Below are 144,179 nucleotides of genomic sequence, written 5' to 3' on the forward strand. Positions count from 1 at the left end.
TGGGCCCGGCCAAGGTGTGCGGAAAGTTTTGCTTCCCCTGTTGCTGGCGGCAACCCTGGCCTGCTCTCTCAAGCTCCATTCTGCTGCCATTTGTTTGAATTTGTTTACCTTCTATAATTGAAACTTTGTAGCTTGAGTGGAGGCTTAGGCCTGGCAAGGCAGGCGGAAAGCTTGGCTTCCTCTGTTACCTAGGAAACCTTGCTCTCTGTGGCTGTAGCCATCTTGGTTGGGTTAATTTGCATACTCGCTCTGATTGGATGGTGGGCGTGGCTTGTAGATGTGTCGGAGGTATGGTCAATTTGCATATTTGTCTATTATTAGATAGGATGCTTTGATGACCTCTATTTTTAATAGTCATAAAACTTACATACCTTGGTTATATAGTAATTATAAAACTTACATACCTTGGTTATGTAGTAATTATACCTTACTTACTTGAATCATTTGGTTCTTAGCAGTCCTGCACATGGATATCATTATTCCGTTCTACCTATTGATAGTAAGCTCAGGGTCACCCGGGTAGTAACCAAGTACTGCTATAGACTCCAAAAGCCGTGGCTGATCCATTATCAAGACGTCTCTTAATTCAACTAGTAGTTTTAATGCTACGAAGGCAGAAGGTCTCTGCTTGAAGATTACACCTAATCTTGGCCTAGAAGAGGCTGTCTAACGTAGTGAAAAGTACACAGGCTTAGAATCAGAACTGTTCTGTATCTATTAGGGTGAACCATAGGAAACTGCTGTGTTTGTAAGTTTAAGAAAAATTGGTTTTCAGCAATTTAACTTGGTTCAACCTTTAATAGAGAGCAATTGGATTTGTGATTATTTAAAATTCTTTGGGCCTCCGGTTTTTCAACTATAGAATAATAAAGTTGGACTTTGAGCTCTTTCAGTTCTAAAGTTCTAAAAGAAATAAAAGTTACAATAGGCTATGGGCCTGGGTAATTCATATGAAATGTCCCAGTCTTTCCAAGGAAATAGTTTTATGTTCTTAGTACTCACTTTAATGAGAAATATACTAGCCTTTAAATAGTCAACATTCTGTGAATTTTTTTTGTGGGGGGGAAGGAGGGCAAATGTTAATTATTTTTTAAAAAAACACCTGAATTCATAAAGGCAACTTTGTTGCACTCAACACAGAATCCCAAAAGTAATCAAAGCTTCTCTGTCCTGCAGTTGAAAGAGGTCACTATACTGGTACCTTCTTGTGGTTTCTGCAAGGAAGCCAATAGCAGAGCTGCTGCCTCTGGGAGAGTTAGTAGCCGGGCATTCGGACTTCGTCTTTCTGGAGACACAAAAATGTATAAAGATCCCATTAGTATTTAACTACTCACATAGATTAACCCTACCCCATTATGCTATGACACTAGAAAAACCTCTATGAGATAGATTTGTGATCCCTCAGCAAAGGGTCCTTACCCAGAAGGCTGATTTTTATAAATTGAAACATTTCACACTTCCTGTGGATATTACTTACAATTGGTTATGCTGTATATTGCAGGGGATGGAAGAGAAGGTAAGCTACACATGACACAGAACTTCATGAAAGCAAGGAGGATTAAGAGAAGGAGCCCATGAGAAATGTCTCCCTTCAGAGCTTAATATGGCATGTCTGGGCAGAAACGTTGACATGTGACTCTGCTTGAAGCCTGGACAACCTCTTCTGTCATTCCCTCTGAAGCAACTTGAGATCATCTACATTCTAGGCCACATGTAAGGCAATTATTTGGCGAAAGGAATGCATATCTGCTAAACATTCAAAATTATGTCAAGTCCAAGTTGACAGAAGACAAAACATCCTGATTCAACACAAACCACTATTTTTAATTTGGGAGCAAATGAAGTCGGAAAACATAGCTTACCCTGGTAAAGTAAATAAGCTTAATTACACTGCAGTATTGAAAAAGGTAAATGAATACCTGTTAAGCACCTATAGGTGGTGAACACACAGTTTGTTTGTTTTTGAAAATACACTTTTTAAATTTCCTTTTTTTTTTTTTTTTTTAGAGAGAGAGAGAGAGTAGAAGGAGGGGGGAGAGAGAGAGAGGGAGAGAGAGAGAGAGAGAGAGAGAGAGAGAGAGAGAGATGAGCACACATGGATTTGAGGCCCCAGTTGGGTAGAACTGCAACCCTGGTAGGTGTCCTTGACCAGGAATGAACCCAGACCCTTCTGTGCATCGGCCGACACTCTAACCATTGAACCTACTGGCCAGGGCAAAGTAAATATAGTTTTTAATTTTAGTATTTCAGCCTTTAAATCTTACCAAACTTCGTTGTATTTTTATGATCCAGTCGCATGGAAAGGGTTATCATGAAAAGAATAACAGTCCCTAGCACCATTCTTGATAGCCTCCATTTAACTGTGTCTGGTTTGGAACATTCTGATAGCTCTTTCTAGTAACACAAGAGGCATAGATTTGAAGTTTCTAGGTAAATCACTATTTTAACAACAATAATAATACAGTGTTTAAGAGGAAACTGTGGAAAGGTGCTGTCACAGCGGGGAAGTACATTTTGGGAGAAGCTGTCTAGTTTTCCCTAGCCCTCCCAACCCTCCGGAGCTGAACCCCAGGCCTTGGGCAAGGTTTTCTGCACACCGGGGTGGCCAGAGCGACACTTCCAGCAGAGGCGACGAAGTCCAGCTTGGGAGTGGCAGCCCCGGCCCAGGGCGGGGCGTCGTGAGCCCCCAGCTCTGCGCTCTGCCCCCTTGGGCTGGGCCAGGGCAGGCTCTCCCGCGGCCCCTGCGCGCCCACTTCCCCGCCGGGAGACGCCTTCCCTCCGCGCGGGTGGAGTGCGCCGGGTCCGCTCGCTCCAGCTCCACTTCCCTCCCTCGGTCACTCACGGTCACTCACCCGGCGGCGGCCGCTCGGAGAGTCCCTTCTTCCGACTCTGGTCCGCGATGAAGCGGCGTCCCTCTGCAAAGGGGAGACGCGGCACTCAGCGCCCGTCCGGCCCGGGGCGATCGGGGTAAACCTCAGTCGCCCCGCGCCTCGCAGCCTCCGGGCCGGGAAGCGGGGACGCGGCGGCCGCCGCAGGGAAGACCCGGGTCAGGACTTGTGCTGGGCTGCGGGGTTTCGGGCGCTCGGCGGGCCACCCCGGGCTGGGCCAGAATAGAGAGACGGGGAGGAAGGCCCCGCGCGCCCCTGCCCGCCCCGCGCGCCCCTGTCCGCCCCGCGCGCCCCTGCCCGCCCCGCGCGCCCCGCCGCCGTGAGTGGGGCTTGGAGCGCCGGTCTGGTTCACCGGCCAGTGCGATGTTCCCCAGAGTCGTCCTTTGTGGCAAGAGCCAGCAATCCTTATTAGGATCAGGATTTCAGAGTCTTCCCCAGCCAACAGCAGTCTCCACCGCCACCCCCAACCCCACTGCCATCCCTTTCCCTTAACTGACACCGGGATGACCTTGAGCTCCATTCCTGAAGGTAACAAACTTGATATTATCCCCTCCCCACAGCTCTCCATCTATTCCATGGAGCCGTGCACCTCCCCCCCCTCCCCCCCCCCCCCCGCCCCCTCACTCCCCAAGGAAGAGCAAAGCGTTTGGAACGTACGTGCGCCCTTCAGGTAAAGCATAGCTTGAGGAGTCCAGTTCCTTCTCTCCAAGAGTCTCTGCAACCCCGAAAAGAGAAAAGCAGTTAATAAGACATTGCTGCGCAGCCCTCTATTAGAAAAAAAGAAGAAGAAGAAAGGAAAGGAGGGTGAAGAAACAGAAAAGAAAAATAGGAGAGGGAGGGGAAGAAAGAGAAAATAAAAAAACATTCAGGAGCTTGATTTTCTTTCTATCTTTCTGTTGCGTTTGCTTACCTGTGGTGCACTGCTGGAATTTCCCATGAGAGAAAACACCAGGAAAAGAGCCAGGGTTGTTGCCGCCAGACTTCTGAGTCCCTACAAGAAACCACAAATCAAAGGAAGTCATTTCTGTGCCTGTAGGGTCTCCTGCGTTCTTTCTTGACGCCCGGACAGTTACCACCCCCTTACTTTTTGCTGTGTTCTCTTTTAATACTCAGAATGGGGTGAGGGGTCCCCAGTTTGCCTTTTAATCCATGGGAGTTCTCTTTTTTTAAAAAAAAATATATATTTTTTCATTATTTAATCCAAATGACAAATGTGTGAATAAGTGAATTTTTTTCTTACTAATATTAAATGACTCTAATATGTTAAGGCATATTATTTAAATATCCTCTAAAATGCTTATTAAGTATACAATAATAGGTAAACTGCTCTGAAGCGTTTTACAAAACAGTTTAAAAGTTAAGTAAGTAAAACCATTACTTGCCTTCATGCTCTGCTCCTTTCCAGAACCTGCGAGAACTATAACTTTACCTGTGAGTTTTCCAATCTTGTTCTGAAGGGGAGGCTTTTAAAACCTTAGCATCAAGGACCCCTCCTTGAGGCTTCAGTAGAGTTAGGGAGTCCCCAGGGACTTCATGTCAGTCTTCAAGAGTGAGAGGATCTGATGACTCCTCCAGGAAGATTCAATTGCAGGAAGTAGAGAAATGATTGATGGGTGGACACCATGTGTTTGGGTACTGACCACATCAACTGGGAGATATTCTGAAAATATCAGCCTTATTGCCTGTTTTTCCCACTAACTTTCCAGCGTATCATCATCATCATCATGGTCATCATCATCATCTTCTTCTTCTTTATCATCATCATCAAAGAAAATGATTAATAACTCTTGGCACAAGCAAAACTAAATGAATAAAGTAAGGAAACTTGTTTGGGTAACTAGCTACAAGCTATCACTGATGACGCATGATGAATCACTTGGGCCGAAATGAAAAGGTTAGGGGATCTCAATGGAATTTGACATCAGTTATTCATTTTCTCGAATGCCTGCGATGCATTAGACATTCCTCCTTTTAGTTCAAGGGACACAGCCAGGCATTAAAGAGACACAGTCTCTGCTTTAATCAAGCTTACCTTCTAGTCGGGAGAAATACTCTAAACTAGTAAACAGGTAAACAAGGTAATTACAGGATGTTTTAAATGCATTATAAAGTAAAAGTAAGCAACATGATGAGGTAAAGTAAGTGGTAGGAAGGTAAAAATAGAGGGAGGGGTCTGGAAGGTTAAGGTAGAATCAGAGATGGGATAAGTTGGAGTGAGAATTAGTTTTGTATGCATAAGAAAGTAAAGCAAAACCTTGGGATGGCAATGAACTAGGCTTGTTTGAGGAACAGGAAGGAAACCAATGGAGTGAAAGTTGTGTGGGTAATGGCACAGCACTTTGAAATGAGGTTGGAGAGGAAGAAATGGGCCAGTTCATTTGGGAACATGGTTATAAGCAAAGGATGATGATGGTTTAGGCTTGGATGGTACTTGCAGGGAATGAAGAGCTGCACATGAATTTGGGGTGCAGGTTGGAGGTAGAAAATATAGAGCTTGGTGGGATATGTGAGTATGACAAAAATAAATCAAGGGTGATTCTTAGGTTTTTGGCTTAAACACTGGGTGAATGAAGAAACCATATATTGAAGTTGGAGAGACTTCTTAAGGAAAGCAGTTCAGAGAGGGAACTTAAGAGCTGTCTTTTGGGCATATTGAAATTAAAATGTATGTCAGACATCCAAGTACAAGTGGGAAGTAGGCAAATGGAAATGCAAAACTCTATAGAGTTCAGCAAAGAGGTCATCAGCCTATTGATATTTTTCTGAAGGCAGGAATTATCAGATTTCAGAATTTAAGAATTCTATGAATTTTAAGGCAGGAAAAAGATTGGGATTGAATGATAACACTTAGGGAGTGAATGGAGTTAAAGAAGAGAGGCAGGGATAGAGCTATGAAAATAAATATGCAGAGGATGAGCAGAGGGAGAGTCAGCAAGGAAGTTGAGGTGAAGCAATTGGAAAGAAAGGAGAAATTCCAGGAGACAATGGAATCCAGGAAACTATCCATTGTGTTAAACTAGATGAGAGCTGAGAAGTGTATACTGGGTTTGTTTTTGAGTACATAAACTAGATTGGATTGGGATGAAAGTGAATAAGGTATGAGGACATAAAGACAAGTGTGGATAACTCCTTGTAGGAATTTCACTAAAAGGGGGAAAGGAAAAGTGAATCTTTTTAAAAGATAAGATACTTGAGTGTGGTAGAAGTGTTACTTTTGTGGGACTCAGTAATATCTGAATCCTTTCACTTTTAGGGAATTCCTAAAATTTTCTAAATTATGAATTATGGAAATGGGGCTCTTGGTGGGAAGCAGAGACTTTTTTTTTCTATTGTAGAAGCTGAAAATGCCAGATCCTCACTTTCCCAGCCTCAGGTAGGATGTGGGCACATGATTCAGGCTTCACCAATCTGATATACTCACCTTGATGGGCAATCTGGAGATAGGATGAAAGCAAGGGAGGTCTTGAGAAACTGGTACAGCGGTAGTTGTAGTAAGCTTGAATTTGTGGGGGAAATACTGCCTACAACGCTAATAGCAGATTCTAAGATGGTGTTACCACCTGTAGGGTCTTTATAATGAAGTCCTCTTGCTCAAATCAGGCCAGTTTGTTGGTTTCTCTGATGACAACTAAGAGACTATTTGCAGGACATGTATGCTGATGGAGATGACCAGTGGAAAGGATAAATGGATGATGCAGAAGAGATCTGCAAAAAAGAATGCATAGAAGGCAAGAGGATAGGATCCAAAGTATGTCAATATTCAGTTGAAAGTTATATACTAGTATATAGACAGATATTGAACAAGGACCTGAGTACCCACCTTTGCTAAGATACAGTAGATAAGAGAGAGAGCCCTTTCTTCTAAAATTATACCAGTTGTCCTCAGGTATTAATAAATCACCTGGGAATTTTGCTAAAATGTAGACTCTGATTTAGTGTGGCTGGGGCGGGGCCTGAAATTCTGCTTTTCTAATAAACTTCCAGGTGATGCTGGTGTCTGCTGCTCTACTGATCGTTGGACATTTTGAGTAGTAAAGCTTTAGAGGATACGAGAAGTGGTCAAAGCTAAAGGTTAGAGTCTGTGTGGCTGGGAAAATGGCTGGCAGTAGAAATACTGGAATATGGGGAGAGAACAGATGAGTTTGGTTGGGGCTTGAAGTTTGAGGGGCTGATGCTAACCTGCAAATCTTTGTTGTTAATACAAAGATTTGTTGTTAATACTTGTTATTTAGACTTCATGGTTATGTGCAGACAAGAAAACTGGAGCTTGGTCAGTAAATGTGAATGGAATAAAGAAAGTAGAAACTTGAGGAATATTTACTTGCTTTATAGAATCAACAAGAAAGAGTCAAAGCTTTTGATGTTTTCCACTGTCTTAGGAGAGGGAAAAGATTTAAAAAAAGACTAAAAGGTTGACACTAAAACTGGATAAAATATTAATATTCCTTTAAATATTAGATATTAGGATTTAATTTCAAGGGATTGTAGCAACTTCCAAAAAAAAAAAAAAAGAACAATAAAATAAATAGAAGTATGCATGTGTTTATAGATTTAAATGAACTCTTAAATGAAACCCAATTACTAGGTTACCTAACAAACAAGTAAAATGCCCCTTTCCTCTCTCCATACCAAAGACACACAAAGGTTTTATAAAGGGGAACAGGAAAATGAATTGCCACCAAAACTGTTTTGAATTTCCAATTTTAAAGGAAAATAAATGAATGCAGTTTGTTTATAACCGTTTGGCTAATGAGTTCACAGGCAGATGTTTGACGTCAACGCTGCCATTTTCAGTATAATATGCACAAGTGAACAGAATAGCTTTGACAGATTATCAATATTGTAGTCTTATCAAAAGTAGCATGCCAGAATGTGTTTGTTGGAAAAGGGCATTGACTTCTAATAAAATGTTTTCGTTAAGTCACAAAATTTTAAGATTTTTACAAGTGTAAACCTAGAGATGGGCTAAGGAATTTGATTTAAAAAAGAAGTTGATGGATTTAACCACTGAATTTTATCCTGCTGACATTTACTCTGCTGACCAGGCAGTGGGCATTGAACAAATTGGATCCTAAGCCTTTTGAATAGGCATATTCAATGGAGACCATTTTGCCTGCACAGCTGATGTTATCTGAATTTTTCTAGTTGACTAGAGGGTGTTCAGGCCCCATGTTAACAATAACTGTTGTTGAAACCGCATTCTTACAAGGTCAGTGGTTATTGTGTTCACATAGAAACAGTCTCTATCTTGGGTTAGGTTACCTGGGCAATATGGCTATTATACTACTAAAATATCCAAATCACTTCTTTGATGAGAGGAATTTGAAATAGATGAATGAGGTCATTGGGTTTGAGCTCCTCCTTTGGCCTGACTCTGTGCCAAGGTCAGTCTGTCCCACAGGCTAGTTGTTTCACAAACAGGTGGAAGCAGTAATTTCCCCAAAGGGCTACCAGTTTTAGGAGGGGCTCTAGAGACACGGAGAAGGCCTGCTGTATAAAATAAAAATCTCCATTCATTGGCCAATGTCTTTACCACTGCCCTTTTACTTAAGACTTTGAACCTCAAGAATCTCTTTTCCATAACCAAATAAAGACAAAAACAAGCAGACAGTTCTATGAGAGGACCAGCTGTTTTGACCTAGTGGGTCAAAAAAGGTGAATAGATGTGAGCTTTTAATCATGTCTTTCGAGGCAGTAAAGGTAAGATTATGGAAAAGTGTGTCAGTGAGTCTTAAGGACTTGGGGGCATGTTATTTCTGTGTACAACCTCTACATGGATACAGGTAGCAAAAGGGCCGAGGTTGGAACCTTTCAGCCCCGAGGACAAAGCTGGAAAGATATGCTGGATATTTAAAACAGATTCAAGACTCCGAGTTCACGAGACAATAGTCAAGACTTGCAGTTTCATTGGATTCAACAAACACTTATTGGGTACCTTAAGTGGTAGACTTGGCAAGGTTTTTTTTTTAGTTTGTTTTGGCCTTATCAAAATTTGAGCAAAACACTGCAGATATTAAGTGGTTTTAAGTCACAAATACTTACATAATATAAGTATATATTACTTCTACCTTGAGGAAAAAAATATTTAAGCATTGCTCGACTAATTTCTAAATGGAAGATGTGATGACCATTTTATATAAAAAAATTACATTAAAGAAAGGGTGGGTTATTGTATAATGCTAAATTAATTTTTAGAATCTCATGATGATACATTTGACCACTGTTATGGACTTAAAGTGTACCCCTCCAAAATTCTGGTTGAAGCCCTGATACCCAATACAATAGCACTTGGAAATGGGGTCTTGGGAGATAATTAGGTTTAGTTGCAGGCACAAAGGTAGGGCCCTCCATGATGGGATTAGTGTCCTTGTAAGAAGAGGAAGAGAGACCAGAGGCTTTCTCTCCCATGTGAGGACCCAATGAGAAGGCAGCCAGTAAGAGAAAGGGTCCTCAGCAGGAATTGAATCTGCCAGCACCTTGATTTCGGTCTTCTTAGCATCCAAAACTGTAAGAAATAAATGACTGTTGTTTAAGCCATCCAGGCCATGGAATTTTGTTGTAGGAGCCCAGCTCAGTAAGACAACAAGCAATTAATAGAAAAGTATCCTTTTATTGAGAGATAAGACAAGTGTATTTACAATATTCAATGGTTAGATCAGACAGTCTGACTGTGAGACTTTTTTAAAGCAGCAGTATTCCAGAAATTACAATTTATAAGGGGAAAAGAAAAACATTCCAAATAGGTTTCTGTTACAGAAAATACATTTGAACAATGACAGATACACTTAAGGCTAAGTAGAATTACACCTTTTCCTCCATCTTTATAGCAATAATCTTTTTTTTTTTTTTTTGTCACTAAGACAGAGGCTAATTTTGGAAAGGAAAAAACAACATGGTTTAGAAAAACTGAAATAGTGGAGGACTAGTATGTTTAAAAATAAAGCCTCCTCAATGGTTCTGAATAAGAAATACACAATGCTGCCATGCAGTCCCAAACTCACATTTGAGATTAAACATGGACTCCCTAAAACTGAAAAACTGCTCCAGCCTCTCAATCTTACTAAGGACCAGTGGATTAATAAATCCTTTACACGTTTCTGTCTGATAATGCTTTCTGAAATAAGATTGTTGAAAAAGAGATCTCTGTTACTTCGCAAAGAACATTTTGGTAGAAATTCATGTCCACAAAAGAGTTAAATAATACAGATGTTCCTTACATTAACAGATACTATTTTTGCCTTAAAAAGGTAGAATGATCTAGTCTTTGTAAATAGTATGGGTCAGTCAAAAATATGTATAACAGAGTCCTACAGGGCAACTTGTGTAAGTCAATCCCCAAAATATATTTGACACTCTCCAAGTGAGGATTTTATTTTTTTGAAGAACATTAGACACAATACTAAGTCTCTTAATATTCCATGAACTATTGAGGTAGGAGTCTTATTTCATCAATATCACCTATATTTCACAGATTATATCTTAAATCATATGCCAGTACCAAAAAGACAGTAATCCACAAGACTGAACCATCAGGTTATACACCAAGTCTGTCCTTTTTTAAACGAGCTAGGTTGGGAGTTCCCTGTGCATCAAAAGATTTAACTAACAGTAAAATAAGCTGTAATACATTTTGTAGACAGGTTTGCAAATAAAACCCACAAATTTCAATTATGATTTCATGTATTAAAAAGCTTTAACGTTAAAAAAAAAAGTAAATACTAGTAGTGCACTCATTAGTGGTAAAACAGATAGTACTATGGCTGCTGAAATGTGTTCCTACATCCACCACAAAAGTTGCCACTGTGGAAAACTACTAATGAAGAAACAACCAGTTTCTTTCTGCCTGTCAAGCAGCAACGGTAGAAAAGAACAACACATCATTTCTTTAGTGTCATATTTTTTAAGAAATAATAACCAGTTTAATTATAGTAAAACAGCCTCAGCATGTGAACTCAGATATTTTCTCTATGACTTAAGATGAAGAGTGTTCATATGAAGCATACCTATTGATTTTTGTTATGAAAAAGCTGAAAATAAGGGGATACTCAGCTTACATGGATAGCCCTTAAAAAAATAGCCGTAAGTTGAACCTTTTAACATGTTATGTTTTAAAGTAAACATTACCAAGTAAGTTATTTTAGTTTGTAAAAAACATAATAAACCACTGCTAATTTTTTTTTTTAAATAGAAGAAAAAAAATCTACATCATGACAGGAAAATTCTTTTGGTTTGCAATTAATGTTTTAAATAACACCCTATTCAATGAAACAAACTACGTAACAGACTACTTCATGGTCAAGAATGCTTTTTGTTAAATGCCTATATGTAACAAATGATACAAATACAGTCTTAAGACTCCCAAGAAATAAGAGTATTTCCAGAGTGTGTTGCTGACCAAAGAAGTGCTTAGTCAGCTATAATTTAGAAACTAAAAGCTAGTAAAGAATGACCTTTGCATATTCCAACAGAGAATATCTAGTTCATATTTTCATCTGGCTTTAAAATACTAAGACTCAGAAGAATGGCAAAAGTTTTATCTTCACCATGTTTACCAAAAAAAGTGATCCATACATCAAAACTGGGTTTTCCTAGGTTTTAGTACATTAAAATGACATGACATAATCCAATCTAACTCATGCATCACTTTTGGAGACACGGTGCAAGTGGAAATATTTTTCCAGTTGCAGTGGACATTTCTAAAAAGCAAATGCCTATGGGTGCCCCTGAATCTTCAAAATAATAAAAAAAAGGAATCAGGCACCATAGATCTCCGAGGATGGTTGTTTCGCACATTGTGGAAAAACAATAAAAATCGCCTTCACGAGTTTCAATATGCAATGTAACAGATTTCATCTCCTTCAGTTTGCTTGCTGACTTCTTACATCACCTGATTAGAAGCCTGTTGTCACTGCTTCTTTGTTAACTGTTGTTGGTACTTTGTAGGTATATATTTTAAATGTCTGTAAAGAACATTACAAGCTATTTCATGTAATTTAATCTGTCCTGGATATTCTTCAAAAGATTTTATAAATAATACAATATTTTAAATGAGTCTTCAATGTACCGCTGTTATACCATATTGTTGCTTTCTCCAACTTTATCTACAAACTGTAAGAAGAAAAACAGACAAAGGAAAGCCTTCAGCATTATTAAATATTACATCAATATTTTAAATGTTAATTTAAAAACTCAGCTTTACAAGATTTGTGGAAATTTAAGGTATGACTGACAATGATTAATCCAGTACTACTCACCACCATCTTCTGACACGTAAATGTGTATAAAAATTTTTTTTCTAAGAGTTATTTTTGCATGACATGCTATACATATGACTTTAAGGGTGCAACATGAGAAATACAACACAATGAATAAAAACACAGGATAAAATGACGTTAACACTGATAGCTTAACAAAAAAATAAAAAATTAAAAAGCTGAAATGTCACAGCCATTCATTCATTAATGAACCCAATAAGATATTTCAACTGACCATGACTGTGGATCTCTTCTGGGCCTATGTAGTCTTTGAACAAACAGATTTAAGTCCATTAAGTACAATAATTAACAGCAGCTATTGACTAAAAATACTTTAAATGTGTAACTGGACTATGGACTGAAAGTGGCAATGACATTAAAAATAGATGTAAGGATGCAAGCATAAATTTATAATTTTAATACATATACATGTAAGTGGTTATTTACTTTGGTTACTTCACCCCAAATATTAAGCATTCCAGATGGTGATGCAAACAAATATTGAAGCAAAGTAATAGTGGAGATATTAAAAGTCATGCAACCATCAAATCTATAATACCATCAAATCTAACAATCATCTAACTCTTTCATTTCACTAATCATGTTTTTACTTAAGCATCTATACTAATAAAAGTGTAATATGCTAATTAGACTGGGTCAACCAGACATCTTTTGGTTGTCCTGCCTTCCTTCTGGACAAAGCCACATTGGCACGGGCCGAGGCAGAGGCGGTTAGGGGCAATCAGGCCAGCAGGGGAGAACAGTTATGGGTGATAAGGCCGGCAGGGGAGGACAGTTAGGGGTGATCAGGCCGGCAGGGGGGAGCAATTAGGAATGATCATTCTGGCAGGGGGAGCAGTTGGGGCAATCAGGCTGGCAAGGGAGGGCAGTTAGGGGTGATCATGTCGGCAGGGGGGAGCAGTTGGGGCAATCAGGTCGGCAGGGGAGGGCAGTTAGGGGCGATAAGGCAGGAAGGCAGAGGGGTTAGGGGCAATCAGGCAGGTGAGTGGTTAGGAGCCATCCCAGATTGCGAGAGGGATGTGTGACGGCGGGATCGGGCCTAAACCAGCAGTCAGACATCCCCTGAGGGGTCCCAGATTGGAGAGGGTGCAGATCAGGCTGAGGGACACCCCCCCACACACACACACAATGCATGGATTTCGTGCACTGGGCCTCTAGTTTTATTATAATGAAGTAATACTGATAGGAAACATAACATAGTATTGGGTGTCCATCTATGCAAATATTGAAGAATCCTTAAATTAAGGACCTGAATAATTACAATTCTATAACTAGAAGTTTTAGTAATTCCAAAAGCCATGCTAAGTATAACCAGCATTGACTACTGTATGAGTTTAGAGATCAATGCCAATAAAATCAGGATATATCCCTGCAAGCCTAGGTTCCAACATCTTTTTTTATGTTATTTTATATCATGCTAAATAAGTGACTGGTACCCTGAAACTAAAAGTTGCTCTGAAAGTACTCATAGATTCATTAGAATTTTAAGGTAAATTTAGTTGTTGAGAAAGCACAACATTCCCTCTTCAAAGGTAACTTCTAATATGTAGGTTGTATGGACTGCAAGTTTGACTCTACAATTGACTTGAGGATTAAAAAAAAATTTTTGGCTTATAGTGGTACCTTTTAGTTCTTTGAGAATTCAGTAAATGTTATGGCCTGTCTCTCTAGAAACATCTACAAAAGTCTATAAACAACTTTACGCTCACACTGGAGAAACAGATTTGATAAGAGTGTTCAAATCATAGAGAGCTGGGAACAGAATTTTATCATCTGACTGTCAGTATAACAGTGCTCCATTTAGTTGTCTTAATACACCTCATTTGGTGAGATGGTCTAAGAAAGAAAATATTCATAAGAAATAATGATATCATTTTCATGTTATTGCTTCTAAAATTAGAGAGGACATAAAAGTTACCTGAAAAGTACCTTGAACTCTCAAAGTGAAAGGTAGCATAGCATATCAATCCAAGTTGTATTAAAAAATAGAGAACAGTATTAAAAAGTAATACAGTGAAACAAAATTTCAGGCTTTATAGATTTACCAATGACTATTTTCTCTGGTATTCATGGTTACCGTGATCTATGTGATGCAACCATTTATATTGTAATAAGAACATCAACTAATCATGTATCAGTTACTCTAATCTCTGGAAGTAAAGAGCACTGAAGAGTATTTTGATGGTTGAAAGACTATATTTTTAAATACAGATTACTTACGGATCTGATGCCGGGTAAGTTCAAGATGGATCCAAGAACTGGCACTCTTCTGATGAAGCCAACGACCACAGGAAAGAAGCCCCTGGGAGAAGAACAAACAGTTCTCTGTACTTGTACATTCTTCATTACCAAAATCAATTGCTAATTAAGTAAAAGAACCTGTCAAAATTTGAATATTTTAGAGACTTTAAACTTCAGACTTTTCTCCCAGGATTTGATTCCTTCTTTCCTTATGTTCTTATAAAATTTTACATATATACCTATATATAGCATTACTACTATGTCCTACTAGTTTCTTTATATATTTTCTATATTAAAAATGAGATTCTCTAAAGCAGACTTGGCACTTAATTCATATTTCAGTCTCCTGTGGGTAATATGGTGCCTGATGGATAGAAGACAATATACATTCCCTGAACAAATTTTTAAACCAATCTTACTTAAAGGTATTTTCTTACATTACATTCTTTTGTTTATTCACTTGGAACTGGCATTTGTAAAATATTAACTGACCAAAACCACCCATAGTATATATAGTACAAAATTTTCTAATATGTATAAGCACTTAAGAAATTGCCATCAAGTGGCAGTAACTATGCAGTATCAGGTGCTACATATTAAAATGTTGGGTATATTTATATATCTATTTGTCACTTTTAGTTGATTCAAATAGCAAACATAAAAACAGTGCCTTAAAAGGCCAATAAAATTAATTTTATTAAATTGAAAATACTTTACAAGATAATTCATAGCCCTAAACAGGCAATTATTCACACCTGATAAAACATTTTATAGTTGATTAAATTACCTAAAACTATAATAATAAAAGATTCAGTGTAAACAAAAATCCATTTAAGAAAATCACAGTCTTCTTACTCATATGGATATAACTATCTGGGTTTTGTAATTATTTGCCATACTGTTTTATTGAAAGGAAACAAATAAAATGACTGCCTTACCTGAACAAAAGAAAGAATCCATAAATTTCGAAGATCATACCTATCAAAGGCCAACCAACAAGGACTACAAATACACCACCCAGGAAAAATCCTGTGGCTTTCATTTTATGTTTTTGAAAGAAGAATCTGAATGTCCTTTCTAAACCAATTACAAAAGCCAAGCCAGCCACAAATAAAACCTAAAGAAGAAAGAAAATGCAACACAGAAAAAAGTAAGCATACTATATAAATTTGAAGGTCAAAGTTAAATATTTTAAAAAAAGGAGCACATCTAGTTTTCACTGTGGACAACTGGGCAGAGAAAACTACAATGCACACCAAGAAGCAGAACCAAGGAGTGGGCTAAGAAACAAGGAAAGATTCGAGGTTACCAACCAGCATCAGCAGTGGTTTTCCCAGGGTTAAGCTAGATGGACATGGCTTAGTCAAATAGATGAATGGCAAGACAAAAGAGGGAAGCTGCCCATAAATATGTCACCTAAAGGTGCTCCTAGTTCTGCAAACTTCACCCGGGGCTATAGGAACTCCTGTGGATGGGAGAAATACTGACATGGCCAAGGTGATAGAAGAAGAAACCATGCAAAGAATATCTGGTAGCAGCAGGAATAAAAATACAAGTATGTATTCTCAAATATACATATATTTTGCATGTTTTCAGACAGTGGACAAGAAATAGTGACCTATTAGAAACCTTGTTTTTCCCCAAGTTTTATTCCCAAATCCTTGTTTTTCTTCATTAACTTTCTTTAGTGAAAAATACTTCATATATTGATTAATAAGTCAATGGTTAAGCTTCATATTCTGAGATACCAATGCTGTTTACATTATTTATTGTAACATCAATTTTGAATAATTTTGCTCTCCTTTATATTTACCAATTTGCAATTAAAAGCCCAATGGTAATATACACTTGTCAAAGATATTCAATGGGGGCTATCAAGTCATCTATTTTTTTTAAAATCTTTATTGTTGAAAGGACTACAGATGTCCCCAAGTCATCTATTTTTAACTTCTATTTAGAGGCTGCCTTGACTTATTCTATTGTAAATCACATATCAAACACTTAACATAGTCATGGAATTAGAAAACCTCATTAAGTGTTTACGTTTTGTTTAAACAGAAAGCTAACGGGTTTCATTCCTGATGGAAACAGAGAATGTAATAGAAATGTTTACATGAGTAGTAGTGAATTATTTCACCTAAATTCAATAGCAGGCAAGAATTCAGTTATAGCTAACTTTTTCTTAGGAAGTTAGTTAAAACATATATTGAAAAACTCACATTTCCAATAGCCAGTAGTGCTTTGTCAAAAAAGAGAATCATTCCAAAGAACAGGAAAAACACTCCAAATCCTGTTAATCCCATTCCAATTTCTGCAATATAAGTTATATGGTTAAAGGTAGAGAAACATTATAGTTCCATTAAAATCTTTGTAAACTAAGATAATTCTTTAGTTTTTCTTTTGGCTGATATAAGAAAAAAAGGTCCCCAACACTGCAGATTAACTTTATAATGACATTCACTAAGATCTACAACAAATTAACACCAACAATTTCCTTGAAATTTAAAGTATAAATGGAAATTTCTAATCTATATATATAAAAGTCTAAGCGACAGTTCAACCATTTGACCGGTGGCCATGATGTGCACTGACCACCAGGGGGCAGACACTCAACACACAGGCATGGAAACATGGGACAGACTGATGAATCTCAGAGGGAAGAGATTAACCAAAGATCTTATATGCATATTAGAGGCCTGGTGGGGTCCCTCAGCCTGGCCTGTGGGGATCGGGCCAAAACCAGCAGTCCGACATCCCCTGAGGGGTTCCGGATTGCGAGAGGGCGCAGGCCAGGCCAAGGGACCCCACTGGTGCACGAATTCATGCACCGGGCCTTTAGTTCTTATATAAGAGAACATTTCTTAAAAGCACCATAATAAAGATAAATCAGAATTCTAAAACTTTGGTTATATATTTTTTTTCCCTTCTAAGAATCCCTATTTATTTCTTATCATATTCTATAACTATTATTTATATAGACGTTATCTGCAGTTCCTTCTTTCCCCTCTAAAATTAATTCCTTCTATAACCCATTAGAAATTGCTATAGTAGGTCAGTACAATAATATACCGTACTTTCTGCCGTATAAGACGACTTTTTAACCCAGGAAAATCTTCTCAAAAGTCGGGGGTTTTATTTGCCGGAAAATACGGTAGGTTAGAAAAATCTCTGACAATGTATATCAGATTGCTTAAAACCCAAATACCATATTTTCTGGCGTATAAGACCCCCGACTTTTGAGATTTTCCTGGGTTAAAAAGTCATCTTATATGCCGGAAAATACAGTAGTGGAAATAGGAAATATTTTGAGAATCAGGTAATGGTCTCCTCAAAAGTTAAGTTTCAAAAGGTTAGACATCACTTTTAACATTTTGGTGGCTTATTATGGACTTATCTTCTACAAACTTATCTAAACTATGAATCCATTCCCATATTTAGTCTGAGTCCTTAAATCACCTCTCCAACGTTTAAAAGAACACTGTTTCATCTAATATTAATGTTCTGGGTTTTTGTTCTTTCATTCAGAAACAAAGAATTGTTGATCAACTTCTAGATGCAGGCAACTGTTCTAAGTACTGAGTATCAGACCCAGCAAAATAAATTTATCTTCCTCTTATGCACTATCAAATCTTCATTCCTCTTGCCCATGTATGTGTTTAAACAAAGTGTAAGCATTGAAGTCTGTGTATAAAGCTAATAATTTTATTGCCTTTACATTCTCTAGGACTTATCTTTTATAGTTTGAAGAATAGATTTTCTAAGGTTACAGTTGTACTTTTCTATTAATACTACCAAGCACAATCAATCCACTAAGTCACCTCCTTGATTATTTTAGTTTTGTTTTCAGGAAACAGTTACCAATCCTCATTTTACCTAGAAGCCCTACCTGCATAACATAATGAATTATGGCAGAAATATTTTTGGAAACACAATTTTAAATACACTATTAATGATTTCTGATCTTAACCACTTTGCCTCAGCTCCAGAAAGGTAAAATTCAGGTCATAGCTACTTAAAAAAATTGTAAGACCTGTAAAATGTTTTGATGAGTTTAAAATTTATATCAATACCTTTTTCTACATTTTCTACTTCCTCAATTTACAGTTAACTACTGCCTTCCATTAAGCCATCTTTTTCTCCCATAGTCTAAAAGGATTCAGAAGTATTCCACAGATACTGATATTTTATGAAAATTTGAGGCCGATACTTTCATGCTTAAATGCTTTAAAATAATTTACCAAGCCCCAGCTGGTTTGGCTCAGTGGATAGAGCATTGGTCTGCGGACCGAAGAGTCCCGAGTTCAATTCCAGTCAAGGGCACGTACCTAGGTTGCAGGCTACTCCTGGGGCCCTGGTCTGGGTGCATTCACCTCCTCCCCAGGCCGTGGTCTGGGCACATTCAGGAGGCAACCAATCGATGTGTTTCTCTCACATTGCTATTTCTCTCTGTTTTTCCCTCTCCCATTCTCTCTAAAAATCAATGGAAAAATATCCTCAGATGAGGATTAAAAACAAACAAACAAACAAAAAAACAAATAAGAAATATTAAAAATATGATCTTAAAAAATTTACCAAAATAACTTTATATGGCAGACATAATTTTTCAGAGAAAAATATGGACATAAGAGCAAGTAAAATATCATTAAATAACTACTGACTAGTTAGGATTTAATCACTGGCAGCTGAGTTAAATGAAAATGACTAATTCCTATCTTTTCACAAATTATACTAATTACATCAAAATTGTGAGATGTTTGTTCAGAAAGGAAATTATATGGAAATATATCTATTATGTATTGAGAATTTTATAGAAGTAGCCATTAAATGGTGCTTTACATACCTTACATAAATTAATCCTTTCAATACGATTGCAAGGTAGGTGTCATTAAATTCTATTAGACAGGCAAGAAATTGAGATTTAGAGAACTGACTTAATTTGCCTAAAGTCACACTTCTCCTTAAGCATTTGAACTCAGGTATATTTGAATCTAAAGTCTATGTGCTTAACCGTTATACCATCCTGCTTCCCACAGTATTTTCAGGTTAAATATGTCTGGTTAGATGAAACTCAAGGTCATTAGAGTACACTGAACTTCTGGGGGAATCGTCTTAAGTTGATTCAAGTTTAATATAATTAGCTTACCTAATATAACTAAGTAGGTGTTAGGAAAACTATTAAAAATTGACTGCATTTCTTGCCAGTGTGGCTCAATTGGTTGAGCATATTCCTGCGCACCAAGAGGTCACCAGTTTGATTCCTTGTCAAGGTATATACCAAGGTTGTGGGCTCAATCCATGTGCAGAAGGAGGCAGCCGATTGATGTTTCTCTCTCTCTCTAAAAACCAATAAAATCATATTTAAAAAAATTGACTTCAGTGAAAAAGGACAATGTCTAAATATGTTTTTACGTTTAATGAAATGTCTGTACAATTATGTTGTAATTTCTTTAACAAATTGTGAGACAAAAAGTAGCACCAGCCCCAAGTTTCATATGGGCACCCAGAGACTCACAGAGATTTGTAACTTACCCTTGACCACAGAATCAGCAAGTGTGTATGTGGGGGAAGGTGCAGGGAATGGCAGTTGGTGGTGGTGTGCCATCAGGCTGGGAATTCAAATCCAGTCTATAATACTCCACAGTTTGAACAACTATAACATGGAAATCAAAACATTCCTACCACTTCAGCCAATGGAGTCAAGCAGATCTTTGTAATCTTTTCCAAAACTGGCACTCGCGTGGTGTTGCCAAGTATTCCCTGATCTAAAGGGGTCAAAAGCCTCTAACTGGCCTCACTGTGCCTGTTTCTCATCTTCCCTGTGCCTGTGCATTCATACGCCCACTGTTTATTAAACCCCTACACAGAGCTGCCCTCTCACCACCAGAATCAGACCCAGTAAAATAAGCTTATCTTCCTCCTAGCCCAGTGATGGGCAACCTTTTGAGCTTGGTGTGTCAAACTTTGCCAAAAAACTGAGCATAACTCGGGTAGTGTGTCACTTTGAGGAAAAAACATTATTTCGCAAATGTTTCATCCTCAGGAGCAGCAAATGTTTCATCCTCGGCATGCGGCCGCCTCAGTGGCCACGTGTCATCAGAAATGGCTACGCGTGTCAGTGCCGACACGCGTGTCATAGGTTCGCCATCACTGTCCTAGGCCCTATCAAATCTTCATTCCTCTTGCCCGTGTATGTGTTTAATGAACAATCTGATAAAAGCAATCTAATAAAATGAGTTTGTCTAAAATAAAAAGCTTATTGTAGAAATTTTCTAGGAAAAGATATGCTTAATTCAATGGCAATTACTGTTAGCATTTTGGTATCTGATTTAAGTATTTTAAAGCAGCACTTTCTTTCTATGCCTTTTTAAAAATAGAAAATGTCAGAATAAAAAACTCAAGTGAATATCAACTGAATTTAACTCAGATGAATATCATGGTGGAATTTCAGGCTATCCTATATAACAAAAGGCTAATATGCAAATAGACCAAACAGCAGAACAACTGAACAACTGGTCGCTATGACATGCGCTGACCACCAGGGGGTGCGCGCGTGGAACATGGCTGGTGTCTGCAGCAGAACGCGGCACATGGCAGGCATCTGCCGCGGTGGGATGGTGGAGCAGGTGAGTGGGGGTGCCAGACCAAGGCGGGGTGCTGGTCACTGTCATTTGGGCGAGCCTCTGGTGGTTACTGAAAATTCTTTGCTCCCACGCACCGTGATCCCGCCCGGAACTTGCACCTGCTGTCGGCACTGGCCCTGCTCCCGCCTGCTGCCGGCACCTGGCACCAGCCCTGATCACTTCTCCACCTCTCCCTGCTCCTGAGGGGTGATAGGGGCCAGCAGCCGCCTCTCACACCCGCTGCTGGCGACAGCCCTGCTTGCACCTGCTGTCGGTGCCGGAGCTGCCGATCGCACCTACAGCCGGCATCCGGTGCCGGTTCCGATCGCTCAGCTCCGTCAGTGGGTGCGAGTGGTGGCTGCCAGCCCCGATCGCCCCTGAGGGCTTCTCCACCTCCCGCTGCTCCTGAGGGGCGATTGGGGCAGCAGCCGCTGCTTGTACCCACTGCTGGTGCCAGCCCCAATCGCTCTGCGCTGTCAGTGGGTGCAAGTGGGGCCAGTGTCATCAGCGCATTGGAGCCGCGGATGGGCCGAGTTGTGCCCCTGTGCCCACGGCAGGCGGCCTACAGTTCCATGAATTCATGCTCTGGGTCCCTAGTGTGACATAATAAAGATTTAGTGTCAGCAAGGGAACTGCTCCACTCTGTCCCATTTGATAAATATTTTTTTGGGAAAAAGGAGGATGCTATTATAGGATCCCTTAAAACAGTCCTGAATTGTTTTTTGCCTTTTTAAAAAGTTTTTATTGATTTTTTAAGAGATCAGTAGTTGGTCACCCTCTCTCAGAATCAGAATCACGAAATATTCTTGGCAAATCACTTGAATGATGGCCAATTCCTGCAGTTAAACACATATACAAGCACCATTTGAAGTCCAAAGAGCTTTTGGTTCATTAATCATTTTGTGTTCCAATCCACTGATCTATCCAAAACATTTGGCAGAAAAGCAGCAAAGAGCATAATATCATCTTCCTCATCAATTTAATGAAGTGAGGAGAATGTACCATCCTGCCCATATTCCAACCCAACTCTCTTTGGAAGGATGTAAATCAGGCACTTGTCATTATAATAAGTCTTCATCATAAGAGAATGCCTATATATAGGATAAATAATTCACATTTTTATCTAGGTAATAATCATGGACTCAGATAGGAGGAATAATAATCCTATAATATAATAAAGAGGTAATATGCAAGTTGACCATCACTCCAACACACAAGATGGCCACCCCCATGTGGACACAAGATGGCCACCACAAGATGGCCTGCAGGGAGGACAGTTGGGAGGGACCAGGCCTGCAAGGGAAGGCAGTTGGGGGCAATCAGGCTTGCAAGGGAGGGCAGTTAGGGGTGACCGGGCCTGCAGGCGAGGGCAGTTGGGGGGGGACCAGGCTGGTAGGGAGGGCAGTTGGAGGCAATCAGGCCAGCAGAGGAGGGCAGTTGGGGGCGATCAGGCTGGCAGAGGAGGGCATTTGGGGGCTATCAGGCCGGCAGAGGAGAGCAGTTGGGGGCGATCAGGCCGGCAGAGGAGGGCATTTGGGGGCTATCAGGCCGGCAGAGGAGGGCAGTTGGGGGCAAACAGGCCGGCAGAGGAGGGCAGTTGGGGGCGAACAGGCCTGCAGGGGAGGCAGTTGGGGGAGACCCAGGACTGCAGGGGAGGGGAACTGTGGGGGGACCAGGCCGGCAGGGGAGGGCAGTTGGGTGCGATTAAGCCTGCAGAAGAGGGCAGTTGGGGGCAATCAGGCTGGCAGAGGAGGGCAGTTGGGGGGGACCAGGTGGCAGAGGAGGGCAGTTAGGGGTGACCGGGCCAGCAGGGGAGGGCAGTTGGAGGGTGACCCAGGCCTGCAGGGGAGGGCAGTTGGGGGGAGGGACCAGGCCTGAAAGGGAGGGCAGTTAGGGGTGACTGGGCCTGCAGGGGAGGGCAGTTGGGGGGGGACCAGGCTGGTAGGGAGGGCAGTTGGAGGCAATCAGGCCAGCAGAGGAGGGCATTTGGGGGCGATCAGGCTGGCAGAGGAGGGCATTTGGGGGCTATCAGGCCGGCAGAGGAGGGCAGTTGGGGGCGAACAGGCCGGCAGAGGAGGGCAGTTGGGGGCGAACAGGCCTGCAGGGGAGGCAGTTGGGGGAGACCCAGGACTGCAGGGGAGGGGAACTGGGGGGGGGGGGGGGGACCAGGCCGGCAGGGGAGGGCAGTTGGGTGCGATTAAGCCTGCAGAAGAGGGCAGTTGAGGGCAATCAGGCTGGCAGAGGAGGGCAGTTAGGGGGGACCGGGCCAGCAGGGGAGGGCAGTTGGGTGTGATTAGGCCTGCAGAGGAGGGCAGTTGGGGGGGACCAGGTGGCAGAGGAGGGTAGTTAGGGGTGACCGGGCCTGCAGGGGAGGGCAGTTGGGGGGGACCAGGCCAGCAGGAGAGGGCAGTTGGGGGGAGGGACCAGGCCAGCAGGGGAGGGCAGTTGGGGGGGACCAGGCCGGCAGGAGAGGGCAGTTAGGGGTGAGCAGGTGGGAGACAGCAGTCCTGGATTGTGAGAGGTCCAACTGTCTGTTTAGGACTGATCCACTGGGATCGGGCCTAAATGGGCAGTTGGACATCCCTCAAGGGGTCCCAGATTGGACAGGGTGCAGGCTGGGCTGAGGGACCCCCCCCCCCCCCGCACAAATTTCGTGCACTGGGTCTCTAGTACTTTATAATTAGATAGGAAAGCTATGCAGAATTTAAGTACTTCTTCCAAGTAATCAGAATTAGAAATAAATTCTAGCAATTAATGTACATAATTCTGCTAATTTCCTTGGGCAACCTAATTTTAATTTTGGGTTTTAATCAATAGGAATGGGGCACTGTGTTTCATAAAGAAAATAGGCCTTGAATATCCTACAAAATTTCTCCAAAAAACGAATGATTCTGTAAGGTAAGTATCTATATTACTGTTGAAACTACTTTTGCTATGGAAGAATTTCATCATTCTAAGATCTCAAAGTTTATATCGTCTTTTATATGCTAGTAGGGTACAGTAAAAAGAACAAAGGTTTTTAAGCCAGCAGAGCTGGGATCAAGTCTTGTTTCTGTAACTTTACTTATGACCATATAATGAATTTCTTTTGTCTCCTTTATTTATAAAAAAGATAGACTCCTCTCTACCTTATAAGGCTCTTATAAGAATTACCTGTAATGATTTAAATAAAATCACATATTGCTAATTTTTAAGTTTTTTTTTTTTTTTTTTTTTTAAGAACTATACTTAGGTTTCCTCTGATCAGAACACATGAGGCCAAATGACTAAAATGAGCACTCTTCCTGGGCCAGGGCAGGTGGCCCTAAGGTGCAGACTGGTCCCATCTCAGGAAGGAAGAGAGCCTGACTGGGGAGCAGTGTGTGTGTAGGACCTTATGAGCTCTGTAAAGTTCAAGTCAGCTGTGGCGTGAATCCAAACCTTAACACTCCACTTTAAAATAGGGCACTTAAGGTGAAGTATTATTTTCAATTCAACAGGCTGTTTAGTTCTTAAAACCTTGAAAATCCAAGTTAAGTTAACCAGAATAAGAAATAAAAGGCGTGGCTGATAAAGCAAAATGAGACAAAAAGACAATCTCAACCATCCAAAAAAAGGATAGCATAGGGTTGGGCAGATAATGTAAATAAAAAAATGATTAAGGTTGGTAAAAAGTAGAAAAGTGGAGATGTTATATTGAAAGAAAAAGGCACACACAGCAATGCCAACCTTAGAGATAAGACAGACCTGAAGAACTCCGAGGCAGGCAGAAAGATATGCTAAAAATAATAAAACAAGCCACGAAGCACAATACACAATATTAACAAAAGAAATCCTTTAATGAACGCAAAGTGACATCTGACTATTGTGGAAGCATTAGCTGGGAGAAAAGTGCAGTCATTTCAAGGGGTTTTTGGAAGGTTGTTTCCATTGCTGGCAAAGGCACAGATTCAATCTATTTAAGTGTGGGCATATTTTCACAAAGAGCCTACAATGGGTGACGTTTAAAATTCCGCCTCCCAGACAACCGGCCAGTCACTTGCAGAGGACCCCACGACAGTCAAGTCCAGAAACGTCCTCAAGAGCGGGCCGCGGACGCCACAGCAAACTTTCTCCAGTGGCGGACGGTCCGCAGGAACAAAGCGCCCATCTCCCTGGGGGCGAGAGAGCCGCGCGAGCCAGACCCTCCGCGAGGGCCCCCCCCCCCCCTCCCCAGGCTCGGGCGCCTCCCCAGCCCCCGCTGCCTTTCCTCCCAGGCCAGGTCCGCCCCCGAAAGTCCAGCCCTCGCCCCTTCACGGCCGCCCGCAGGTTCCCACAGCCCCTAGCTCCGTTTCGCTGGCCGCCGCTCCCAATGCGGAGCTTCATTCATTGACCCGCACCGAGGGCGTGGGGGGGGGGGGGGGGGTTGGGGGAAACCGGCGGGAGATCCCCCGCCCCAGCCAAGGGTAGGTGGGGCTCAAGGCAGGGACCCCGGGGCAGGCGCTTACTCTGGGTGTCCGTTAAGGAGATCATGGCTGCTGGGGTCCTTGCTGGGGTGAGGACAGCTCCTCGAGAAGCCCAAGGCGTGAAGCAAAGACGCAAGTCTGAAGCCGGGAAACAGCCCAAGAGACAGCCGCCACGTCTTCCGGAAACACGCAGCCATCCCCATCCCAGCTTGGAGGCGGCTTTCGATTGGCTCCCTCCGCTCCCAATATCAACCAATGATGTGGAGTCTTGTTCGGTGACGCGTTGGCGGCCACACCCCTTGACCAATTAGAGACGGGTCTTACTTGCCATTGGCGGAACGGACCGACCCGGAAGGGTGGATGTTCCCGGCTGGAGGGCAAAGCAAGCCGGGTGGCGGGAACCTTTCGCCGGTGAGGAGTGGTTCTGAGTTCGGGGCGCTTTGGGGTCGGAGACTGGGGGGGGGCCTGGAAGGCCCGGGTGCGGGGTTCCTGCACGGTTTCTCCGGTTACGTTTTGAAAGGGCGAATTTTTCCTTTTCCTGCCTGAAGGCGAGGCCAGTCTTATTAGGGATCACTTCCTTCCACACCGGCAGGGGAGAAACCAGGGGAGTTCAGGCCTTGGGGACGCGATCATGCGATCCCCAGCCTTTTCCATGCAGGAAGCTTGGTCACCAGCGCCTGTTGATTGGAAGCCACCGTTTATTGGGAACACCGTTCGGGGCGCGTTAAGGGAGGGTGTTGTTCTATTGCTGCTGTCTGTAAACGCAGGTGGTGGCGGGGAAAGGGGGATGGATGTGTGTCTGATTTAACCGGTGGTATACCTCGGTGGCATTTCCTCCAGCATCGATGACTGGGTGTGACACGGTGAAAGATTTCCTGTGGGTGCTGTCAAAAATTCAGAAACCTCAGAAGTGAAACCGATGAGTCGTGGAAGTAGTGAAAGCTTACTGTTGACTAACAAACAGGTCGCTAACAGGGAGCACTCCAACCAAAACATGTAACGAGGCTCAGGGGTGTGTTGTTAAAACAGCTTATATAGTGAGAAGGTAGTGGCTGCTTATCTTCACAGTGATTGGTTATAATATTAACGTTTTCTTAAATTGATAGGGAATTTGGTTAGTGGTTACCCCATATCAGCCTTGGGAAACTGTTTAAGGTGCACTTACATTTCCGGAGGCTAAATGAGAAATGACCCAGGTTAAGTTAGTTATACCAAGTAAGCCAAATTAAGCTTTGCTTGTGTGAGTAAACTGGTTGTTTTGTGTGTTTTTTGTTTTTTTTTTTATGCTCAGGTAGTTTTCAAGGCTAGACTGCGTTTGTTTGTGGTTTTAACATTGCCTAGCTATACTTCTGACTGACAGACCTGCTGTAGCTCATTAATTTCTGAACATATTGAGGCATCTTTTAATACTAAATCACATCACTTGGGAAAGGAATTTATGAGGGTTTTTTTGACAGTATAATCAAAGAAGTAATTTAAAACAGTGTGTGTGTGTGGGGGGGGGGGGGGGAGGGAGGAGAGGGTGTTATAGAATATATTCTTCCCTAAGAGTAGAGAGATAGTTTCTGCTTTCAAGCTCAGCAAACTTGAGCCTGAACTATATGCAAGGCACTTTGCTAGGCTATGTGAATACAAAGGGAAGAGACTCACCCCCTGCCCTGCGGGAAAATCTTGCACTCTAGGGAAGGAGAGTTATGTTTCCACAAGAGATGTTTATATAGATAAATAATTAAAAGTCTTTGGTGTACCCTCCTACTTCAACAGGTTATATTCCAATCTCAGCAAGGCAAAGACGGTCCTGCCTATCTTTCCAGCCTAGTGGTGGTTTCAGAATTCTGTGTTAGGAAGGGCATAAGGTCAGCATTCTGGCTAAGGTAGAGTCATGCTGAAGTAACCTTTGGGGAACGTTCTAAGTTACTTTTAGAAAATGTTGATTGTCCATATTAGAGTTAGGGGAGGTGTTCGTGGGGATTATGGGCAACGTAAAGTTCCTACTCTCAAGCCGCATCTCCTTCCACTTGCTCGTATGTACTCTTTCTTATGTTTTAGTCATTCGTAGGTATTTAGAGGTCTTTAATAAAAACCATGTTTTGTTTTGTTTTCCTACTTCTGAGCTTTTCAGGTTCTTTTCTGAAATTTATAAACTCCCCACCCCCACCATAGAAGGCCAAATCCTTGAGCCTAAATTGTAAGTCTTTAAAGCAAGTATTCAGGAAAACTTTAAACGATTAATTTGGGTGTTTATGTTGATAGATTTTGCTTAACCTGGGACATTTGAATCTGTCCAACTTGTTATTTATAAGATAGGTTCTATCCCAACTTTACAAAGTAGGGAAAGAAGCTGAGAGGAAGAGGGTGTGTAATTTTGCTAAAATCACACAGTGGTTTAGTACTATAACTATTAAATCTCAAATATTTGCTCTTTTTTGTTACATCACTTTGTATCTGGTGATTCTTGATGTTTTAACTTGTACTTATTATACTAGAGGCCCGGTGCATGAAGTTTGTGCAGGGAGTGGGCCTAAGCCATGAGTCGGACATCCTTAGCACTGCAGCGGAGGCAGGAGAGGCTCCCGCCACCACCACTGCGCTCGCCAGCCATGAGCCTGGCTTCTGGCTGAGCAGCGCTCCCCCAGAGGGAGCACACTGACCACCAGGGGGCAACTCCTGCGTTGAGCGTCTGCCCCCTGGTGGTCAGTGCACGTCATAGTGACCAGTCATTCCACTGATGGGTTGATTTGCATATTAGCCTTTTATTATAAAGGATGTTTATGTGACTTTGGATATTTCTCCAAAAAATAGAGAATTTTCCATAAAAATTAGTGTGTAAGAACCATGTAGTTCTTATTTAAAGGGTCCTTATGTGTTACTTTCTAACATTTTTTTGTGCTTAGTCGTGTCAGAATATCATTGAGCATAATCAATAGTACTGTTTTAAAAAATGTTGCTGTTATTTTTCTTTCACTTTTAGAAAGAAATTTGGATCTCTAATTCAGTGTTGGAATGGCATCTGTTTCAGGTTAGTGGAAATAATTACATTTTGTTTTTCATTCTGTTCTGTTTCTACTTGTATGTTCTTTGAAGAAAATACTTTTCTCTGTACCTTCACTTCAACTTTGCTGTGAACCTTAAACTGCTCTAACTAAAAGTCTTAAAAAAATAAATAAATATAATAAATTTAAAATATATTTGTTTTAAAAATTCTGATTATAGCCCAGGCCGGTTAGAGCATTGTCCCGATATGCCAAGGTTGTGGGTTCATCCCTGGTCAGGGCACATACAAGAATCAACCAATGAATTCATAAATAAGTGGAACAACAAATCTGTTTCTCTCTCTCTCTCTCTCTCTCTCACTCTCTCTCCCTCCCCCCATCTCTCCCCTCCCCCCTCTTTCTAAAGTCAATCAATAAATAAAAAATTTAAGAAATTTCTGATTCTAGAAATGCTGTTTTTTTAGATTAAAAAAAAGTGTGTTTTTTTTAAATATTGATTTCAGAGAGAGGAAGGGAAAAGGAGAGAGATAAACATCAATGATGGGAGAGAACATTAATTGACTGCCTCTGCACACCCCCCACTGGGGATTGAGCCTGTAACCTGAATGGGAATCGAACAGTGATCTCCTGGTTCATGGGTTGATGCTTAACCGCTGAGCCACACCTGCTGGGCTGTTTTTTTGTTTGTTTTTTTTTCAGATTTTTAAAAATTATGGTAAATATACATTACAAAATTTACCATTTTAACTACGTATTTTTTTGAATTCTCACCTACAGATAGGATTTTCATTGAGTCTAGAGACATAGGAAGGGAAAGGGAGAGAGAGAAACATCGATTGTCTCATGTACGCCCTGACTTGGGATCCAGCCCACAACCTGTGTATGTGTCCTGACCTAGAATGGAACCCATCACCTTTTGGTATATGGGATGACGCTCCAACCAACTGAGCCATGCCAGCCAGGGCATCATTTTAACTTTTTTTGTTTTTTTTTAATCCTCACCTGAGGATATTTTTCCAATTGATTTTTCAGAGAGAGAGAGAGTGGAAGGAAAGGAGGAGGCAGAAAGAGAGAGAGAAACATCAGTATGAGAGAGACACATCAATTGGTTGCCTCCTACATGCGACCCGACAAGGGTTTGGTCTGAGGGCTGACACTCTAACCACTGAGCCAGGGTGCCTTTTAACTTTTTTAAATGTATAAGTCAGTGGCATTAAGTGCCTTCACATTGTTGTGCACCCATCACCAATATCCATCTCCCGAACTTTTTCATCTTCCCAAACTGAAACTCTGTATCCAATTAAACAATAACTCCTGATTTCCCCTTCTTGCAAACCCTGGTAACACTATCCCACTTTTTGTCTAGGAATTTGATTATTCTAGGCACTTCATTTAAGTGGAATCATAAAATACTTGTCCTTTTGTGTCTAGATTATTTCACTTAGCATAATGTCTTTGAGGTTCATCCATTTTGTAGCATGTATTTTTTAAGGCTGAAAAATATTCCATTGTATGTATATAACATCTTTACCCATTTGTCTGTCCCTGGACATTTGGGTTGTTGCACCTTTTGGCTAATAGTGAATATGCTGCTATGAACATTGGTGTATAAATATCTGAGTCCCTGCTTTCAGCTCTTTGGTGTATACCCAGAAATGGAATTGCTAGATGACAAGTTGAATTTTTTGAGTAACTTGCCATACCGTTTTCCATAGTGGCTGCACCATTTTATATTCCCACCAGCAATACATAAGGGTTGCAAGGAAAATATATGTTTTTTGATAGAATTCTAGGAACCTAAAAATTGTAAAGTGGGAAATACCAATCACTTCTAATCTTACGTTGAGATTAATACTATAACATTTAATTTATTATTAAAAATTTTAAACATTTTGTACATATTGTTTTGTAATGTGATTAAGAAAAACATAATGCAAATACAGAATATAGACATATTATTAAATAAATTCTATGTTGTAAATATTCTAATACCTGCACTGTATTTTGTTGTTTTGAAGTGACATTAAATGAATAATATTAATTTTATTGTTGAACTTTTATATTGTTTTTATTTTTAAAATAAAAAAAATGCTGCCTTGAACATCTATGAATTGAAAGCTTTGTGCGCTCCTCTGATTATTTCTTTAAGATACATTCCTATAAGTGGAGTTATTTCAAATGTCTTTAAAATGTAAAAGAAAAACATCCGTTTTACCTTTTCCAGGCAGATACGTATTTTGATATATGTCTATTCATTATTTGTTCCTATAAACTTGACCAGATTCTACTGTGCTTTGTAGTGATACTTTGCTATTTATTCGGTTAAGAGGTGGTGGCAGGGGTGTTGTGTATATAAACTAGTTCTAACAGTAGGGTGACAAGATTAGTTTTTTCAAACTTTAAAGAAGTGGCTTTCTTAAATATGAGACATGTCCCTCCCCCTCCAACCTCCCCCACCACACATACACACACACACACACACACACACACACACACACACACACAACTTTATAATTTATTTAAATACTAGAGGCCCGGTGCATGAAAATTCATGCACTGGAGGGGGGGTTCCCTCAGCCCGGCCTGCCCCCTCTCAGTCCGGGAGCCTTCAGGGGTAGGAGGTGACCCGGCAATCAGGGGAAGGTGATGCCCCATCACACTTCTGCTGCTGCCACTGCTGGCAGCACAAGCCTCAGCTGGCCCTGGTTACCTAAGCCTCGGGCGGCCCTGGGTGGCTGGGCAGCTGCCATCTGAGGTTTGCCTGCGCCTTGGGCCAGCCCTGAGCAGCTGGAAGGCTGAGGGAACTGGGTGCCGCCATCTTTGAGGGCGGGGCAGTCAGTTAGCATATTCCCTCCTTATTGGCTGTGGGCGCCGCCATCTTTGCAATGGCGTGAGGGTCAATTAGCATATTCCCTCTTTATTAGATAGGATAAACATGAAAAAATAATGACATAGGTTTTGGCTTTGACTCATGCCTCCTTCTCATACTATAAGGGTTAATAATAAATGGTCAAAATTTAAGTTATGTTAAATGCTAACCCAAGCAGTCTTTACTTAGAGATTAAAATGAGGGTTTAAGAGATGTCACTGAACCTCAGCTCAGTTCAGCATGATCATTTTTGGATTGCATATGTTATTTTACTTCAGACTTCAGCTTTATCAGTGGAGTATGACTTTAAAATAACTGAACAATGAAATAGATAAATTTTATTTAAGTAGAGATGCTTATTTCAAATAACTGCTTTCATAATGTTGTACCCCTTTCAAAGAAATCCAACTCTTCTATTGTTCTATCCATTTGTTGAACTATATTTGAACTGGCTCTTTGAGATTGCCTTCAGGTAGTTTGTTACTTTGGATCTGATGGCTTCTGTGGTGGTAAGTCACTTTCCTTTCAGTGTTAACTTTAGTTTGCGATATTGTTAGAAAATGAGCTGTTTCTGAGGAATGGCACCTCCTATGCATTAGCTGTGAGCCTAGAAACACTACAGTGCGATCCCCACTCAGTTCAGTGAGCTCTTGAGATACAGTTGCCGTAATAAGCCCTGTGTACTTGTAATCCCTCTTCATTATTGATTAAAATCATACACTTGACTTTTCAACCACATTTCATATAGTAAAGTCTTGTATATGCCAGCATTGGAGATGATATAATTTCGGACAAAAAAATTAAAATACCCTGACTTACTACAACTAGCTGTACCTTTTAATATTTTTAGGCAATCATGATTTTGTCAGAGATACGATATGACTTTGTACCATGGATTGACATTAACATCTCTGTCAGGTAGGGTTTGATCAGAGAAGCAGAGCTACTCTGAGTGAGTGATAAAAGGATTATAGGAATTATAGTGATATATGTGATTATAGGAAGTGTTAGGTTCTTGCTTTATATATGTTTTCTGTGTGTCTGGCACTGGGCCTGAAGTTGGCAGAATCAGCAGTCAGGAAAAGAAGATGTGATGGGGAATGCAAAAATAAACTGTTACCTATGAAGATGATCTTCTGTTTCTTACTAGAATCTGTATTAGTGTCTCATTGCTTCCAATCTTCCAATTTGGATGATGCAGAAGGCATGTCAGAGAGCTGGTGTACTTCACATGAAGTTGCATGCAACTGGCTGAGGCTTCAGAGAAGCTGAAGAAGATGAACCAATAGGACCTGGAGGAGCTGCAAGCCCTGCTGTTTTCCCAAGGATATCTATCAGCAGCTGGAGTTGTGGGCACAGATGCTGTCCCATGCCAATGAGGCCACCAGCCCTGATCTTGCAGTGACCTTCTTAAATATGGCGAAAATGGCCACTGCGTCACTTCCACCTTCCAAAGCTTTGGCAGAGTTCTCTGTGCCCTAACCTAGAACTATGCAGGGAAAGAATTTTGGGAAATGTAGTCCTAGCTTAGCTAAGTTATCACAGTACAAAGCCACCAGACTTCACCTATTGCCTACCGGGTATCCATAGACTTCTCTTTTAATTTAATTATATTTAATATTCTAATAAAGGAAGTAGCAGAATGATGCTTCTGCTTAATGTGTCACCAACTATCCTGTACACAACCAGATACAAACTGATCTCTACAGAAGAGGGCACAAATTCTACTTACCTTTTGATGATGCTTATTCCTCTTTTTGATGAATCACATCCTCCTTGATAATTTTCTAACCTAAATCCTGAGATATGAAGGTAGCTACTATTGACACTTTTTTTCTTTTTGATGTTAGAGGAATAGGAGAAGGGACAAAAAAAAAACAAAACCCACAAACAAGAACAAAAAACCCAAACTTGGTTTATATACAAATACTAGGGGCCCAGTGCATGAATTCGTGCACCTTGAAAGGAACTGTGGACTGTGAGGCTGCATTGGGCAAAGGGGCAGGTCTTGGCCCATCCTCTGTGCCCCCGCCTGCCATGGCCCCCAGTCCCCTCTCTGCCAGCAATCCCCCACGCCTGCCGCTGCTCCCACGTGCTGATGGCGCTGACCCTGCTTACACCTGCTGAAGGCGCGGAGTGATTGGGGCCAGTGCCAGCAGCGGGTGCGAGTGGCGGCTGCTGCCACTATCACCCCTCTGGAGCAGGTGGAGGTGAAGCCTTCAGGTGCAATTGGGGCTGGTAGCCACCACTTGCACCTGCTGATGGCGCCAACCGATTGGGACCGGGTATGAGCAGCGGCTCTGGCGCTGGCTGCAGGTGAGAGCAGGGTGCGAGCGCCGGGCAGAACCGCAGCACGCAGGAGCAAAGAATTTTCAGTAACCACCAGAGGTTTGCCCCGATGACAGGGACTGGCACCTTGCCTTGGTCTGGCATCCCTGCTCACCTGCTCCACCATCCCACCATGGCTGACGCCTGCTATGTTCCGTGCACGCCCCCTTGTGGTCAGTGCACATCATAGCAACTGGTTGTTTGGTTGTTCCGCTGGTCTATTTGCATATTAGCCTTTTATTATATAGGATCAAAATAAGGAAGAAAGTCTTACAGGTATTACAGTTCTTATTTCTTACTGCCAATGTTCAATAATTTCTGAGAAGTTATTTCCCTTTTCCCAATACACAATTGCCCTGATAAGTTTCTCTGGAGGAGACTAGTGGGAAGATTTACTACATAAATTTTTAGCTGTGTAGTAGAGTCCTTCCTCAAAGGGCCCCAACCTCCACTTTATTCAAGGGACTCTGGGTCTATAAATTGGCTCATTTCTGGGAATTGGATGAAGGATGGCGCCTCTGTTGTGGTGATTTAAATCATAAATCAGATTTATGTTTACCAGAGTCAGGGCTTTGTATTCTCCCTATACAAATCTAATCATCTGTTTCCATCTCAGCAACATCATGATCAACGAGCCAATGCCAAAGACCCCTGAGAGTCAGATTGTTCAGATTACTGCTGCTCTGTTGCCTATTATGGCAACCGCATCTACCTTTTCTTTGGTCATGAATTGCCACCATTTAGTCCCTGTATCTTAGAATCCATCATTCTCATTGATTATGTTGTCTAGTTTAAAGGCAGTACTTCCCACTGTCATTCCTGACTTAGAGAACAGCCACTCCAGAGCTCTTCAGGGATGCTGAGGCTCCCCTCGTGACTGTATTTCTCATGATTTTGGTGAATGGAGTATCCTCTGGATCCTGTTGGGGGTACAGCAAGAGAGTGGGTGATCAATTTACCTGATAATCCACTCTAGCACTCCCATCTCCCCAAACCTCCGGATCCCCTCCTGTATAGTATACCCAGGAAGTTCTGGCCCTTCAACTTCATTGGAGTTTACACTTGTGTTGTTCCATCCAACTTTCTTACATTCATCTCTGGGGCCCAGTTTCTGGCTACCAACTAAGTAAATTATTAGAGCTACTCCTGGGCACTATTTTAGCACACTAAATCCAGAATTCCTTACTGAGTCCATACTAATAAGTTAACCTTTATTTAATACTAGAGGTCCGGTGCACAAATTCGTGCACCAGTGGGGTCCCTTGGCCTGGCCTGCGGGATGGGGCTGAAACTGGCTCTATGACATCCCCCAAGGGGTCCCAGATTGCGAGAGGGTGCAGGCCAGGCCGAGGGACCCCACCAGTGCACGATTGGGGCCAAGGAGAGATGCAGGAGGTTGGCCAGCCAGGAAGGGAACGGGGAAGGGCTCCAGGGTGTGTCTGGCCCTCCTCGCTCAGTCCTGATCAGGCAGACCCCAGCAGCAAGCTAACCTGCCGGTCGGAGTGTCTGCCCCCTGGTGGTCAGCGCATGTCTTAGCGAGCGGTTGAGCAGCCTTAGCATATCATTAGCATATTACACTTTGATTGGTTGAATGGCCAACCGGTTGACCGGACACTTAGCATATTAGGCTTTTATTATATAGGATTATTTCCCATCCACCCTGATTTAATACCCTTAGAATCTCTTCCTATATTTATTCCCTAGGTTTCTGTTGATATATATTGGCAAATGCAACTCTGGTGTGTTTTGTGTCTTCTCATGGGTTGCACTTTTATACCTTATCCTCTAGGGCTTCCTGGGTCTGGAAACACTAAGATGTGGTGGGGGGAGATCCTGAGGAGATGAGCAATCCTTTGCAAAACAACCACCTCAGGAAAGATCATTATGGGCATTTCAGGCAGGAGAAAGCTGCTTCAGAAAGGGAAGGGCAAAGAAGACTTGGCAGATTTAGTGCTCAAGGTCCCCTGTTTCATTGGAATCTGCCCAGATGTTCCCATCCCAGTTGCAGAATGACACTTTTTCCTTAACTTTAATACAAGTCCCTGCAAAGTTGGGAATTCAATTTACACTATATTGCAGCTATCTGCAGGATTTAGACTTAGGGTTAGTATTCAGTAATTTTGACCTGGTAGCAACTTTGAGGCCCTGCATTCTTCTATCCAAGTTCTCCAGCATACTTCAAAGCAACCAGTCATTCCCATTATTTTCACCAAAATGTTCTGTGTCAGGAAACACTTGGCCAGCTAAGTCTTAAGTAAGACACCAGTATAAGTGTGATACTTAATTATACTGGTGTCTATCGATTAGAATTTAAATAACTTTGTCTACTGCATGCCATGGAATACCATTGCCCCTTTTATCACTGCAAACAAAGGACATCAATATCTTTAAATCTAATCAGATTTAATGGTGGCCCAGAAGCAATTCAGAGAACCCACCCTTAAGTTTCTGTTCATCTGGAATAGCACTGGGTGTTGGCTAGGTTTCAATCAGATATAAGGGATTTGTTATAGGGACTAGTTCCTGCATCATCATTGGAGCTGGTTAAGCAGTCCACTGCTGGACCTGAAGTCAGTAGTGCCAGCATTAGGGATGGGAAGATGATGTGAAGTGTGGGTGGGTGAGGATCAGCTGAAACCCACAAGGACTATGTGGAACCCTCCTGTTTCTCACTGGGAATCATGTTGGTGTGTCACTGCCGACAAGGATCTGACTTCATGGATGCTGGTGCCTTGCCAAAGATCCGGTGTACTTGCTACGGGAAGTTGCACATGAAGTTGGTCAAGGACTCAGAGAAGCTGTGGGCCAAGCTACTGCCCCGGGGAGATTCATCAGGGGCTGGAGGAACTGGCTTCTGCCCCATGCCAACAAGGTGAGGCAGAAGATCCATGACGACATGAGTGAGCTGCAACAGCATTTGACCTTATGCCAACCACCTGAATGTGAATCTGCCTGCTCTTTTTTCCACCCTCCAAATTTCATGCAGAGTTCACTTGTGGCCAATCCTAACCCAGAATCCTACAGGGAAGGGAATTCTGGCAGTTGGGACAATACAAAGTCACAATAACATCCTATTTTAAATCATAACCATAAGACTTTATCTCATGAAAAGGCATTAAAAATGAACACTGAATAATGCAGGCAGATGTTTTGGACACACCAACATCTTTAAATTTTTTACAGTTTCCATTGATAGGGTATCAAAAGAAATCTCACTTTGACTTTGTCTGATTAGAATCATACATTAAGGCTTCTTTATAAATTAATTAATGATGGAGTTGTAATGCTATAGTACATGATTTCTTTTTTTACTTGTTACATCATCTTGTTTATAATTATTGATTCCTTATCATGCCACTATATGAGCCTTAATGTGAATGTTTTTTTGTGAAATAATAGCTAAGAAGTAAGGGGACTACTTTTCAATAGCTTGCGTTTGCTTCATAGTTGGATCACTTGATTTAGGAGATTGTTGGGCCACTGCCCTACAACATAATTAAAATAGATATCATTTGTAAATGCTTAACTTGTACCAGGTACTGTGTCGAACCTTCAATATGTTATCTCACTTAATTCTGTACAGTAGTGCTATGAAACCTAGGTATTATCACCATTTTACAGATGGGGAAATTGAGGCTCAGTTAAGTACCTTGCCCGAGGTCACTCAGCAGGTAAGAGGAGGACCTGAGATTTACTAGTAAGTCGGGTCTGTGTGACTCCAAAACAATGTTCTTAACCACACTGCAGAATTTATAAGCTTGTCTCTGATTTCGATGGTGAGGAATATTAAAAAATTATTAGGGAAACTTAAAATTGTAATTGACTGTCTTGTCATCGTATCTTTTTTCCTCCCTCATAGCTCTCACTGAGGAATTGGATTCGGTAAACAACGAGCTACATGCAGTAGACATTCAAATTCAGGAACTTCTGGAGAGGCAACAAGAGCTTACTCAGAAAAAAACCATCCTAACAAACAGAATAAAGCAGTGTTTGGAGGATTCTGATGCTGGGGGAAGCAATGAATGTGATTCTTCACCTGCCTCTTGGAATAAAGAAGGTTTATTCTCTTTTTATTTGCTAGTTTTTTTCTTCTTTCTTTAAACTGGAGTCAAATCATTGTACCAGGGTCAGTACTTTCCAGTAAGTGTAGAGGTGAAACTGGCCATTCCTTACGTGGCAAAGGAAGCTTAGAGGCAGACCATTCTCTACCCATGTTCTGTACTCTTTTAAAATTAAGCTTTTATTATTCAGACTATTACTTTTTTCCAAATATGGTTAACAACATTAATGTTAACAACATGAATCAATGCTTGGAAAAGTGAGATATTTATTTTAACTGAATTTTCTAAATTTTCACTAGACAAAATTAAACAGTTAAGAAAAAAGTTCCAACTTTCTGCCGAATCTAGTTCATTTCCCTGCTCTGCTGAACAAACCTTTTTTGATTTAAGTTCCTTCAAAGCATCATGTGTATCACTAATTACAGTGAGAGACAGAGAAAGTCAAATACTACATGATTTCACTTATATGTGGAATCTAAAAATTAAAATAAGACAGAAATAAGACTTATAAATGCAGAGAACAGAGGGTTGCCAGATAGGACAGGGGTTGGGAGAATGGGTGAAAAAGGTGAAGAAATTAAGTAGTACAAATTGGCAGTTACAAAATAGTCATGTGAGTATAAAACACAGCATAGAGAATATAATCAATGATATTGTAATAACTGTATGGTGCCAAGTGGTTACAAGACTTTTGGGGGATAATTCTGTAAGTAATATAAATGTCTCACCCTGTACCGTACACCTGAAACTAATAATATTGAATGTCAACTGTAATTGAAAAGTAAATAAACATTGATGAACAACCAAAAAAAATAATAAAAAGAATACTATAACTTGGGAAGGAATTGCAGTGCTTTTGTGGGCCTTGTTTTTTAGTGATTCACTTGTAAACAAGATATTTACACCAAAAATTCCAGATAATTGTTAACTTTGTTCATGATATTTGAGTTTTTTATGATACTTTGAATTCCTTGGTTGACTTTCAGATGGTTTTTCAAGTATCTTCTTTTGTGTTAATTCTCAACTGGCATATGCTTTAATTTTATCCTGATACACTAGCTTTTTTTCTGAGGTACTATTTCTTACAATATATCACTAAATTTGCTTTTGCTTTAGTTTTGTGACTTACACTAATCTCAAAATTGTTCTTATGAAAGTTAAATTGTCCATAGTATTAAAAATCTTATATATATTTATCTGATCCTGTTCTTATAAAAGCAGCCATGCACATGTGTCTCATTATAGTCCTAAACAATCTAATATATTTAGCTTATTTTTCTCTTTCTAGATTTTCCATGGTCTGATAAAGTTAAAGATGTTCTGCAAAATGTCTTTAAACTGGAGAAGTTCAGAATGCTTCAGCTTGAAACTATTAATGTAACAATGTCTGGAAAGGATATATTTCTTGTTATGCCTACAGGAGGTGGAAAGAGCTTATGCTACCAGTTACCAGCATTATGTTCAGATGGTATGTATTAATAAAGAGTGATTTTAAATTGAAGAAATGTTATTTCTCTTTATATATACACACACACACACACACACACACATATATATATATATATATATATATATATACACACACACACACACACACACACACATGAGTGGCCAGATTATTATGATCTCTGAATGCTTAATAATCTGGCCACTCAGTGTGTGTGTGTGTGTGTATGTGTGTGTGTGTGTATATATATATATATATAGGCCCGGTGCATGAATTCGTGCATGGGTGGGGTCTGGCCAGCCTGGCCAGGGGGAGGGGACATGGGTGGTTGGCTGGCCTGCCTGCTGGTCAAACTCCTGGTCAAGGGGACAATTTGCATATTAGCCTTTTATTATATAGGATATACATTGAGTGGCCAGATTATTATGCATTCAGAGATCATAATAATCTGGCCACTCAGTGTGTATATGTGTGTGTGTGTGTGTGTGTGTGTGTGTGTGTGTGTGTGTGTGTATACACAGTATATACTTTAAAATGTATTTTTATTGATTTTAGAGAAAGGAAGAGAGGAGAGAGAAACATTGATTGATTGCCTCCCCTGCGCACCCTGACCAGGACCAAACCCACAACTTGGGCATTTGCCCTGATGGAGAATCGAACCAGGGACCTTTTGGTGCTGTGCATGATGCTCAACAAACTGAGCCACACTGGCCAGGGCTCTCTTAATATATTTTTAAGTATTCAAAAAAATAGTTACATGGGACTACCCTCTTTCTGCGGTTATTTTAAGGAACAAACTATAGGAACATGAGGTCATATGTTTTTAACAATGTAGGATAGCTCTTATAGCTGTCAACACTTTCAGTTATAAGAGAAACGATGTATTGCCAGAACTTCATTTAGTCAATACACTGTTCATTGATTTCTATTCAGAATAAATTAATCTGGTGCAGTAAGTGGATGAATACCCATGAAACATTTTCAATTCTATAGATTGCTATAGTTTTTATGGAGAGGTAGGCAGCTTTGGAATAACTTTTCCCTGATGTAACTGGATAGTATTTGACTTGATTTGTATCATTTTATTGTGGTTTCCAATACTGATTGTTAAAAATGATAGTGAATTAAAAATTCAAAATGATAATAACTATCCTTATGTTTGTAGGACTGAATAAGGGAAGAGATTTCTGCTTAATCTTAAATTTGCTTATTTGGCTTAGGATCATTTATTCGTATCTTTCTCCTATATTAATGAGGGTAAGAAATAGATAGTATACTGCTAAAGTTGCATTGAAAATTAGTCTGAATTAATGGGTAGTGCCCACAAGTTATGGTAAAGAAGGTGACTCGTTGAAACTTGTTCTGGTGGTGGTATAAAACTGAAAGTAGATTTTTCTTTTTCAGGTTTTACACTTGTGATTTGCCCATTGATTTCTCTTATGGAAGACCAATTAATGGTTTTAAAACAATTAGAAATTTCAGCTACCATGTTAAATGCTTCTAGTTCTAAGGTATGGTCTGTATTATTTGTTTATTGTGTTTTAACTCTTCACTGAAGTAGGGGCCTTAACTACAATTGAGTTGCTTATAAAATTAAAACTGATTACTATTCATATCAGGAGTTGCAAACTACTGCGAATGGGCCATTTCTAGCCCATTGCCTATTTTGTATGGTTTATGAGTTAAGATAGATTTTTATATTTTTAAATGGTTAAGAGAAAAATAATACATTTTGTGAAGTGTGAAAATTATATGAAATTTAGTTTTTAGTGTCCATAAGTAGAGTTTTATTGGAACATAATCATGCTCACTCATTTACACTTATTCTGCCAAAAGTTCTAGTATTTTATTTTTGCATCGGCCCATTTCTGAGGAGATAGCCTTATGTTTGCTCCCCTAAGATTTCTGGGACTTTTAGGACCAGTTGAAATGTTTAATACACTTTGTCTATTTCTTAACAAAATTAGGACTCTCTCAAGGAGTTAACACACTGCTTTCTGGGATGATGAAAGCAGTTTTGACTTTCTCTGTCTATCACATTAAGCATTGTTTCTTTACACTTCTTTGAGTCCTAATCAAATGAGAAGGAAAATTATGACATCTACTGGGCAAAATATTATATAAAATAGTAACAAAGCACTAAGAACCTAATAACTTACCTCTTAAGATTTATTATTGTTATATATAGCATATAAATATATATTTCACATTATAAAATTTTAATTCAATGAATAAGATACTTTATAAAACCTAAATAGATTATGAGTAGATTTGACAGCATCATTAAAGTAGGTAATCAAGAATAAATTATGTTCACAGAGATATGCAGTGTTACACATGTCTGTTAAGATTAATAAAAAACACACCTTTGTAATCATAGTTATTACAAACAAATTAGAATTATGCTATCATAGAACAAATGCTTATTTGAGTATCTTGACATTCATTTCTTATTCTTTTTTTGTCAAATGAGATTATGCTTTTATCAACAGTTTGGGTGTAAGTAAATAGCTAAAATTCTATTTACACAGCTGCCATGAAGTTTAGTACTGGGACATGGTTTCCATTTTAATGAACTAAATATCTGCTGTTAAACAGCCCCAGGCTATTGCTTTTGAGTAATGAACATCTTTTACCACTTAGTATTGCAGTCTGCTAGCTTAGTTCTACTATCGTGTCTGTTTTCCCTTTCAATAGGAGCATGTGAAATGGGTTCATGCTGAAATGGTAAATAAAAACTCCAAGCTAAAGCTAATTTATGTGACTCCAGAGAAAATTGCAAAAAGCAAAATGTTTATGTCAAGACTAGAGAAAGCCTATGAAGCAAGGAGATTTACCCGAATAGCTGTGGATGAAGTTCACTGCTGTAGTCACTGGGGTCATGATTTCAGACCCGGTATGTATGTGGTAGCTGGAAAACTTGATACTGGGGACTATTTTCTTACTCAGGTTTACATGATGGAAAATTTCTGCTTCCATTAAAATTATCCTCTTGGGTAGTTATTACTCCTTTTCTTTTGCCTTAATATAAGGAGAGTTAAGAGGCAAAATCTTTCTCTTTACTCCCTCTAAGGTAGCGTTTAGCTTAATTATCTTTGTCCTTTACAACATATGTCTGTTAGCAAAAATACTGTTCTACCTTTAGCCATAAAGATTTACTGACCTCTAGGTTCTTCTTCACATCTATTGAGGAATTTGCATCTGCTTCAAAGTTGTCTTTAGTTGTCATTCTGAGTCGTAAGCATCCACTTCAGGACCTATATTCAACTGACTCCTCAGTGGTAAAGTTCCATGGGATATTTTAATAACACTTTTCTTTACTCCTGCAACCTAATCCTACAGTCATAGCCTGAAGCAGATTATTCAGACTTGTTCTATGTAAAAAAAATCTTAAATTAAAAAATCCTGCTTTGTGATTTCAACCTCTTTTCCCTTTGAACCTACTTTCACACTCACATGGACCCCTGGGTTCCTGAGTTTATTGAATCACACTTCCTTCTTCTCCACCCTACTCAGAGGTCACCAGTGACCCTACTTCCCACTGGCTAAATCCAGTGGTCTCATCTTTATTCCTCTTCCCATTTAACTGCAATAGCATTTTATACTGTTCACCTCTCACCTTGCCACTTTGTTTTCTTTTGGTTAATATGTAACTTTTTTTATTTTGTTCTTTTCCATTCTTACCTCCTTCATTCTTCTTCCTTTGCCACCTCCTTAAATATTAGTGTTCCCTTTGGTTTTTATCTGTCTTCACCTTTTCTTCTACTTCCCTAAGGATAGTAGACTCATAGCCTGAAGATAATTCTCTACCTTCAGAAATATTGGAAGCACAGGTATTTTTTAAAAATTTGATTTAAATGCTTCAGGCAGTATATATACTGTCCTTTCTACTAAGAGCCCTGCTATCTTAACCAGACTACTCCACTGAGTAAATTGTAAAATACTGTTTTATTATAGCTTGGTAGTGTAGTTTGAAATTCAGAAGTGTGATACTTCCAACTTCGTTCTTCTTTTTCAAGATTGCTTTCGCTACTGAGGTTCTTTTGTTGTTCCAAATAAATTTTAGGATTATTTGTTCTAAGTGTTGTGGAAAATGCCCTTGGTATTTTGATAAGGGATTGAATTGACTCTGTAGCTCTCTTACGGTACTATTGACATTTTGACAATATTAGTTATCTGATCCATGAGTATAATATATATTTCTATTTGTGTTCTAATTTGGATGCCTTTTATTTCTTTTTCTTGCCTAATTGCTCTGGCTAGGACTTCCAGTACTATCTACAATAATAAAGGCATAATATGCTAATTAGACTGGACGTCCTTCTGAACGAAGCCGGGGCTGCGAGGGAAGCCTGGGTCCCAGGTGCCAGAGAGAAGCCGGTGCCCGCAGCCGGGGGAAGGAAGGCCTACTCTTGCATGAATTTCATGCATTGGGCTTCTAGTGTTGAATAAAAGTGGAGGAAGTGGGCATCCTTGCCTTGTTCATGGTTTTAGAGGGAAAGCTTTCAGTTCTAACACAACCATAGAGGAATCTAGTTCCCTACTTACTGGCCTTGGCAATAGATCCAAGCATCACATCACCCTGTGATTAGCCCCACTGAACTGCTTGCTGTTACCGCAACTTCTCGAGTAATTTCATGCCAGTGTGTCTGCAGTGTGTGTGTGTTCCCTCTGCCTGGTGTCTTCCCCCTTCCTTCCTAGGAACTCGGCTCATTCTTCAAGACCCAGTTCAATGTTAGCTCCTGGAATGTTAGCTTCACTACTTCTCAAATGGTTACTTCCTCCTCTGTAGTTTCATAGTCCTCTACCTTAGCATTTAGCAATTTCTTTTTCACTTCTTTCCAAATAATGTACGTATTTAAGGACAACGTACCTAGCGATGTAGATGTGTATGACAAGTATGAGCCCAGAATGGTTCCCCTGAAATAAGTTATATAAAAAGCAGCGCCCTCACCAAGCTTTTTCTGGTCTCAACTTGCCACTCGTGGATGCTTCTGGTGATAGAAGGCTTTAGGCTGATGGCCTCTTTTATCTCTTGTCAGTTGTAATAGACTCAAATACTGTGGCTACTCCCACTGCCTCTTAAATCCCCTGTTCACCAGGTGTGGACCAGTGCATAGCTTACTAGAAATGTTAGGTATTTCCTCTCTTCAACAGAGAGTTCCACCCGTGGCCAAGAACCGTGTTTTCAAAGAATCAACTAAAAGTATAAGAAAGCCCGCCTATTCAAAGAGACTAGGCTGCAACTGCAGATTTACTGAGATAGCTAGCTATGGAAATCAAATTACAGCAATCCTTGATTATCTCCATCATGTTAAGAGGCTTAATTTACTCTATTCCTTAAAGGACAGAAAGAGGGCCTCTTTGTATTTTCTTTTTTCCAGATTATAAGGCTCTTGGTATCTTAAAGCGCCAGTTCCCGAACATAGCACTGATTGGGCTGACTGCGACTGCAACCAGTCATGTTTTGAAGGACGCTCAAAAAATACTGTGTGTTGAGAAGTGTTTTACTTTTACAGCTTCTTTTAATCGGCCAAATCTTTATTATGAGGTACGTAACTTCTGTGAAGGGTTGTGGCAGAGAGGGTACCTTTTCATTATGCTTACCACTATTTACCTGAGTAACTGTTTAAAAAGCTTTTAAAATCAGGGGGTAATTATAAGATTCATTAATTAATGCCTTCTTCTGATATCTCTTGTGCTGCATATTCTTTGTTAGTTTAAGTAGAAGATGCTGCCTTGTTAAATTTATGTACATTTTTTTCTTGTGCAAGGGTGGAAAAAGAGCATAGATTAACACCAAGGATCCTAATGACATCCTATTAAAATTAATTATGAAATAATACAAAGTTAGTATGCCATTCAAGATTTGCTAATCCCCCTATTTAGATTATATTTGATATGTAACTTTGAAAGTTAAATAACCTAACAATTGTTTTTTCTTTCTTTTTTAATTCTTTTAAGAATAGACAATATTTTTCTGAGTTTTCATTGAATAGTTATTCCATGGTGTTTTTATAAAAGTAGCACCAGAAAATAAAGTCTCCATCTTTATAAGTTATTCACTGCTTCTGTGCCTCCTCATCTCTGGGAAATTAAAAAATAAGGATGAAGAAGAGGTTAGGAGGAGGTGGTGGGGTGAGGTTGATGGGGTGAGTGAAAGAATAATAGGAAAAAACACAGTGTTCATGAAAGAATCACACCTTGAAAGATGTCAGTAAGTGACTACTTGGATGGTACTCATTAAGTTACTTTTTAATAAGTTAGCTTTTTTTAGGTTCGTCAAAAGCCTTCAAACACTGAAGATTTTATTGAGGATATTGTAAAGGTCATTAATGGGAGATACAAAGGGCAATCAGGTAATAAAATAACAAATCAACTTTGTAGACAGAGAGAATGTTCAAAAAGTAATTAATATTACACTGATATAGTGATAAATGATTAGCACCAAAAAATATTATGGTAATGCATGGCAGAAGATGCTTGAACATGTTATGGTAAAATTAATTTGCTTGGCCATCTTAGAAACTGTATGTGTCATTTGCTAACTGTCTGATTTATTTTTGCTTATTTACACTTAATTGTTTTAAGGAATGGACCTAATGTCATAATGTTAATTTTCAATAGCACGTATTCAGTAAGTATCCACTGTGTATAAGATAGAAGTAACCACTGATGATCTAAAGGGATGTAAAATGTAGTCCCTTATAGTAAAGGACATATTAAAGAAATAAAAAGAACATATTGAATGAGTTAAGTATAGATGGAGTTCAGAATATGTATAACTGTGTTTCAGGATTAATGAACAGGCAAGTATTACTGAAGCAAAGAGTTTGTATAAAAGCGGCATTTCAAAATTGCTCTATAGATTTTCAGGAGATAGGAATGGGTACTCCAGGTAAAGGGAGTCCCAGGGTCAAATAAGTTTGAAAAAGGCTGCAACTAGCTATTTATCTCTCCTGACAGTCACGGGGTCTATCTGCTTTGACCAGCCCTAGAAACAAAGAGAGATACTTAACTTTGTTCAATGCATTGCTCCCCAAACTCATTTGCACCTGGAACTTTTTTCACAGAACACTTGCTAACCTCTTATGGAGCTGTGAGGCATCAGTTTGTGAAACACTCTGTAGTGGGAAATAAAGTTGGAGAGAGGAAAAGGGCAATGAGATCCAACACCTGTGGCTCAGGGCTCATGTCTGCTCGTGATCAAATTGTGAATTATACCAAAATATCAACACGTGTCGGGGCCTTGACATTTTTCATAAATTATTGTCCCCTGTATTAATCACTATCTTGAGTGTTAAAAATTCTCTTCCAGGAATATGCTATATTTATAAATCTAACAACTGGACATATTTTACTACAGGAATCATTTATTGCTTTTCTCAGAAGGACTCTGAGCAAGTTACAGCTAGTTTACAGAAATTGGGAATTCGTGCAGGTGCATACCATGCCAATATGGAACCAGAAGATAAGACCACGGTTCACAGAAGATGGTCAGCCAATGAAATTCAGGTTAGGTATATATCTTCAATAGAAACCTAATTCACCTTTAAGAGTATTTTTACTTTACTTAATTAACATATGAAATGTTAAAACATTTTAGGTGGTAGTGGCAACGGTTGCATTTGGTATGGGAATTGATAAGCCAGATGTGAGATTTGTTATTCATCATTCAATGAGTAAATCTATGGAAAATTATTACCAAGAGAGTGGACGTGCAGGTATGTATAACTCAAATCCAGAAGTCATATTTAAAAAAGCTTTTTCAGAAAACACACTATAAGTGATGTTTAATAATTCTGTATTTTTAATCTTTATTGGTTACTGTTTTTAGAATAACAGGTCTTTTTCACAGTTTTATACTTATTTGCCTATGGAGAAATTTTACTTATGTATGTTCTATTAGAGTGTTATGAATTGTTTCTTCTATTTGCTAAGATAATTTGATATCCATCTTTGCCTCCTGAGTTTTTAATTAGTGGTTTCAACTCTGTAACTTAAGTATCTGGATTACTTATGGACACACTATTTTTTAATTCTCACCCGAGGATACATTTTCATTGATTTTAGAGAGAGAGAAGAAGGGGGAGAGAAACATCGATGTGAGAAACATAGATGGGTTGCCTCTTGTATGCACTAGGCCAGGGATTGAACCCACAACCTTTTGGTGTACAGGGCGATGTTCCAGCCTACTGAGCCACCCAGCCAGAGCTGGACACATTTTTAAATTAATAAAGCTGAATGTTAATAAGTCTTCTAGTCATTTAAAAAAAATTTGAGGGCAGTTGTTACAAATTAACTTTCACTTTTTTGTCTGAAATTTATAGATGTTTTATATTTAAGACAGTGAAGCATAGCCTGCTGATTTTGCATGTATTATTTTTGCTTGCTTTGAATTTTTAAAGTAATTATGCAATCCCAAGATCTTTCCTACTACAGGTAGAGATGACACGAAAGCAGACTGCATTTTGTATTATGGCTTTGGTGACATATTCAGAATCAGTTCAATGGTGGTGATGGAAAATGTGGGGCAACAAAAGCTTTATGAGATGGTGTCATACTGTCAAAACATAAGCAAGTAAGCCACATGTCTTTTCATAACTTTTGTCAGTTAAAGACAAACACAACGTGAAAGTATATGATGTTCCTTTGAGTACTTAGGAAAGTCAGTAAATACATTGGTAAAACATCAAGTGCAAACATGTAAAAGCAGGTGTATGAAGTGTAAGAACAAGTACATGAACCTTCAAGATCTGCCTTAATCCAAGAAAAGATATTCTCTCTCTCTCTCTCTCTCTCTCTCTCTCTCTCTCTTTCTCTGCGATAATTCTCCAAAACTCTGTTTTACTGAAGAGTCTGATTGAGATAGTGAGTTCAAGCCTTTCCCCCAGCCCCTCCCCGCTGCACTGGTGTATAGCTGTACGCTTCAATAATTATGTACAGGTGTAAAAGAGGAGTTTTGAGAGTTGAGCACCAACCATCCTACCAGCTGATGGATTGATGAAATAATTGAGAGCAGGGTCCAGTTTCTCCTTAAGAAATAAGTTTAAATCTATTTAGGGTAGATTTAATAAGACCATATAGCTCTCTGATGGCTTTTCTGTCTTAGTCATCTTTGTACTCCTATTACCCATCATATAAAAATGACTCAAAGTTTTTATATAAGCAGTAACCAGACAGTGACAGAAAATGGTATTTCTTTCCTATAGATGCTACAATAATCTAGTTAAAGAAATGAGAAAAAGAACATTTTTCTTAGATGTCCAGTAGATCCCCATGAAGCATATTTTGGGGTTTAGACTCAAATGGATACTATAAAGTACAAGAAACTGCTATCAGGAAGATTTTTTTACTAGTAAAATATTGAATCTCAAAATGAATCTCAGGCAACTTCTTGAAAGCTATGTTTATCAAGTATGTGTGGAAAAAATTATATGTGGTGGGCAAAGTCCCACAGATATCTACATCCAAATCCCAGCAACCTGTGAGTATATTACCTTACATGGCCAAAGGGAATTAAGGTTACAAATGGAATTAGGGTTGCTAATCAGCTGATCTTAAAATAGGGAGATTAACTTGGATTATTTGGGTGGGCCCAGTATAATCACAAAGGTCCTTAAACTTGGAAGGAGGCAGAGAGGGGAAAGGGTCAGAGTGATGTGATGTGAAGACTCAACCCAGTGTGCTTGACTTTAAGATGAAGGAAAGGGGGTCACAAGCCAAGGAATGCAGGCAGTCTTTAGAAACTGGAAAAGGCAAAAAAACAGATTCTGTCCTCTAGCACCTCCAGAAGAAACACAGCCCTGCTTACACCTTGATTTTAACCCAGCAAGACCCACGTCAGACTTCTAACCTATAGAAATGTAACATAATAAATATGTTGTCTTAAGGCACTGAGTTTGTGGTAACGATATGGCAGCAATAGGAAACTTATCCTATATAGTAAGAGAGGAATATGCTAATTATCCGTTATACTGTGAGGTGTAACAACCAACTGAGTAATGACCATATCACGGATCTGCAGGAGGGTGGGCTATCAAAACTACAAACAAGTGAGCGGCAGAGAGCTACAGGAGGTGGCAGGGCAGCAAGCTATGAGGGTTGTGGGGCGCTAAGGAGGGTGGGGCAGCGGGCAGAGCTATAGGACGGCAGCAGAGAGCTACTGGCGCATGGATTTGTGTGCAGGGCTACTAGTACAAGATTTAATCCTGTATTTTGAAATAGGGATCCTTAAAACATTATTAGATCACTTAATTTGTATCTCTAAATGTATTGGCAGATGTCGCCGTGTATTGATAGCTCAACATTTTGATGAAGTATGGAACTCAGAAGCATGCAACAAAATGTGTGATAATTGCTGTAAAGACATTTGTGAGTTCATTGTTTTTTAAACCTTTATAGGCTAATATACATATTCTAGAGGCCCAGTGCACAAAATTTGTGCAAGGGGCTTGGCCCTCACAGCCATGGTGGCTGCCTCGGCCCTGCAGCCCCAGCTTCGTCCAGAAGGTCATCTGTTCTAATTAGCATATTACACTTTTATTATTATAGATGGGTAGGACTACATGAGGGCAGTATTTGATCTAAAAATAGATTTAAAAGATTAAACAAGGTGTGAATAGAATTTGCCAGATTCAAAAGTAACAACATGGTTTTGAAACAAAGGCAAATATTGTGTGTATATATTTTATGTTGCTATTACTGAAGGCATGTGAAATTTTTAAGAAATGAAGGAAATAAGTTGTGTGAATAGAAATGCTATTTATATAAGAAAAGGCTAATCTCATGATAATCTCTAATACTTGATAGTAACTGATTAGGAAAATAGTTTTAGAATTGTATTTTAACTTTATTTCATTCTGTGTTTGGGGGTTGTATTTTAAGAGCTGCACTAACCAGTTCCTCAGAGTTCTGATGCCTTGGTGGATGAAGGTCATCACTATTTTAAGTTTACAGCTAGAGCAACTTACTTGTTTTAAGTTTATTAGAGCATGTTTTGCTGACCAAATTAATAAGTGTATGATATATAAAATAGAGTGCTAGTATCAATAATTGGGGATATCTGTTCAGGACATTCTTATCTCTGTATCAGACTAGCTGTGAAGCCATACTAGTTTTCAGGAAATTGCTTAATGAGCACACATCAGGTAAATATGCAGAATAGATGGACTCTCCTATAAACACCTCTTAGTATCTGCATCATCATGTCTGGCAAACACTCTTTGGTTCCAGAGCATACCCAAAAGCCTTCTGATACAGGTTATTTTCTTTACACCACTGTAAATGTCAGTGTTTTAAAGAACTTACAACTTAATTTAGTGCCAGACTTGGGAAATAGCCTAGTTTTAATTCAGAACACATTAATAAACCAATGTGTAGGGTGGCTCACAATAACTTGTTTTGAAACCAGTTTAACCACTTAGGATAGACTATCTTTGCCCTAATTTCTAAATCTCAATTGTCTGTAACCATGTCTCTTTCATTATAGCATTTGAAAGAAAGAATGTAACAGCCTACTGCAGAGATCTAATCAAAATCCTGCAGCAGGCAGAGGAAATGAATGAAAAGCTCACTCCACTGAAACTGATTGATTCTTGGATGGGAAAGGGAGCAGCAAAACTAAGAGTAGCAGGTGTTGTTCCTCCCACACTTCCTCGTGAAGACCTGGAGAAGATTATTGCGCACTTCCTTCTACAGCAGTATCTTAAGTATATACTAACCCACGTCTTGTCTTTTCATGTTCTCTTTTATAATTTTTTTTTAAAACAGTACACGGTTTTATTTATTCTTAAATGTTTTTATTGATTTCACAGAGGAAGAGGGAGAGATAGAAACATGAATGATGAGACAGAATAATTGATCGGCTGCCTCCTGCAGGCCCCCTACTGGGGATTGAGGCTATAACCAGGGCATGTGCCCCGAAACTTCCTGGTTCATAGGTCAGTGCTCAACTATTGAGCCATGCCAGTTGGGCTACTTTTATTTCTTTATTCATAGAATAAGTATATATTTTTCCAAAAAGATTACTTTTAAGAAAAACTAATTTGGATATATAACAATAATGATAATAATTATAGAATACATATTATAATTTTTATTACCTCATTTAATCTTAGCAACATGGTGAGATGAGACTAGACATTCTATCTTAATTTTAAAAATAAGGAAACAGACTTTATAGGTATTAGTTATATCTCAGTAGAGCCATAAATAGGAGCTATGTTAAACTTAAGAAGAAATAAAATAGTAAAATATCTAAAACCAGTACCATAAGAATGATAACTTATTCAATCACAAGAATCAAAAATGGGAAAATAAAATATTTTCTTCCACAAAACAAGATGCATCTTTATGATTATTTCTCATTTTTATAATTGCCTCAAAACAAATGGTTTTGTGGTTGTTTCATGTGAATGTTAAACACTATACAAAATGTACTTAAACTCCAACTATAATTGATTAGTGTCAAAAAAAGCACAAAATGAAAATACTTTCTATAAAGATAAATTGTATTTTATAGTGTAATTCTCATTGTTTCATATAAATATATGACTTAGAATTATTGCACGTATGGTTTTTTTTATTTGTTTCCTGTGACTTCTCAAAACCTCTCTGATTGGTGGTCTTTATCTTCTGCAGAGAAGACTACAGTTTTACAGCTTACGCTACCATTTCCTATTTGAAAACAGGACCTAAAGCTAATCTTCTGAACAACGAGGCACATGTTATTACCATGCAAGTAAAGAAGTCCACGCAGACCTATTTCAGGGTAACTGACTATTTTCAAATATTTAAAAAATACATTAAAGCCTATGGATGCTTTTCTTTAATTAGTACTCTCCTAGGTCTAGTTGAACATAAAAGGTAAGTCAGTGTTCTTAGAATCTGGGTATGGAAGACATTATTAAATAGGAGAATTTAGACTAGCTTTTTAATATAGAGGAATTTCTAACCTCTGAAATGTGAAGACTCCATTTTAATGTCTAATTTTGTGATACACCCTGCTTGCTCTCAGGTGATCAGTGTTGGTTGTGAAGTCTGTCTCTGGCAGAGGTTGAAAGGCAGTTATAAACTAAGTACTATCAAGCCTGCAAAAGCATGCCATATACAATTGTGTCTAAGGACACTTTAGGTGTTCTTTATGGTTTCTCTGATGGCATAGACCCTTCTATTCAAGATGGTACTCATATTTGAGTAGAAATTTGAAGATAAAAAATCAGACTACTGGACACTTCAAGAGCTAACTGATATAGGACTATTGAGATTATGAATCTCATGAGATAACTGAATTTTTACCAGTGTTTGTCATTGTTCTGTAGATTGAATCATCTCAAACTTGTCATTCTGAAGGATCTGATAAAAAGAAGGAAGGGAAAAATTCGGGCAACTTCCAGAAGAAATCTGCAAACATACTTCAGCAATCTGATTCTAAGAATACAGTGGCTAAGAAAAGAAAAATTGATGATGCGTGAGATGAATGTTTCTAAATTTTCCAAGAAAAGAAGTTTTATGCATGCATACACCATTATTTTTGTAGTTAAAAAGAAGCTTAAATTTTAAGACACTTTCATTAATACTTTATATACATGAAGCTATATTTTAAGAACTTCTCTCTGAAGTATTGAAAACTTGAGAATTTGAGAACTTTTGAAAATTTAAGTGCATGAACTGCATACATTTACAGTGTGAAATGAGGGGAAAATAGATTTTTAATGTAAAACCCTTTAAAAATAAAATACTTAAGAGAATAAGTTCACATACCTTACCTATCTTAAGCTCTTTATGCCTTGTAATTTTTTTTTTACATAACTATCTTTTGACAAGTGTTACTGTACGAGAATTTTACATAGGCTCATCACAAAAAGTGAATACCCTCAGGTTATAACACATGTAGAATCCACACAAAAAGAGTAATAAAGTGTCAACACTAATATTAGTAAGTAAGGTGGCTATGTCTCTATTTAAGTAAAATAAAACTAAGCTTGAAATCATGGCCCTATTTTGACATTTCATAAAGAATGGCCCTTTGTAGACCAACCTAGCTCCAAAACTAAATCACAAGTGAACGTGTCTAAGTTTAAAGCACATAAATGAGTAACTTGAAAATTCTTACATAAGTGGTCATGAGAGGCCAGTTTTGTGTTAGAAAAAAATTTATCTGTAAGTTATCCAAACTGATTTCATCTTTAGAATTTTATTTTTAAATATTTTCCCACTAAAATCATTATCACTTTTGTATTTTTAACTTCAGTGTGGTCACCATTAAATCAGTGCAGTCCTTCACATCATTGACTTGACATTTTGTCTTATTTGAAACTATGTGGTTCTTGAAATGTTCTTTTTAGTCAAAATAATCTTCTATATCAATGTTTGGATCTAGTAGATCTTCTCCATATGATGAAAGATTCATCTGGTTTAATATCAAGTTTTCAAATGTTTCTTCTAAATTGGTTTCACCAATTAAGACAGCTCCCATCATTCGTCCATTCTGCATGACGACTTTGATGTATTCTTGTCCTTTGGTACATCTCAGCATTAATTCATGATCTGAACCCAAGTTCTGTGCATTGTATTTTCCCAGCAGTACAACCTATAAATATACATGTAGGGATAAAGTTATTCTAGTGAGTGCCTAAAAGGAGACATAATAGGCACTTATTTTGTGTTATGCCAGAATGCCCAGCAGAAAAATCTGTTCACAAAAATTTTACAGCTAAAAGCGTCACTGGAGCAGGTTCCAAAAAACCCCAAACATCTGAATGGTATGCATTTATTCGATAATGCCATACAATCTACCTGAACATTAAAAATATCTAGTGAAGCTCTGGCTGGGTGGCTCAGTTGACTGGAGTGGTGTCCTGTACACCAGAATACATCAGAAGGTTGTGGATTCATTTCCCAGACAGGGCACATACCTAAGTTGTGGGTTAGATCCCCAGTTGGCATGTACTGGAGCAAGCTATCAGTGTTTTTCTCTCTTCCCCCACTTCCTCTAAAATTAACTTAAAAAACATATCCTCAGGTGAGGATTAAAATATCTATCTATCTATGGAATATACAAATATGTAGAATATGGACATTAGCCTGGAGTCATGATTTAAAGATTTAATAAGGAACTGAGTTAGATCTTGCTTGGCAAATTATTTAATCTCCCTGAACCCTGTATATGTGTTTATTTGTGTATGTTTCTCCTTATCAGTAAATTAGGAACAAAAACTAGCCTCAGACTAATGTAAAGAGGATTAAATAAGATACTATGTATGGAAAATAACCTGGTTCACTCTTGAGTATGACAGCTATTAGTTTCCTGCACAAAGAAATAATCTCAAATAAAAATTAGAAATGCACCACCAGGGAACACTCCCTATTAAGTGTAAAACAGTATAGTGGGAACGGAGGTAATGATTATCAGATAATTAGGAATTAAGATCAGCAATAATACCAAGTATTGATTTGCTTAAAATAAGAAAATATTTCATTTTTTTTGTAAAATGATTAAAACCATATGAATTTGTATTCAAGTAAGAAAATTTGATGATTATAATCAGTTACTAACAAGCAGAAAAAGACACTAATTTGCTTATCTATCTTACCTTATAGTTAAAAAACTTTGTTACATGAGCAAAAAGTTCGAAGCTGAAATCCATGTCAATGGAGTCTCCTAAACTAGCTGCAGCCATGCACTTTGCTGCATACCATCCCATCTGTCTAGCCTGGGTCCACAGCCTCATCTGAAATAAAAAATGTAATGCAGTATAATTTTTCATTATTATTACTTGAAAAATGTTATCACTTAACCTTGTAACATTCCTTAATGGAGTTCAATGTTTGACAGTCCTTGAGATTCATTAGGTCTAGATCGGTTAAATTGGTTAGATGTTTGGTTGGATCACCTGCCATAGAAGCAATCATCAATCTACACTGATTGGCATTTGATTTTGGTATCTGATAATTCTACCTAAATTACTGCTTCAAAAATTAAAGATGACACCAACTTTTACATTTCAATAAATTTTCTATTTAAAAATATATTTCAGGTTACACCATATGATAAATTTTAACCAGTTTCCATTTCAGAATAAATTTCTCATCAGCATTAATAGAGATGCCAAATTATCATTGAGAAATGTGTTCCTTCTCCTAACCCTCATCTTGGTGCCAGATCATTAAGGCCTACCCTGCAATTTAACCTCAGTGGCCAGACAGATTTATCACTTGGTGCCTAACCCCGAGACAGCATTTCGGATTTCAGCAACTGATTCTGGGAAGTCATTTAAAATTCTTCTCTACAGCAGTATTAATTTCTTCTGTATTCCGTTTTTACTGTATTTCTACAAAGCTTTGGGATTCTCTAGTATAACAGAATACTGACCTTGGAAGTCAGTAGATTTGCATATCAACTCCTCTACCTATTTAATTTTTCTGAGCCTCAGTTTCTTCACTTGAAATATTAACATATACCCCCTCCTCCTTGGCTATTGGGAAAATTAAATAGGTTAGCCTATAATAAGCAATTAGTAGTACCTTTATACCCCTATGTGTAACTAATGTTGTCTTTCTGTATGTAAAAATGATACCACAATCATGGATATAAGCTTCAAGGATTTCTAATAGAAGTGATGTAAAAAAAAAATTTTTTTTTAAAGTCAGTCTCTTCCATGTAAACAAGTTAGGCTTAATGAAGTAAGAGGCAGTCTCTGGTAAAGAAGCAGAGTAAACTGAGCACAATAAAACTAGAGGATGGCTAAAGGCAGTGACCTACAATATTACCCTGCTGGACTATTAACTAATTGATGTATTCCTGCTTCTCAGTCTCTTACGTATGTATCTCGGACTATGTAAAACAATTACTAGTGTACTTACTGCTTCTGCAAATTAAGAGATGGGATCTATTAAGATTTACTCAACACAAGAGACATTTATTTTTGGGTATTTCTTTCCTCTAATGATGCACATTAAAGATATGATTTATCCTAGAGCAGTGATGGCGAACCTATGACACGCGTGTCAGCACTGACATGCGTAGCCATTTCTGATGACACGCGGCCGCTGAGGTGGCCGCATGCCAAGGATGAAACATTTGCTGCTCCTGAGGATGAAACATTTGCAAAATAATGTTTTTTCTTCAAAGTGACACACTACCCGAGTTATGCTCAGTTTTTTGGCAAAGTTTGACACACCAAGCTCAAAAGGTTGCCCATCACTGTCCTAGAGGGTTTTAAATGTCGTTTTTTAAATCCCCGAACTCCAATTCCTACCTGAGAGTTTGTGACGGATATGCCACATAAATGACATATGATGACTAGAGAAAACTGAAAAGCTAGTTTGAAGCATTTTAGAAGCTTTCGTATCACTGATGTTATGTCTGCTGTACATAAAAAACAACACACAAATCAATGAAGTTGCCTCTTGAAAAACATCTAGCTCTCCCAATACTTCACACTCCATAGTTAATCTAAATGAATAATATCGCTACTTGTGGAGCTGGTCTTTCACCAAGACAGGCATTGACTGGTTCTTTTATCTCTAATATCTATCTGTCTCTACTGCTCCTAAGTCAACCACACCTACAGCCACTGAGTATCTTCCTCTGGTATTTTTGGAAGTAGGCAATAACACGTGAAGACAGGAAGAAGTCTAGAGCCAGCTGGAAGCAGCAGTGAGGCTAAAGGCTGAGCAAGGCCGTTCACTATAGGAACATTTTTTTTCAGTAGTAATTCCCACAGGACAGAACAGGGTCATCAGGAACAGCATGCTTAATCTATATGGCTTATAATCTCTGTAACTTCATTTTTTTAGTATAAAGCTGTACTATACAATATGGTAGCCACTAGCCATATGTAACTATTTAAATTAACTAAAAGTAAGCAAAATTAAGTTCTTCAATCACATTAGCCACACTTCAAGTGCTCAACAGACACATGTGGTTAGTGGCTACCTGACTGGACAATGCGGAAGTACAGAACATTTTTGTCATCATAGACCATTGGATAGTGCTGATAAGCATCTGAGAATGAAAAAGTAACAGCACATGACTTTTTAAATGGAAAGATATCTCAGTTTATTCTATCACTGTAATTACAACTTACCAAAAGGGAAACATTATGATTTTTTTTTTTAATGTCACAAAATACTCTACAATAGCTTCCTACTTAAAGTAGAAAATTTGGAAAACCAGAAAGTTGGATATTCTGGTAGCAACTCCTTGTTTTCAGATGGAGTATCTGAAAAAACGTGATCATGTATGCGGCTTACCTGCTGCCAGAATGGGCTGGGTGGCCAGGAAGCAGTACAGATGTCACCTGCAGCATAGATATCAGGAAGGGATGTATGCATATGATCATCCACTCTCAGGCCACCGTCTTCTCCTAGATCAAACTAAACAATGTTCCTCATAAGCATAAAAGGTAAGAAAAATGAAACATGACTTCATTCTACAGTAAAAGAACAAGTGAAATTTTTACATCATGATTTGCTGATCTTTGAAGAATGAGTGAAAAATAGCTGAAAGTTTAGGGAACTAAGCTGAGTTTCCAGGGAATCAAATTCCTCACAAGACACAAACTCATAAAATTCTGAGAATTTCAACATCAAAAATGCCCAATAACCATACAACTAACACACTCATAATTACAAGAATATTCCTAAGTTTTTCTAAGCTTCAAATGCTAAAAGGAAAAGAATTTAAGTTTTTTTTCAAAATAGCACTTTTAAGAATTCATGAGGTATCAGTCTCTTACCAATATTTATATAAATAAGTTATGCATTATGTCACATGAATAATGATACCTATGCTGGAATGTTAACTGATTAAGAACATTGTGGCTCAGTGGTTGAGCATTGATCTAAGAACCAGGAGGTCATGTTTGATTTCCAGTCAGGGCACATGCCTGGTTGCAGGCTCGATCTCCAGTAGGAGGCGTGCAGGAGGCAGACAGTCAATGATTCTCATCATTGATGTTTCTCTCTCTCCCTCTCCTTCTCTGAAATCAATAAAACTTTATTTTTAAAAAAGTATTACAAATCAATATATGAATATAAAATTCTTTTCAGTCATATTAAGTTACAGTTTTATACTCACACAGTGAATAATTATTCAGGCTTGAGAATTAGAGCTTAATAAATACTTAATACTTTAAAAATATGTGTAGAGAGGAACCAAGATGGCGGCATAGGTAAACACCTATACTGCTGCCTCGCACAACAATTTCAAAACTGCAACTGGAAGACAGAGCGGACATCGTCCAGACCACCAGAAAGCTGGCTGAGTGGAAATTCTACAACTAGAAGGAAAGATAAAAGGACACTGAGACCCAGAGGAGCTGTGGAAGACAGAGGTGCAGAGACCTGTGCGTGCGCAGCAAGGGCAGGCGGCTGAACACGTGGCTGACTTACTCGCGACACACAGAGAGGGCGGGCAGTAAGCACGCGGCTAGCTGTCTTGTTCAGGAGGGAAACAAAACCTCCCGACTACACTGAAATCCAGCTCCGGGTGAGACTTTGGGTACCCAGACTCATTCGGGGAGAAACTGGACTGTCTGGCAGCGGGCAAAACTCAGGGCAGCCTTCTCTCAGAGGTGTGTGCAGCCATTGCCGAGGGACACTGAGACACAGGGGCCTCGTAGGGTGGGGCTGATGGGAAACCAAGGCCATCTGCTCCACCCTGAGACTCCGCCCCATCCAAGCTGAGCACAGAAGCTCTTCCAGCGGAGACACACCTGATCCTCACAGCCAATCGGCCTGGAGGTCAACTCCCCTCAGTGATACTAACAACAATCTAGGCTTAACTACAACAAGACTGCACACACAGCCCACAAAGGGGCACACCAAGAGTGTCCACCTCAGGTAACTTGGGAGGCTGAGCCACTGGGCCCTGCTAGGACACCTAGCACACAAAGCCACTCCATCAACTCAGGGAAGCAGCCAAAATGCAGAGACAAAGAGGCAGGCCACAAATGAAGGAAATGGAGGAAAGCAAAAGACTGGATATAGAGTTCAAAACCACGGTTATAAGGTTTTTCAAGAATTTCCTAGAAAAGGTCGATAAATTTAACGAGACCCTCGAGGATATGAAAAAGGATCAACTAGAAATTAAGCATACACTGACGGAAATAAAAAATATTATACAGAGACCTAAAAGCAGACTAGAGAGAACCAAGTCATGGATTTGGAATACAAAGAAGCAAAAAACACTCAACCGGAAAAGCAAAAAGAAAAAAGAAACCAAAAACTTGAAGGTAGTGTAAGAAGCCTCTGGGACAACTTCAAGTGTACCAACATCAGAATTATGGGGTCCCAGAAGAAGAGAGAGAGAGCAAGATACTGAAAACCTATTTGAAGAAATAATGACAGAAAACTTCCCCCACCTGGTGAAAGAAATAGACTTACAAGTCCAGGAAGCACAGAGAACCCCAAACAAAAGGAATCCAAAGAGGACCACACCAAGACACATCATAATTAAAATGCCAAGAGCAAAAGACAAAGAGAGAATATTAAAAGCAGCAAGAGAAAAACAGTTAGTTACCTACAAGGGAGCACCCATATGATTGTCAGCTGATTTCTCAACAGAAACTATGCAGGCCAGACGGGAATGGCAAGAAATATTCAAAGTGATGAATAGCAAGAAACTACAACCAAGATTACTCTACCCAGCAAAGCTATCATTCAGAACTGAAGGCCAGATAAAGAGCTTCACAGATAAGAAAAAGCTAAAGGAGTTCATCACCACCAAATTAGAATTATATGAAATGCTGAAAGTTATTCTTTAAGAAGAGGAAGAAGAAAAAAAGATAAAGATAAAAATTATGAATAACAAATATGTATCTATCAACAAGTGAATAAAAAATCTGAAGAACAGTATTAACTGGTGAATATAATAGAATCAGGGGCATAGAAAGGGAGTGGACTGACAATTCTTGGGGGAAAAGGGGATAGGGGATGCGTGTGGCAAGAGACTGGACAAAAAGCGTACACCTATGGATGAGGACAGTGGGGAGGAGAGGTAAGGGCAGCGAGTGAGGTAGGAACTGGGTGGAGGGGAGCTATGGGGGGAAAAAAGAGGAACAATTGTAATAATCTGAACAATAAACATTTATTAACTTAAAAACAAAACAAAAAAAAAAACCCAAAAATAAAAATATGTGTAGTGGGAAAAAAATATATATGTGTAGTGGGACCAAAAATTTCACCTTACATTGTTGCCACAGAGAAAAGGTTCTATATTTGGTGTAACTCCTGTAGCACTGACAATGAAATCACAGCCATATATCTTTTCGTTGGTCAGTTCCACATACACAGGCCATATTTCTTAAAAAAAAAAGAAATTTATTCTCAAATGTAATCACCACCAACTGTTCACAACATATGTGAATATATTAGAACAAAGAAAAATAAAAAGGCAGGAGGTGACTTTAAAACAACATCCCTTAATATTTTGTATAAGGCCCATTTGTTAACACAATTTTTAATATAATTAACACCATCTTCTTGTTTTGGGTATGATTACAGAACTATGGCATTCTAAATATTTTTCCTTCAAATTTAGACACAGAAATCTAACCAAGTAAATTTAAATTGATAATCATTTTACAAATTATTTAAAAATCTTTATTAATAGAGTATACTCCTCTGAGAGTTTAGTCCAATTAGGTTATTCACTTTTCGATGTTTTCCCTAACTATTCATACTCAAACTTTCTCTTTTCCTATGGAAAAATTCAAATAACTTAGAACTAGAATATCTCATACACTAGGCTTGGCTGAGTGTTTTTCTTCAAATGGCATTCTCACAAGAGTGGAACTGTGTCTCAGTTCCAAATTTATACATTTTCAGCCTATTTGATTTTGGGGAAGTTACTTTACCTCTGAGAACATCAGGTTTTTAGTTTTTGTTTTGTTTTGATCTGCAAGATATTCTGATTGACTCACAGGGTTATGACAAAATACAGTGAGTAAAGCCCTATACAATTTATTAGAAAACTTTAAGTTAGTTGTAAAAATGAGATTACTTATTAAATTATCATTTTATTTTTACTTTTCATATTTAAATTTTATACGGAAGTCTGAAGTTGATTTTTAATCTATATATATAAAAGCCTAAGCGACCATTAGGACGGAAAGACCGGAACGCCCAGTCGCTATGATGTGCACTGACCACCAGGGGACAGACACTCAATGCAGGAGCTGCCCCCTGGTAGTCAGTGTGCTCCCACAGGGGGAGTGCTGCTCAGCTAGAAGCTGGGCTTACAACTGGCGTGCGCAGCTGCAGCAGTGGGAGCCTCTTCCAAGCTCTCAACTCTGCAGCAGCGCTACCAAGCTGCTGTGGCAGGTGCAGTGGGCCAGGGCTTTACCCTGGCCACCTGCTGCTTACCACACTGCTACATCCCCCGAGGGGGCCCGGATTGCAGAAGGGCGCAGACCAGGCTGAGCACTCCCCCCTCCCGCCCCTCGGTGCAACAGGCCTCTAGTATAATAATAAAAATTAAGCTGCCTTCTTTTTAAATAAGTTAAATATCTTTTTATTTTATCACTTACCTTTATCAGTTGTAACTAACTCATTATGATGGTCTCTTGGAAATGTCAAGGACTTTTTCTTAAAGATTCTAAATTCCTTCTGAAGATAGATATTCTTTACTTCACACATAGTTTCAATGTGAATCTTATGAGAAAACTAAAAGAGAAATATTTTATTTAGAATCCACCTATTAACCTTTAAAATATTGAAATGCATCTAAAGTAACCTTTGAGAAAACATTCATTTAAAATAGGACAGGTGTTTTCACTGTGGTCTGTGTATGGCAATCTCTACCTCTGGGGTGTTAGAAGGCAGAGAGTGAGTTTTAGATGAATTTAATATTCACCTACCTTTGGTGGGCATGTAGGCCAACTCCTTTCTTAGCACTATGGAGTTTAAGGAAAGGGACCTAGCAATTCTTTGACTACATATTTGTAACCAGTCTTCAAAAAATGGTTCAAGAATTTAAAATTGCATTTAGACATGTTTAATAAATATATGAAAACATACCTCTTTTGTTCCTTTAAGATTTAAGCCTTCATGCCAATCAGGTCCCAAGGCACTGCCTATATTACCAGCATTAATTTTGGTTCCTGCTTCCTTTTTCTTTCCTGAAGAGATAAACTCAATTCAAAATTCAAATGATATAAAAATTGCCAGGCAGATAATTATGCTTGTTCTGCAGCTGTTAGGCAATATAATGATTCTCATGCATAAGTACATACCAAATGACGAAACAAAGTCACCTGTATTAATATTTTCATTTATTTTAATATTTTGTGATGTAGAGATATAAAATGGATAATCTTTCAATCGAGTATTGAGTATAAACATAGTGTTTTTGGGATGTTATATTTACTGGTTAATATGAAGGGTAAGAATATTAGCCAACAGATTTTGAAAATTTGGTCAGTTTTTGGGATGCCTTAAACTTATAAAATTCTTGAATTTTATAAGCCATTATGTTGTTGGTTTTTTTTAAACCTCTTTAAAGTAAAAAATCATGAAGCTTGTATTTGCTTTCAAACTCATTGCATTTTTATAAAATTACCTTAGGTCTTATCTAATTGTAGCATCTTTACAAAGATGCAGATGGACTGGTTTATTTAATTCACTTTAAATTTCATTTTAATTATACATATTTTTCATAAAATATATAAATTCTAGAAAATCTAAAAAGTCATAAGGTTATATAGAAATAAATATTTATCTATATTCTTAGCACCCAAATATATTTTACTAAATTTTCTTATAGTCTTTTTCTATATGGTTAAAAAAATAGAGATTTATCTGTGAATTAATGAGTCAGATTCTATATTTACCTTCAGTTGTATATCTGGTTCTTTTATGTGCAATTTTAGCCTCTGGTTTTTCAGCAATGAGCTTTGAGGTCAAGAATTCAGCTGCTCCTGCATCGAAGAAAGTATTCCCAATAGCCTTATCTTTAATGGCCCAAATTACTTCACACCCTTCGATTTCATACCTAAAAGGAATATTAAAGTTACTTAGAACAATTTCAAAAGTATGAGTAGAAATCTTTGTACTTGCAAATAACAATTCTCTCCTACGGCACAAGTAAAGAAAGTATTTTGAGGCAAACTCAGAAAAAATGATTATAAAGAGGAATGTAACACTCTTTCAGGATAAGAGTTAAAGGAGAATAAATAATAAAAGGAATGTAACCAGTTTACCAAGAACATATAAGTGACAAATATATATACTGGACATCAGGTAAAATTTCATTACAATAAATATCATTTCAAAGTATTCAGTTTCTACAACATAGTTATTATTTAATGTCTGCAGGGTTCCCAGGAGTGAGAAATGCTTTATCTGGTTATAGTGTAATCGATGATGGATGGATGATACACAGCTACCATAATGAGAATAGTTGACTTATTTGGTAACAGACATTTTATGTATTTAAAGAATATTATAGAAGGAATAAGATCAAATGTGAGAATTTAAACATTTTTTAAGGTAAGAAAGCATTTCACTGTAAATAATAATAGTATTAAGTTATAGTTTTGGCGATAGGTGATGGAGAAAATTTGTCTCGTGTACTAAGAATTTGAAGCTCCTCTTACATCTGTGCCTCCTCCCTTAAGGCCCAGTCTGGTTTTGATGCTCTAGTTTTTCCTCTGCATTTCTATGCACGCTGCCACAAAATTCATAATTAAAATAATGACTGCCATTCCTGGTATTTAGGCAATTGAAGAACTCTTACAGGCTTTCAATGGTATTCATCATCCTCTAAAAAAGAGGGGCAAAAACCTAGTCTGAGAGTTGGAATGGATAAAATTGAGGAAAGACGGGGCTTGAGCAGATTCCTTATTTTAATATAAATTTGTCCTATCTATAATTGGACCCAATTTTCTAATCTGAAAAATGCCCATACTATTTCATGTCAGCTATCTGCTGGAAGATAAAATCACAAAGAAAGTGAATTAATGCTCTGTAAACTACAGGAGGAGTCTTCGATGATTTTTGAACTTGAAATATTATTTCAATAGTATAATAGTATTTCATAATACAAAATAGTATTTCATATTCATTAATGTGTTCACATAACATAACTGAGTGAAACAGGAAGGGTATAAGCAATAAAAAGTGGGGATTATGACTAGAATCTCTAAAGTTGTACACATTCAAATTCTTTTTTAATATAGTACATGCTTATAAAACACTAGAGGTCCGGTGCACAAAATTCATGCACGGGGGCGGGGGGGTGTCCCTCAGCCCAGCCTGCATCCTCTCCAATCTGGGATCCCTCTCACAATCCAGGACTGCTGGCTCCCAACTGCTCGCCTGCCTGCCTTCCTGATTGCCCCTAACTGCTTCTGCCTGCCAGCCTGATCACCCCCTAACCACTCTGCTGCCAGCCTGTTTTGCCCCCAACTTCCCTCCTCTGCCGGCCTGGTCACCCCTAACTGTCCTCCCCTGCAGGGTTGATCGCCTCCAACTGCCCTCCCTTGCAGGCCTGGTCCCTCTCAACTGCCCTCCCCTGCTGGCCATCTTGTGTCCACATGGGGGCAGGATCTTTGACCACATGGGGGCAGACATAATGTGTGTTGGAGTGATGGTCAATCTGCATATTACTCTTTTATTAGATAGGATAGAGGCCTGATGCATGGGTGGGGGCCAGTTGATTTGCCCTGAAGGGTGTCCCGGATCAGGGTGGGGGTTCCCTTGGGGCGTGGGGTGGCCTGAGAGAGGGGCCTGTGGTGGTTTGCAGACCAGCCACGCCCCCTGGTGACGCAAGCAGAGGCCCTGGTATCTGGAATTTATTTACCTTCTACAATTGAAACTTTGTAGCCTGGAGTGGAGCCAAGCCTCCTGCTCGCTCTGTGGCCAGCAGCCATTTCTGTTGGGGTTTGTATATATCTTCTATAATTGAAACTTTGTAGCCTTAAGCGGAGGCCTGGGCCGGCCAGGGTGTGCGGAAAGCTTTGCTTCTTCCATTGCCGGGGGCAACCCTAGCCTCCTGCTCTTTCCAGCTCTGTGGCTGCCGCCATTCTGTTTGGATTTGTTTACCTTCTATAATTGAAACTTTGTAGCCTTGAGTGGAGGCTTAGGCTGGCAAGGGCAGGCGGAAAGCTTGGCTTCCTCCATTGCCTGAGAAACCCAAGCCTCCCTCCTGTTCTCTGTGGCTGTAGCCATCTTGGTTGGGTTTATTTGCATACTCGCTCTGATTGGCTGGTGGACGTGGCTGGTGGGTATAGCGGAGTGATGGTTAATTTGCATATTACTCTTTTATTATGTAGGATTAGAGGCCCGGTGCATGGATTGTGCCCTGGTGGGGTCCCTCGGCCTGCCCTGGGGGGATCGGGCTGAAACCAGCTCTCCAACAACCCCCTGAGGGGTCCTGGATTGCAAGAGGGTACAGGCCAGACTGAGAGACCCCACCAATGCAAGACCGGGGCTGTGGTGGGGCTGCGGGAGGGCTCCAGGATGTGTCTGGCCCATCTCACTCAGTCCCAATCAGCTGGACCCCAGCAGCAAGCTCAACTACCAGTCAGAGCGTATGCCTTCTGGTGGTCAGTGCGCATCATAGCTACTGGTCAAACGAACAGTCGGACACTTAGCACATTAGGCTTTTATTATATAGGATGGGTCAAATCTAGCCAGTTACCAGTTAATGACCCTTTGACACCTAAAGCACTGCCTAAACTCATGTTTTCTAACAATATTTCTGCAACTATGTATCCCATGAAAGCTAAAATAATTAAGTGGATTTCTGTTCTTGAAAATATATAAAAAATAATGATATTATCAATGATTTTTAAGATAACAAGGTCTTTTCTAGTCTGCCAACAACCACATGAATCACAGAGCAATTTTTCAAAAAATATACTCACGCTAATTCAAGTGCGATACCACCATTCCCTATGATCATGATTCTTTTAGCATTCGTAAGATGTTTCTGAAATTCCTGTATTAAAAAGAAAATGACACAGGGTTTTATACAGGGGGCAATAGTGGAAGCAAGAGGCTTCTCTGATAATAAATCTCACTTTCCCACTCTTTCGGGATGGACCCTTCCAATTAATAATACAAATTCTCTAGTTTCACCCTACACTGCCTTTACAGCAATGCCTCTCCTGATTTTCCTTGTTTTTATGTCATTACGTTTAGAGTACTACTTCAGAATTTCAGCAGGAGGCTCTGTCTTAGTTTACTAAATTCCCAACTATTTACCAAATCAATGTATTAACATAACATTGATCTATATCCTAGAAACAGGATTCTTCCTCTTCTAGTTCCTCAGCTGATACTCTCTGCAGTCACTCAGCACTTAAAACTTGCAGGATGAGAGCCACAGCAGCATAGTGGTTAAGAGCACAAACGCTAGAGGAACTGGTTCTAGCAGTTACTAACTGGGGATGATGGACAAATTGCTTATCCTCTTGTACCTCATATTAAACTATAAATGGAATTAAGAAGTGACTAAATCTCGAGGTTTCTGTAAGCATCAAGTAAGATGATGTAGATAAGGCTGTTAGGAGTAGCAGACACATAATAATGTCTAACCTTTATTTTAAAAAATGTTATTACCATTATAAGGCAGCTAATTACTACCACCACCCTCCCTAAAAAGATCACAGTGTACTTGGAGAAAAGCCAGTGGGTCACTCTTAGGAGACGTTCAAAAGTACAGAATAGTACCATTGCTTCAGGATGACGTCTGAATAGCTCAATTCCTCTGCCTACTATGTTAAGTTACCATTTCTCTTAAATTGACCCCAAAACTTACTGTAATATTCAATAAATAATCACTGACATTTGGTTTAACTCCAGCACACAGACAGAGTTTCTTATATACGTGCTGACCTGAAATTTCTACAACAAAAAAAAACCCCACCTTAGGTTAATTTTAGTTTGTCCTTCATTGAGGGCAGTAGATAATTAAGAAAGATCCATAAAGAGTACTGGATATGGAGATGAATGGCATGAGTTTGAACTGTACTTCTGATACAATTTACTAACTACCTTAGTAATGATAAATTACTTAGTCTCTCTATTTCAATGACCTATTTGAAGAGTGGCAGTAATGACTGTCACATAGAATTATCATGAGGATTCAATGAGTTCATGTATGTAGAGGGCTTTGCTGGAATCTAGTTATGAATGCAATCTTTGGTAATATGAACCCAAAAGGTTTACCAAAAGATAACCAAGTTCTAGTTTTCTCTAAATTCCTAATTATTTAATTAAGAATAGCATGAAAGTAAACTATCAATTTTCAAGGACACAAAATATTGTTACATAAGTGTAAAATGATCACCTCATGGGACAGAACAACAAGGAACTTGAAGTAAGACAGCATATTGTGATTTGAAATCAGGAAGAACTTCTTGGCAATAAGGACAACAAACCCTGAAATAAATTATCAAAAGAAGTTGTATAAGGTTCCACAATAGAGTTTCACCTTACTGGGATAGTTATCACTTGAGCAGAACAATAAACCAAGTGACTTTTCCGGTTTTAGGGTCTGTCATGATTCTGTACCACAAAGATCTTCTGAATATTAATTTATTTGCTGAGGAGTAAGTTCAGTAAGTTTTGGATATGCTTTATTCTTTTGGGGAAGAGATCATTATATTATTTAGGTTATAAATCACATATTCCCAATCACAAGAATAAGTATGTGCACAATATAAGCTGTACCCTTCAGCAGAGTCATTAAATTTGGGACATCATATAGCAGAAAGAACACAGAACATCACCATGAATAAAAAACAAGATAAATTATCAACTGAAAACAAATTAAAATTGACAATAATAGAACCTTATAGCTACTTTCTAGTTTATGGGCCACAAAACAAAAAACCTCCCTTCTGCTCCTACAGTTTAGGAATTAGCACTGTTAGTGAAACACTTTCATTCAAATGTAGCAAAAGATGTCTAAGAAAAAAATATTCGTGTTTATTCCCCATGACCCAACTCCCAAGTATTACCTGAGCACTATCTGTATCACGAATTCCTAATACATAAGGATTTCCTTCACATATCAACTTCGGTTTACCTCCAGCACACAGACAGAGTTTCTTATATACATGCTGACTGCCATCTTCTGTTAAAATGCACTGTAAAACATAAGCAATGAAGGGGCAAGGAGAAGCATTTATACGTGGGTACAATTTCACTTTAAACATTCAAAGACACAAAAGCAAAAAGTATAATAAGCTTGCCTCTTAGTGGCACTCAATACTTTGTCCCAGTAAATACAAAGTTAAGTAAGCATAAGAATACATTCTTCAATTCAGTGGTTCTTAATCATTTTAGGGCCATGAATTATTTTGCGAGTCTGATGAAAACTAGCCTTTGTCCCAGCAAACTATACGCTCTTTGGGAATTATATTTTCACCTAAGTGACAAACATGTTAAACTTAAATTCAGCATGTACTGGTTTTAAAGATATTCATATTAATTTTTAATAACCTCAATGAGTCTAAAACACATGTTTCTGTTTCTTAATATTGAAGAAAATCTACAGATTAGCAGCGGCATTTAGAAAGTAGATATACATGAGAGATGCTGGACTTCATTATAATGGTTTAGGGGTTAACGTTTGTGCCATGTGTTTGAATCATAAAATTTGGCAAATCATAACACAGCACTTATTACCCATTGAGACATTTGCCACCCATGTTAACTCTTTAGCTGCAAAACAAATACATAAAATCAATAACCCAACAGTGTAATCCATATAGAAATTTAATGCAAGTCTTTCTTCATAAAAGGAAGACTTATTAGTTATAGGCTTTGACCAAATTTTAAAAATAAATTTTCATTTAGCTACTATGAAAACAAACACAAAAGCTCTTTATTAGCTACTGTTAAATTTTTGGAAGTAGAAATAAAGATAAAACACATTACTTCTAATTCACTAAAGAATATAAAGGATGGATAAGAGAATGCAGACATATACCTCATGTGGGACACTTTTCAAATGTTAATGGGTAGCACTCTAATTCATTCAAATGTCCTAATGTAAAATTTCCTCACAACTCATTAGTATACTTTTAAGCCTACTTCAATTTGCAAATTAATTCACGTGGATGTTACAATGAGTAAGTACTACTACTATAAGTATTAGAAACTTACTCTGGTTTTTGGATTCAGATTTTTCATTATTTTCTGATAAAACTCAGTACCTTTTCTTAATTTCTTTTTCCTGTCAAATGTGACGTGTTTTATCCCTAAGGGAGAATTCACTAATTAGAGCTGCTTTTGAGAAACAAGTACAAACTCTAGTATACATCTTGCCAAAAAGCTCATTTGAGGATATTGTTAATCACCTGATAATATCCTCTTCTGAGACTGCCTTATTCCTCACACTGCCTTGGTTTTGGCCTTATATCATTTTGGACTATTGCAAACCCCTTCTAATTTGGTTGTTGGCTACTAGCCACTTACTCATTCTTGACACTACTGTCAGATATATCTTCTTCCTTTTTTAAAATCTTCATTGAGATTATTATATATCTTCTTAAAAGAACATCTATTTCATCATCCTGCCTCCACTTAAAATCTCTTTACTAGTTTTTTTCATTGATTAGAAACTGAGCTCAATTTCTTTGCATGACATAAAAAGCTCTTCACAATCTTACTTCCTTATTTCTCAGGCCCTGTCTGCCAGTCTCCTTTACTTAGTCCCACCCAAATGCCATTGACCACCTCGCTGTTCCACATGCCCCTTTTTGCCCCTTCTCCTTTCTTTTGGTCTTTGAAGATGCAATCTCTTCCTGGAATGTCCTTTTACATCTATTATTTCACTAATTATTAATTCACTCATATTTTAAAACACAGCTCAAATATTACTCAATCTGTGAAGTCTTCCTAAATATCTACTAGCAGTACTTTGGTAATATTTCAATGATTGTGCTTTTCACATGCCCATATAATTATACGTATGCATGTCTATATTCCCTATGACACTGAGAGCTCCCAGGAATAGATTCCTTATATTATTGCTTATTCCTTACATTATGGTGCCTACCACTTAATGTAGTGCCCAGAAAACAGTGGACACTATATAAATGTTAATGCTAATTTGAAATATAAAATTTCAATAGCAACACTAAACTAATTACACAATCCCAATAAACTCACAAAAGAGTGTAAATTTTTCTAGTAATGGAAATCAATGTCACAAAACTTGCATGCTAGGGAATTTGGTGGTGGTATAGGTGGGTTAAAAGGAAGTCAGGCAAAAACCTCACCCAGATTTAACAGAGCAAAACGTCCTTAAGGAAAAACTCTCTTACATGTTCTTCACTCTTCAATTGCTTTACTCCACATTCTATAACTTTAATGTTGGGAAAGCGGCTTTCTAACATGGTACTTGGTTGTTCTTCAACATCAAACTCTTCCAATACTTTAGAAATCTGTATTAGATCAAAGAGGTAAGAATATATGTTAAAAACTTTTTCAAGAATTTTAAATAATAAAAATAGTTCCATTTTTTTTTCTATACATTACTTATTTTATGTTCATAAAACAAGAAAGTTGGTGAACTACACAAAATACAGTGAAAAGAAGATTTCGCATTTTAAGACTACCACTCTTGGGCAAGCCTTTTAGGTCACCGCCTTAGTTTCCTGGATCAAAAATGTTTGGAGACCACTCTTCTATCATACTATGACCCACGTGGAATAGAAATTCGTGGAACTATAAAGTATTCTGAGATGCTTATTACACATCTGCAACATTAATTATCTACAAGTGTAAACTTGGCTCAGAAGCACTTCTGATTTGTGAATACACATGTACACATATATTTATAATAAAAATATATATACGTATATATTTGCAATCATAGTTAGATTTCATAGCAACTTTCCCCAAAAGAACCTTATTTTAAATTTTCTGAAAAGTAATTCAGAGTGGGAGGGAAATGATAGGAGGAAAAGAAGAGAAGACTAGAAATTCAATATCATTCTGGGTGCTTTTGGTATTCAATTTGAATAATTCTAAACTTTGAACTACAATTTTAAAATGAACATCCAAAGAACATTTGTCATTTTAATAAATTAAAATAGTACAATTACACTACCTGCTATGCAAGTTACTGCAATTTTTAAAAATTAATAGTAAGGAAGTTATACAAAGATTCTTACCTGCTTGAAATTTGTAACTGCTTTAATAACAGGAGAAGCTGTTACCAGGAGAATCTCTTCTGACGGAAAGTGAATTGCCAACTTATTAAAAAAAAAAGTAGGGAAAATATATGATAAATAATTTTAGTTATTAGTATGTATGGCATGGAGTGTGAGAAAGGGATAGTGCAATTTTAATAAAGTTATTAACCTAGGAAACTAATCATTGTTCCTCATCTAAAGTTTCCATTATCATGAGCCTTGTTCGTATTTATAGAGTAGTGATGAGCAGTGTTTAATACTGTGGTATTGATTAAAATGAGTAATACATTTATACTAAATACTAACAAAGATCTGAATAAGAAAAGTGGCATAACGAGGTATTCCTTATTTACTTAACCTATTTTACATGCCAATTTAAAGTTATCGTGCAGAGGGTAAGGAGAAATTATCTTTCTAATTAACAGTTAAACCAACTTCTATTTTTTGTAAAATATTTTCATTTGCCTTCAGTAGGATGAAATTACAGCAAACCCTCAATAATAAACATTTAGAATCTTAGTCCTTTTCCCAAGCGCTTTGGCATTCCCTTCCTTTCTCTTCCAAATGCCAACCAGCAGATATCCTGGGAAGACCAAGCCATTTTAATATTAGCCTTAACCTGCCATTGTTTCATCATTTTCCTCTAGCTTCAAACCTCTCTTTCTCACTTTACACTTCTTGAAAGCATTTTCCTAACTCATGCTCTAACTCCACCAATCTCTATTTCTATCCCTTTTTTCTCCATTTTATTAAGGTATTACATGTGTACATATCTTCCCATTAACCCCCTCCCCCCGCCACTCCCATACATGCCCTCACCTCCCAGTGTCTTGCGTCCATTGGTTATGCTTATATGCATGCATACAAGTCCTTCGGTTGATCTCTTATCTCCCCCACCTCTCCCTAACCTTCCTGCTGTAATTTGACAGTCTGTTTGATGCTTTACTTTTACACTATTAAAACTGAGCATGTTCAATTCAACTATACAATCCTTAAAACCCATAGAATTTTTTTAGTATCACCTTATTTTAACTTTCTACAGTATTTATAGAGTAGTGATGAGCAGTGTTTGACAATATCACCACTCTCCCTTTCTTTCCTTTGTGTATTCTGTAATTTTTCTTCATATATATATATATATATATATATATATATAATTGATTTCAGAGAGGAAGGGAGGGAGAGATGGAAACATCAATGAGAATCATTGATTGGCTGCCTACTGCACGCCCCTCCTGGGGATGGAGCCCACAACCCAGGCATGTGCCCTTGACTGGAATCGAACCCGGGACCCTTCAGAGTGCAGGCCAATGCTCTATCCACTGAGCCAAACGAGCTAGGGCTCCCTATGCTTTGTTTCCATTGCTAGACCAGGCCCTCAAAACTTCTTTATACTACTAAAATCACCGTTCAATTGGCCTTCCAGTCTCATATTAACCAGCTACCCCTGCCCCACACATTATAACTAATCCGCTTTTAAACTTTTTCATTGGATCACATTACTCCATTGCTCAAAATCACCTATTTGTAAGTTCCTGGTAAATTTTTAGCATGACCTATAAGATCCTTTATGATCTGGTCTCTGCCAACCTTCCCTGGCCTCATCTCTGGTCACCTCCCCCAAGCACCTTGTGCTTTAAGTTTTGCTGCTCCCAGAAGATGCTATGCTTCACCTGAGGCTTGCAGTTGCTTCCCTTTGGAACATCTGTCTTTTCTTGTTTGAGTGGTGAACTTTTACTCATTGTTCTACACTGAGACAAAAGTGTATCTCCTTGGAGAAAGGATACCTCTTCCCTCATTTACTCCCTACCAACTCAACTGGCACCCCTAAGATAGCAAACACACCAATGAAATGATTTATTTACATGCCTCTTCACTAGGCTGTGAATCCCTAAAAAGGGACCATGCTGTTTATATTTGACTAATCAGCCCTTAGTACAGTGCCTGGATCACAGGTGTTAACTTGGTGAATAAATGGAAAATACACCTTATGATTAAAAGATTAAAAGTTTAGACCAGCTGTGATGGCTCAGTGGATTCAGAGTCATCCCATGGACCAAGAGGTCCGGGGTTCCATCCCCAGTAGGGGGCCTGCAGGTGGCAGCCAATCAATGATTCTCGCCCATCACTGATGTTTCTCTCCCTCTCTGAAATCAATATAAGAGTTTAAAAGTCTTGAATTTCTTGGACCATTTCTTATTCCTTCTGAGATTGACTGTTTCTATCAAGATAATTTAGTGCCTTTTAGAATATTAAAATACATATAGGTGTAGATACAAATGGTCTCATTAATCACTAGAAACAGAAACGCATTCCCTAGCTGCATTCCGCATATACCTTGCGGGCTGTTTTATAAAACATTACTAGAGATGAGATATCTTCGATCTTGGGAGTTCAAAGTACAGGGAACGTACGTAAGGGTTCCGATGCACCAAGGACCTGGCCCCTAAGAGGAAGCTGCCTTCAATCATCAGCGGACAAAGGGGGCTGAATTTTCTAAGTCCTGAACGAGTTACAAGGCCTCCGGTCTGCTCGGACAGGACTAGGCCCAGGTCCTAACAACTTGCTCTCTCCCCACTGTCCCCCGCCCCCCCAAATCGGCTAGGCGCCTCAGATGAAGCCTGCGAGGTACCGAGGGCATCAAGGGCCACGACGCAGCCCCTAATACCTGGGAGCCAGCAGGAAAGAAAGCGGGGGGTGGGGGGAAAGCGTCTAGAGAGGGACCAGGTAGGAGGACCGGACTTCCTACCTGCTGGGGGTGGGGGTGGGAGAGGAAAGGGGGGGGAGCCAGGAGCGCCGCCACCTCCGGGGTCTAGGAAGGCGCAGAGCCGCCCGACCGCCCTACCTGCTCCGCACAAGAGACGCCCGCGATGCCACCGCCCACCACTATGAACTTCCCCGCCGTCGGGGGAGGGCGCGCTGCCTCCATGTTCCCAGACTTCTGAGGGTTCGCTGACTGCCACCGGGGAGCTGCGGGAATTCGCCTTCCCAGAGCAGCCGCGGGCCGGCACCGCCACTTCCGGTGTCTGATCCCGGGAACCAGAGCTACGGGTGCCGAGCGGGTCACACTTAGTCCCTTCGCCGATCGGCCGCGAGCGGCGAGCTTCCCAGCACCGAGGCGTCCACTTGATGACGGGGCTTGAGGTGACGGCTGTTACAGCGGAATGTCGTTTTCCCACGTGCATTTGATAAAGAGGAGATAGGAAACAGAAAGTAAAGAAGATGGGTGGCCAAAAGAAGCTTAGCGAAGTGTCTGAAGACGGGCCAATGACCTCACGAGGCAGAGCGTCCTTAAAATAAATGAATTGCTCTGATAGTCTCACAGGGTCCATAGAGGGTTCTTGGGCAACTCACTCATCCTTTCCCCGCAGCAAACGCTGAAAGTGCATCCCAACCTAACATGGCATTTTCTCTGCTGTCGGACCACCTAGCTAACCACATCTCTTTGCCGTTAGCTGAATGGGGTGCCAGCTCCTGTGACCTCAGGCTCCTGGGCTACAGGTGAAGCTCTCCACATGCACTCCTGAAGTCTTCCTCCCTTCTGCTAGGACAGGGGCCAATGCCAGGACTGTGAGTGTGTTGGAGCTGGCAGGGGTGGGGGGATTGTTTCCTACAAGCATGCATACAACTTTCTCCAAAAGGATCCTTATTGCACTCTTCTGCAATTTATCAATGAATTCTTTCCTTTCCCTTGTATAGCCTCGAGGAATATGATAGGCTAACATTGGAAAAAACCAGTTTTATAATCTCTTAGCATTCCCCTATTTTCTGATCTTTCAACGTGGTCTAGTACCTTGTGTTAAAGGCATTGGTGTACTTGGTACTTACTATGTTGTTATTAGCTTTTGGAACAGAACAAACTAAAAAATCACATTTAACTCTACGGTATACCATTTTTGTTCTATAAATATCCGATTTTGCCCTTTAGAAAACTGGAGGCATTTCTTAAACTATAGCCCCACATCCCAAAATTCAATGTATCAAGTCCTGCCAACTCAGAAGTGTTCCTCAATTCCCTTATTTTAGTTTTTATTGTGACTGCCCTCCGTTAAGCCTTCTCCTCCCACTTGGACTATTAAAAGAGGCTCCTCATAGGCCTTTCTTCCTCTGTCCTCTGCTTCTAATGTATTCCTACACTACCCTAAGAATTACCTCACCAAAAGGGAAATGCAGTTACTTTTCCTCCTCACCACTTTTCCTTCTGGCATAATTCCAGTTTCCTGAATACATCCAGGCTTGTCTCTTCCATTTCAGACTACCTTGTCCCACCAATAGAAATCTGTGAATCTAGAACAGCAAGCTCAAATGCTACCTTCCCCATCATTCTCAAGCAGAAATAATCATGTTTATAGTACTTTATTGCATGTAAGAATGTTTATTGTGTTAGAGTTGGGTGTGTCCCTATTGCGCTTCCTCTTTGAGGAAAGGGAGTGTATTTTATACACTTTGGATTTTCACTCAATCATTAGCCAGAACTGTGTCACATGGCCATTTCAGCTACTGAAATGTCTGGAAAAAACCAAATATTTTAGGTAGCACATCCCAGTCAGGTTTTTATACCCACATTCCACAGAAATAGATCAGTTTTACAATTATGTATCCTAGATTTTTTAAAAAATGCCTGCTCAAAAGCAGCACTGAATGATTGAATGCTAATATTATATCACATTTTCTGCTAGATTTTGGTCTTCAAATTTATATATACTGAGTATCTTCTATGTGCTACTTACTGCCCTCATAAAGCTTACATTCTAGATCAGTAAGTTGAAATACTTAATATTCTAAATCACTAAGTTCAAACACTTAGCATTCTAGCTCAATAATTTCAAATATATTAGTAATTTATTGTTTTGTTTTGTTCCTTGGAAATGTTCCTCTTAAAATTTCATCATTCTGATCCAGTAAAATTTATACTCTCCATTCTTGCTGCACGGGAATTTCTCTTCATCGTCATCACAGAAATTTCATTCACTTAAGTTGGATCACTTGTTCCCTAAATCCAATGACTTATTATTTTCCTTGTTTTACATCCTCACTTGTGATGAGTATTTCTGGTGCAAAATGAAAAATTGGGGCTCTTTGCTCAAATTTCAGGAGGGACAGCAGACCATTAAACCAAGCCTGGGGCCCCATGGAGCATGAGGCCCTGTGTGACTGCACGGATCACACATCCATGAAGCTGACTCTATTCTGAGGTTTTGGAAATTATAATCTAAAAATTATCTACTCCTAATGCTATTTCTGCTTGAGGAACAAATAACAGAAACCTGACCTAAGGAAAAGATGACTTATTTTGGAGGAAAAGATGACTTATTATGTTTTGTGTGTATGTGTGTGTGTGTGTTGGATTCTATATCCAGAGGTACATCATTTCCCACCTCTGGTGTAACTGTGGCTGATAGAAAATGAGGTCTGTCCTTCCTACTGAACACTGCCTGACAGATGAGCCAACAACTCTGGGGTAAAGTGAGCTCCGAGGCTCAAATTACAAGACATCTAAGAGCACAGTCATTTGAAAAGAAAACAACAGATTAGGTTATAGATACAAAAGAAGGAGAATATTAGAACAGAGACAAAAAAAAAAAAAAAATTTATAATCTATACTAATAAAAGGATAATATGCTAATTAGACTGGATAAACCAGACAACATTCTGGACGTCCTTCCTGACAAAGCCGGGTCCCAGGTGCCTGCGGACAGCCCAGGCGAAGCTGCCCAGAGGTCCCAGCACTGCGGCCCCTTCTGCAGAGGTGGCAGGAGAGAGGGCTGCATGTTCAACCCCTTCTGCAGAGGCAGCCACAGAGGCAGCAGCGTGGCCTGGTCCTGGCACTGCAGAGGCTGGATCGGGTCCCTCAACCTCCCACAGCCCTTCTCCCAGCTGGCCTGGCCCCAGATCACCCCCCTCCCAGGAGGGTGGGGCCAGCGCTAAGAAGCAGCAAGCCCAGTTTCTGGTTGAGCTCCCCGCCTGGCGCCCCCCTCACCCCCTCTCCCCCCCCCCCCCCCCCCCCCCCCGTTAGCCAGAAGCCAGGCTCACAGCTGGCCAGCACAGCAGAGGTGGCAGGTGGCGTGAGCCTCTCCCACCTCCACAGTGGGTGGGCAGTAAGGAGCAAGGGTCTTGGACTGCAAGAGCCCCAGACTGCAAGAAGGATGTCTGACTGCCAGCTTAGGCCTGATCCCCGGGGGTCCTGGACTGTGAGAGGGCACAGGCTGGGCTGAGGGCGCCCCTCCAGTGCATGAATTTCGTGCACCAGGCCTCTAGTAAATAAAATAAAAAAGACAAATAATAAAGAATGATTGTTAACAAGGTGAAGTAAGAACAATAAGCCACAAAAGGAACAAAAGAAGAATGTTAAATCTGAAAAATAACTGGCAGAATGAATACAGTAGAATGGGTAAAAGATCAGGTTGAGGAAATCCTTCAGAAGGAAGTAAAAGACAAAAATAAAAGGAAAATATAAAACAAAAGCCAATAGACAGGGAGACTAGAAATGCTAGTCTCGCCGTAACCGGTTTAGCTCAGTGGATACAGCGTCCGCCTGTAGACTGAAGGATCCCAGGTTTGATTCCGGTCAAGGGCATGCACCTTGGTTGCGGGCACATCCCCAGTAGGGGGTGTGCAGGAGGCAGCTGATCGATGTTTCTCTCTCATGGATGTTTCTACCTCTATCCCTCTCCCTTCCTCTCTGTAAAAAAATCAATAAAATATATTTTTAAAAAAGAAAAAAAAGAAATGCTAGTCTCCAAGTGTAAGAAAAATCACCGTTTTTCCCTCCCATGTCTTTTGTGTGTCTCCTTTTCTTTCACAGTTCGACCTCATTTGTAATACCTCTGACACCAGATACGTTTGTGTGTGTTTTTCTCACACCAAGCAGTTCTCTCTGACGCCAGCTGGGTATCCCACAATTCAACTCAGTTCTGATACTACCTACCCAGAGGCAGCATCGAGCTCTCACAGGTGAAGCAGGGCGTCCTCAAACTACGGCCCGCGGGCCACATGCGGGTGTTTTTGCCGTTTTGTTTTTTTACTTCAAAACAAGATATGTGCAGTGTGCATAGGAATTTGCTCATAGTTTTTTTTTAAACTAGAGTCCGGCCCTCCAACGGTCTGAGGGACAGAACTGGCCCCCCGTTTAAAAAGTTTGAGGACCTCTGCGTTAAGCACGCAGTACCACAAAACTGCTCCCTGTTCGGACGCCAAGATCAGAGGTTCCAATACCCCCTCCTTGGGGTCAATTGATTTACTACAGTGGCTCACTGAATTCAGGCAAACACTTACTTACATTTACTAGTTTATTAATGGATACAGGTGAACAGATACCTAGTGTGAGGTCTGGGAGGGTCCTGGGCTTAAGAGCTCCTGTTCCTATGGAGTTGGGGATGTGTCTCCCTCCCAGTGTGGATCTGATCTAATGTTCTCCTTCTTTTGTATCTATAACCTAATCTGTTGTTTTCTTTTCAAATGACTGTGCTCTTAGATGTCTTGTAATTTGAGCCTCGGAGCTCACTTTACCCCAGGGTTACTGGCTCATCTGTCAGGCAGTGTTCTGGGAGCTCTCTGAACCCCATATTCTAGGGATTTTATGGACGCTCCCACACATAAGCACGATTAGTTATTAACACCATTTCTCTTCCTCCCTCCATTCTGGAGGATGGGGGGTAGGGCTGATAATTCCAAGCTTCCAACCAGGGCTTTGTCTTTCAGCCCCCAGCAGGAGCCAACAGGAACCCACCCAGAGTCCCCTCAATAGAACAAAAGATGCTCCTAGTGCTCTATCTAAGAAATTATAAGGGTTTCAGGAGCTCTGTGCTCACAAACCCACATGCTCATCAAAGGGAAAGTAGAGGACAAGTGCAGTGCATTCATCCAATGGAGTTCTATGCAGCAATAAAAACAAATGAACCACAATGATATAGTATGCAACAAAATGAATGAATTATAGCAAAAAGTGAAAAAATCGAGTCCTATCAAGTTACATATAGTCTGAAACTCTGTATAAAGTTAAACACATGAATCCATTAATTCTCTTCTCTTCTCTTCTCTTCTCTTCTCTTCTCTTCTCTTCTCTTCTCTTCTCTTCTCTCTCTTCTCTTCCCCCCTTCCCTTCCTCTCCCCCGCACCCCCCCACCTCTCTCTCTCATTGCAAAACTATATAAAAGTGAAAGCCAGGGATTTATGAACAAAAGATTCACAATGAACACAACATTCAGGTGGATGGCTACTTTGGACTAGATGACTTTGGACCTAGAAAGTAGCTCAGTGAAGGGAACCATATGGTAGACCAGTAGTTTATTGACAAGTTTCTAGGTTTCATAAATAAAAACATACCAGGCATGGACAGTGATGAGCACACGTTGTGAATCAAGGAGTATGATTAATCAAATGGTGTGGTTCTGAGTTCCATAAAATAATTTTCTTTTTCCCAAACAAGGGACTTACTAAAAGGCTTACTGTGCACATTTAAAAACAGGGCACAGAAAAAGTGTACAAGGGACCTTGTTTGACTAATGAGCACTCACTGGGAGGCGAGAACTGGTGCCATGGGTGAGGAGAACATGCTTCATGTTTGATGTTCAGGGGGGTATGAAAGAGCAGGACACGGCCTCTGAAGAAAGCCTCTGTACAGTACAACTCAGACATAGAACCACGATCTCAAAGGCTATGTTCAAAGGTGAGTATGGTAGTGGGTCACCAGCCGCACATGCATTCATTCCAATGCTTTACATCGGTGTCTGTTTAGCTAGACGTCCCAATTGTAACTGGAACTTCTGCTGACACTACCACAAACTGGCACGACTGCTCCCAGAAGCCCTATTCTCCATCACGCGTCAGCAGTAGCGTTTTCTGCAAAGGGCGAGGTAGTCAGTATTTTAGGCTCTGCAAGGTGTAAGATTGCTACCACAACTATTCAAACCTGCCATTGTCGTTACGAAAGCAGCCACAGGTAAATTTTAAATAATCGACTGTGGCTGTGTTCCCATAAAACCTGAAAGAGGCAACAGACTTGGCCCCCAAACATAGTTTGTTGAACCCAGTTCTATAGTATCCATCCACTGATTAGTCTTTTATGGTGGTAGGATATCAATACAGCGTGCTTGCCAACGTGGTGAGATGGTATTTAGGCCAGCCTTAGGGTTAAAGTAGCCACTTTTTTTTTTTTTGCCACATCTTCTAATGTAAGAAGAAACAGAACTCTTGACAATGGAAACAGTATCAAATGACACTCTCTCCACAGTTGACAGTTTGAGATGAGGATTTGAGGTAAAACAAACAGTAAAAGAGTTAGAAGCTTTCTGTTTTCTTCGGGGAGCCGGGATTATCAATGCTTTCAGAACCTTAGATGCCTTTCTGGGGGGATCTGAACAATGTCTACACTTTCACTGTCTATTTATAAAGCTGCTTCGAAACAGAAGTAAGTTTTATTCTACCAATCATTCAGAAAATGTTTTAGGATAGCTTTGAGGATCTTTGGACAAATTATTTTCCCATCTTTTTTTTTTTTTTTTAGAGTGGATAACAAGCTCAATCTTCGCAGTTTAGCACTCTGTCTCTTCTGTAAAAAAACAACAACAAACAAACAGACAAACAAAACTCCCACTGAAAAGCTAACCAAAATCAGCTTTCCTGATTCAGATGCTGGCCTAGAGCTTTTATTTAGCAACTTATAGGACCATTATCTTCAGCATGATACGGACCACCCTGGATTTCCCTCCGCAAAGAAGGGTCTGGGATGCTTTTTTAGTGAACAATTTAGGGTGTCAGGTGGACTCACCAGGCGTGTGTGGAGGAGCTCATGCAGAGGCCTTCGGGTTCAACATGGCATGGGGTAAGACCTACTGAAAGGTAAGGAATCACATTACACATTGAAAATAGAGCTGGGGAACAGTGGCAGTTCAAAGGGCAACATTACACATTGAAAATAGAGCTGGGGAACAGTGGCAGTTCAAAGGGCGCTGCGTTTCAATGCTGTTGAAGGAGGGATGATGACCTTGGGTAGATATTTATTCAAAGTAGAGGCACTGTTTCTGAATTTTAAAAGGTGGCTGATCGAGACAACGAAAAGAGTGTGTTGTTGATGACCAAGAGGCAAGTATCAATGTTTCAAAAGTACTTTCCCTATAGTTTTTAAGTCCTTTAGCTGTACAGTAACAGCTAATGCTATGTATGTCGGGCAGGCCCATCAAAGTCAGGGAAATTATTTTGTGTACAATCTTACCAGAGTAGAAAAGGTACTAGAGAAAATAATCGGGTGCCAGACACATTGAGAGCCCTTGTCCAGGGCGTTGCCACAGAGTTTTCTAAATATTTCCCTTGTGCAAAAGCTCGTAGAGAACTTCCATGGGTACATTCTTTAGTCTGTTTCCCACACACGTTCTGAATGTGTGCAGATCTCTCCAGGGCTGGCGCCAACGCCCTTCTCCAAGCCATTGGACATCTCGCGCCTGGACCTTTGCAGTAGGTTCGGCTCCACTCTTGCTTTCTGTGTCCCCCCTTTTCTCTCCACAGCGGCCAATATATATATATATATATATATATATATATATATATATATATATATATATATATATTTTTTTTTTTTTTTAGAAACACAACCTTAATCAAGTCATTTCCCTGCTCACATCTTTTAATGGCTTTCCATTTCTGATAGAACACAACTCCTTGCTGTGCGCACAGCTCTGGGTGTGATTTGTCTTCTGCTCAGCCTCCCCGCTTCATTGTATCCACTTCTGTCCTCGCCCTGAGCTCCCCCTCCCCCCCCCCCCCCCCACACACACACACACCAGTCTCAGCAATCTGCAAGCACACGGTGCTTGTTTGCTTCCGCCCTACGGAAGGTGGCTTCCTCATGGGGCTCTGGGGAGGTGACAGGAGGGATGACCGCCTCATGATCTCCCAGCGCCCCCTGCCCACTTTGAATAATTCCCAGGGCAGCAGGATGGTGGACATTTTGGGGTCCATCCTTCTCCAAAATTAGACAGTTGAAAACAATGGGAGAAGTCTCACCCCTTGAGGCCGAGGAGCAGTACAAATAATAGCTGAGAATTACTAGGTGTTCTCTTGGGTAGATAGAATACATTGTAGAAAAAAGTGTCCTGATTTATTCACACACACACACACACACACACACACACACACACACACACACCCTTCACAGCTTTCTAAATATGTTTATTAAATAGGCCTAGTAAAGGGAAAATATTCCCTCTTGATCTTGTTATGCTGACTTGTTTTTTTTTTTCCCCTTCCTTCACTCAGAACAAACAAAACCTATGAGGTAGAGATCTAGACTACTATTTTACTTATATGTCCCTTGTGCTTAGAATAGTATTTGGCATGAAATAGACATGCAGCAAATATTTGCCGGATGAAAGGACAATAACTTCAGCTATTGCTCGAGGTAAGTGCTGTAATTATCCTATAGCATAGCTTGAAAAATGGAGGCTAATGAACTTGTCCAGAATCACAGCTAGTCAGAGCTGGATCTGGGTTCTTTTATTAATATATTTTTACTGACTTCAGAGAGGAAGCGAGAGGGCGAGGGAGAGAGAAGCATCAATGATGAGAGGGAACCATTGATTGGCTGCCTCCTGCACGCCCCACACTGGGAATTGAACCCGCAACACCCCCCCCCCCCTCCCCCGGCATGTGCTCTGACGGAGAACCGCGGTTCCTAGGATAATGCTCAACCCTTGAGCCATACCGGCCGGGATGGATCTGGGCTCTTAAAAGCTGGAGCTTTGAAGGATTCCGTACCATTCACATCAGGTTTCCCCCTTTAAAATGTCGATCCAGGCTATCCTTTCCAGTCCGTCCCAAAGTCCACCTGAATCTGACCACCTCAGTACCTGACAGGGCCTCTAATTTTTCACTCATCCAATCCAGCTAGCAAGTTATTGGTCGAGTAATTGGTAATCGTTGGTTTTCTCACGTCAGCCTTCTGTACAAAAATGTGAGTGCTTCCCCCAAATGGTGATGCCACCCTACAGAAGGGATGTTCCTGCCCACAGCAACCCTATGCTCCCAAGTCTATGTCTGTTGAGGGTCATCTTTTCTGAGGTTATCCAGCTACACAGAAACTTTAGGCTCAATTTTTAAGCATCTTAGTTTACTAAATTAATAAATCAGCAAGTCTGTGGTTTTTCTTCTCAATCACAAAAGAAAAAACGGAGGGTTGGCAAGTTAAATAACATTAACTTGTTAACTGAGTGTTTCTGTAGGCTTTTGACATGATGTGATAGTATAAGCCACAGCAACGTAAGGGTTAACTGTTAAAAAAAAAAAAAAAAGAAACAAAAAAAAACCCCCACTAAACCAGCAAGGAGGAGCTTCTGGCTCCAAGTGACTAATCTTTTCTATAACCTGGTTTATGCAATCCTCGGAGCCAAAGAAACTTTACCAAAGGATTAAAACTTATATAAACAAAGATCCCTTTATTTGCAGCTCTGATTCGGAGCAAGACACTCGGGCTTACATGTGTGCAGAGCTTTATTCATATTGTTTACTCAATATGGAAGTTTTTAAAAATCTGATGATCTTGCAGTATTGAAGCAGCAGTAAATGAAGATGATGGTGAATACTAAGGTAAAAGAAATTAATTTATTTGGGTTGTTGTGGGTTGCAATTCAGTCACTTTTGTGTGGGAAAAAATGTAAGGTAGATTTAAAACTTATTTGCCATAAGACACTTTGGGTTTTCTAATGGCCTTGTCTATAATTTTCTGAGAGTGACAACGATTTTATTTAATGCAGGATCATGTAAGAGTAATAATATTGGTTTTTCACAAACAAACATATGGCTATATACTTTGAAGTACCTACTATATATTACATTTTCACTTATACAGGGTCTAGTTATGGGCTCAGTTTTGTACCAGTGACTTATCTATTTTTTATTTTTATTTTTTTTTTTTTGTCATGATGTGATAGTATAAGCCACGGCAATGTAAGGGTTAACTGTTAAAAAAAAGAAGAAGAAGAAAAAATCGACTTACTGTGTTAAGCAGATTACTGTTACAGAAGGTTTAGTATCTCTCATAGCGGTATGGCGGATACATGCAAACTTTTCAATTTGAGAGCAGGGTGAAGTGTTCTTTCTCCCTACCTTAAGCCTAGTGAGCATGACTTTAAATCTGTCCAGAGTGCACTATATTTGTCCTCTGTAGTTTGGAGAACACAGGGGACTGGTATCTGACTCGCGCTTAAGAAGTCTAAAAGGTAAAAGGCTGTGGGTGGATCCATCTGCTGGGAGGCAGAAGGAAGAAAGGGCTCTATTTTACTTGATTTATTTATGTTTAAATTTCATTTTTAGAGAGAGGAAGGGAGAGGGAGAGAGAGAAAGACATCGATGTGAGAGTGTAACATCACTTGACTTCCTCCTGCATGCCCCCTACCAGGGATGGAGCCTCCAACCCCGGCTGAGAATCAAACTGGCAACCTTTCAGTGCCTGGGACAATGCCCAATTAACTGAGCTACACTGGCCAGGGTAGAGGGCTCTATTTTATTTTTAAAAACATATTTTATTGATTTTTTACAGAGAGGAAGGGAGAGGGATAGAGAGTTAGAAACATCAATGGGAGAGAAACATTGATCAGCTGCCTCCTGCACACCCCCTACTGGGGATGAACCTGCAACCAAGGTACATGCCCTTGACCAGAATCGAACCTGGGACCCTTCAGTCCGCAGGCCGACACTCTATCCACTGAGCCAAACCAGTTAGGGCCAGAGGGCTCTATTTTAAAAGGAGTGGCACCCCAGTCAATGGTGGGCCAGCCAGAGCTAGTTTGGGGTTGTCTTAGCTATGGACTGATTGGATTACACAGAGCAATTTGAGACCTCAGTTGAAAGAGGCTAAAGATGTGTGCTGCATATCAAAATTTGAAGGAGAAGTTGTGTGTGACTAGTCAGATGAAGTGCAAGGTGCATTTACCCTGCCAAGAACACTGCAGGTGACATCAGGACTGAAGGATGGGATCTCCAAAGACCCACCAAAGTAGCCATGAGAGTCAGTTTAAAAAAATTTTTTTTATTGACTTCAGAGAGGAAAGGAGAGGGAGAGAGAGAGAGAAACATCAATGATGAGAGAGAACAATCGATTGGCTGCCTTTTGCACACCCCCACACTGGGGATTGAGCCTGCAACCTGGGCTTGTGCCCTGGCTGGGAATCGAACCATGACCATGGGTTGACAGTCAACCACTGAGCCATGCTTGCTGGGCTGGGAGTCAGTTTTAAATACTTGTCTTTGACAAAGGGGGCAAGGATAAAATTTCTTGCCTCCATAACTCCTCCCTTACAAGTTTCAACACCGGAGGAGACAGAAGCAGCCCCAGCCCGTTCAGTTGTGAGGGAAGAGATGGGTGGGTGGGGGTGGGGAGAGGTTGGGAGAGATTAGGAAAGAAAGCAGAGATAAAACCTGGACTGTCCCAACGGTAGGCGTTGGATATGTTGTAGTAGGAGGAAAGAAATTTTAATTTAAATGAAGTTCAAAGCGAATTAGATATATTAATCTTGAAATGAACTTTTTTGTGGGACTAAAATGACCAGAGGGCTTTTTTTTTCTAAAGTCAACAGAAAGAAGTAAGATGTGTTTGAGATTCCATTTACTATCAGGAAAGGAACTGGCCCCATAAAATGAATTTGATAGAAGAATAAGACTATTTTCTGATATCACCACAGACCTCCTATTTGTTTAAGGCACTTGAACCTGCAATCCATTCCTCATGCAAATATTGCTTGTGAGCACAAGGTTGCATTATTTCAACTTTAATGTCTTTATTCAAGAACACATCCCTTTCAGTAAACATTGACCTTCTCCTTAGAAAGACACCAAGATTATAATTTTGTCTTCTGCTGCCCTCCCTTCATTTCAGTATGCTGTTATTGGTTTTTCTGCTTAAATATTTTCTACACATACACATTTCACTTAAATATTTCCTAAACAAAAATATTTTGCTATTTAATCTGGAGATGTCTTTTGTTTGAATCATGGAAATAGATTTAGCTTTTGAGGCATGTCATCTGTTGAAGAAACTCAAAAAGAGTTTTGAAGGCTTTGGCTAGAATGAAATGATAAATATTTAATCAAGGGTCTTTATTGTTATTATTATTTAATGTATTTTATTGATTTTAGAGAGAGAGAAGAAGGGGAAGAAATAGAGAGAGGGGGGAACATCAATAAGAGAGAAACATTGATCAGCTGCCTCCTGCACACCCCTATTGGGGATTGAGCCCACAACCCAGGCATGTGCCCTGACTGGGAATTGAGCCTGGGACTCCTTGTTGCATGGGACATCAAGGGCATTATGGTTTGCAAAATGGAAATGCAGCGAGGCAAAAACCTAGGAGTATTCCAAAGAAGGGAAATTAAGAGTTTTTATACTAAGAAGTACATGATTGAGAATTATCAATCCTGCATTCTTAGGTTTAGGATTAGTCAAGGACAGTTATCAGTCTGATGTCAGCCAGTCTGGATAATGAATTCCAGTTGGTCTGGAAGATGAACGGCAGGAGGTCTGGTCCCATCTGGTGTTTTGGACAATGGATGTTAGTTGAATATCATGAGATCTGGAGATGTGAGTCCTTCAAGGGATAATCAGAGGGTTATCTGGAAGCCTGGTATAAGTCCAGGTACTGACACGCATGAGTTGATATATCCCTAAATAGGACACAAGACTAGAAAGGTCAGAAGTTTATGTTCCTTGGCAAGTTAGGACAAGAATAGAATTGTTTCCTCATGTCTCAACATTCAAAAAGTTAATAAACTCATCAGCTGGTTTAAAGTGGCTGAACTTTTTGTATTCCCTTATCTTCACTCTTTCTCACACAATTCCATAGAAAGGGAATTTGTAAGGACAGTCAAAGCATGCAAATCAAATTTGGGTTACTCTATAGAGGGAGGAAAATAATTTCAGAAGTTTACATAGCATTTCAAATCTGCAAAAATAGCCCTTTATTTCATACACGAGAGGAATTAAATAAAATTACATGTCCCATATTTGAAATGAGTACAGAAAGTAGAAAATGTCTTAGGTGTTAACTTAGTACAGGTACTTAGAGCCAGAACAAAGACAAGATGAAGCTTAAGCTTGATAACTTTTCAGTTATTTTTGTCTAGCAACAGGGGCAACGGGAGCTACCAATTATTGAAATATGCAATATCAGGCTCTCTGACAAGTGCTTTACATTATTTATCTCATTTTTCATTGTATGTCTAATCTTCTTAGGATCCAGAAAGAAAAGATTTAGATAGCTCCTAGTGGAATCGATTCTAGGAAGTCTAATGATATCTACCTAGAATCTGGATTCTAGATGGTCCCTTGGCAGTTCCAGAAGCATCAGAGATACTTGGGTTTTTGGGATAAAAGTGAGAATTCAGCCCTGCCAGTGTGGCTCAGTGGTTGAGCATTGACCCAGGAACCAAGAAGTCACTGGTTCTCCCTCCACTGCCTACCAAATTCATTATGGGGCATTTCCTGACACTCAATGGAATCTCAAACAGGTCTCACTTCTTTCTGGGTTGATTTGTGATTTTTTGTTTTGCTTTTGTGTAATTTGTATTATGAAGTCTACTCTGTAATATTCTTCCATTATAGTTTCTACCTGTGCACAAGAAAACGGTTGCAAATATATGTAGGCTCCAAAGCCCGAACAGAGAAATTGTAAGGCAACCAGGACTCCTTTAATCCCTTTCCCTTCTGCTCCTTCTCCTTTTTCTTTTCCTTATAGCTCACCCTTTCCCATCCTTCACCATGTTTTCTCGTTTCCAGGTACCTATCCTGTTTCCTAGGGCTTTGTTCTTAGCTAGCTGTTAACTATTAACGAGGGTATTAGTTGATAATAAGGATTTCCCCTTCAAGAGGGATTTTTGTCTTTTAATGAGGAACTTTTGAACTAAACGGCTCTTAAAATGCAAAAGAATGAATTTCAAATTATGGAAAGTGATGGGGGTTAATTCTGGGCAGGAGTTCAGCTCCAGATATATTGCCTATTGCTTGTTCAGATCACTTATGTTTCTGAAAATAGAGGAATGTGTTCAATAAAAGGAAGTGAATTATCAGACCACACCAGAATACAGTTTTATCACAGTGATAGCTGTGTGTGGGACCACAGCCTCCTAGCTTTCATGTAAGCTCACCCTCATTATTTCAGCATTTCAATTACAGAGGCCCCATATTCACATGCTTATAGGATAATCAGGCATTATGCCTATAAGATGAAGATATATTTTTAAATTTAAGTCTACAATTTTTGATAAAATAAGTTTCCTTTTTATAAGGCTTATCCATATTTTAAGAAGTATTCAATTTTAAAAGTATTGAATTTATTAGTTATAGTTTGCTACAAATGTGGTAATATTTGTGGCTACTCTATCCTTTCAGAATTTTAGAATTTGCTCTCATTCCTCTAATCTACTTACAATCCAGGTAAACTCTGCAAGATATGCTGTTTCTACATTGTCTATTATTTCCTTTTTAGGATTTATGGGCTGCTTCTTATTGATCGTAACCATTGTTCTAAATAACAAAAGGAATGTTCCAACAGGGAAGAGGTGGATCTTTCTGAACCTCTATCTTGTATGATTCTGTCAAAATCTTGTAATTCTAGAAGTGGTTATGTAAGACAAATGTCCTTCCATCCTTGGTTATTAGAACTGGAAATATATATAGTGATATAAATCCTACTTAGGATTTAGGTAGATTGTTTTCATTATTCTATTTTCCTTTTTATTTTTTTGAACTTTTTTCCACATTGTTTTGAGCCCACTTTTGTTGCCTATCTGTCCTTCTTGTCCTCTCTCTCTTTTTAAATCCTGTTTATGTGCTATTAATAACAAAAATACCCACTATTATATCTGATGTTTCCTTTGTGAACAGTTACTGTGGCTATAATAGCTACCTCTGATTGAACACCAAAGACCTATCAGGTACTTTGAATATTTTATTCCTATTCTTTAATAAATTAATAAATTTAATAAAAATCTTACAATTACTTTTTTTTAAAAAAGGAAGCACAAAAACCACACTCTATTAACTTTATCACACTGTATTAATCATCCTATATAATAAAACCCTAATATGCAAATGACCAAACAGTGGAATGACTGGTTGCTATGACACGCACTGACCACCAGGGGGCATAGGCTTAGCGCAGGAGCTGCCTCCTGGTGGTCAATGTGCTCCCACAGGGGGAGCGCCTCTTAGCCAGAAGCCAAGCTCATGGCTGGCAAATGGCTGGCAAGCGCAGCGGCTGTGGCAGAAGCCTCTCCCACCTCCACGGCAGCCCTAAAAACCCCTTGGGGGATGTCTGCCTGCTAGCTTAGGCCTGCTCCCCATGGGGAATGGGCCTACACTGGCAGGCTGATATCCCCCAAGGGGTCCCAGACCGCAAGAGGGTGCAGGCCGGGCTGAGAGAGGACACCCCCCCCCCCCCCCCCCCCCCCCGTGCATGAATGTTGTGCACCGGTACTCCAGTCTATATACAGAAAAATCTAAGTGACCGGCTGACTGTTTGACCATCAGACAGGTAGCTATGACACACACTGATCACCAGGGGGCAGACGCTCAACACAAGGGCAGAAACCAAATGGCATGGAAATATGAAACAGACTGATGAATCTCAGAGGGAATGGGGGAAGGGGGAGGGTGAGAAGAGATTAACCAAAGATCTTCTATACATACTAGAGGCCTGGTGCATGGATTCGTGCACCAATGGGGTCCATTGGCCTGGCCTGAGCCCTCTGGCAATCCGGGACCCCTCGGGGGATATTGGAGAGCTGATTTCAGCCTGATCCCTGCAGACCAGGCCGAGGGACCCCACTGGTGCATGAATCCATAATGGGTTTAAATATTGTGGGGAGTACAGAGATGACTCATATTCATCCTTGTCCTCAGGTACTTTTCAGGTTAGATGAGAAAATAACACCTGTCCATACATAAACAAATTACTAGATAGGAGCTGTCAACTTCTTCAAGGTATTCTCCAAACCCCAACCACAAAAATTATATCAAATACAAAAGTGAGCTCAATAAACATTTGCTGAGTGATTGAGTAAATGTTTGTGTAAACTAATATCAAAAGAGTCTATGTAGCCGAAACTGGTTTGGCTCAGTGGATAGAGCGTCGGCCTGCGGACTCAAGGGTCCCAGGTTCGATTCCAGTCAAGGGCATGTACCTTAGTTGCGGGCACATCCCCAGTAGGGGGTGTGCAAGAGGCAGCTGATCGATGTTTCTCTCTCATCGATGTTTCTAACTCTCTTTCCCTCTCTCTTCCTCTCTGTAAAAAAATCAATAAAATATATTTTTTTTAAAAAAAAGAGTCTATGTAAATCCTGAGGTGAGATGAAAGGGTCATGTGGCATTTGGGAATGCGGGTATAGACTCCCAGAGGGTGAGAGGAGGGCATGTCAAGGTGAGAAAATTGTATGGGCCAAAGTATGGAGGTGCATGAATGTCAAGTGTGAAATATATAGGAGGTTACTGCACAAAAGGGAGCAGTAGCAATGCGGGTAAAATGTAATCTGAAGTCCCATGCAGGGGCCTTAAGGGACTAATTACTGGCTATGGGCCTATTCTCTCAGAGGAGTTTTCAAGTTTTTTTTTTTTTTATATATATTTTATTGATATTTTACAGAGAGGAAGGGAGAGGGATAGAGAGCTAGAAACATCGATGAGAGAGAATCATCGACCAGCTGCCTCCTGCACACCCCCTACCAGGGATGTGCCCGCAGCCAATGTACATGCCCTTGACAGGAATCGAACCTGGGACCTTTCAGTCCGCAGACCGATGCTCTATCCATTGAGCCAAACCGGTTTCAGAGGAGTTTTCAAGTTTTAATTTCATTGTAAGAGACAATTTTCTTAGATGTATATAGAACAAAGAAATAGAAGTCTTAATAGAAATCCAATGTGAAAATTCAGTTGGATATTTTTTTGGGGGTGGGGGAAGAATAAAGAGAAGCTTCCAACAATCTTTCAGTATTAGAAATATTTAATAAGCGCATATTAGATTTTTAAAATTTTCTTTCTATTGAAACCTTAAAAAACAAAATGAAATAAAGCAAAACTATCTCATACTGGGTAAAGGCTGTTATTCTCAACATTAAACAAGTTCTTTACATATTGAAAAATATTTATATCCCATTGTTCTTTTGCCTGACCTATTTGTCCAGTTCCAAGACAAACTTATTTGACAGGGTCCTATAGAAAATAAACCATAGGGCACAGTGGAAGTAGCAGAAAAATATTCTTGTTTGGGCATAATGTAGAGAAATTGTCTGGACTTTGGTGTCTGATAAATCTGGGCTCTATTTTGGAATAATACTTATTAACTGTGTGATCTTGGATGAGTTGATTCAATGTTTTTTTAAAGACATAGGCTCCTTATTTTGAAATATATGACTGTTTGAGAATGCAAAAAAATCTCATCCTATATAATAAAAGCCTAATATGCTAAGTGTCTGGTTGTTCAGTCGGCCATTCAACCAATCAAAGCATAATCTATACTAATAAAAGGGTAATATGCTAATTAGACCAGGAGACCTTCTGGATGTCCTTCCAGAGAAAGCCATGGTGGTGTGGCCGAGGCAGAGGTGGTTAGGGCGGATCAGGCCAGGAGGGGAGAGCAGTTGGGGGTTATCAGGCTGGTGGGGGTGGGGAGGGACAGTTGGGGGCGAGCAGGCCAGCAGGCAGAGTGCTTAGGGGTGATCAGGCAGGCAGGTGAGCAGTTAGGAGCCAGCAGTCCTGGATTGTGATCCTATGGGATTGGGCCTAAACTGGAAGTTGGATATTCCCCTAGGGGTCCCAGATTGGAGAGGATGCAGGCCGGCCTGAGGGACACCCCCATCTCGTGCACAAATTTTGTGCACCAGGCCACTAGTATGCTAATGCTATGCTAAGGCCACTCAACCAGTCGCTATGACGTGCACTGACCACCACGGGGCAGACACTCCAACTGGAGGGTTAGCTTGCTGCTGGGGTCTGGCTAATTGGGACTGAGCGAGATGGGTCAGACATGTCCTGGAGCCCTCCTGTGGTTCCTCCCCGGCTGGCCCAGACTCGGCCGGCCCCTCCCCCATCAAACCCCACAGGGTGGGGGATGGAGCCTCAGGTTCCCTGGCTCCGGTGCGAGGGCGCGAGGGTGCGAGGGTACAAGGGCATGACGACCATTTGCATATTAGCTCTTTATTATATAGGATATTCTGGTATAATGAAAATGTGTATAATTTATAGGAAGTTATTAATTGTTTTTACTTAGATGGCACACTTGCTTAATTCATTGTCAACTGAAGATGCAGGTGGTAAGTGTTATTTTCAAAAGATAAGAACTGTGAAGCTCTGAGCCAGCACAAATCAAGGACCAAAGTTAGAAACTGCTCAAGTAGCCTAATGTTCTCTAGATTGTGTTAATAAGCTCAAGCTCCTTAATAATGAACTAGGAAATTTATGGAATAAAGGATAATTAAGTCCTCGTTTCTGCCCTTAGGAACCTAACAATTGAGAAATCTGTCAGTCATACAAATACAGTAATAGTATAACAATATAGTATTTTTTTATTATAACTTAAGTAGTAATAATATAATACTCTGATTTTATATGAATCTAAAAGACATCCTCAAAGCATGATGAGAGTTCAGTGGGTGGAGAACTCATGATCAGTAGAGAAATGATGGAAGTTTCTTGACTTTGTCATTAAAAGATTTCAAAAGGTTGCACTCCAGACAGTTACTTAATTTAGAGGGAATTGAGGGAAGAGTCAGAGAGTGTAAAAGAAGAAAAAAATTATGCTACCAGTTAAATAGAAATAACTAAAACAACCTAAGAGTTTGTCCATGCATAAGTATATGAAGAGAAATGATGTGCAGTAACGCTGGGAAAGAGGATTTGGGTTAATTTATAGAGGGATTTGAATGTCAGGCTAATGAATTTGATGTATTTTAGTTGATAAAAACAAGCCTTTCAAAAATTCTGCATAAAAGACTGATGTAGTAAGAATGTTGGTGAGCACTAATAATGCCTACTAAAAGTGCACTGAGTATAAGCTGAATCTTTCCATAGCTTTGGGTTGTGTGTATGTGAAAGGAAAAATTATGGGTGGATCAGAATAGTTTATATGAAAAGCTTACCCTGAACTCAGCCAAAGGATCTTTGGACTCACAGGCTTTTCAACTCGTAACCAAAAGGTATTCTTTAATCTAAGCATACTACTATTAGGTAATGATATTCAGGATCCAGGGAATAGGACATTATTGCATAACTAGAGGCCTGGTGCACAAAATTCATGCACGGGGGGCGGGGGGGGAGAGGGTCCCTCAGCCCAGCCTGCACCCTCTCCAATCCGGGACCCCTGGGGGTATGTCTGACTGCTGGTTTAGGCCTGATTCAGTAGTCAGACATCCCTCTCTCAAGGCTCGTAACCGCTCACCTGCCTGCCTGCCTGCCTGATTGCCCCTAACTGCCTCTGCCTGCCTGATTGCCCCTAACTGCCTCTGCCTGCCTGATTGCCCCTAACTGCCTCTGCCTGCCTGATTGCCCCTAACCACCTCTGCCTGCTGGCCTGATTGCCCCTAACTGCTCCCCTGCCTGCTAGATCGCCCCTAACTGCCTCTGTCTGCTGGCCTGATTGCCCCTACCTGCCCTCTCCTGCCGGCCTGGTTGCCCCTACCTGCCCTCCCCTGCTGACCTGGTCGCCCCTAACTTCCCTCCCCTGCCAACCTGATAACCCCTAACTGCTATCCCCTACCAGCCTCTGCCTTGGCCCCTGCCATCGTGGCTTTGTCGAGAAGGACATCTGGATGGATGTCTGGAAGACGTCTGGACTGATTAGCATATTACCTTTTTTTTAGTATAGATGTCTTCTCAAAATGTTCAGAATTTCCAGAAGTTTTAAATATGGTCTTACCAAATCAGTTCTTTGTTCTGGCTCCTTGTTGCAATGTGGAAGATAGAGAAATCATTTGTGTTTCTAATTGTGCAGTAAAATAGAATTTGTACGTGTATGTAAGTGTTTAGAAGCTTAACTCACTCTCAGGTTACTAAAAGCTGCCGTAGGCATAATGAGAAAGGTTGGGATAAATTTAGTCATCAAAACTCACTGTTGATATCTCCAATTACATCATCAAGTTACACTCATCATTGTTTTCCCTAGTTAGTCATGAGAAACCAGGGAAAGTGTTTGGTAAACTCCATAGCAGTAAGGCTTTCCCAACTTTTATACATTTAGTCTCCTACTGGCATGCAAACATCAACTAAGAAACGAATACTGGATTTGTTCAAATGTTTCACTTTGATAAAAAAATTAATGAATAAAATTTAGAATAACATCAACAATTAATATCTGTTGTATCAATGAAATAACCTCTTTCCTTCTTAGAAGTCTCCCAATTGGAATAAGTTACATAGGCATCCTAACTACATTCTACTCTTCAGCAAGTGGAGGTTATTAAGTTACTATACATAATTCTTCTTGTATTATTCCTGGTAATTGTGTACTACTCTATACAATATCCTTGAATATCATATTCATCCATTAATAATTTGTTAACTCTTTTTTTTTATTAAGGTATTATATGTGTACATATCTTACCATTGCCCCCCACCCCCACCCACTCGCATATATGCCCTCACCCCCAAGTGTTTTGCGTCCATTGGTTATGCTTATATGCATGCATACAAGTCCTTCGGTTGATCTCTTATCTCCCCTACCTCTCCCTAACCTTCCCGCTGTAATTTGACAGTCTGTTTGATGCTTTACTGCCTCTGTATCTATCTTTTTGTGCATCCGTTTATAATGTTCTTTATTATCCACAAATGAGTGAGATCATGTGGAATTTTTCTTTCATTGACTGGCTTATTTCAGTTAGCACAGTGATGGTGAACCTATGACACGCGTGTCAGCACTGACACGTGTAGCCATTTCTGATGACACGCGGCCGCTGAGGCGGCCGCATGCCGAGGATGAAACATTTGCTGCTCCTGAGGATGAAAACATTTGCGAAATAATGTTTTTTCCTCAAAGTGACACACTACCCAAGTTATGCTCAGTTTTTTGGCGAAGTTTGACACACCAAGCTCAAAAGGTTGCCCACCACTGACTTAGCATAATGTTCTCCAGTTCCATCCAGGTTGCTGCAAATGGTAAGAATTCCTTCTTTTTTATGGCACATAGTATTCCATTGTGTAGATGTACCATAGTTTTCTGATCCAGTCATCTACTGACAGGCATCTAGGCTGTTTCCAAATAATTTGTTAACTCTTAAAAGATAGATTGGAGAGTTGATATAGATGTGATATGCAATAAAATTTTATTGAAAGTAAACAATTATGGGAAAAATTTTAAATAAGTTTTAGAGACTGTAATTTAATTGCACCTTACTCAATGTAAAATATTGGGCTTATCCTGGCCAGGTGGCTCAGTTGGTTGGTGCATCATCCTGTACACCAAAAGGTTGCAAGTTTGATTCCCAGTCAGGCCACATACATAAGTTATGGGTTCAATTCCCAGTCAGGGCATGTATGGGAGGTAACTGATCAATGGTTCTCTCACATGGATGGTTCTCTCTCTCTCTCTCTCTCTCTCTCTCTCTCTCTCCCCCCTTCCTCTCTCTAAAAATCAATAAAAAACATATGCTTTGATGAGTATTAAAATAATAATCAACTACCTCAAAGAAAATAATAAATAACTGAGTTGAACTGATAATTCTATATAATAAAAACCCAGTGACCAAAATGGCTGAACAACCAGAATGACCAGAGACCAGAATGACTGTGGTCCCTCGCCCAGGCCAGCCCTGCCCCCCAGCATGGAACCCCAAACCCTGATCTGGGGCCCCCATCAGGGCATGCCGGCTGGCCCCCACCCGTGCACCAGGCCTCTACCCTATATAACAAAAGGGTAATAGGCAAATTGACCCTAATGGTGGGACGACCAGAACGACCACTCAACCAGTCACTATGAGGCACACTGACCACCTCTCGGTCCCTTTCCCTGGCCAGCAGGCTCCAGTTTCCCAATGGCAAATGGAGAACTGGGGTGGGTGGCGGTGGGGGCTGGGGCTAGGAGGTGGGTGGAATGGCTGACCTCTCAGTCTCTCACCCTAACCTGCAGGCTCCAATCACCTGATGGCAAATGGGGGATGGAGGTGGGTGGTGGTGGGGGGCTGGCTGCGGGCAGCCAAGGAAGATGGCCCTGATTGCAGGCCAGACCTAGTGACCATACCTGTGCACGAATTTCATGCACTGGGTCTCTAGTAAAGAGATAAAAGAGTCATGTGATTTGATCATTTGAGGCTTGATACAAGACTTAAAGAGCATTGGAAGTGAGGATCGGGGATCATATATGTAAACTACTACTTATTCTGGCAGTTTAAAGACATATTACAGTAAAGGGAGACCAGCCATTCATCCTATATAATAAAATCATAGTATGCAAATTGACCCTCGACTGGGAGGTTGTCAGGGAGTTTGACAAGGGGGCAGGGCTGGCCAGGGGAAGGGAGGGAGATGGTGGCAGGAGGCCTGGGCTGGTGGCAGCAGCAGTGGCAGGCAGGCAGCCAGGGGAAGGGAGGGAGGCCCCAGCTGGCAGCTGGCAGCTGCTAGGGATCCTACCAGTGCATGTTTTTGTGCACTGGGCCTCTAGTTTAGTCATGTTTGGTCTGGTTGAGATCTACTGAATCCACATTACTATAATGCCTAGATACAAGTATGCACTACACATTCAAAACATAGTTTAATTCAACATTAATAATTTCAGGGGTAAAAATAAGGTAAGATCATGCTAGGCCACAGGGAAACACATATTGTTGAGGCATATGCACAAGAAACAATAAATGTGCCTGGTCAGCAATAATACATGCTAATGGTGAAGTATGGACAATTATTGCAAATGGAGTTAGAAAAGCTTATAAAATAGTCTCAGGCTACCATAGGCCTCAATATCTAATGCACCACTTTGTACCCTGTAGGTAGCAAATAAATTATACTTTGGGTACTACATTAACTTGGGCTAATTTATGTACATATATTGACAATGAAGTTGTTTTTTAAAAATATATTTTTATTGATTTCATAGAAAAAGGGAGAGGTGAGAGAGATAGAAGATGAGAGAGATTCATTGATTGGCTGCCTCCTGCACACCCCACACTGGAGATCAAGCCCGCTCACTGGGCATATGCCCTTATTGGGAATCAAACCCTGACCTCCTGGTTCATAGGTCAAGGTTCAACCATTGAGTCATACCAAACAGGTGTCAATGAAATTTTAAATAAATTTTCTTTAAAGTTTTTTTTACTTTCAACAATCAATTTCTTTCCCATTCAAATTGCAAAGAGAATAAAACCACTCTGTATCTTAAAACACTCTTTATCTTTCAAAATGAGGTATGAATAATGCCTTTTTTCCTATAGTTGGAAATAAGTCTGAACTTGGGATTAGTCATGTTACTAAAAGTTTCACACAAGGAATGAAGAAAATACTCTGTCTTATAAAGGGGATGTACATGGGCAATTCACATAACATACAAATGAACCTACTATTGATGGCACAATAGCATGTGTATGGCTTACTAGCTCATCTTATTTCCAAATGAGGTGCATTGGAAAATGTGGGTGTTTCTTTCATAGTGAAGTAAAGCCTTGGTTATATATTTTTTGAATTCAGAATTTATATATATACTAGAGGCCCGGTGCACGAAATTTGTGCACGGAGGGGGGGGGTGTCCCTCAGCCCAGCCTGTACACTCTCCAATCTGGGATCCCTCGAGGGATGTCTGACTGCCCGTTTAGGCCCGATCCCACTGGGCAGTTGGACATCCCTCTCACAATCCAGGACTGCTGGCTCCCAACTGCTTGCCTGCCTGCCTTCCTGATTGCTCCTAACCACTTCTGCCTGCCAGCCTGATCACCCCCTAACCACTCTGCTGCCAGCCTGATTGATGCCTAACTGCTCCCCTGCCAGCCTGTTTGCCCCCACCTTCCCTCCTCTGCCGGCCCGGTCACCCTTAACTGCCATCCCCTGCAGGGTTGATCGCCTCCAACTGCCCTCCCTTGCAGGCCGGGTGCCTCCCAACTGCCATCCCCTGCTGGCCATCTTGTGTCCACATGGGGACAGGATCTTTGACCACATGGGGGAAGCCATATTGTGTGTTGGAGTGATGGTCAATCTGCATATTACTCTATTATTAGGTAGGATAGAGGCCTGGTGCAGGAGTGGGGGCCAGTTGGTTTGCCCTGAAGGGTATCCCAGATCAGGGTGGGTGTTCCCTTGGGGTGTGGGGTGGCCTGAACAAGGGGCCTGTGGTTTGCAGGCTGGCCACGCCCCCTGACGACCCAAGCGGAGGCCCTGGTATCTGGAATTTATTTACCTTCTACAATTGAAACTTTGTAGCCTGGAGCGGAGCCAAGCCTCCTGCATGCTCCACGGCCCACAGCCATTTCTGTTTGGGTTAATTCACCTTCTATAATTGAAACTTTGTAGCCATAAGTGGAGGCCTGGGCCCGGCCAGGGTGTGCAGAAAGCTTTGCTTTCTCCATTGCCGCGGGCAACCCTGGCCTGGTCTCTCCAGCTCTGTGGCTGCCAACATTCTGTTTGAATTTGTTTACCTTCTATAATTGAAACTTTGTAGCTTGAGTGGAGGCTTAGGCCTAGCAAGGGCATGCAGAAAGCTTGGTTTCCTCTGTTGCCTGGGAAACCTTGCTCTCTGTGGCTGTAGCCATCTTGGTTGGGTTTATTTGCATACTCGCCCTGATTGGCTGGTGGGCGTGGCTTGGGCTGGTGGGTGTAGTGAAGGTGCAGTCAATTTGCATATTACCCTTTTTTTAGATAGGATATAAAATCTAATGATGCTGGATGTTGGGTTATACAACAGGCCAAATTCCAGTCAAAGGGAAATTTCTTTGGAATCTATAACTAGGTATTTATCACTGCTAGGAAGAGAGCTATGCCAGTGGCTTTTGCTGAAGCAGGGATAAAATATAGTCATTATTATACCAATGTTTTATTTTGTAGATAATAGCTTTCCAATATAAGATCACATAGTTGGAAGTTATGGTTTGATATATACTTTTTTTTTCATAAATAAGAACATATTCAATGGCCCTGGACAGTGTTGCTAAATGGTTAGAGTATTGGCCCATGCATAGAAAGGTCACAGGTTTGAATCCCAGTCAAGGGCATGTACCTGGGTTGAGGGTTTGCTCCCTACCTTCAGTTGGGGTGTGTGCAGGAAGCAACCAGTCAATGTGTCTTTCTCACATCGATGTTTCTCTTGCTCTCCCCTTCCTCCCTTCCTTCCAATCTCTCTGAAAAGCAATGGAAAAAATATCCTCTGGTAAGAATTAACAACAACCAAAAAAGAATATATTCAATGAATTCATTAAGGTATACTGTGTTTGGATATTTGTGCCACATCTTTGTAGGGTGTTATCTCCAAATTGGCTCCTCACCTTTGCCTTCAAAAGGTCATTTCATTGCTCTATCAGGTTGGTAGCTTCTGGATAGTCCAATATTTAATAGGACCAGTGGATCTCATGGCATTGTGTCTATCATTGAACCTCCTTTATCATAAAGTAGGTCCTTTGGCCCAATGTAATGTTTTGCAGGATCCTATGTTGGAAGACCAAATATTCCATAAGCACCTAGATTATGGTCCAAACCGAGGCTCTGTGAGCAGGAAAGTAATTTCCACAGGTTGAATATGTACCAGTTCCTGTACAGAGGAATCGATAGCCCTTTCAAGGTGGAAGGTTCTCAATGTAATCAACTTGCACCACAAAGCTGATTGTTTTCTCATGTACCATAATAAGGGCTTAGAGTTTGTCTCTGTTTCCGGCAAGTTATATATTCACTAGTGACTGATAGTAAGTGCTGTATGAGAAATTTTGGAGAATAATGCATTTGAAAATTCTTTTGCTTAGCCTGGGTAAATGTCACACATTTGTGTATCAACTATTCAGACCTTGACATTGCCTTTCTGAGTATGCTTCCATTTCAGTTAGCTCCACTTTCACCCTTAGAACAACAGCCTACTTAACTAGCTGTTCTGTGGCCTCATCACATCAGAAATGACCCTTCATTGGATACCTTCCACCAGGAAATGCATCTGAATTTTTTTCTTTAACAGTAATATTTTATTTGTATAGCTTTCTAACCTTGCCAATTAGTCAACTTTTTATTTGTATTAAATTACTCATAACATGGCACTCCATGTAGTGTCAGTCTGTCACTTCCTTCATTTTTCCTTTACTTGTATATTCAAACTCAACTTTCTGGTTTATAATTTCAATTCTGTACTTATTTGCTGCTTAGATTCCTTTACTCCCTTAACTCCTTGCTGAATCAAAATTGCAATTCCGAATTCTAGGTAAACACATATATCTATTTATCACTCTTCTTTTCTCTTTGTATTGAATGTTTTTGGCATAAATCACATAAAGATATTGATGACCTACTGTATCAATTCATATTATCCAATCTGACTCAGTCTAGTAATTAATGCTATTCACAAATCTCTTTACTCAATTCCATTTAACATTCTGTTTTAATCTCTCCTGTGACTATTTTTAACTTTTTCACTTTATTGGGGTCTTCAAGCATGTCCCTGACCAATTTGTTTTCTGCTGACAAACATGCCTTTCCCAGTGATAATGTGATAGTCATTCTACATATTCTCTTCCTCTTACCCCCAAATTTCTGCAGATTTCGATAAACTTTGCTCTAACATAACCCACATCCTTCCTCACACAAAAAGTACCCACATCTATCTATATAAAACCCTAATATGAAAATCGACTGAATGGTGGAACAACCTGCGGAACAACTGTTCGGTGGAGGACAGGGCCTGAGAGTGGGCAGTGCCAGGCCAGCCAAGGCGGGTGCCAGTGGCCCCTCCCCCCCATCACCCCGCTGGTCACCCCTCAGATCAGCCCTGATCATCTTAGGGACCCTATCTCTGCACGAATTTTGTACACTGGGCCTCTAATGAATATATAAATACTTGTAGAAATGTGCATAGCCAATCTCACTAATAAGTGAGAAAGTGTTAAACAGCAAAACAATCAGTTGCTGTAACTGGGGAGGATGTTTAACAGTGATAGGGAGAATTACAACAGACTCCATGTTTTTGCTGATTGGAAGAAGAATGTTTGTCTTGGACTCAATCTAGAAGCTAACCTTCTAGCAAAAAGCACATAAGAAAATACAAATAATTACAAAACAAAACAAATACAATATATACAAAAAGTGAGAACAACAAAAAACAAGTCTAAAACTTTTCCATTGATTCAGCTTAGTAGAGAACACAGAGCAATCCACTGGAACACAAAGAGTGCTCAGAACAGATAAACTTGAGCAAATCACAAGGCACCTACAAACAGAGACACTCATCTCATCATTCCTAGTTAATCATTAGAAATATGCAAGCTGTGTGATATAAAATTGAAAGTAACAAATGGACAAACAAGAAAAACAAACAAAAACTCATAGACATAGAGGATAGTATGGTGGTTATCAGAGGGAAGAAGGGTTGGGCGGTAGTAAAGGGTAAAGGGGGCCAAATGGATGATGATGGAAGATGATCTGACTTTGGGTGGTGGGCACACAATGCAATATACAGATCACGTATCATAGAAATGTACACTTGAAACCTACATCACCTTATCAACCAATGCCACCCCACTAAATTTAAAAAGTTTAGTTTAACTTTAAATTACTAAACTAAGAAAGGGCATGAATTTATTGAGAAACACATCCAAAGATAACATGAAATTGTATTAGGAGTCAAATATATTGGAGCAAAACAAAATCTTCTTGATATAAGAACCCATGATAAGAAATTATCTGAAGTTAGTAATAGAGGAAAAATAAATGTTTTCCAAGAGGAAAAAAATAAATGATGATTTCAGTACTGATCAGTATTGGTCATAGTAGGAGATGGTGTTGGATTGAAATTGGGTGTGTCAGTATAAACCCATATTTAATATCTACACATTTACCTATACTTATATTATTTACCTATATTTGTAAATACAGACATATTTCCCAAGTGTATATATATATATATCTATCTTAGTTTTTAAATATTAATCACTAAAGGAGGGTTAATTAAAAAAAAAAAAGGGGGTTAATTTGAGAGTTGTGTCAAGGAAAATGAAAAATGAGCCTAAAACATACTCAGGATTCAGAAAGGAAGGAAGCGCCCAAACAAAGATGGGGAGACAGCAAAAGGATTCAGGAACCGGTTTTAAGGGGCATCTACCAGCACCTATCAGCAGGCTGTAGGAACCAGCTTGAAGAAGCTTCTAGTAGAAAATTTGAGCATGAATGTAAATAATAAAGGCAATAGGTTAAAACCCATAGAATAAAATAAAAACTCATGATGAGTCCATACTGAAATAAATGACTAAAAAAATATTGAGAGAGAAATGGAAGCTCTTATAATAGACTATCAACTAATAAATATAACATTAATAATGGGATGAGGAAACCATCAATGGATTTACAACTAATGAGGATGAAACAGGATATTTATGTAGTCTCAAAATATCTCCATAGAAATTACTTATTCATTACAAAGGGAAAAATAGTAACTGTACTGAAAACACTGGTACACACTCTAACCTGGGATGGAGAGTGCAAACTCCGTAGACTGGCAGGTGAACCGGTCCTGGCCTGAGGGGCCAGCAGGAAGGTCTCAGCGTCCAGGTCGTCTTGCCCTATTGTCATGCGGAATTGACAGACTTGCTCCCTTGCTCCACTCAGCTTGGGACTGAGCCCTCCCTCTTGCCTCTTCCTGGGCTGGGAGGGGAGGGCAGGGTGTCCAAAGCTGGGGCGGCTGGCATTTTACACCAGGGTCGCCCACCAAGGGGGGGCGGGAGAAGGAGGAGGAGGAGAGGGGGTAAGGAGGGGGAGAAGGAGGAGGAGGAGGAGGAGGGGGAAGATGGGAGAAGGGGCAGGAGGGAGAGGAGGGGGAGGAGGGGGAGGAGCCTTCTCCCTGGGGAAAAGGGAAGCGTGGGTATGGAGGGGTTAATAGCGTCCTTCCTGTCATCAGTTGATTTCTAATGAACGGGGCCAGGACGCTGTGCTTTCCCGAGGCCCAGTTTTCTCCTAATGGGGGAAGGGATGTGGAGAGAATAAAATACTGGCACAGACTGACATCATGTGTCTCCAGATGTCACCGACTGAGAAGGACGTAATATCACTTCAATGGCATTCCTGTCCGAAGTGTGCAACCACAACCTAATTATGAAGAAACATCAGACGAGCTCCTACTGAGGGATATTTTACAAAAACAACTAATGTATACTCTTAAAAAATTTCAAGGTCAAGAAAAAAACAACTGAGTAACTCTTCCTGATCAAAATAAACTAAATGCAATGTATGGTGCCGGTTTAGATCCTGGGGCATTTAAATAAAAAAAGACACAGAAAAAAACTATAAGGCATTATCAGGACAATTGGTAGAACATACAGTATAGAGACCATGGTTTAGATAATAATATTGAACTAATGTTTAATTCTCAGTCTTTGAGGATTGCATTCTGCTTATACAATATAGAATATCTTGCTTTTAGGAAATATACACAGAAAAAATTAGTAATAGTTAAAGGACCACAGTATCTTCAGCTTATTCAAGTTGGATCCCATTTCCACAAGTTTTGCATCTGAGGATTTGACCAACTGGATATTTGAAAAATGTTTGAAAAAAATGTGACATTGTTACTGACATGTACTATGCAGTTAGGCCTATGATGGTTGGGTCTATACTGAACTTGTATGGATTTTTTTCTTGTTATTATTCCAATATAACAACTATTTATATAGCACTTATGCTATATTAGGTATTATAAGTAATCCAGAAATGATTTAAACTATACAAAAGACTCTGCTTAGGTTATGTGCAAATATTATACCATTTTATATAAAGGATTTGAGAAAAGTAGGATTTTGGTATTCTCGGTGGGGGGTCCTGGACTCAATCCCCTTGGTACCAGGGGATGAGACTGTATACAGAAAGAATGAGAGAGAGAAAGCAAATCATGAAAAATGGAACCAATTGGTGAATCTGAGTAAAGAGTACATGAAAATTCTGCAGTTGAGTCAGATCAGAGGATTTGATGACAAAATCTCACATCTTATTTGGTATCACATAGAGATTGCAGTATCTACATATGTAATGTCCAGAGCTGGCCATTGCAACTAGTTAAATCTCCCGAATTCTCTATTACTGAGAATAAAAAGAGCATTAGGATTGAAGGTATATTACCCAATAATATACATAGCTACCTTCATTGAATGTTGATTGCTAGCATCCTGTGACATATTTACCATATATTGTATTACTTAACTCTATTCCAACTGATTATAGCTGTGTTAGTCATTTGTTTTTTCTGACCTTACATGGTTTTTTTTTTTCGTTTTTTTTTTTTCTCTCATCCTCTGATCCTCTCTTTATCCCCAGGGACTGCCTGGGAAAAGAAAATTTCCCAGGCTCCCTTGCATCTGCTTTCCTGTTAGGTTATCAATGGGAGGCATTGGTGTGAAAATGGAGTTGCAGAGAAGGGAAAGCCAGGGCATCTCTCTCTCTCTACACTTTTAAGCAGTGCTTTGTCAGTAAGCAGCTGTGTGCCCTGCATCTCAGGCCTTTTCTCTTAGGAGTGACTTTCCACCAGTGTAAATCTGCTGGTGTTTTAATTCTTTGATACCTTTGTGACTAGTTTCCTAGAATGTAAAATTCTTCTATTGAATTGCCTTTCCTGGGTCCTATTTTTTCCTGTCTTTGTTTTCTTGTCTGATATAAAGACAGATACTATCTTCATTGTGTGGATGGATAAGAGACTTGTACAAACATCACACAACTAGTTTAACAATAGGCTTTCAAACCAGTTGTGCTTCATTTCAAAGCTCAAATACTTACACTACTACACCGCATCCAAATGATATTCCAAATGAACATCCAAATAGTTTTCATTAATCATCTTCCAATTATCGGTACTTAGCTCCAATTGTTTGCATTATGGCACTAACTACCTATTATTATCATTTAATTGTCTATCTCTCCCAGTAGATGCTGAGACCACTTGCGAACAAGCACATATGTTATTCATCTTTGTATCACTAGCACCAACTACAGTGTTTGGAATGTATTTAATAAATATTTGTGAAATGAATGAGTAATAATCACTGCCATTTACAGAGTGACTATTTTATGCCAGCAGCTATGCTAGGGATTGGTCTCATGTAAAATTTATAACTCAATCTTTATACTTATATTGCAAGTCAGGAATAAATATTCCAGGACCATAGATGTGTTAAAAAAAGAAAAAAAAGAAGGCTCAATAATTTTAAACAACTCACAACTAAACTAGGACTAAACCCAAGCTGACTGGGCCTCAAGGTCTGACTTTTTAAAAATTATATATAGCTGCCTTTCCATATCCATTAATGTGAATGGACAAATACACAAATAAATAGGGTATGGGGGGGATCTGAACATTTTGGATTTTCAGTTATTTTGGGAGCCTTATAAACAGATAAAAACTCCTTTCTCTATGAGAAAAAGGAAGAGTTGGGTATTTACTTGGTATAATTAAGTGAAGGAACATGTTTCTGTAACCAAAACTATGTGTGTGCAGGCAAAAGGACAAAAAGAATTGGGAAAAATTTTTAAAAGAAACAAAATAGTTTAAATTGCCAGTGTGGCAAAGATTGGCACCTCTGATAATAACCTGATCATTCTTCAGCATTATTTGCATTGGGTATGATGACACTGATGATATTCACAACCAGTTCTCCTGAAGAATTGGGAAGTCGAGTGTCAGTTTGGCTTTTCCGTGTCTTGGTCTTTTACCAGAGTCAGGCAGTAAGTTATCTAAAGTAACAGAGTAGGTATATGTATTTTGCTTGTGTTTCTGTGCATTTCACTCTTGGGTTGGCATGGAGAAATCACAGGCATGGCCATGTGGCTCAATTAAGTTTCTCCTTTTGTTTTGCCTAGAGTGATGCATCCCTGTTACCTCCTCTAATCATGAGAAGTAAAGTAATACCTGTATTTGCAAAGCTTCTTTGCAGAATCCAATATTTTATTCTCTGATTTCTGAAGAAAATGAACTAATAGAAGTAAAGTAATTTTTGTAGGCATTATACAAAGAGGCATTGTTGGTTCTCCATGTGCTCCATTGGCACATGCTTGCCTGGTTTGGTATTGGTTGAATTATTTCAGCTGGATACTCCCAAGAGGCTGTCCTTTTCTTGCAGAGGGAGAAGCCATTTGAAGATTCTGGAAATAAACAATTTTCTTAAGATGTTGCTGGTATGACTCTCTCTCTCTTTTTCCCCTAGGGAAAGGATGTTCTCCTAAGTCTTCTTCATGTATGTACTACTAGTTTTGCCATGATAAAGTAGAGCCTTTATTTTATTAATTCAATACTATGATGTAAAATTAAATGTATGCATTTCCCAGTCTTAAAAAAAATGATGTCTATGTATCTAACACAGGGGAAAGAGCACAAACAAGGTGCTTTATTTGTTTTGTAAAAAATTGTGTTCTTTTGTGGTTGAGATTTGGTAAGGCTGGCAACTAAGGAGTGTCAAAAACCTGGGTGCTGCTGTTCAGAGTTCCAGTCACGCAAGATGAAAAGTTCTAAAGACCTGCTATCCCAAAATGCGTATATAGTTAACAATTCTGTAATGTGCTTTGACTACAATTAAAACAAAACTAAACAAAACAAAAAAGAAACCCAAAGTTGTGACCAGTAGACATGGAAGAAATGCAACCACATTTTTGTGAGAATGCAAACTGAAGAATTTCCCGCTCCCCCTTGAATGCTGAGAGGGGGTGAGAGAAATAAAATGCTTCTCCTCTTAATAAAGCTTCAGCAAGTCACTTTCATTAGCAGTGACGATGGATGAGGATTTATCTGTGGCACTGTGGTCCCAGGAGCAAAAGTCACCATGTAAACACCCTGTGCTAACAAAAGGGCATTGTTCACAGGCCTGGCACTTGCCCTTCTCAAGGATAGGAAGAAACAATGCATGCTTTCCCTGATTTGCAGCCAAAATGCTCAAAGTGATTGTGATGTTAACTATTGGATTTCATGAATTTTATTAAAGAAACAATAGATTTTACTGTTAATTAATTTATTTTTCTCTACTAAAGTGTGCATGAAAAGCTAAAATGTTTTCACTGTATAAGCTGGCAAATTAGAAAAATTTCAATATTAATTGAATCACATTGAATTCATTCCAAGTGCTTAGTTTCAAACTGCCTTTTATCCCAGTCAACGCGTTTGTTTATAAAACATCCTTCAAGAGAGCAAACACGTTTTGAAATAAATCTTGGAGGCATGGTGATAAAATGTGCTCAAGATGGTTCCATAATGTCACGATGCGCAGAAGGAGCTACAGTATTCTACTATGGGGTGATCTTCTGTGTCGCTAACTTTACCTTCTCTGTCCCCTGGTCCAATAGGAAAACATAGGCATTTAGAAGAGTCACGTCTTTAGCCACTAAAAAGAATGGAGATAACTTTGACATGGAAGAGGAATGAGTTCTCTTCCTCTCTTAGTGACTATATTGGGCTCAGCTATTGGCAAGGAGAGATAGAAGGGAAAATGAAGGGGAGTGAGATTGGGTTCTAAATCATGAGAAGGAAGAGGAGAGAGCATCTGAGAGGTTTATGTGTAATAAAAGCATATGTATTACAGATGAGGGCCAAAGAGGAGCAGTTTTTATTCATTTGAAAAATTACCCTATTCTCTCATTTTTTTCAAAACTAGCTCTTGCACCTGAATTTTGGTTAAGATGTTTGGCATTTTATGTGGAGATTGCAGCATGAGTTCACCTGTGGGGCCATTTGGAATTGCCAAGAGTTTTTTAAAAATAATTTCCATTAATGATATATGAATTTTTTCATTTCTTACATACCAAAACATTTGATCACACACTGTTTAGTTCTATCCCAGTGTGTTTTATTTAAAAGTTTTATCATTCCCAATTAAAATATAGGTTTCTTGGGATCTGGGTACAAGTGCTTTCCACAGAGCCTTACAGGTCTCTAATTAGTCCATATTGTCTATAGGATAGCTAGTCTGTCTTGTTCATTTCCAAAATCCTGTGCTTAACACTATGACTGGCACACAGTAGACTTTCAATATATAATTTTGTCCGTCATAGCATGAGAAAAGAGACTAACCTTGTACACTGTGCAGTGCTTATTGTCTTTATGTATGTAGGGGAATAGGATTCAGCAAACTTATAGAGGCAAAGCAGTAAGATCTTTAAAAATGAGTGCATTTAAGATCATTTATTAAGTGGATATTGTTCAGAGTATTTTCATAAAGTAACTTGGGGAATAATGCTAATATGTTATTCTCTCTTCTTAAAATAGATTACTAGAATAAATATTGTCATAGTGAAACACTTTGGTTTTGGTACAAAATATTGTCCTAGTTTCAAGCACAAAATAGACAAAATCTTAAAAGGAGGTTAATAAAATTGAATAGAGTTTAAGTAATGTTTTACATCTAAAAATGTATGCTTATATAATTAATATATATATATACTTATAGATACACATAGACCTGCATTTATTACATAGATCTGCACTTACGTATATGTTTGGTCTTCTCCTAAGCCTCATCTCTTGCAACTGTAGGATTCTTTTCCAGATCAGAGAACTATTTGTCGTTTTTACTTAGGCTATTTCCATAATTAAAATTCCATGTCTCCCCAGGTTTCCGTGAATCAGCAGTGCCCCAGAAAGTGCTTCCCTTCTTGAAACTCCAGGGAAGTATTGGAATGAAAAGAACTTGAAGAGGGAGACTAGCCAAACAGAGATTTTTGAACTTTGGTAGGCTAGCTGAAGCAGAGTTTTAGCACAAACACAAATCAAAGTCTGTGTGTTCTTAAAAGCAGCATTTTCACGTAAGTCCAAAAAAAAAAAAAGTGCACTTTGGTTCTATTTGTTTTGGTTAAAGAAAGGAAAAGTTTTGTTTTAACCACATGGTCATTATTTTGTAAGAGGTCATAACAAATAATTCTATCTTTAATCTCACTAAAGAGTAACTAAAGTTATTTGATGTGATTTTTTCAATGGAAACTTAACAACTAAATCTTCTTTAACGTCATTATTTTCTAGAAGTAGATCAAAAGCTTTCCAGGTATTTTTGTACAATGGATTCTGATTGTGTTATTCAAATTTAGTACTTTCTTCAAAAGAATGACGACTTAGGAGATTGTTAGTAATTTAATATATTTTTGTCTTCTTAAAAGAATAGAACTAAGAAATATCAAGATTTAAATCATAAATACTTTGGAACACTCAGAAGAGCAACATGGGAGAAACTGAGAAAATTGAAACCCATAGAATAAGATGTTTTTCCAACTTGAAGGTATGGAATTTTTTGCATGGATGTATGTATATGTATTTTTTGTTTGTTTGTTTTTTAAACTTAGATCTTATAAAGTTGTTCATATGTTCATGAAGTAATGTAATATTAATGTCCCACTACCTGTTATGGTGATAATTTCTTGCCTTACTGAAGTATGTTTTATAACTGAAAGTGTGTCTAAATAGGGTTATTGATTCAGGCAATTTAATCGGAGATAGTGTGGGGAAACTTAAACAGAAGACAAAGTCTTTAACATTTTTAGACATAATGTTACAGCAGGACTTATTTTCCTAGATCAAAGGCCAAGTAAATGCCCCCACACCCCTTCAGGGGTTTCTGGGCCAGAGGAGAGTGGGGATCTCCCCCGGAAAATGGTTCCTAGGCAGAAATGATTGCTGATCTATAGGCAGTGATCACTCCACAATGACCAAGTAAAGACAATATTTACTTCAAGCTTTGGCAGCATGCCAACCATTTTCAATAATAATAAAAAAAAGTTCATTTGTTAGCTGTTTCTAATATCTTGACTATTTCACAGCAATTTCCTTTCGCATTTTGCCTTCAAACAAAATCTGAATTTATTTTAAACCAAGGGATCTGGATATTTATCTTGATTCTATAGCTAGTGCCTGCAAGTGGTTTCCAAACTAAGACACTGCCAGCAATTTTCTCCCTATCAAAACTTTATGTTTTCTTTGTACGTGTGTAGAGGAAATATACACATGTATGTGAAAGTGGGGAATTATGATACAGATTTAGAAAACTAATTTTGCTTGAAATGCCACATTCGTAATATTTGTAAATTTTCCCTTAAGCTATCCTTCAATCGTCATGTCCTTCTCCTAAAACTGAGTGGTTAAAAATAAGGTTTGAGGCCCAGGCTCCCTGGGTCATATCTGAGTTCAACTGCTTACTTGCTCAACCCTTAGACAAGTTGCTTAACCTCTTGGTGCTTCACTTTTCTCATCTGAGAAGTTTAATAAAATACACTTATCTCATGGGATTTTTTTTTTCTTTTTACATGCTTGAAATAATGACTGTAATATTGTAAAAATTCAATAAATATTAGCTATTTATTATTGATAGCATTTGTGGATAAAAGTCAAATCAGGCATTATTTATAAACAGTTGGTCTTTAATTTTTGATCACTTTTGAGTTTGGCGAGATTAGACATTGATCTGAACGTTATGGCAAAATAATGCAAGTAGAAGTTTATCAGGTAAAATTGAGAGGCAATTGCTTAATAATCAGATTTTGTTTGTGTGTAACAATGTATTTATCTAACAGTGTGAATAACAAATGTAATAATTTAAAATGTGCTTTGCTTACATTGGCTTGATTATATTAAACCTGAAGGGATCAATATCATAAATTTAATATTTATTTATTTTTATATATTATTGAATTTATTGTGGTTACATTGGTTAATACAATTATATAGGTTCCTGGTCAAGGGCACATACTTGGGTTGCAAGGTCATTTTCAGCCCCGAACTGGGGTTGCATTGGAGGCAACCAATCACTGTGTCTGTCTCACAGGGATGTTTCTCTCTCTCTCTCTCTCTCCCCACCTCCCTCCCTTCCACTCTCTCTAAAAATCAATGGAAAAAATACCCTCAGGTGAGGATTAACAACAACAACAACAACAAAAAGTTGATTGCCAATTCAAGGATAACTTAAATTGGAGACTTAATTCAGTCTTGTGGTAGAAGATATTTTGTCAACAGATGGCAAACATACAATTTAAAAATAAAATTTTCATATGTTTTCTTATATTCTTTTCTTCCTAGATGTTTCTGCTGGCAATAACATGTGCATTTGTATCCAAAACACTATCTGGATCTTATATGAATTCCATGCTCACACAAATAGAGAGACAATTCAACATTCCGACATCACTAGTTGGATTTATTAATGGGAGTTTTGAGATTGGTAATGAATTATTCCCATATTACTTCCTTTTATAATTTATTTTATCTATAGAGCTAGTCTGAATTTTATTCTCCTTATTTGTTTTAGGCCATTTAATCTTATTGAAGAGTATATTTTATGAAACAGATTGAATATCCTAGCTAAGTTTGGAGTATGCTTAGAAATAATTCATTTAAATATTGCTTCTGAATAACACCTAAATATTATCACATGTTCCCCACTGGACATTTTATTCTAATAGTTTCTGGTTATCTAGCATAAGTAGTTAAGTATTTATAATATTTACATTTAATTTATCATTTGATGACTCTTAAGGGCTCCATCTTGATACTTAGGAAATACAATGGAAAACAAAGGAATGTTTTCCAAAGAAAAAAACAAATATTTACCTTCTGTTGTTTCTGGGAAACTGACAATTCTTCCTAAGTGCAGAGGGAAGAAGAAATTACTTTCACATCTCCCTGAATTGAGGGAAAAATAAATTCTATTCTTAGGTCCTGCTTCTTGTGGATGACTAGGAAGATGTGAGGACAGAGTGGAAGAATGAGGGAGATTGTGAACATGCTGCATAGAAATATGAATACCACTCCTTTATAGTTTTATCATGGTTTCTACATTCTTCAAGATAAGAGTTGCCTTTAATATATTTAATCAATCTCTGAAAGAAAAACCAGGATTGAGGAGAGGCAAAATTGAAGCTGGTGATTCTTGATTCTGTCTCCTAGTGTTCAGCTCCCTGTATCACCTGTATGCTAGGTGATGGAGTTAGAAATAACTCTTTACATAGTCTTGTATAGCTCAGCTCATGGTCTAAAGGATGGCACAGATGCAAAAGAATATTTTTGACTCTCAGCTCTTTATACTTATCAAGGGCTTGTCCATAATAATCGGGTTTCCCCAATTAGTTTCTTTATCCTAAGACATGGGAATCAATGTTTCATTGAGTTATTTACTCCTCAAATCCAAACTTACTTCTAAGAACACTTGGAAAAGTGGGGAATCCACAACTTTTTTACTTCTAAGGAAAGGAGTAGAAATAAACATAGATCTCTCACTTGGTTATGTTGACCAATATAAAGTTATATTTTAGTCATAAGTTAGAAAACATTTATCTATCTGAATTTGACTTTTGCTTCTTTTTTTCAAGCATAGGAAACATAATATTCTGTGGAGCAGGCGTGGAGAGAGAGGCCAGAGGTGACACATGGTCTGACACCTAAGGCTAGCTAATCATAAATAAGCCTTTAAAAATTTCCAGAATTGGTCTTCTATTCCTTCTTCTGGCTTCCCTTTCTCTGCCCTTTTTAATTGTTGTTATTGTATAGAGATCTGTTTATGTGTCTTTCAACATTGTAAAATTGTGCCATGCCAGCATGGCTATGGGTGAACCTGGGTGGGGAGGGGCAGTGAAGGATTAGAAAAGACAGACAAGAGAATAAAGCTGGGGCTAAGTTGGATGCTGCCCTCTGATTAGAGAGACAGTGCCACGGCCTGCAAGCAGAGTCTTTATTTTATAGCCAGATTCCACGAGGCAAAGTTTAAGGGTGTGGTCAAGATGTTTACAACATTCTTTCGGGTTTTGAATCTACTCAATTACATGCACCTGAACTCTATCAAGCCCACATCACTCAGCCACATGGGACCACAGGTTCAGACCATAAAGTCAAGCTTACGACTACAGCCTTAGGCTATAATTATGCTGGGACTTACACGTGGCTTTGCCATGAGAGGATCGTGCCCTCTTATTAGTCTGAGGCCTGAACCTGTCCAAATGCTGTAGCTGCTCTCCACTTAAAATAGCCCTCCTTCAGGGCAGAGGTTGTGTCTTATTTGTTTCCTGAATCCCTAGCACCAATCCCAGTAGTTGAGATAGTGTTTATACAATGAATGCTAGATAGTAAATGATTGAATTTGCCTGTTTATTAAGCTATTGCACATACTTACTGAAATATTTATTTTTAACTCACTTTCCCTTCTTAGGAAATCTTTTTTTGATTATATTTGTGAGTTATTTTGGAACGAAATTTCACAGACCTAGAATGATTGGTGTCGGATGTGCTGTTATGGGCCTTGGGTGTTTCTTACAGTCTCTACCTCATTTCCTCATGGACCGGTAAGCATTCAGGCTCTGATGACTTTTTAGATTCAATTTTCAACTTCAGGAAATGAAGCTCTGGAATTTCCTTTCTAGGAACAATGCTTCCCCAAAACTCAGAGCACCTTAACAGAAACCAAAAACACAAATTCTGTTCCACCAGTCTGTTTTGTGTTCTTGGCTGCCTCGCTTCCAGTTACGTAGTCACATAAATTTTGTTAATTTATGAGAGATAATAGAGATTTGGGACACCTCTTTTATGGAACTGAGTCTGACTGAAATATTTTTAGGACCTTGCAAAAATTGGAGATGACTCCTTTCTTTGGACTATTTAGACACTTTTAATTATAATGTGGTTTGGTTTAATTGTAGGTCATCAAGAGACAGACCAGTCTGAAGTTTGATTTTTATTTTAATTTTTACTAAAGTCATATGTATACAAAGTTGTAAAAATAAAATTGTATTGAAAAAAGAGTTGCCCCCTGCCCCTTTGACATTGCCCATATCACTTCTTTCCAGAGGCAGCTACTTGGAACTCTTTTCCCTCTTTCTTCTGCTATTTACCTCCAAATGTCTCAATATTTATCCTTTTAGTTTTTGATACTTTAGTATTATGTCCTATACACTGACTTTCTACTATAAAATTATACTCATTCTTTCCACGTGTATGACTATGTCAATATTTTATCATTCATTTTTAATCACTTTTTAATTTTTCCCTGGATTTAATCATTGCTTAAAAAAATTAATTCACTTTCTTGTTATTTGTCACCAAACTTTCCACTGGTAGAGCAACATCTTCTCAATATACTCATACATATCAGATGGTTTCATTTTCATCTTAGAGAATCTCTCCTGTCACCACATACTCATCATCTACAATCCAAATAGGAACCTCTAGGCCTGGGACATGGTGGCTTCCTTGAAATTTTTGAAGGAATACTCATCATAATCCTTGGAAATTTGCTTTGCCTCTTTCCTCTATTCAGTTACTTATTTCTTGGGTATCACATCTTCTGCTTTCCTTTTTACTTTCACTTCTTTTTGTGGAAAATATTATCTAAGAGGTTTCTGAAAAAGTGTTAAGGGAAGTAATTCTTATTCTACTCACCCTTGATTGATAGTTTGGCTGGTGTAAAATTCTAGATTGGAAATATTTTCCCTAGAAAATGTGAAGGTATTATTCCAATGCTTTCTAGCTTCCAGTGTTACTGTTGAGAATTCTGTGCCATTCTCACTCCTGTGATCAGTTTCCCTTCTCTGGGATCTTTTGGGATTTTCTCTTAAGCTCCAAAGTCTGGATTCATGATACTTAGTGTAAATCCTTTTCCTTCATTGTGCTAGATGCCTTCACTCTAGACATTTGGAAAAGTTACTTGTATTATTTCTTTGGTAATATTTCCCCTACCTCTCTATTTTTCTTTTTGTAGAACTTTGAGTGGATTTCTAGTTTTTGCAATCATATTTTTAATTTCCAAGGACTCTTGTGTTTTGAATGTATCTTTTTAAGGAACATCTTACTTTCTTTAAAAAAGTGCAATGTCTTTTCCCATTTAAATTTCCTTTATCTGTCTTCATTGTCTCTGTTTCCTCCTGTACAGGTTTTATTTGTTTTGACTCTGTCTTTACTGATATAGGGTTTTCTCATACATCTCTGGTGGTTCTTGGCTTTTTGTTCATATATCAGAGAGTGGTATAACAACAACAAACTAACTGGAAGTTCTCTATAAATGTGTAGGACATGGTTAATAGAGGACTTCTTTGTATGGTGATTGTATAGGGACTGGCTATTTTTTAGATGGCTCAGAATAGCCATAACCTGTCAGTTATTTTTGACAGGGATTCTCCAATCTGTTGCCTAGGAGGTAGAAGCTTGGTTACCACCCAGGTGGGAGTGAGAATCTCACTTTTCAGTATGAACATTTTAAAAACATCTACTACCCTTAGTTTTTAGTATAGCCTTCCTATTCTCAATGTGCCTGTTCAAACACTCTAGAGTCAAAGACCATTTCAATTGGAATGGCAGAGGATGTTTGTAAGGGGTTAACTGCTCCTTATATACACTGTAAACCAATCCTCTTGTTTTTGGATCATGCCTACTCCCCAATTTAGAAATGTCTTATATCTTGCCTGAAACTTTCCAGGAATATGTGGCACACATTTGGTTGCTCCCCTGTAGGCACTTACTTAGGGTTGTGTTTTTGATATCTACTAATTCAGTGACCACTCACTTATATGTTTTCCCACTTTCAAAATCTTCTTGTCAAATCTTTCATTCTTTTTATCCCTGTGGTGTTATGTCCTTTTCTTTTCTATTTTAAAATCCATTCACTGGATTTTGAATGAGTTATTAGGTGTTAAGTGGATAAGTTACAGGAAAAATACTTTTCGTCTTCTCAGGTATTTCTGTAAGGATCAGAAGTTTCCAGGCAAAGAGTTTTTATTGACTTTTTATTTCTTGTCCTCTCCAACACAATGCCAAGTTGTGTTTACATTTACATTTCTTTCTACCCTCTTCCAAAGGTGTTATTTTGTTTGAAGTTGGCATGTCTCATGGCATCGCAAGTATGGAAACAGGAGCATTTGTCCACAGTTCACAGTTAAACTCATGGGCATGACTAGGCAATTTTTCTAAGCGGAAGGTGTTTTAATACCCTAGTTATTTTGAAACTCAGAGGGCAAGTCTTTCCACCATTATTCTTAACAAAGAGAGATTTTGTTGGTCATATTTTCCTCCATTCTTTCACAATTTAGGATAATTTATATTCTGACAAAGGGTATGCTGAGCTTACAGTAATTTGCCTAATGTTAATGATCACAGTCTATTAATCCCTTTGCTCTTATGAGAAGAGTAAAGGTCATTACATTGTGCTGTCAAGTGTTTGAGTTTCTCCTAAGGTCTCTCATTATAATGGGCAAAGGTTTTGTTTCTCTTAGGGGTTAATGAACCCATGCAGGAATTATTGTTTAGATTCTCAGAAAGTGGGGGTATATTTCTTATGAGCAAACCTCAGAGAATCCAAAGTTGGAGACTTGTTTTGCTATGTTGTGTCCCTCCCCTCCCTCAAAGCCTTTGCTTCTTAATTATATTTTGTCAAGTCTAGAGTCAATTATTTTTATTAATTTTTGTCCCATATCCCATAGTAATTGTTTCCAGGAAATGATCACCTACAAACTACAGAAACTTGATGTTAGGTAATCTGAAAGGTAGATCATTCACATGTAAATAACTGAAAGCTAGCTGTCAAGGGATTACACATTTATAGCAAGTGGCAAGTTTTTTGATGATATGAATTTGATTACGTGGCAAAGATGAAAAGAGTTCTTTACTAAATTTGGATACTGTATCTTAAGTGAAGCAGGAATTAAACTGCATAATATTCACATTGCCTTTATTAGTTTCTAACATAAACATGTTTTTCTGTGTTCATACAGATATGAATATGAATCTACAGTTTTAGGCAATTTGTCCTCAAACAGTTTCTTGTGTAATGAAAATGAAACCCAGATTTTCAGACCAACAGAAGATCCATCAGGTTGTTGACTTCATTTTATTGTTTCTGTTCATTGAATTTGAAACTGAACACATGTTACTGAGGGGTTTTGAATGAGTTATTGGGTTTGATTAAATAACTAAGTAAAATGAACAAAATATATTTTCTTTGTTCAGGGATTTTGGAAGGGATCCCAGAGGGGAAGAGGAATGGCTAATAATGGAGCATATCCTCTCTAATAAAGGAGTAATATGCAAATTAATCACCACTCCGCTACACAAGCCACGCCCACCAGCCAAGCCATGCCCACCAGCCAATCAGAGCGAGTATGCAAATAAACCCAATCAAGATGGTGGTTAATTTGCATACATAGGTGCCCTGAGCGGACCCTCTGCAACAGATGGCAGGGAGCTTGGGTCCGCTCCGGCACCAGGCCGAAAACCTCTGGCAGAGGCTTTTGGCCTGGTGCCGGAGCAGACCCCCTGCAATCGATCGCAGGGAGGTGGGGGTTGCTTTGGCCTGGTGTACCCTGTGATCGATCGCCTGGGCAGGGAGCTGGGGGTCTGCTTTCGGCCTGTGCAGGAGGGGACCCCCTGCGATTGATCGCAGGGAGCTGGGTTTCCACTCCTGACCAAGAGGCTTTTGGTCTGGGCAGGCCTGGGCAGGGTTGAGCTGGTGATCAGAAGGAGCTGGAGGGGCCTGCCCAGGCCTAAAGCTTCAGCCAAAGGCTTTAGGCCTGGGCAGGGCCCAGCCCTTCATTGGTGTGAACTATAGAGGAAACACCTTTTCTGACTGCACATTGGCTAAGCTTCCTGTATGCCACTGGTAATATTCTTAGTAACTTGGGTAATAAGAATCCAAAAAGGTGATCTACGGTTTTTCCACCACACTTCTGGAGAAAAAAAATGAAGGTCCTCTGCTGGAGGGCTAAGAAATGTCATATCCTGCCCTAGCTGGTTTGACTCAGTGGATAATGCCTGGGCCTGCAGACAGCAGGGTCTGAGTTCAATTCTGATCAAGGGCATGTACCTAGGTTGCAGGCTTCTCCCTGGCCGGGGCCCAGATCAGGGCTCATGCAGGAGGCAACCAATCAAAGTGTTCCTCTCACTTTGATGTTTTTCTCTGTCTTTCCCTTTCTCTTCCACATTCTCTAAAAGTCAATGGAAATATATTCTCAGTGAGGATAGAAAATAAAGGAATGCATATCCTATGAAAGACACATCTTGAAAATGCCTAAAGAAAGTTGTCATTTTTTCTTGGTGAAGGGACTGGAGTCCGTGTTGATAAAAACACCTTGGTGGCTGTGGTGACTGGCAGTGGCTGCAGCAGCAGGGTGATGGGGCTGGTGCCTTCCCCTGATCAGTCCGGTTGCCTCCCACAAGGGGAGGCCAGACTGCGGCTTAGGCCCGCTCCCCATGGGGTGTAGGCATAAGCCGTCAGTAGGACATCCCCTGAGGGCTCCCAGTATATGAGAGGGACTCCCTACCCCCAGTGCACGAATTTCGTGCACCGGGCCCCTAGTCTATAATAATAAAAGTGTAATATGCTAATTAGACTGGACAGCCGAATGACCTTCCTGATGTCATTCCTGATGACCTTCCAGATGAAGCCAAGGCGGCAGGGGCAAAGCAGAGGTGGCTGCCATGGTGGGTGGAAGCCAAGGCAGAGGCAGTTAGGGGTGATCAGGCAGGCAGGTAGAGGGGTTAGGGGCGATCAGGCAGGCAGGTGAGTGGTTAGAGGTGATCAGGCAGGCAGGCAGAGGCAGTTAGGGGTGATCAGGCAGGCAGGTGAGCAGTTAGGAGTGATCAGGGAGGCAGGCAGAGGTGGTTAGGGGCAATTAGGCAGGCAGGCGAGCAGTTAGTAGTGATCAGGAAGGCAGGTAGAGTGGTTAGGGGTTCTCAGGCAGGCAGGCAGGTAAGCAGTTAGGAGCCAGCGGTCCTGGATTGTGAGAGGATGCAGGCCAGGCTGAGAGACTCCCCCCTCCCCTGTGTACAATGTGCAACGGGCCTCTAGTTACTCCTATATATTTGAATATACATATTAACACTCTTTGTCTATTCTTTAAAATGGTTATTTAAAAATAAGTCAGAGACATCCATTCAAGAGCCACTGCAGAGTTAATTCCACAGAGGAAAACATCTTAGAAGAATGGATTTATATAATTTGTTCTATGCAATGATAGAAAGTAGAGATAGAAACAAAGTTTTAAAGGTCTGTGTTATATCACTGATCTTCTATAGCAGACCAGAGAAAGCAGCAATTATGCCATACTTCTCATTTACTCTGTTCTCTTTTTTTTGAACTAGGAACTTGTCTTTGTTTTTCTTTCTTTACAGTAGTGGTGCTTCTTCTAGATTCCCCATAATCCGATGCTCAAATATGCAGGTCTCTGGCCCTTCATTTGCTAAGGGACCTAAGTAGTCTCATGATACTTAATCTGGAGGTGACTCGGTTGATTCATATCAGTGGGAGTTATAATGGTCCCTAAAGCTTGGAATTTCACTGCCAGCATGGAATCAGAAGTCCCCAAAATAGTTTCAAGGAGTGTAAGAAAACTGTTTCAGAAACTCTAAGCCAAAGGAACCACCTGGAGAAACAAAAGAAAATAGTGACATCAACAGTGGCCCTTGCTCTCTTCTTGAGCTGGCTTCTGCCAAAGGCTGACTTAGGTCTTATTTCCTATTTCTTTTTATTTTAAAAAATTTACATTGTCGAAGATAAGTAAAAACTTCCCAGTTTGGTGAATCTCCAGTAAAGTGCATTAATTCTTTGTATTAATTCTTTACCTGTTATTTTCAGTTTTGTCCACAAATCACTGTACTCAACACAGAAAAAAAATATGAATACTCAGAAATGAAGACTGTAATTTTCTGGACTAGAAATAACTGAGAGATAGACCTCAAAAGAAATTTCCAGACCCAGATGTGCTCAGGACTCTTACAGCTGTGGCAGCAGCTGGCCAGTTTATAGTAAATGAGAATGTTATAATTCACTTGCCTGAAAACATGACTCTATAGAGTTTCTCCTTGACAGCTATTTTGGTTTAGAACAGAAATGGCTAAGACTTCAGAGACTTGCCTTCCTCCCTTTCAGTTCCCTTTGGCCTAGTTTTTGTTATTCTACTAAGTAGCTTCTGCTCCAAGAATATGGGTATATTTCTTTGTCAAACCTTATTTGGTGTTTACAGTAAACAGTAGATTCTATGGAGAAAATGTGATTACTACCTAGTTAAGTATTTTTAGTGTCTATAAAGTAATCATAGCTGTACAGAATTCAAACTTCAGTGAGATTCTTATTTAAATCTTATAAGTATAGTGTCAATTCTAGGGAGATGTATTTGTGGTTTTTTTAAATATATTTTTATTGATATCAGAGAGGAAGGGAGAGGGAGATAGAAACATCAATGATGAGAGAGAATCATTGATTGGCTGCCTCCTGCATGCCCTACAATGGTGATAGAGCCTATAACCCGGGCATATGCCCTGACCGGGAATTAAACCATGACCTCTGATTCATAGGTTGAGGCTCAACTACTGAGCCATACCTGTTGGGGTTTTTTTTTTTTCCTTTTTCTCTCCCTAGAGTTATTATAGAAATGGAGTAGCAGTCATAGCAGCTAACTAGAGGTGTAGTTGTTGGCAAACTGAGGGAAAATAGTTCTGACTTCTAGTATTTGCCAATTTCTGTGGTGTAAATGCTCCTATCAAACTATCAATGTGTTGTCATTAAGCATTGGATTGGGAAGAGTTGGGTATAATACTCATCAAGAGCTCTCTTTCAGTTCAGTAGGAAATGGCTCCAGCATACAACTGACACTTGGCCATACCTCACTACTCTCAGAAAATGCAAGAGAGATGGCCCAGTGAGTTATTGCTAGCATAGTAATATAAATCATTTATAAGGTGCCATGTCGCATAAGAACTGTGAAATGCTTACCAGAATCTTAGAATTACATCTATACTTATAGCTTAACTAGAGGCCTGGTGCACGAATTTGTGCTCAGGTGGGGTCGCTCGGCCTGGCTGGTGATCGGGGCCTATTGGGGCCATCTCACCCAGTCCCGATCAGGGCCGATCAGGGGCGGCTGGGGGGAGGGACTGTGGGAGGTTGTCTGTGGGAGCACACTGACCACCAGGGGCTAGCTTCTGTGTTGAGCATCTGCCCCCTGCTGGTCAGTGCATGTCATAGTGACTGGTCGACTGGTCGTTTGGTTGTAAAGGTCTCTTAGGCTTTTATTTATATAGACTAGAGGCCCAATGCATGAAATTCGTGCACTGGAAGGGGTGTCCCTCAGCTCAGCCTGCACCCTCTCCAATCTGGGACCCCTTGGGGGATGCCAGCAGTCAGACATCCCTCTCACAATCCAGGACTGCTGGCTCCTAACCGCTCCCCTGCCTGCCTGCCTGATTGCCCCTAACTGTTTCTGCCTGCCAGCCTGGTCAACCCCTAACCGCCCCCTGCCAGCTGATTGACATCTAACTGCTCCCCTGCCAGCCCAATAGCCCCCAACTGCCCTCCTCTGCCAGCCAGATTGCCCCCAACTGCCCTCGCCTGATGGCCTGATGGCCCCCAACTGCCCTCCCCTGCTGGCCCATTCGCCTCCAACTGCCCTACCCTGCAGGCCTGGTCACCCCCAACTGCCCTCCCCTGCTGGCCTGATCTTGCCCCAACTGCCCTCCTCTGCTGGCCTGATGGCCCCCAATTGCCCTCCCCTGATCTTGTGACGACATGGGGGTGGCCATCTTGTGATGACACGAGGGTGAGCCACCTAGGCTTTTATTAGTATAGATATTTTACTATCAAAACACTAATGCAATATGTTTTTTCTTTTTAATGCAGAGTGTGTGAAGGAAGTTAAATCATTAATGTGGGTGTATGTACTAGTAGGAAATATGATACGTGGAATTGGTGAAACTCCCATCATGCCTTTGGGTATTTCCTACATAGAAGATTTTGCCAAATCTGAAAACTCTCCTTTATATATTGGTGAGTTTGAAAATATGCCTTAGCTTCTTTATATGATAATTAAGTTCCTTGTGGGTGGGTATTAGTTATTTATTTGGACTCTTACTGATTTCCAGAATGATGACAAAAGTATTGTGGCACAGGTAGTCATCAGTAAGAGTTTGGTCAATGGAATAATTACATGCTAACTCCCAATAAACCACTTTGCTAAATCTGTTCTTTGCTGTTGAAAATACCACTAATCTAGTGTCCCTGGAGTTCTCTTTGACTCCTTCTTTTCCTTGGCTCCCCTCTATATCCAATCTGTGAAGAGATTCACCAATGGTTTCTTTAAAATGCCCCTCATATTAAAAACTTTCCTCACTGTTTTCATTATGCCTATTTTTAAAAAAAATCTGTTTTTTATTGATTTCAGAGAGAAAGGTAGAGGGAGAGAAACATCAATGATGAGAGAAAATCATTCATCAGCTGCCTCCTACACACCCCACCACTGGGGATTGAGCTCAGAACCTGGGCATGTGCCCTGACTGGGATTGAACTATGACCCACTAGTTCATAGGTTGACACTCAACCACTGAGCAACATCAGCTGGGCCATTATGTCTATTTTTGTTCAGGTCTCATTACTTCATGTAGATTATTGTAACTTCTTCATTGGTCATTTTCTTTCTACTATTTTATTTTTTTCATAAACATTCTTGCAGTATAATTTTTCTCAAACATTGCTTTAATCATATTTTCTCTACCATGTTCATGAAACATACTAGCTCTTTATTAGCTAAATCTGATATCTTCACTTATTATTCATAGCTCTGTACTCTATTTATTTAGTTTTCTATATAGTTTCACTTTATCACAATCTCTCCACACTAGTTATGCTTTTTCATAATTTGTCTGTCTTTGTACATTTGGTTGTTTCTTGAAATTTTCTTTTCTAAAATTAATCAATGTCACCTTCCACTATAGCCAAATTAAGATTCACCATCTTGTATTGTTTTCTGATCCCCTAAATATTTTTAATTTATTATGCATAACTTGCTTATATTCTTTAGTTATTTCATCTGTTATTTATAAAAATCATAACTTTGAGTACAGTGACATTTTTCTATTAATGTATTAGACCTTTTAAAAACCAGAAAAGTCAAAGAGGGTGAGAGAAGATGAAATAGAATTATTTAATCAAAATAAATTAAAACATTTAGGAATCATTACCCCAAATAACTTTGGGTAGCTTTTGATGACTCACTGATTTCACAATAACCTTTCCCAGTGTTTTTCTGTTTAATCTTTTCAGATCCCTTCATATATCTCATTGAAAGAATACAAATGGCCCTGGCCAGTTTTCTCAGTGGTTAGAGTGTCTGCATGCAGACTGAAGGGTCTTGGGTTCAATTCTGATCAAGAGCATGTACCTCAGTTGCAGACTCCTACAACCAATCAACGTGTCTCTCTCACATAGATATTTCTCTCTCTCTCTGTCTCGCCCCTTCCCTTCCACTCTTCCTAAAAAAATCAATGGGGAAAAATATCCTCGGGTGAGGATTAATAACAACAAAAACTCCTTGACCTCTGAAATCTCTCTCTCTCTCTCTCTCTCTCGCTCAGTAATTCCACACCTGTTTTCCAATGCAATCACTAAAAAAAAAAAAAAAAAAAGGAAAGAAGAAAGAATACAAATAGTTACCTGCAATAAATTAACAAACACCTTGTTATAATATGTATTTCTGTATTCAACAAATACTAGGGTGTTTAATGTATAGAAATAATTGTGACAATCTTTATACATATTAAGATAAATGAGACATGGTCCATATAAAGTTTAGTAAATAAATAACTTGTGTAATTATAAATCAATTAAATTTGATAAATATGTCTGTGTAATGAAATTTTTTAAAAATTAAATTAATTTGAAAAATAAATAAATAAATAAATATGTGTGTGCATATAATTAAATAACTATAACTCAATTAGCTATACATCAAGAAAAGAGTTCCATGTAGGGTGCTGGAGTTTAGGAGAGAGCATATAAGCTAGCAATACAGTTTGAGAATTATCTATACTGAGACAATAAATGAAACTGAGAGGGAGAAGTGTGGTTGCTAGGTGAAGCTATATATAACCAGAGGTCCTAGAATAAAATACTAGGGAACACTTCTTCTTAATAGAATTGTGAGAGGAAGAAAAATCAAGGAAGGAGTAGTTGTAGAGGGAAAAGTAAAACAATAAATGTATAGTTTTGAGAAAGCCTTAGGAGGAAACTCAAAGAGAAGTTGGCCAGCAATGTCAAATAGGAAATGGAGACTTAGGAAGATGAAGAAAAGGACACTGGATAAGTGGTGAAGAGATGATTGGTGCTACCACCTGAGATTGTTTTGAGTAGAATGTGGAAGGATTTGAGTAGAGTGATTGCTTGGGAAGGAAGGAGAGGCAGAGTGTAGTGAAAAGAAAGAGAGCAGGGTGCATTAGAGGTATTGCAGATATCAGTAGATGGGGGAGTGTGAACAAGCACAAAAGAAGTATTTGGTTGAGCAAGACCTCAGAGAAGATAGAAGGTGTTGATGTCAAGACATCGAGTGTACATAGGGTGAACTAGCCTATAGAACGGCAGAGAAGGCAGAGACAATGAGCAAGCACATGTTGAAGTAAAGAAAGATAGTAGAAGCAGCTCATGTCTGGATTTTCAATGAGCAGGGAGGGTGCAGCATAGATTCTGAATTGTGGACAAGTTATGAGAAACTGGTGATGAAATTTCAGATGAGCGAGAAGTTATGAGGACTGTTGGAAATAGATAAGAATGCGAAGGGTAAGAAAGGAGATCCTAATAAAAGTGAAGTGTCAATAATAGTGAGGACAAAGCCAGAGAAAGATCTGGGAGTAAAGCTTTTATGAGAAAGATGCCATAGGAAATTTAACATCACATGGAATTGTGTTAGAATTCCTCTAAAATTGTGGCTATGGAAAGCCTCAAAATAATCTTACTCTGTCTGTGGCTTCAATGATAGCATGATCCCACCCTATGCTGCTCTAGCAAGTCTTTACCTGTGACCCAGCAAAAGTGAATTTGGAGGCTTAAAGAAAGTGGCTTTAAATTATAAGGCTCCTTCTTCAATGCTTACAGAATCAATCTTGTTACTTATATGGACACCAACTTAAGTTACTTGAAAATTGACTAAGGCAAAAATATCTAAAGCAAAAACAATTCAGTTTTGAGACTCTTCGTGGAATTAGAACTCCTTGTGTGGGTATATAACTATACTATAACTTTATATTTTCTTTTATTTTTAGGGTTTGTAGAAACAGGCGCTATCATTGGTCCTTTGTTTGGACTTTTGTTAGCGTCATTCTGTGCAAATGTTTATGTTGACACCGGATCTGTAAACACAGGTAATTCAGTAACATCTAGTCATAGTGTCTAGAGTACACAAAGCTACTTCAGGTATGCTACCATGTTTATTGTTGCTTTACTTGGCCTTCAATTAGATAGATTCACTATTGTCCAGGAGTTTAAACTAAAGTAGAGGAGTTTAAATAAATCTTTAAATAATTCATACCAGTGAGCAGGAGAGCAAGATAAAATTCTGATCTTCTGACTCAAAATTCAATGCTCTTTCTTCTGCACCACGACCACATTTCTTGTTTTTAAAATATTTCAGCATATAGATTTGAATTTCCTTTAATCAAGCAAACATTTTGGATAATTATACCTTATAGTTATTTAATAAATACATATTTATAAATTTCTTACATGATAGAACATATCTCCAAACAAATTTATTGCTAGACATTATTGTAACACTATGCATTGTCAGATAATTTTTTTTATTGTCTAAAGTTTTACATATGTCTCCTTTTTCCCCCACTTGACAACCCCCCCCCCCGCACCCCTCCCCCTCCCGCCAGCCATTCCCATCCCGGGCAAGCCCCCACCACCCCAGTATCTGTGTCCATTGTCAGACAACTTTTATGAATATTTGAATTGTATACAAACTATACTTGGATAGAACCTGAGAACAGTAATTTTATTTTTTTTCTGTAGTTCACATAGAAATGACTAAAGCTAATAAAAAATGTGTATATTTTTTTACAGATGAGCTGACTATCACTCCAATTGATACTCGTTGGGTTGGTGCATGGTGGTTTGGCATTTTGATTTGTGCAGGAGTGAATGTGCTCACTGCCATTCCTTTTTTCTTTTTGCCCAAAACGCTTGCAAAGGAAGGATCAAAGGATAATGCTGACATTGTAAAAAATGACAAAGAAGAGAAACAAAAAGAAGTCAAGAAGGAAAACGGTGGAATCACTAAAGGCAAATATAAAAAATTTAAATACTATATAATTTACTTTTCGTTTTATATAGATGTGTCTCTATTTGAGTCTAGCACTATAACATGCTAGGCTACATTAGGACAATTTGCCATTAACAGTCAGCAGTCAATAATGTCTAACTAGTCTGATTCTTCCTGTGCTACTACTTGGAAATAAGTAATATAATGTGGAAGCTGAATTATCTCAGATAAGTATTTATATAAAATTCTTTATCAATCTGGGACTCAACAAACTTATTTATTTAGTTTTGCCTTGAAGGTCAAATTTAAAAAAAAGAAATTAAGCCTGGCTGGTGTGGCTCAGTGGTTGAGCGTGGACCTATGGTTGATTTCCGGTCAGGGCACATGTCTGGGTTGCTGGCTTAAACGCTAGTGGGGAGTGTACAGGAAGCAGTTGATTGATAATTCTATCTTATCATTGATGTTTCTATCTCTTTCTCCCTCTCCCTTCCTCTCTGAAATAAAAAATATATATGTTAAAAAAAAGAAATTAAATCTAAGAACAAAAGGAGGAAAAATATACACTTATTTCGAATAAGTTTACAGTCCTGAATCCAAAGATGTTAGCTTAGCTGTGAGCTTCCTGGAAATTAAGGCAGAAAAAGAAAAAGAAAATAAGATATATAATTGTTTATATTTGATAAAGGGAAGAATAGTAGTTCTTAAGGAGAAAATCTTCCCTGAGTAACAAATTGTAAAAAAAAAGAAATAATTGTCATATGTTATGATTTAGGCAATATTGAACCCATAGTTATATAGTGCCCTCCTTCTCCTTCTCCTTCTCCTTCTCCTTCTCCTTCTTCTTCTCCTTCTCCTTCTCCTTCTCCTTCTCCTTCTCCTCCTCCTCCTCCTCCTCCTCCTCCTCCTCCTCCTCCTCCTCCTCCTCTCCCTCTTTCTCTCCCTCTCCCTCTCCCTCTCCTTCTCTTCCTTCTCCTCCTCCTCCTCTATTCCTTCTCTTCCTCCTTCTTTTTCTCCCTCCTCCTCTTCCTCCTCCTCCTCTTCCTCCTTCTCCTCCTCCTCCTCCTCCTCCTCCTCCTCCTCCTCCTCCTCTCCTCCTCCTCCTTCTCCTCCTCCTTTTGGTATAGATTATCAGTAAAAGTTTAAAGTATAATTTACAGAAGGCATTTCTATGGGGAACTAAGTTAAAAGAGTCTAAGTATTTATATTTTAAAACTTTTCCACATATTAGAATCACCTGGGAAATTTTTAACATTGATGCCTGGAAATTCTGTATTATTCCCAAGAAGACTGATTTAATTAGTATAAACATTTAATTGGTATGGCCTGGGTCTTGGAATTTTTAGAGAGTATTCATTTAGAAGGCAGGGAAGGGTTGTTTTCTTATCTGTAAAATAGAAATAATAATTGTAGTTATAATTATAGAGTTGTTGTGTGAAGGTAAAAGGAGTTCAGGCACATTATTATTATTATTAGTATTAGTAGTAGTAGTAGTAGTAGTATTATTTGTTGAGGTTGCTACTTGTAAAATCACCCATAATTTATAATACCAATTTGCATAGAATTTTTATTAATAATTACAAATTAAACCACACTTAAACCACAATTGAGCACAATCCCAGATTATTAGGAGCCAATTCAGAATCTTGCAAATTCCCAGGCATCATGTTTATATTACAAGTTTTCTCAAAGAGATGGTATGGACTGAGAGAGGATATTAGCATAGAATATTTTTTTGTGGTCTGTAGGATTATTTTTCAAAACCAGGAAAGAGCTTAGCTTAATATAAGAACTATAGGAAATAATTTGAACTACTGAGACTCATCTATGAGGACAGGGATGTAAACAAAATGGGTGACTTAAAAAGCTCCAAAGAGCTCTGAACACAACTCTCAGCCCTGATATGTGTTTTATTTCTAAACTAGAGGCCCGGTGCATGGAAACTCATGCACTGGAGGGGGAGTCCCTCAGCTCGGCCTGCCCCCTCTCACAGTCCAGGAGCCCTCAGGGGCGGGAAGTGACCCAGTGATCAGGGGAAGGCGATGCCCCATCACATGTCTGCTGCTGCCACTGCTGGCAGCGTAAGCCTCGGCCGGCCCTGGTTACCTGAACCTTGGGTGGCCCTAGGTGGCTGGGCAGCCAACATCCGAGGCTTGTCTATGCCTCAGGCTGGCCCTGGGTGGCTGGGCAGCCAACATCTGAGGCTTGCCTGCACCTTGGGCCGGCCCTGGGCAGCTGGGTGGCTAAAGGCGGGTCCGGCTGCACCATGTGCCTCCTGCACACTGGCTGGGCTGAAAGGACTGTGGGACTCCGGCGAGGCTGAGGGGACTGGGCACTGCCATCTTGTGGCTATGGGTGCCACCATCTTTTTGATGGTGTGACAGTCAATTTGTATATTCCTTCTTTATTACATAGGATATGAATGCTACCACTAGAATTCATCTCTTTTCATGGAGCTATGCTTCCTCTTCTTTCAATTTGCTTTTTTATTGATACTTTGTTCCAGAATGGATTTTAGGTAGCTTATTAAGCAAACCAGGATAATACAGAATAAGGAAGGTAATCAAGACAGAGAAATTGAAGACAGGGAAAGTGAAAAGAAACTGTGAGACAGTGACCTCAAGTGGCAGCAGTGTGACCCAGAGAATTTGCTAGAGATGGGCAAAATTTGGCTCTGAGTTTTGGCAATGAACACAAACAGGGAAAAGTTTTGGTTAAATGATATACTTTTTCCTTAGTATGTATCCAATGAATCAGATCTCAGGGAGTGGGTTTTAAAAGATAGCCATGTTGTTTTTAAGCACATTTTGTTGTAAACCATTGGCTGAACCACCAAAACTGATGTTCTGAAAAAGCAGAAAAATACCTGGTACCTGAGAAAATTTATATTCCATGAATTCCCAAATACATACATATTTATTTTAAACTAGAGGCCCGGTGCACAAAATTTGTGCATGGGGGGGTGTGCCCTAAGGTGAACCTGCACCCTCTCCAATCTGGGACCCCTTAGGGGATGTCCAACTGCCGGTTTAGGCCTGATCCTGGGGATCAGGCCTAAACAGGCAGTCGAACATCCCTCTCACAACCTGGGACTGCTGGCTCCTAACTGCTCACCTGCCTGCCTGCCTGATCGCCCCTAACTGCCCTCCCCTGCCAGCCTGATCACCTCTTACCACCTCTGCCTGCTGGCCTGGCTGCCCCCAACTGCACCCCCCCCCCACTGGTCTGGTCACCCCCAACTTCCCCCCCTGCCAGCCTGGTTGCCCCACACAGCCTGCTGTTCAGTCATTTGGTCATCCCTCACTAACCCCTCTGCTGGCCCGGTTGCCTCATGCAGCCTGCTATTCAGTCATTTGGTTGTCCATCACTAACCCCCCTGCTGGCCTGGTCACCCCACGCAGCCTGCTATTCAGTCGTTTGGTTGTCCCTCACTAAACCCCTTGCCGGCCTTGTCGCTGCATGCAGCCTGCTATTCAGTCGTTACTGTGATGGCGTCCTGGACAATTTGCATATTCCTCCATTATGAGTATAGATGTTTAGGAATGATAATATCAATATTAGAGTGTGAACTTCTTTATCAAATTGATTTTCTTCCAGACGTTAGAGAATAGGACAAATATCTTTCATTCCAGATGATCTCTAGAGAAGAGAGGATATTAATTAGAAGGAAAAAGAGAAGGATAAAATGAAAGACAATAATTTGGTCACATTGCAGTTTTTCCTTAAGACACAATAGTAACTTAGCGAAGACAAAACTATTGTGCTATGATACCTATCTAGTCAGCTGTGTCACTGACTTGCAGAAGCTGTCAAAAACAATGGCATAACTTCAGCTTCTAAGAGGTAAAAAGAGTTAACAATGTGTGCATTATAAAACAGGAAAGCAATTTGGAGGGGAAGTTGATGTTTCAGAAAAAGTCTATCAGAAAATGCAGAAACAAGTTAGTTTGACACTGTTGTCTCTCTTCCCTTTCAGATTTTTTACCATTCATGAAAAGTCTTTTTTGCAACCCAGTTTACATGCTTTTTATGCTATTAAGTGTGGTACAGTTCAATGCATTTGTTAATATGATGTTCTTCATGCCTAAATATGTGGAACAGCAATATGGGAAGTCAACTTCAGATGCAATCTTTCTAATTGGTATGTTTGTCCTTCTCAGCATTAGTAGCCCACTCCCCTCCTTCCCCCTGAAATGGTAAACAGAGTGATGATGGGTCTAGGAAACTCCTAAATTAAAATGTTAGGATATTTTTTTCTTCTCTCCAATGAAATCAACAAAGGGTAGGTAAAAAGAGAAGAAAGCCTGGCTTTCCTCTCTTTTCTGCTCTCTCTCTCCAGACACAAATTCAAAATATTTCTGAAAATCTCGAGGAATGCACAAATTAGTTACAATTTTCAGATAGGCAATCCATTAATGAAGAAAGAAAAAAAAAAAAAAAAAAGGAAGAGAGTGAATTCATTAGGAGTCAATGTTTTACTCTCAGATTTTACTCTTGGCTCCCGATCATGAATTTCATGGTTCCCCTGGCCCCCCTGGTGGTTTCAGGTGTCTCTGCAGCCCATATATTCTGATTTTCTTGTTACCACATGACTACACCACCCTCCCCTCTCCCCGTTTAGGTTTCTCTAAGGATCTCTTTACAGTTTTGAAAGTGAATTTCCTAAATTATCTGCATCCACGTCACCTGGAGACGTGGTCGGCAAACTGCGGCTCACGAGCCACATGCGGCTTTTTGGCCCCTTGTGTGTGGCTCTTCCACAAAATACCACGGCCTAGGCGAGTCTATTTTGAAGAAGTGGCGTTAGAAGAAGTTTAAGTTAAAAATTTGGCTCTCAAAAGAAATTTCAGTCATTGTACTGCTGATTTTGGCTCTGTTGACTAATGAGTTTGCAGACCACTGATCCTAGAGTGTTAGTTAAAAGTTCAGATACCTGGTGCCCACCTTAGACATACTGAATCAGACATACTGAATCTCTGGTGTGAGGCTCTGCAATCGATTTTTAACAATCTCTTCCAAGGGTGTAATTCAGTGAGCAGTAAGAATGCAACCCAAGGCTGTCTCTTCCTTTTTCTTCTTTTTTTCCTTGTGTGGAGGGAGGAGTAGCAGCAAGACATGCATTGTAAATATACTTGACAATCACAGGCAGTAATCTTTTAAAGTACCTTAAACTGTGCCAAATTCTTAATCAAAGTAGGTATAAACAACAGCAAAATCATATAAATAATATGAATATGAATATGAATATGAATATAAATATAAATAAATAAATAAATACATTATATTGAAACCCCCAAAATGGAAAGCAATAAATTACTGGTCTGTCAACTTTGACTTGCCACTCCTACCTGGATCCTACAAAACATTTATATCCTCTTGTTATCAATTAAATGAATGATAATAGATTTTCAAAATATACTTTGACATTGTGGGGTATTTAAAAAGCTCTCTGTAGATAGCATGTAACTAAGTAGGGACAGAATTCAATCAGCCATATTTACTGTGAAATGGACCTAAATGGTTTCTTGTGTAAGACGTGCTAGATATCTTTCCTGCAGTCTATAGTTAGATAAAAGTAATATCATATTTGTTCCTTTGCTAAGTCACATTATAAATAACATTTCTTGCATTTATAGGTATTTACAACTTACCTCCAATATGCATTGGATATATATTCGGCGGATTAATGATGAAAAAGTTCAAAATTACTGTCAAACAAGCTGCCCACATAGCATTTTGGTTATCTTTCATTGACTTTCTTCTCTACTTTTCGTGTTTTTTCATGATCTGTGATAATTCTTCAGTTGCTGGCATAACCACCGATTATAAAGGGTATGCTTTTTTTTAAACTAAAGAATGTTATACACTTGAATAGTTAATAACATATTTTCTCCAATGATTATCCATGACCAGATCATTTGCTAATGGTAGCAATCTATGATCTTTCATCTTTCCTTCATCTGTCAATTACAACCAAATGTATTCAGGCTCCAGGTTTAATCAAGAGGTTGGGAATATATCACAGGGTTGGTGAGTTTATGATTGCATGTGTGTCTATGTGTATGTCTTTGTAGTATCCTACTAGATATTAAAGTGATATCAAAAGAAACTACCTATAGTTTTAGGTTGCATTGGGATATGTTATCTAAATATTTTACACTCTCATAAGTGGGTAAAATTAAGGGTTGAGCATACAGCCTCAATCACTTCTATGTTTCCACAATAAGCTTAAATTTAGCTTAACCCAATCCTGATACATGATGCAATAACTCATATAAATTCATGTATTTCATTTGTATAGTTATGTATCATTGTTCAGTAGTTTTAGATTTGTATTTTGAGGGTTCTCTGGGTCTATAGGAATGTTGGGTGTGCTAGAAACAGTGATCCCTGAATGAGCAGGGTCACAGTCCACTTTCTCTCACTGAGTGAGGCTGTAGTATATGCTGCATGATTAAGCAGGGTCATTGGCTAGATTCCATGACTGAGTAAGGCTGCTGATTGTGTTAAGGCATTGGGTAGGCCTGTCGGCTGGGCTCTGAGGCTGCGAAGTGCTGTAGGCTTGGCTTCAGGGTCTGGCAGTGTTATGCTGGGCTTTGAGGATGCTCAGGGTTATTGGTTATGTGGGGTCAGAAGCTAAACTTAACAGTAGAGCAGGGCTACCAGCTTGACTCTCTGCCTTAGTGAGGTTGTAGGATGGGCCCAGGTTCCCTGTAGGATGAGTGGTCATCAAGATGGCAGCACTGGTTGTTCCTGATACACTTTTATACTAGAAGAATATATTTGTTTACACATATTTTGTAGTTATGTTTCTGGAGCTAAATCTATTATCTATATTATATGTTGGACATACAGATTTTGTTAAAAGTATGTTTTTATTGATTTTAGAGAGAGAGGAAAAGAGAGGGAGAGAGAGAGAGAAACATTTATCGGTGGCCTCCCATATGCACCCGAACCCATAACCTGGGCCAGTGACCTTTTGGTGCATGAGATGACATTCAACTAACTGAGCCACAGTGAGAAGGGCCAGATTTTGACCTTAAAATGAGCTCTTGAGATTGCATTAATGGAATATGATCTCTCTTGTTACTTTCCATGATGTGGATCAACCATAGGGATTAGGGCAACTTTATTTTTGAGTTCTAATAATACTTGGAAAAACACCTCCCATACGGTAGGCACTCAACTAATTCTTGTTCATTGACTGTATGTTTATGTAAAATAAATGATTGAAAAAGTGGCTATGTGGTCACTGAAGCAGCTGTCTTTTATGCCCTGTCTGTAATACCCAGGCCTCACACTGATGGTTGGAAGTTTTCTGTTTCTATTTTGGGGAAGAAAAAATTTAACTGTGGACTGAGATGAAAAAAAAGAAAGAGAAAATGGTCTAATAGTCTTTCAATATTCATGGTATTATTTTAAATCATTTCAGAATGCAACAAGATTTACACATTGGAAATGTCATCCTTGATGATTGCAACATGGATTGTAACTGTCCCACTAAAACATGGGACCCCGTGTGTGGAAGTAATGGTTTGTCATATATGTCAGCTTGTCTTGCTGGTTGTGAGACATTTGTTGGAACAGGACTGAACATGGTAACATAACCTATTGGCTTTGTTTTTTAACAGAAATTTTGATTTGTGAACTATATTGGCACTTTCCAACTGTGAACTGTGCCCACATTTGATAAAAGTACAATTATAGTCTTTCTCCAAAACCAAATTATTTTGTAGAAAAAAATAAACATTTTTTTCATATGCTCACTTGATTTACCTTTTATTTCTTAGGTCTTATTTTAGAGTGTCTGAGCACTGATCTTTAATTTTATAGCAGTTGACATTATTACTCAGATAATTTGTTTTAAAAATACTCTGGGCTGAAATATTTTTATCATTGAGATAAAGTTGACAGCTTGATCTCAAGTATCCAGCAAATTGTTTTGCTGGAGTTTTTTTCTGTGCATACATATGCACATGTGTTCTGTGTGTTCCACATCCTGAGAGCTTTGTAAGATGGGTTTAGGCATGTTTTCTTGCCTAAAAATGTTGGCTGGTGATAATAGTAAATATAAATTTTGAGTCTTATTAAAACCTGGAAACATACAAGAATTCCAAAAAGAATGAACTTTACTCTGTTTTTGAAATAAACTATAATTTTTAAAACAAAGCTTTACTTATCTTATCTAAATATTTCAACTGAGCATTCTGGAACAAATTTTGTTTCTCATACTTAGTATTGTGTCAAAACAGTAATTCTTTTTAAAAAGCATGACTTCAGGATAGGTGAACTATTGCAAATGTATTCCATATATTTAGAGAGAAATGCCACATTTCTGAAACTACCCTTCTATGTTTCACTTTTTGTTATGATCCTGAGAGACACTATAAAGGAGATGAGAATAAAGGGAATATACAGTCTCCATTTTGATCCAATGGGGGATGTAGAAAATACTTGAGATCTATGTTTAAGATTTTTCTTCCTTAAAGAGGATAATGTATTATTTTTTGACAGGTGTTCCATAACTGCAGCTGCATTCAAACCTTAGGAAATTCATCTGCAGTTCTTGGGCTGTGTGACAAAGGACATGACTGTTCCATGATGCTCCAGTACTTTTTAATCTTGTCGTCAGTCAGCAGTTTCATTTACTCTTTATCTGCCATACCTGGATATATGGTTCTCCTGAGGTACACAAATTATCTTCTTTATTTAGATTCCTTTCTGCTCATTTATTAAGGTAACTTTCTCAGAAAGCCAGTTGGAGCTCATGGCCCAAGAATTCAATGCTTTAATATGTCATTCATTAAGAGTTTTGCATTAAAGCATCATTGAATTTTGTGAAATTTTAAAGGTAGTCCTACACATGTTTATCTGTTGACTTTTCCCTCTGTTTCTTTTATTCCTTATTTCTAAAAGTGAATTTAGTGAAATTCTCATTGTTTAACACAAAAAGAGACACATCTATGGTGTAAGGTTACAAGGAAATACCAATAAGATGATGCTTTTGCTAAAAATGTATTGCATCCTTTAATGAAGAAAGTGGCTTTTATTTTCTTAGCCTTGCTTTAATCAGGGAAGGAAATGGAATACAGAGGAGCTGTCCATGTGAATTCTTTGAGCAGGTAGCACTGCCGATGCTGAAATGAGTGAGGTGCAAACAGTGGCACTGGGGAATTATAGTCTTCATTTCTACTTACAGACATTTCAGGCAATGGTGAAAAGGTGGGAGAATTTCTCGAGAGAAAAAGAAACCAGTGAAATTATACCAAATCACTTAACATATGTTTGCTTTGGAGTTTTTCATCACCTTCCTTTGAAAACTTGTATTCTTTCTTTCATCTTTGCATTTACTTGTGTAAATTATTGGCTTTTCTGTATTTTGCTAATAGAAATAATTTAAAAACAGCAAGGGTTGCATTGTTCTGGTTTTAGGCTAAAGGTTGTATCATTAGAATCAAGAACTATTACTTCAATGAGAGGATAGAAATGAACTGATATGAAATATTTTCTCCTTTGATAACTTTCTGATAGAAATTAATGAGGAAAAAGTTTTAGGTAAAATGCCAAGAACCAGAAGTGAGGCTACTTACTGTATAGGCTACAAACTGGATAATCAGGCCTTGAATAACCAAGACTAGAGCATGCAAGGGAATTCTAATGCTCAGTGTGTTACTAGCACACAAACAGTCCTTTAAAGAAATTATGATAGTAGGCCCTGGCCAGGTAGTTTACTTGGTTGGAGCATCCTGTCTAATAAAAGAGCAATATGGTAATTGACCATCACTTTGTGATGCCCACAGCCAATTAGGAGGGAATATGCAAATTAGTGGGACAAAGATGGTGGCGGCCACGGAGCCAGCCAGAGCCGGCAGGAGGCTTGGGTCATCCCTGGTGATGGAGGAAGACAAGCTTCCCGCCCACCTGGGCTGGCTGCTGAAGGAGGGGCCTGTAGGCGGTGGCCATAGAGCAGGCCTGAGCGAGTGGGAGGCTTGGGTCGCCTGGGCCGGCTGCCAAGGGAGGGGCCTGCTAACAGCCCTCAGCCCCTCACCCAGGCTGGCCACACCACCATCAGGGTGAGGGTCGCTGTTGGGGTCGTGGCCAGCCTGAAAATGGCCCTCAGCCCCTCACCCAGGCTGGCCACACCTGGCCTGCCCAGATGGGGTGAGGGTCTCCACTGGGGGGCATGGCCAGTTTGCAAACAGCCATTAGCTCCTCACCCAGGCTGGCCAGGCACCCCAGCGGGGACCCCCACCCTGAAGGGAGTGTGGCCAGTCTGAAAACGGCCACAAGGATTGGGCCTAAACCAGCAGTCAGACATCCCCCAAGGGTTCCCAGATTGGAGAGGGTGCAGGCTGGGCTGAGGGACACCCCCCTGCCATGCATGAATTTTGTGCACCAGGCCACTAGTCATCTCTATAAAAAGACAAGGTTGTGGGTTAGTATCCAATGAAGGCACATACAAGAGTCAACACTTGAATGCATAAATAAGTGGAGCAACAAATCGACATCTCTCTCTCTCTCTCTCTCATCAATAAATAAAGTTAAGAAAAAAGAAACTAATCATTTTATTTTATTTATTTTTTAAAAATTGCTTTATTTGATTTCTTTTTAAATATTTGTATTGATTTTAGAGAGGAAGGGTGAGAGAGATAGAAACATCAATGATGAGAGAGAATCATTGATTGGCTGCCTTCTGCATGTGCCCCACACTGGGGATTCAGCTCACAATGGGGGAATGTGCCCTGATTGGGAATCAAACTGTGTCCTTCTGGTTCATAGGTCGATGCTCAACCACTGAGCCACACTGACCAGGCCAAAAGTTGCTTTATTTTTAAAACATTTCACACAATCCACAATCCCTCCCTTTTGGCAACCATCACATTGTTCTCTGCATCTATGGGTCTGCTTCTACTTTGATTTGTTTATTCATTTGTATTATTTTTTTAGATTCCACATATAAGTGAAAACATACAGTACTTGTCTTTCTCTGTTTGACTTACTTCACTTAATGTAATACCTTCTAGGTCCATCTATGTTGTTGCAAATGGCAACATTTCAGTCGTTTTTTATTGCTGAGTAATATTCCACCATTGTATATGGTAGTTTTAAATCTCATTATTTTATTTGTGAATTCATTTCTCTTTTAGGTGTATTAAGCCTGAAGAGAAGTCTCTTGGTGTGGGATTGCATGCATTTTCCACAAGAGTATTTGGTAAAAAGAGTAATTTTCCCCCAATATTATACCAGACCACTATTAAATACTAAGTAAATTAAATCACTTTCTCAGAGTAAGAGTCTAGCAAATATCCCTTCTGCTTTAGATAGCACTCTGTAATTAGTATGAGAATGAAGTACAAGAAGAACTAGAGAACTTCCTTCTTTTACTTAAAGTCCTATTTAAACTTAATTCTACTTTTCATCTATTGGATTTGAAAATCAAATGAACAGGAAATGCTATGTTAAAATAAAATATACATATGATTGACCCAAAACATTGCAGAAAAAATATAATCATGAATTGAATATTTTTCTCTATCAATAGTTTTGTGTTGCATTTGTCCACAAGATTACTTATCCTTTATAATCTAGAAACTTTAAGGGTAAAAGTAATTTCTAATCTCTCTAAAAAAATGTCAAGTATTAAATTTAGATATTGTTAATTTTGTTGGTTCTTCAAATAGAGGAAATTAAAATTCTCCCAAACAATATAATGTACCTTAATTCTTACCTTCTTGATAGAGTTTTCTTCCTCTCTTTTATTGTAGCTGGAATCCCTGCACCTATATATTTTGGAGCTTTAATGGACTCCACATGTTTACATTGGGCAACTTTTAAATGTGGTGAGTCAGGAGCATGCAGGATATATGATTCCACCAACTTCAGGTAAAGATAATAATTTTTTAAAAGAATTGTTTTCTTAGCATAGACTGCATAAAATGATACCAATCATCCTATATAATTAAAGCCTAATATGCTAAGTCTCTGGTCGTCTGGTCAGCCGTTCAACCAATCAAAGCATAATATGCTAATGATATGCTAAGGCAGTGGTTCTCAACCTTTCTAATGCCGTGACCCTTTAATACAGTTCCTCATGTTGTGGTGACCCCAACCATAAAATTATTTTCAGTTGCTACTTCATAACTGTAATTTTGCTACTGTTATGAATTGTAATGTAAATAGCTGTGTTTTCTGATGGTCTTAGGTGACTCTGCTAGCAGTTCTCAACCTGTGGATCATGACTCACATGTTGAGAACCGCTGCTGTAGAGCCTAAGACCATCGAAAAACACAGATATTTACGTTATGATTCATTAACAGTAGCAAAATTACAGTTATGAAGTAGTAACGAAAATAATTTTATGGTTGGGGGTCACCACAACATGAGGAATTGTATTAAAGGGTCACGGCATTAGAGAGGTTGAGAACCACTGTGCTAAGGCCACTCAACCACTTACTATGATGTGCACTGACCACTAGGGGTCAGTCAGTTGACCGGTCGACCAGTTGCAATGAAGTGCACTGACCACCAGGGGGCAGATGCTCAGACCAGTAGGTTAGCTTGCTGTTGGGATCTGTCCAATCAGAACTGAGCAAGACAGGCTGAACATGCCCTGGAGCCCTCCCGCAGTCCCTCCCTGGCTGGCCAATCTCCTGCATCCCTCCCTGGCTCTGATTGTGCACCGGTGGGGTCCCTCAGCCTGGCCTGCGCCCTCTCGCAATCCAGGACCCCTTGAGGGATGTTGGACAGCTGGTTTCAGCCCAATCCTGCAGGCCAGGCCGAGAGACACCTCTGGTTCATGAATTTGTGCACCAGGCCTCTAGTGTCTAATATTTTCTTTGCCAAGTGACTAGTCTACTTTTTGTTTGTTTGTTTCCAGAATAGATATTGATACTATATACCCACTTTTTATTTATATGCTAGAATTTCATTTTCTCAATATTTTCAAAGTACTTGATAAATATAAGCATGTATGATTTCCTTAACCTAGTCTTTCAAAATGTTGTTTGTTTAATTGTTTGCAGTCAATACATTATTGAAGGTAATGGCTATATATAAGCTACCTATCTAAATTATATTATTCTCTAAAGCAGCAATTTTCAACACTTTTCATCTCATGGCACATATAAACTAATTACTAAAATTCTGCGGCACACCAAAAATATATATTTTTTTGCCAATTTGACAAAAGATAATTTTGATTCATTCACACTGGATGGCTATTGTTGTAATTTTTTTATTTGAAAATTTAAGGGAAAAGAGGTCAGTGCCCTTGACTAAATAGTCAGGGATCGCATGTTTTAAAAATTCTTGCAGCACACAGTTGAAAATTACTGATCTAAAGTGTCCCATTTCATCCTCCATCATTTTAGTATCTTACTAGCTTGAATCCTTACTTCCTTTCACCAACTACCTCTGATCTCCAAAGTGATACTTGTTCTCATTAAATTTCACTGACACAATATTCTTCATGTCTCTTAAAGGCTTATTTTTTTGTTAATCAAAATCTGATTTTGAACAAAACACATGATATTAACCAGTTTTTGAACAAAACTCTTCCATTTTTCTCTTCCTATTTTGTGTTCTTTCTCATTTGGATATCAGAATTTGGTTTAAATTTGAATTAAGTTCTCCTAATGGGACAGTATTATGCCAATTATTTAAAATGTAAAAAACAAATAAAATAATTGTATAAATCATGAATGTATACATATACACTTTGTAAAATTTTAAAAATAAATGAGGCACAAAATTAATAATATTCAACATAATGTTATATCTGGGATGCGTTAGAAAGCATTAGGATATAGGGTACACAGAGGACTTAAATGTATTAGTATTTTCTGCTAAATGGGTCTGAAATAAAAGTAGCAAAATTTATTAATTTAAAAAACCTTGGTAGTGAGTTAAGACTTGTTTAATCTTTTTTTCTGTGTTCTTGAAATGTTTCATAATAAAATAACATTTTAGAAGTAGAAAGATGAAAATACAAAGCAGAAATTAATAGGCTATATATCATAGATGTAACAAAAAAATAAAAGCTGTGTTTTTGAAAAGTTTAAAATATAATAATGGCAGTTAATCTGGAAAGACAAATAAAGAGAGGTAACACAAATAAACAGTATTATGAATGAAAAAGGGCCCTGGCCAGGTGGCTTAGTTTTTTGAAGCATCATCTCATTCATCAAAGAGTTCCAAGTTCGATTCCTGGTGAAGGCACATTTCTAGGTTTTGAGTTCGATTCCAAGTACAGGAGGCAATTAATTGATGTTTCTCTCTCACATCAATGTCCCCCCACCCATTTTTGCTCTCTTTCTCTCAAATCAATAAAAAATATCTTCCAGTGAGAATTAAAAATGAAAAAGGGAATATAAGTACAGTTACTTATGGGTTTTAGATATAACAAGTTGGAAACATTTGAATGAAAATTTTCTAAATAAATATAAATTACCAAAATTTTGCTATTAATATATAAAAACATGAATATTTTATAGCTATTTAAACTGAATCAATCAAAAGTCCCATCTCTAAAAGCACTGAGTCTAGATGCTTTTAAGGCAAGCTTTACAAATCTTTGATGATCTGTTGATAATGGCGATTCTTTGGGAGTATTTTTATTAAACACTGGACCAGAAGTGCAATCACTGTCAGTATTCAATTTAAGTTGGAGTGTCTAGTCAATGTAAACAAATAAAAATAGTACTGAAAGATCAGAAAAAAAGAAAAAAAAATGGATTTTCTGGATGAAAAATTCTAAAGAAAATCATTTTAACAAAAATTAATAAGTGAGTTCAGCAAAGTTGCATATGTATGATCAACATGCAAAACAATTAGCTGCTGTTGTTCTTATGGGAATAAAATATTGATAATTAAAGATCTACAAAACTAGTTTGTATTCACCATACTGTCTATATAAAATTTAATATGTTTCAACTTTTGTTTTTTGACAGACACCTCTACCTTGGATTGCCAGCAGCACTAAGAGGATTAAGCTATATTCCAGCCATTTTTATCCTAATTATTTTGAGGAAGCATCGTCTACCTGGTGAAAATACCACTTCAGAAACTGTGCCTATAGAGGCAAAGGTTACAGGGAATGAGTGCCAAGAAATGGACCAAACTTCCAAAGTTTTGAATAATGATGTATTGAAAACTAAAATGTAATATCCTCCCAGAGTTGGAGAACACACTATAACTTAATTGTTTGTAAAAACCAATAAAGGTACTGCAGGTAACCTTTTCTTGTCTAAGAACCTAAACAAGTTTTTTTACTTAGGGTAAAAAATAAAAAGTTCACTGATGGTATTTCTGAGCCATCAATGGCACTTGAGGTTTTCCTTAGATGGACATTTATAACAACCCTAAGAACTGGAGATTAGAGCCAGCTTTATTATTTAAAATTTATTTTGTTAATCCTCGCCCAAGAATATATTTCTAATAATTTCTTTAGATAGGAAGGGGGGAGGGAGAGAGAGAAAGAGAGAGAGAGAGAGAGAGAGAGAGAGAGAGAGAGAGAGAGAGAGAGAGAGAAAGAGAGAGAGAGAGGTAGAAACATCAAAGTGAGAAACATTTATCAGTTGCCTCCCTGTGATCAAACCACAACCTAGGTGTGTGCCCTGACTGGGAATCAAACCCACAACCTTTTGGTGTACTGGATGACACTCTTACCAACTGAGCCACCCGGCCAGGCCTACAGCCAACTTTACATTTATGTTAAAACAGCAATTTCTCTTTTAACTTACATACAATAAGAATATATTTCCTACATTGCCTTTTCCAAATAATTCTAAAAATTCCTTGTTATGAAAATCTACTTAATTCCATTGAGTATCTGCTTTGGTATTGGGGTTAGAGACTGGAATTCTCATCCTGCTTATATGAATATTTAAGTATTTTATTCAAATTTATTGCTTCCAACTGAAAGAAACCTGTGTTGTCTTCTTTTATTTATAAATTATTCTTTAACTACTATTTATTCTAGACACGACTTTGAAAATAGTTTACTCATCAATGTGCCATCACATGCTTTCAACCCATTCCCTGCTTTATTATTCATGCCATATATTTGCTCATTTTGTTCAGCAAACTGACAAACTGAATCAGGTTATTAAAAATCATGGAGCAAAGATTGTTGGAATTTTATTTTCAGCAATTCAAACCAGGTTACTCTTTCTTAAAAACAAGTGTCTGACCCAAAGAATGAAAGGGTCATATTAGATGACACTAGTCCTTAAAGACTGAAGTGAAGATATTGTCAAAGAAACACTTTGCCAGATTCAGGAGCCCTCCTTAGACCAATGCTTATGCCATTCACAGTGTCCTAAGTTAGTGTACAAGCACTAATTTTCTATAAAACATCTTAGAGAATGAAACTTTTAAAAAGTAGCTTTTCTTACGAAACTGAAGTTAATAAAATTCAAGATGCACATTTAAAACTGAATCTACTCTATAAAACAAACAAAAACTAAACATACTCACAGTATTACTTTATAATTTATAGAAGATATAACACAAGAGCCTTATGGATAATAATGGAGATAGGGTTAATGGGGTTAATAATGAACATCCATGTGTATCTACTGCTATATCTTCCTCCTTATTCTTCATCACATTGACATTAGAGTCAATATATAAAAATGATATAAGTCCCCCATGGTGAGAAGAATGTGGAAAAAAAGAACGGGAGAAGAGGGTCTCCATATACTATGGTTACTTATGTGAAATATAAAGGGAATGGGAGAGTTTCTAGACTGGTAGAAGCTGTAATCCAGAATTCACTTAGAAGGCCCCTGAATGTAGGTAGAAGCCTATGGTTGAAAGTTTGAAGAATATAAGTTGGTAGCTGGACAAAATAGAGGCCAGTTACTTGAAAGACTGTCTACAGACATTTTTTTTAGACAGACATGATTTCCTGCACAATTGGATGTGCCACGTGAGGAAAAAGCAACTGAGATGAGAAAGACTGGGTAGAAAAGGTTTGTGGGGAAGAAGTAAGAGTTAATTTTTGGACTTGTGAAGTTTGAGACTTCATCTCTAGGTATATTAAAAATAACCATGATTCAAGACAAGGACAGTGTGGAAATATGAGAGAGAAGCGAAAACCATTGGAAATGAGCAGTGGAACTCAGGGTAGGTATGACTGCAGCAATTAGATCCAGTTGAGGGTTAAAACCTGATGACATTAATTTTGGAGCTGCTTTTTCTGGAGGGAAGGAAGTGGAGAGAATGACCTGGAAGCTAAAAGAGGAGCAAGAACTTACCACACATCCAGAGAGTTGTGAGAAAAAGTAAACAGGTACCACATAAAAAGTTTTTGGGGTAAGCAACATCCCAGAAGAAACTTGGATTTGGGTTAGGGTGCAGTGGTGACCAGAAGGCTCATTTATGATTTTAAGAATATAGATAGTTTTGGGATTCTAAGTACCAGAAGACAAAGTGAAAGAGAGAAAATTTCAGGAAATGGCGTTTGAGAGGAAAAGGTAAATGATTGGAGGTGTCTGGAAATTATGCATGAAAATTAGAAGAAAGGAAATGAGAGATAACTTGGAATTCTGAAGCTTTTTGGGTGACTGGCATAATGAGATCAGTTCTGATGAATTTCAAGGCAGATATGGTAGTGCAAGTGATCAAAGTGCAGTAGATAGTGTTGGTGAGTGTCAAAATTCGGAGGGATCATCATTGGGCTCTTTCATGACTCCTTGTTATAGAGGCAAGCTGGAGAAGCAGAAAGTTAC

At 39.3% G+C, this 144,179-nt stretch overlaps 5 protein-coding genes across 8 annotated transcripts in view; 2 read left to right on the plus strand and 3 right to left on the minus strand.

The window, feature by feature from the left end:
• Positions 1 to 3,872, minus strand: part of SPX (spexin hormone) — a 6,354-nt gene extending 2,482 nt beyond the window's left edge. Inside the window, exons 1-4 of the mRNA XM_028144010.2 lie at positions 3,799 to 3,872; positions 3,546 to 3,603; positions 2,853 to 2,915; positions 1,202 to 1,285 (exon numbers count right to left, since the gene is read on the minus strand). Coding sequence (XP_027999811.1) covers positions 1,202 to 1,285; positions 2,853 to 2,915; positions 3,546 to 3,603; positions 3,799 to 3,825 — 232 coding nt within the window. The 5' untranslated portion in view covers positions 3,826 to 3,872. The remainder of the gene's footprint in view (positions 1 to 1,201; positions 1,286 to 2,852; positions 2,916 to 3,545; positions 3,604 to 3,798) is intronic.
• Positions 3,873 to 9,478: 5,606 nt separating this feature from the next.
• GOLT1B (golgi transport 1B) lies at positions 9,479 to 25,667 on the minus strand. Of its 2 annotated transcripts, XM_008140477.3 has the most exons (5): positions 25,491 to 25,667; positions 16,624 to 16,715; positions 15,343 to 15,521; positions 14,384 to 14,465; positions 9,479 to 11,996 (listed from the first exon to the last, which is right to left on the minus strand). In XM_008140477.3, the coding sequence occupies exons 1-5, from the start codon at positions 25,513 to 25,515 to the stop codon at positions 11,958 to 11,960; spliced, it is 417 nt and encodes a 138-aa protein (XP_008138699.1). In that variant the 5' UTR covers positions 25,516 to 25,667; the 3' UTR covers positions 9,479 to 11,957. The 2 variants fall into 2 exon arrangements, 1 of the variants encoding a protein (XP_008138699.1); XR_008556634.1 differs by lacking the exons at positions 9,479 to 11,996; positions 14,384 to 14,465; positions 15,343 to 15,521; positions 16,624 to 16,715 and adding an exon at positions 24,824 to 25,157.
• Positions 25,668 to 25,793: 126 nt separating this feature from the next.
• On the plus strand, positions 25,794 to 52,965 carry RECQL (RecQ like helicase). The gene is made up of 15 exons (XM_054719227.1): positions 25,794 to 25,859; positions 28,420 to 28,467; positions 37,498 to 37,695; positions 38,988 to 39,167; positions 40,551 to 40,657; positions 41,844 to 42,042; positions 44,531 to 44,697; positions 45,424 to 45,505; positions 46,513 to 46,661; positions 46,753 to 46,870; positions 47,589 to 47,727; positions 49,429 to 49,520; positions 50,638 to 50,857; positions 51,789 to 51,918; positions 52,469 to 52,965. The coding sequence occupies exons 2-15, from the start codon at positions 28,452 to 28,454 to the stop codon at positions 52,619 to 52,621; spliced, it is 1,950 nt and encodes a 649-aa protein (XP_054575202.1). The 5' UTR covers positions 25,794 to 25,859; positions 28,420 to 28,451; the 3' UTR covers positions 52,622 to 52,965.
• PYROXD1 (pyridine nucleotide-disulphide oxidoreductase domain 1) lies at positions 46,130 to 74,293 on the minus strand. Of its 3 annotated transcripts, none has more exons than XM_054719229.1 (12): positions 74,151 to 74,293; positions 71,285 to 71,365; positions 70,433 to 70,552; positions 68,120 to 68,248; positions 66,020 to 66,093; positions 62,984 to 63,144; positions 62,172 to 62,272; positions 61,682 to 61,817; positions 60,343 to 60,455; positions 57,405 to 57,527; positions 54,743 to 54,880; positions 46,130 to 46,270 (listed from the first exon to the last, which is right to left on the minus strand). In XM_054719229.1, exons 1-12 carry the CDS (start codon positions 74,232 to 74,234, stop codon positions 46,214 to 46,216), a joined length of 1,317 nt encoding a protein of 438 aa, XP_054575204.1. In that variant the 5' UTR covers positions 74,235 to 74,293; the 3' UTR covers positions 46,130 to 46,213. The 3 variants fall into 3 exon arrangements, with proteins under 3 accessions (XP_054575204.1, XP_008138698.2, XP_054575205.1); XM_008140476.3 differs by lacking the exon at positions 46,130 to 46,270 and adding an exon at positions 52,991 to 53,739; XM_054719230.1 differs by lacking the exons at positions 46,130 to 46,270; positions 66,020 to 66,093; positions 68,120 to 68,248; ... (1 more) ...; positions 71,285 to 71,365; positions 74,151 to 74,293 and adding exons at positions 52,991 to 53,739; positions 63,749 to 63,764.
• A 35,311-nt stretch (positions 74,294 to 109,604) lies between these two features.
• Positions 109,605 to 141,670, plus strand: SLCO1A2 (solute carrier organic anion transporter family member 1A2). Its single transcript, XM_008140475.3, has 14 exons — positions 109,605 to 109,679; positions 111,470 to 111,611; positions 113,592 to 113,724; positions 117,142 to 117,242; positions 122,040 to 122,186; positions 125,450 to 125,548; positions 126,252 to 126,470; positions 130,424 to 130,588; positions 132,084 to 132,279; positions 133,880 to 134,045; positions 134,962 to 135,134; positions 137,595 to 137,659; positions 138,213 to 138,330; positions 141,396 to 141,670. The coding sequence occupies exons 1-14, from the start codon at positions 109,623 to 109,625 to the stop codon at positions 141,607 to 141,609; spliced, it is 1,995 nt and encodes a 664-aa protein (XP_008138697.2). The 5' UTR covers positions 109,605 to 109,622; the 3' UTR covers positions 141,610 to 141,670.
• Positions 141,671 to 144,179: the final 2,509 nt, after the last annotated feature.

The sequence above is a fragment of the Eptesicus fuscus genome, chromosome 7, assembly GCF_027574615.1.
Source record: "Eptesicus fuscus isolate TK198812 chromosome 7, DD_ASM_mEF_20220401, whole genome shotgun sequence".
Lineage (NCBI taxonomy): Eukaryota > Metazoa > Chordata > Mammalia > Chiroptera > Vespertilionidae > Eptesicus > Eptesicus fuscus.

Bases quoted from the DNA above. Each gene is read 5' to 3' on its own strand.
- SLCO1A2 (XM_008140475.3), top strand. From the start codon at position 109,623: ATGGGAGAAACTGAGAAAATTGAAACCCATAGAATAAGATGTTTTTCC. The intron at 122,187-125,449 runs GTGAGTTTGAAA...TTTTATTTTTAG, and splicing joins AAACTCTCCTTTATATATTG to GGTTTGTAGAAACAGGCGCT. The intron at 126,471-130,423 runs GCAAATATAAAA...CTTCCCTTTCAG, and splicing joins AAACGGTGGAATCACTAAAG to ATTTTTTACCATTCATGAAA.
- PYROXD1 (XM_008140476.3), bottom strand. From the start codon at position 74,234: ATGGAGGCAGCGCGCCCTCCCCCGACGGCGGGGAAGTTCATAGTGGTG. The intron at 60,456-61,681 runs GTAAGTGATAAA...TTTTTTTTTAAG, and splicing joins GTTAGTTACAACTGATAAAG to AAATATGGCCTGTGTATGTG. The intron at 57,528-60,342 runs GTAAGGTGAAAT...AACATTGTTTAG, and splicing joins CTTTTCTCTGTGGCAACAAT to TTTGATCTAGGAGAAGACGG.
- RECQL (XM_054719227.1), top strand. The intron at 37,696-38,987 runs GTTTATTCTCTT...TTCTCTTTCTAG, and splicing joins TGCCTCTTGGAATAAAGAAG to ATTTTCCATGGTCTGATAAA. The intron at 45,506-46,512 runs GTAATAAAATAA...ATTTTACTACAG, and splicing joins GAGATACAAAGGGCAATCAG to GAATCATTTATTGCTTTTCT.
- GOLT1B (XM_008140477.3), bottom strand. From the start codon at position 25,515: ATGATCTCCTTAACGGACACCCAGA. The intron at 15,522-16,623 runs GTGAGTTTTTCA...TTTCTTCTTTAG, and splicing joins CACTACTGGCTATTGGAAAT to GTTTTATTTGTGGCTGGCTT. The intron at 11,997-14,383 runs GTAAGTAATCTG...TTCTTCTTACAG, and splicing joins ACTTACCCGGCATCAGATCC to TTTGTAGATAAAGTTGGAGA.